At 42.5% G+C, this 121,896-nt stretch overlaps 5 protein-coding genes across 6 annotated transcripts; 2 read left to right on the plus strand and 3 right to left on the minus strand.

The window, feature by feature from the left end:
- Positions 1-35,411: 35,411 nt before the first annotated feature.
- On the minus strand, positions 35,412-78,870 carry zzef1 (zinc finger, ZZ-type with EF hand domain 1). Its single transcript, XM_069669475.1, has 54 exons — positions 78,361-78,870; positions 77,612-77,756; positions 77,306-77,500; positions 76,964-77,147; positions 76,655-76,854; positions 75,078-75,288; positions 74,877-74,993; positions 72,985-73,163; positions 72,630-72,728; positions 72,430-72,521; positions 72,202-72,347; positions 71,886-71,991; positions 71,462-71,680; positions 70,173-70,264; positions 69,775-70,031; positions 67,954-68,087; positions 67,798-67,868; positions 67,598-67,712; positions 67,336-67,501; positions 67,106-67,227; positions 66,891-67,013; positions 65,723-65,892; positions 65,549-65,630; positions 65,251-65,452; positions 64,977-65,110; positions 64,619-64,859; positions 64,453-64,532; positions 64,276-64,366; positions 62,500-62,986; positions 62,247-62,411; positions 61,745-61,864; positions 61,465-61,626; positions 61,167-61,299; positions 59,476-59,614; positions 59,163-59,328; positions 58,813-59,075; positions 57,439-57,611; positions 57,047-57,242; positions 56,775-56,938; positions 56,087-56,367; positions 55,787-55,961; positions 55,573-55,705; positions 55,256-55,482; positions 52,837-53,145; positions 52,649-52,749; positions 52,410-52,545; positions 51,891-52,250; positions 51,666-51,809; positions 50,884-51,052; positions 50,653-50,751; positions 50,364-50,529; positions 47,551-47,701; positions 42,360-42,431; positions 35,412-38,595 (listed from the first exon to the last, which is right to left on the minus strand). Exons 1-54 carry the CDS (start codon positions 78,772-78,774, stop codon positions 38,515-38,517), a joined length of 9,159 nt encoding a protein of 3,052 aa, XP_069525576.1. The 5' UTR covers positions 78,775-78,870; the 3' UTR covers positions 35,412-38,514.
- A 590-nt stretch (positions 78,871-79,460) lies between these two features.
- cyb5d2 (cytochrome b5 domain containing 2) lies at positions 79,461-82,320 on the plus strand. The gene is made up of 4 exons (XM_069674125.1): positions 79,461-79,822; positions 80,062-80,202; positions 81,038-81,224; positions 81,379-82,320. The coding sequence occupies exons 1-4, from the start codon at positions 79,573-79,575 to the stop codon at positions 81,548-81,550; spliced, it is 750 nt and encodes a 249-aa protein (XP_069530226.1). The 5' UTR covers positions 79,461-79,572; the 3' UTR covers positions 81,551-82,320.
- Positions 82,316-94,782, minus strand: ankfy1 (ankyrin repeat and FYVE domain containing 1). The gene is made up of 25 exons (XM_069674112.1): positions 94,752-94,782; positions 92,827-93,034; positions 92,504-92,622; positions 91,927-92,062; positions 91,652-91,775; positions 90,874-91,023; positions 90,614-90,779; positions 89,680-89,884; positions 89,506-89,574; positions 89,025-89,227; positions 88,819-88,916; positions 87,815-88,016; positions 87,578-87,676; positions 87,318-87,471; positions 86,766-86,934; positions 86,209-86,327; positions 85,916-86,072; positions 85,605-85,805; positions 85,347-85,523; positions 85,091-85,238; positions 84,229-84,319; positions 83,927-84,051; positions 83,696-83,842; positions 83,489-83,579; positions 82,316-83,375 (listed from the first exon to the last, which is right to left on the minus strand). The coding sequence occupies exons 1-25, from the start codon at positions 94,759-94,761 to the stop codon at positions 83,243-83,245; spliced, it is 3,501 nt and encodes a 1,166-aa protein (XP_069530213.1). The 5' UTR covers positions 94,762-94,782; the 3' UTR covers positions 82,316-83,242.
- A 1,359-nt stretch (positions 94,783-96,141) lies between these two features.
- ube2g1a (ubiquitin-conjugating enzyme E2G 1a (UBC7 homolog, yeast)) lies at positions 96,142-103,459 on the minus strand. Its single transcript, XM_069669001.1, has 6 exons — positions 103,277-103,459; positions 100,439-100,541; positions 100,240-100,337; positions 99,069-99,247; positions 98,628-98,747; positions 96,142-97,404 (listed from the first exon to the last, which is right to left on the minus strand). The coding sequence occupies exons 1-5, from the start codon at positions 103,320-103,322 to the stop codon at positions 98,661-98,663; spliced, it is 513 nt and encodes a 170-aa protein (XP_069525102.1). The 5' UTR covers positions 103,323-103,459; the 3' UTR covers positions 96,142-97,404; positions 98,628-98,660.
- Positions 103,460-106,120: 2,661 nt separating this feature from the next.
- Positions 106,121-118,350, plus strand: spns3 (SPNS lysolipid transporter 3, sphingosine-1-phosphate (putative)). 2 transcript variants are annotated; one of them, XM_069674150.1, is made up of 13 exons: positions 106,121-106,221; positions 107,033-107,279; positions 107,362-107,427; positions 108,720-108,856; positions 109,245-109,396; positions 111,145-111,211; positions 111,305-111,447; positions 111,732-111,884; positions 111,983-112,172; positions 115,000-115,065; positions 115,163-115,261; positions 115,369-115,540; positions 117,132-118,350. In XM_069674150.1, exons 2-13 carry the CDS (start codon positions 107,054-107,056, stop codon positions 117,197-117,199), a joined length of 1,539 nt encoding a protein of 512 aa, XP_069530251.1. In that variant the 5' UTR covers positions 106,121-106,221; positions 107,033-107,053; the 3' UTR covers positions 117,200-118,350. The 2 variants fall into 2 exon arrangements, with proteins under 2 accessions (XP_069530251.1, XP_069530259.1); XM_069674158.1 differs by having other exon boundaries at positions 117,135-118,350.
- Positions 118,351-121,896: the final 3,546 nt, after the last annotated feature.

Below are 121,896 nucleotides of genomic sequence, written 5' to 3' on the forward strand. Positions count from 1 at the left end.
ATTCACTACCAAACTCTAATATAAGCTTCAGCAACACCCTAGTTTTCAGTAGCTAGTAAGGGGCTGAATGCTAATGTTAGCTTATGTCTTACCATATCCAACAGGTAATCAGATATGTTATATTAAATATTTTAAAACAAGATATTTGCTGTTAGCTACCAGTACAGCTAACTTTAGCATTCAACTTCATCCTAGCTAATATTACATTCTGTAGGAAGTAAATTCCCAGCTAGCATTACATTAAATAGAAAAGTATTTGCGCCTTTCATATTGTACCATGCCACACCACCGAACACAATCTAAACTTTCAGGGGCATCCTAGCTTACGGTAATATTAGCTAGTAGCCTTAGTGGCTGAATCCTAATGTTAGCTTTTGTCTGACCATAGCCGACAGATTATTAGATATGTTGTATCAGATATGTTAAAATATATTTGATAAGCTGTTAGCTACCCATAATCAACAGCGAACAATAGCATCCAAATACATCTGAGCTAACATTACATTTGGCAGGAAGTAAATTCCTCGCTAACATTACATTAGCTAAATAGTTTTTTTGCCTTATCTGATTGTATTGCATCACACTACCAAACGGTAATAAATCTTTCAGTGGTGTTCTTGCTTACTGATATTTTAGCTAGTAAGTGACTGAATGCTAATGTTAGCTTTTTTTCTGACCATAGCCAACAGGTTTAGATATCTTCTTAAACAAGAACTTTGATAAGCTGTTAGCTACCCACAATAAACTGCTAACAACAGCATCTAACCCAAGCTTTCATTACGTTTTATAGGAAGTACACTCCTAGCTAACATTACTTTAGCTAGAAAAAGTGTATTCCTTTCCCACTGTATCTCGTAACACTACCAAAGAGTAATGTGAGCTTTAAGTGACGTCCTAGCTTACTGTTATATTAGCTAAAAAGTGGCTGAATCCTTAGCTTTTGTCTGACAATAGCCAACAACTTTTTAAAGTAAATAAGGCCAATTTCCCTCCCAATTTTTTATATTGTTCATTTATTTTTTTCGGATCAATCTAGAATTAATGAAATGATAATGATTTGTCTGATTCCCTAAATTTATTCTTATTAGAATAGAACCTGGAACACAGCACTACGACGTTATAGCAGCATTGAGACATCATAGAAAAATGGCCGGCGTGTGAATATGGTCAGTTGTTGCTGGTTATGGGAATAGTATCAGGAAGTCAAACATTGAGGGAATTCCCACTTTTGATTTAGGTTATAAAAAGAGTAAGAAGTTGAACTACAGATTAAAGAAGTTTTAGTTTGAAGAATATTGTCTGCTCTGAGGTGGGTCCCCTGCCTCTTCTGATCATTATCCACACTGATCAATCACAGAGGACAGGCCAGGCCTTTGAATAGGATCAGGTCACCACCCCAGAGGCCTTTATGTAAATAAACAATAAACACGCTCACAACAGACTGTCACTTCCTGTCAGACAGCTTCAATTACCAATCAGTGACCTGGGAAATAGACAGTTAGGGGCAGGGTGGAGGGAGGCTTAGAGGAGCTTCCACAAGCTAAAGCTAACACGAGCAGAGCACATAATGAGTCCGACATTTCTCAGGTTTATTTATCTCAAAATGTAGCTTAACCTGCATGTATCAAAATAGTGCACACCCTGCCTTAAACTGCCATTCATAACATTATAATTAATATAATTGACATTCACTCAGGGACTAATTTCAGCTAATTGCTTCACCAGTTAGTTACTAGCTGTGTCTGCAGTTAATGTACAGCGAGTTTTAAGACCTTTATTGCAGCCAAAAATCATGCTAGAAGAGCAAAAACAACAATTCTCTAAAATTCTAAGAATATTATTTCACACAGACTCTAGGCAAAATGATCATACAGAAGTTTTTAAGGTGCAAATAAAGCCTGTATCCAGTGCAGTGCGCATATCTAACACACACCTCCTCCTGTAAGACAGATCCCGGGGCTTTTTGACACACCATCCTGACATGCACTGTTTAAGCTGCCTAACAAGGAGGCAACTCGTATTAGTCCGTCTGCACTCAAAGCTGCCATGGCAGACAGGGAGTCATCCTCGAGCCAACATCCCAGGGGAGATTCTTCTCTCACAGTGTGTGTGTGTGCGTGTGTGTGTGTGTGTGTCTGGATGAGGACTGCTGTGTCCAGCGGTGACTTGGCTCTCCCTTCCCTCACATCCTTTTTAATGAGGGACAGATGGCCCCTGTCTGTCAGCACCTCTTCTTCAGCAGCCCTTCATCAGTCTGCAGTGTAGCATCGCAGAGCGGAGCAATGTTGGCTTAATGGTAGAAATGCACAAGTTCGAAGTGCACCGTTGTTCTTTTAGGGTCTTCCCCTCCCCGATGAAAGTGGGATGTTTTGTTTTTTCCCTCAGAGATGAATCAGGCTTCAGGGTTTTATGCGACATGGCAAACACTGTCAGAGGGAACAGATGGGCGAGGACAGTAACTCTTCAGTTTGAATATCAACACTTCCTCTTTTAGACTAAACATGTGACCTTATTCAAACGAGCTGAGCGACACACACTTCCTCTCTCCGTCAGCAGAGCGGTGCCTCTGTGCGACAGGTTTCATTCCAGCCGAAGAACGACAACACCGATTCATGACTGAGTTCCCCTGGGTCTGATTACACTCGAGCAGCACAGTAAGGACGAGTTTCTCCTCTCACTTTACCCCATTGACCTCCATGAAATATTCAACACAGGACCGTGCACCCACAGAGGAGGGAAAGTGGACATTTATTTATTTGAAACCCTAGAAATTGAAAAAATGACTCATGTCTGAAGGGAACAGTGTTGGTCTCATATGGTAGACAAATAGCATTGTGGTTTTATTAAAAGAAGATTTCAGCAATGTTGTGTATTTTTCTTCTTAAGCTAATTAAATCATTGAATCTACAAATATGTAAATTATTTTCATTTAAAAAGTTCAAAGCTCCACACACAAGATGTCTGAAGCTTCACTGAGTCAGAGAGTTTAGTTATCTCAAACACTCTCATTTATAGATTTAGGAAACGTTTTCTCTTCAGCAGCCAAATGCTAAAAAGACTAGAGCGTCAAACTGCACATAAATTACGCTGCACAGTGAAGCTAATTGCAGCATACATTTTTTTAGCCTCATGTGCAGCAGTGAAAACATTTACAACCTTTTATGTTGATGAGGCAAATATGTCCAACAAACACATGGGAACTTTAGAATCCACTCGAGCTCATGATTCTGGTTTCCTGATTTATGGAGGTCCAATATTTGTCTCTACATTATGGCTTCCCCCACTTTCTGTGGGATCCCGTCTGCAGACTGAGATTTTTCTCTCTTTTTTTGGAGGAAAAACTTCCTCCTGTGATGGATAATGATACTATGAGAGCGGAGAGATTGAACGAAAAGCGGTGAGATTGGCTGTTCCTCAATCTGTGAGCCCATCGCTTATCATTTCATAAAGATACAGCCTCGGGGAACAACAGTGAATTATTTAGCTTCTGGTTTAGCGAGCAGTTATTCAAAGTCTGCGTCCATCCGCAGATCATTGTATCGACCCTATGTTTTTGACTGGAGATGAACCATTCCTTAACAAAGAAAAGAGCTCAGCACAGCAACAATCACATAAACAACTTATTTCTTAAAGGTATTCTTAAAGGTATGATTTTCCTACAAAAATAAAATATAGACTTTTACAAAAATTATATAAATCATCAGTTATGGGCCTCTATACATGTGTGTTGGTGAGTGTGTGTGCAGACCCTTGTGAGACCCTTCCCTCTGCATCTATTCTGTTGTTCTGCTTTGCACGGGACGTTTTCAGGAGGGGCGCTGTCGTGGTTCCCTGAGCCAATCACAGCGTACAGGTGAGTGTGGGAGGGGTTCAAATTAGCAACTGGGCCCCATTCAGACCGTCAAACATGGTGAAAGAGCGATGCAGAGTTGGCCTTCTTAAACCGGGTAGGACAAGCTAACCGCCGGTTGGGATGCTAGCGCAACGGTAATGAGAGTGAGCTTCTGGTGACGAAGAGCTCAGGAGGAGGAGGGCCTGTGTTGTTGACAAAATGAAAGGAAAAATCCTCCATATTAAAACTTTATGGGTAATTTGACATAAGCAGATTGTAAGCTAACCTGTGGCATGTACAGAGGACAAACTGAACAAAATCAAACTTAACCAATCTGAGTTGGGTAGCTTAAAGTAGACAGGGAGAGAGAGACAACCCAACCCCAACCAGTGTAAAAGTCTCCTAGCAGGTGAGTACCCCCCTCAGTGAGGTGTGAGACAGCAGCCAATCACAGACGACCTTAAAAATGGAAGCAGGCTGAAACAGGTACTGTCTTATACCTCTTTCCCACCAAAATTAACGCATTGACGCGGGTTTTTCAGACCCTGAAGACCTGCTAACAGATGCTGATTGTCTCTTTTCCCGTATAATGCTTTTAGCCTGTTTTCTGCTGCGTCACTGTCTGACAAAACGCACTGGAAACAGGGTCACAGTTTCTCTTACTGTGCCAGAAACCTGTCGCCTTATTTATTCCTCCCCTCAGATCAGAAGAAGATCTCTCACCTCGCCGTCTCGCCAGTGTTGCTGCATCTTGCACGAAACAAATCTGCCGTTGTATGTTGTTCTTCTGTATTTACGTGACCGCGGCCAGAACTTCACTGTGCGTCATAGCATCGGGTTAGCGCCATTAGCATGTTGACCCGGGCTTTGTCTTCCCATCATTGCGGTGATAATAACCAGTTCTACCGCAGAGTCGTGTGACCCGGGTCTGAATGCTGATTGTAACCTCTCACACTAAGCAGTGGTAAAGGGGCTATACAGTCCAGGACCTCCACAGAAGTTATTTAAAGGATTTTTGTGATAAAAATATTGATCAAAGGTCTAAATACAGATAAAGACTAAATTGCTGCTTTGCCGTTTGCCACAGAACAAACCAAAATGGAACAAATGCTCAAACCTTAGCTCGGCAGATTGAATATAAGGTGACTGGAAAAGAATACATAGTTGATTTATGCAAAGCAAACAACTGGGAATGAATGTTCAAACTTCTCAAATAGTCCCAAAGCCTAAAAACATCTCCCCCAGGTGACTGCCTGCTGATAAAAGCTGACAGGTCTGCAGGTACTCCATACAGCTGCTACGTACATACAGTGAGGAGCTTTAACCACACATGTGAGGTTTGTGTGCTGCCAGTCATGGCTCGAGAGTTTTACGGTAAAGGAAAGAATAACAGGAAGAGGAGGAGCAAGATGAAGGAGGTGGGTCCAAGATGCTGTCAGAAACTGTTTCACTCCCACAGTGCAGATGAAAATAGCTGCAGGGTGGAGAGTTAGAGCCGTGCACTGTAGCAGGCAGGATTTATGGACTTTAGAGGAGAGTTTTATTATATAAAGAGCAGACAGGAGAATACCAAGTGGTGATAAAGATCCAGAAATTACTTCAAAGGTCAAATTTAGTTTATTAAATCTTCGTTCACCAGTGAAAGTGTACGGGTGATCTGTTTACAGCACATGACAAACATGGTAGAGTCCAGCATGTACCAAACAAATCCATATTTGAATATGTGTTTGTGATGATCATCATCTGGCTCCAAAGCTGCAGTTAATGCAACCAAATCCTAGGTGTAAAATGGGTCAAATGTAAATACAGTTTACCTTTAATGCACTTAAAACAACCACATAAACAAAAACAAGGCTTCAATCGTGGATTCAGGACAAAAATGCAAATCAAGAAGGCGACAGGAAGCTCTCGTGGTGACATCGACAAGCAGGGAACAAGTTCAATGAGGTGTTCAGGCTCGATTTTTTACCAAAGCATTAATAAAGCAAAGGGAAGTGGGTTTTTGCTGCAATGTAGGGGAAATAAAGTTAACATTACAAGTGTTAGAGAACAATGAGGTTGGAATATAATACGGCTGAACCATAAGGCTGCAATCAGGAACAATCCAGGGGCTGCATCCTTCGAAGGACGTGTTTGAAGGCCGACTGCATCACAGCAGAGCGACAAAGGCTGTCCCATTCCAAGGCTCCTTCAGATGTGGCCGACAAAGGCGTCCTACTTTTCCTGGGCCATGAAATCCATCGGGTGAATCCTTCACGGCCCAACGTATCCCGAGATTCATTGCACGCCAATTCAACTATTTGTCTTTAAAATAAGTTACGTTACATTACGTTAGTCATGCTAGCTAGTTATAGCCTGCTAGCTACCTGTTGCTAGGTGACAGGAGCGGTGTTTGGTGACGTAAGGGTAAGGGTGGGAACAGTGGTTACGCTTACAGGAAATCAGTAGACCAGACCGTCTCATTCAGTTCAGCTTTAACACTCTACACTGGCTACGGATGGCACATCATCCGTAGACCACCTCCTTTGCAGGCTGCAGCCCCTGGATTGAGACGCAGGGACTGCAGCCAACAGACTAAAAGGCTGAGCAGTGAAGGCAACACAACACATTTCATAAAAACATACAGTCTCTTCAATAACGAGTTCCTAAAAGTGTCATATTTTATCTTTAGAGCTGAGTTTCCGACAGACTGTGGTTGGAAAACGGTTTATCTGCTTGTCAAAGATACAACCACCAACAAAAATCACCATGAAGACCGCTGAAGCTGTACTTAATGACTGACAGAGAGGAAACATCGCTGCTTCAGGCAAGCGCACGCTAACAGTCACACGTTTCTGCTCAAACCAGTTAAACATGGAAAGAAGATTTAAAGAGGCAGTTTATTTCCTTTCAAAATTAAAGCGATTAAATTATTCTTGTGTTTATGCATTATTCCGACTTCTTTCTGGATGTTATTTTGCACGTCTTTCATTCAGATCATTTGTACTTTTGTCCGTGTCAGTCATATAAATATCGACGTTATTCCTCTGCAGATGTTTTTCTTTCCTCTGAAGCTGCTTCTCTCATCATTTCCTCTCTCAAACTGAAGTTTACTTCATCTCAAGCTTATTTTTTACTCTCCAACTTCTTCTGTGGAAAGAAACTTTTCATCACTCTGTCAGGTCCCCGTGTTACTGTTGTATATAACACTATTTTCCTGCGCTCACAGTGATATAGTGCACATTGGAGCTGCTCCTTTCAGAATGACAAGGACATTAACTTTATAAACAGTGTGCCAGAATAATTCAGCTGTAAATCAAAAAGTCATTATTTCACTGCGTCGCTATCTTCTCCCAAGCAGAGAAAAAAAGGAGCCTTTTACAGTGAAAATATTTTAAGTGCTTTTTCTTTCTTTATGGAGCTGCACAGCGAGGTTAAATCACAGCTAGTTTTGGCCGCAGAGACAGCCGAGCATGCTCGGTCATGAGTGTGAGTGTGTACCCGCTTCACTTCCTGATCGTACCTGTCTGGACATGCTCCACTCTTCCTCTCTTCGCCCCGTCAGAGGCCTCATGACGCACGCTGAACTTTAACAGAGAAAGAGACGATTACGCAGCCTCGTCAGGCTTTAATGAGCTGTCATGCCATCAGACTCAGACGGATAATTAACCTTGATCATGTGTCATGTCATAATGTTATTGGCAGATCGCTGTGTGTGGGGACTGTGGGGAGGTTGGCATGCTCGTGCTACACTCTCTGTCTGATATGTGCGAGTGTTACAGGCCTGAAAAATGGGGAGGAAGGATCAGAATCAGAATCAGGTTTAGGTTTACACATACAAGGAATTTGTTTTGGTGGTTTTGGTGCAGAACAATTAACACAGAACTAGAATAAAAATAAGAAAATACTTAAATAGAATAAGATAAAAACAAATAGGCAATAAGAATAAAAATATAAAAAGCTATACATATAATAGAAAATACAAAATATGCATGACAGGTGTGATTAAAAACTGTACAGGTGTGCAGGATATTACAGTGACAGCGTGATGTTTCCTCAGCGAGACCTGAACAAAAGATGATCATTTTTCATATATTAAACGTCTTTTTGCAACAATATTACGGTGGAGGTCTATTTATTGATTTGATATTTTAATTTAGATCTAGTTACTACAATCTGATTGGATTTGACGACAGTGGGGGGGTTTTTGGGGGCTTACTGTGGCCCTCGGTAGGGGGTCCAGGAAATCCTACCCTTTTTTGAACATCCTGTATTTTCCTGCTGCAATTTGTGTCAGACAGAGCATAGCGACTGAGTGATCGGGTGAGTGAGAAGGCAAGCAGCGAATGTAAGCGAGGCAGAGGGGAGGGTTAGCAGGGAAGTTTACATTTAGCCTGTGTGTGGCTAAACTCAAAATGTGTGAGGTTAAAGCTAGCGCCCCTCAGAACGTGAGGCTCTATATTGCCTTTGCCTTGAGCCCTAAAGTAGAGAGAAGAAAGTACAAATCATTTACCTGAAACATGAATCTCAATTTCTCTCACATTACTGCGAAGCCCAAAGTAGCTTAAACTCAGTAAATACTCACAAAACGTATCAAAATATTCAAAAATGCATGAAACATACTTGACAGATAACAGTGCAAAGTAGGCTGTAGGCTCTCAGGCACAGATCGATGATGAGCAGGGAGAGGAGGGGGCAGCTCTTTTAACAGTTTATTGTAAAGTCCAGACTCGACAAGTGTTTACTAGTTTCACTAAACAAGCTCACAACAGCAGCTCGTCCAGATAATAATCCCTGTGCTGCATAACGGCTCCAAAGTGTGTGTGTGTGCCGTGGTTGAGCCTCGTACAGCCCCGGACTGATTGGTCTCCTGATTATAATAATAATGACAACATATTATTAACAGATTGTTTTTACAGACAAATAAATTTTTTGATCACACAACAGGTGGAACTGTCGTCATGATCAGTGTAAACTCAGAGCAAAACAGCCCTTACGATTCTGCGGCGAAGTTCCCACCAGCTCTCTGCAGGCGGTAATATTTTCTCTCTAACTGCGCGGTGCTGTTAGCGCTGGTGTTGGCGCAGGGGCTCTGATCGCCGACACACATGCTTTTTGACTCTCTGCTAAACATAAAATGAACTTACTCAAAATGTTACCCAAACACTCTCTTGATATTTTAGTTTATCTGTTAAACATCAACAACATACCTAAAAAACTGTGAGAAAGAATCATGAGTAATACTGTGACGTTTACTCAGCGACAGCTTTAGGCGAGTGAGGAACACACAGTCATTTCTCAAGCTAGGTGGCTGGAGACCATACGGAAAGACCAATAAAGTTTGAGGCTGATTAATTCAGCTTTAAAGTTGGGCATTTTAATCTGGGGGCATTATGGGGACTGACTCACTTTTGGAGCCAGCCTCAAGTGGCCGCTCGAGGAACTGCAGTTTTAGGCACTTCTCCATTGGCTCTGATTCAGCCACAGAGACTGCCTCTAGGATTTCCTGCAGAGACAGAAGCAATCGATCTCAGATTTAGACCAATTTTTTTTTTAAATCACAGCAACAACAACTTTATTACAGTTTAAATAAAACAATAAAGAATATATTAATTTAATCATTAAAAAGCATGTAAAGTGTTTTAAATAGTTTTTGTCCTCATAAATGGATGACCTTTTTAACCTCATCACAGATTTTAACATCAGTACCGACCAATATTTACTAGACTAGTTCATTTTTTACACAGACTGTGAGAGTATTGTAATGTATTGTGTGTCATCTGCAGGTACGAGGAGATGGAGGGGAGGAAAAAGAGGAAGGGAGGAGGAGTGATTGTGATGGAGGTCAGAGATTAATCCAGCGGATGTTGATTCCTCGGGGAGCGCTGGTCCTCTGGGAAGTCTCAATCTTTTTATAGTCTCTGTGGTCAGGCTCTCATACGGACCACCTGACACCTTGTTTCTTTTCTCATTTCATTTCCTTCTCTACCCGTCTCTCCTCTGTAAGAAAGCCACCGTAAAGCTCATGTTTGTGTTAAAAGCTCTCACGAGGACTTTCCCTTATACAGGCCGGGAAGGTTGTCAAACACTCCACATGTACTCGCTCTGCTCCCAGGAGGAGGCAGCTTGTCAGTCATGTTTATTTTCTGTTATCAGATTTAAATGGCGTCCATGACGCGACTCTTTAGACTCATGCGGCAAAGAATTTATCAGGAGAAAGTCTGCAAGAAGAGGAATGTGCAGTCAGCGGTTATGTAAAGAAATTCACAAAAGGAATGTGAGAAAAAGCAGCGAGCAAACACAGGAGCACCCGTGTGAACTGTGTGTGTGTGCATACTGTACAAACACACACACACACACACACACAGGCGCAGAGCAGTAAAAGCTACCAGATCGGTGAGAGGCTGCATGTTGTCTGTGGGTGGGACGAGGTGAGCCGACAGTCCAGCCTAACAAGCTGTGAGCTGAGCTCCATCTCTGTCTCTACTTCCTCCACTTATTTGTCCAGTAATGTTTGTTAGTTGAGTTTCACTGCCTTGGGGAGGACATGTACAATATGAACTGTATGTAGTCTGTCTGTTTTTGTTTACATGTCCTCCTTTCTACAAGCTCCTCTAGTCTGTTTCTGTTGCTCCGTATACATAAGTACAGCAGGCCTACTTAAGCATACTCTGAGGTATGCTAAGTTATACTTGTACTGCGCAACCTTTCAGAGGCGGTGTGCTACTTTTATTGTGTCTGAGAGTTACAGTTCTCTTTTCAGATTACGATTCGAGTTTATACAATATGAAGCATTGCTGTGGATCACCCAAAGGTCAGGGTCGGATGAATCTCACAACCCATTTATATAGATTCTATAACTATTGATTCATGATGATAGCCTCTGGTATCAACCTCAAACTTTTTGGGTATTTCTGGTGTAGCCAGTGGTTAGTGATGTGGGACTTCCAGCCAAGACTTCCTTCCCGTGCGCCGCATTGTTTACAGCCACCGTGTGTTCAGATCAAAAGTGAAGCGAATTTCACCCCTCCAACAGTTCTTCTTGTGATTTACTTTAATTAGCAGCTCTTAAAGGTAATAAGGAGGATTTGTCCTTGCCTTTTTTCAACAACACATTCAAACTGGGCCCGTCCTCCTGGGTTCTTCGTCACCAGAAGCTCACTCTCACTCTTTCGTGCGAGAACACGCTCACCTCTCTGAGCTAACACTGACAGCATCACGGTTACCTTTTGCGCTAGCATGCTAACCTGCGGTTACCGTTGCTATAGCATGCTAACCGCTGGTTAGCTTGTCCTACCCAGTTTGAGGCACCTACCTGTCCAACAGAAAGAAGGCCAACTCTGCATCGCTCTTTCACCATGTTTGCTGGTCTGAATGGGGCCCAGCTGCTAATTTGAACCACGCCCACACTCACCTGTACGCTTTGATTGTAGATTAGTAAAAAGTAAAGATGAAGCTTTGTCAGGTCTGTCCTCAAGAGGAGAAGAAAACTTTTAAAATGCTCGTTTGTTGAACAAAGGCACAAAGAGTTTTTTTTAGTTCAGACATTCATGGTGAATTCTACAGAACAAAAGAACAATTTAACTGCGCCATAAAATTCTGTCAGAACTTTCTATCTCAGCATATTTTTAATAATGCAGCAGAGGAGTGACCAATGACTGTGTGACACGGGGGCTCAGGGGACACACAGGAGACTGACCTACCACCTCTCAGCAGCTCAGACAGGAGTGTAATGCTGGTAGTCAGAGTTAGCCAGCCATGAGAAGCTGATGTCACACTCTCTGTGTCCCTGCTGGAGAGATGGAGGGTTGGCTGGAGCTTTGGCTGTCACTTGAAGCACGCTTATGGTTCTTAAAGAGAGTCGCTGTGAGGATACTCGTGTTGCTAGCAGCTCTACAGTAACAGGCTCTCCAGTCCGTCGTGAGTGTCTCTAGGAGAGTGTCGAAAAAAGCCGTAGACCTGCTGTTTGTCGTGGTAAACGTTGCTTTACGTCAGTACTGAACTTATGTGAAGCTCTAAGTGGTGCGCAAGTTACAGGCCTGCCTTTGTGCTGGGTCTGGCTGGCAACAAAGGTCATCATCTCATCATAAAAATGGTGAAGGATGTTGTAGTAACAGAGCTAAGTCGATGTCTGCGTAAATGGGGGAGCTGAAAGGACATCAGGGGTGTGACGTTTTAAGTTAGAAGCTTATTCAAAAAAGAAGATGTTAGTGTTGGGGAACTGGGGAGACATCATGGAGCTCCTAACTCTCCAGACAGATAACTGGAGCAACTGCCAAACACCCAGAACATTCTCATTCCCAATGCGTAACATACCACCACTGATGTGACGGCCCTCTTCCTTTCAGACAGAGGAGCAGTGTAGCCTTCAGTCAATCTCGGAGCCCATCAGCTATCATCTGATAACCATACAGCGTTTGTGAGTGATGGCCAACTTTTCAGGGCTTCCGGTGTAGCCAGAGGTTAGCAATAAAGACTTCCCTTACTGGTGCTGCATTGTGAGAATGATGAGATGAGATACGATTGATACCTGCCTGCAGATGTCTGTTTATAGAGATTAATAAGAAGAAGCTAAATAATCCTCAATTGACAGCCGATGGAATACTGCATACACCAAAGCCTTCTGATACGTGATTGGTCAATATTACTTTGACTCCAAAGGAAACCAGAGCATTTCTGATACCACACTCCGTACAGCGCCTACAGATTCTATATTTTTATGCAAAATCTGCGTCTGTAAACAGAGATTACCCTTCAGTGTCTTGGGTAACTGCAACTGCAAAATAAACCCACCTGTGGCAATATCACATGCTCATAGACACTGCTTGTAGTGGTGTTATGGAAAGATCGAGAGTGTCCTCTTGGGGTGGTGGTCAGGGACCTTCTCCCAGAAGACCACGATTCAAGTCCAGCATGAGGCGCAGTCTTCTTTTAAATGTGGCCCATGATGTTTTTCTGTTCATTAACCACGTTAACCAAACGTCAGACAGGAAGAAGACGCTACCATAAACATTCAGGACGCTTAAAAGGAACATGGGATGAAAACACCTTGATAGACACCAACAGTGTTGTGTTACACGTCATCCATTTGCTTCAGGAACGTTAACATGTTATCTCAAATCACAAATTGGGGCAACACAGCTAAGCGGCTGCTTTTCTGCTCTCTGCGAGTGTTGCGAGTAAACAGTAATCTACTATGGCTGAACAAACAAAGAAAAGATGGATGACTACAGATACAACTTCAACAAGAAGTGAAAATCCAAAGAAAAAGAAACAAACTCGACGCTCAGATGAAGCAAACAGTCTGAAAAGGAAAGCGACTGTCAGCCAGGAAAATCAAGAGTTACAACCGGAGCCAACCGTGGACGTCACACATGCAGCACTGTCTGGATATCTGGGAAGTGTGCTCCTGCAGTTACCGTTTATCACCATAGATGCCGCCAAAGAGAACGAAACTGAAATCTTTGAGATAAATACCGGAAAACTAGTGATGTCACAAAATCTGTCAGACCTACTCTGAGTGTTAGCAGAGAGAGACATAGTAACATGAACGCAGCCTTCTTGTATCTTTGCATAGTCGTCACTCTGCACATGATTGTGAAGTAACTATAAGCAGAAAAAACTGTACATATAGTTTAGGGTGCGTTCAGACCTGACAGCTTTGTTCCAGACTTCACTCCAATAGTCTGGTTTGTTTGGACAGGTAAGAACACACGTTTGAACTCTGGTGCCAAACCACCGGATCATGGTCTGCTGGAAAAGACGGGACTGAGGTGAGAACATAATTGGACTTAAAGTAGGACCTAATGTAAGAAGCAAAACAATAAACTGTGCATTGTGGGTTGTTAACGGAGGTTGACACTTGCAGAGACCGCTACGCAGCCAGGCAGCAAGATGAGTAGAGGACAGACGTGGGGGAGCGACGAGGTGAGGGCTCTACTGACCAAACATTTCACTCACAAAAGCTTGTGGAAACGCACAAGAGTACGGAGGAGTTCAGACTGCTCAGAGAAAAAACTAGAGGAGAATTGATCGAACTGTGGAACAATGTTAAAAGTAAAAATAAGTCTGACAACAAAACATTAAAGTCTGAACTCTCTGCGGTAAAATGGGAGCTCGGCAGAGTCCTGCTCTCTCTCTCTCTGTTTACTTCAGGGAATTTTCTCGCTCATCAAAACTTTTGGTCCGCTGGTTAAAGCTGCCTTCTGAACACAAACCAAACTCGAGGCAAAATGCAACATGGTAAGAATTTGGTCTTGGGATCAAACAAACGGACTCTAGGTGTGGAAGCACCCTCAGAGTTGAGAAGAGACGACTACATATCATGTTGTCTTTGCAGGGAAAAGTAAAGCTCTGAGGGTGTCATGCAGAGATAAAGCCAGTTGAAAGATGGCACAAACACACAGTATGCACATTCAGAGAGCTGACGTCCTGGGAGAACAATATAAGCCCTGCACTGTTATTGATCTCCGCTGTAACAGTCTGAATGGACGGCCGCAGAGAGAGAGGTTTCTTTAACGCGCTGCTTCCTCTCTTCAGTCAGTAATTCACCCGAGCACTCAGGAGGAGTCGTGCATTTGTTTCTGCACTGATGGAGTTTATGTTCCCGGGTCAAGAGAGGTTTACAGCAAAATTACTGTTTTCACTGCAGTGAGGGGAGAAATATGCAAAACACGGGAGCCGGAGGGGAGGTTTGCTGTATCGCAAGTGAAAGGAAAATGGCACCCAGGATGTCAGGGAAAGAAAACAGGCTGTGTTTAATAGTCGTGCTGATGCTTTTCTTATGACTCTGAGTCCTGCAGCACAAGCAGGCATCTAAAATGAGTAGTGTACATTTAATTATATTGCTTGTGTTGTGTCGATGCATTAACAGCACACTAAAGTCAGATAATAAGAGGAGACATAATGTGCCAAAAAAAAAGGATGAATATCACAAATAAAGCGAGCAGCGGAGGAGTTAATTGCAGTAATGGTTATTTTTTATGGGATCATTATTTATGTGTGTTATCATCAACAGGTGCAGAAAAACATTGTTTTAAGCCCTTTCAACCCTTATTAAAATGATTATTGTAGCCATTACTGACTCTATATTCAGTTTGTCAGGCACTCAGATACTGTTAGCTTGCAGGCGGTGAAAAAAACAACGTAACTCAAATTTAACCATCAGTCAGACGCAGGTATTTTTTGGCATTAGTTTAATCACATAATCAAAGAATAATCTTTCAAAGCAGAGAAATCCTCGTCTGATCACCCAGACGTGACGGATTGGTCACGAAGGTGGAAATCATCCACATTCAGTGCAGACGTTTGGTTGAGGACGTCACGAGGCAGCACTCCGCTCATGACAGCGTAACGAGCAGGACAGCAGCAGGTTTACTCGTCCAGATGGGAAGAAGATCTGGAAACAGCGGTGAGTCTGACTCGAGGAGAAACGACTCCTCAGCAGATCTGACAGTGTGGACGGCAGGTTCACTGTCCACCCTGTAAATGTGCTGAAAAGAGAAACGAGTTTACGCTCCGTCCAACACTTTAGGTTCCATTAAGCTTCCCTTGTTTTATGCTTGTTCACAGAGGTGTCGTCAGCCAAACGACCAGACAACTTATGTAACAAGAGGACAAATTAAAATGTTTGTAGAGACATGTTGAGTGAACTTCCTCGACTTCCTTCTTTAACAGGTGAACGTTTTCCAATCCTCCTCTTTACGTGCCTGTGTTTTATACCTGTTTAGTTTCATACCTGTTTAGTTTTATACATGTCGTTAGACTTGTTGTGAACAGCGCTGTGGATGTGTAATGATGGCAACAATCCAGCACCTTCATAAATCTGGTGCGCAGGCCTGGGAGCCATCCCAGCATTCAGTTGGTGGAGCAAAGGTCGGAAAAATTATTTTCCAACGAGGAAAAATTCACATTAAGGGCCGTGTCCAGCGTTTTTTTGCGCTGTTGCTAGCTTACGAAAGTTGTCTGGCCCTTGGTCGGCTTTTCTTCTGCATGAGAAATATGTTATTTATTATTTGTCATTACTTAACTTACCCTCTTATCATGTATATATTATCACTACATCAAAGGTCAATCCACATTCTCTGTAAATACTGTAAACACTGAAACCATGATACACAACCATATTTATCTCTGCATCTTTGCACTCTCTGTTGCACCATTGTGCTATTGTCTGTAAGTGTTGTTGTGTTTTCTTTAAATAATGTATATATATATATATATATATTTATATATACTCAATAAGTATAAAATATATACCAATAAAGCTGATTCTGATTCTGGTAATGTCTCTTTTAAATTGCTTAGTGTGCTTAATATTTGCTTTTTCAAGGAAATTTAACAAAGAAAACATAAAAACATTGTAAATGAATCGTGTCTACACCTGGAAATTGTACCCTCAAAAAAAAAATTTGCTTCTCCTCCGCCATTGTTGATATTAGTTTAGTTAGTTGATTAGAAGTCCCGCCCCTTCTTGATTTTGATTGGTCGGTGAGGGAAAAGTGACATTGATGAGCGCAGCGGTGTTCCAAGAGTTGAACTATTTTAAACTGAGAGCACTGTCAGCGCAAAAACTGCTGATAGTGGACACAGGCCCTTATGCTTTTTCTGAAATTGGAACAACAGAAAGAACAGAAAGTTGGCTTGATTTCCCTCCCAATCATATATTGGTTGTTTAATTTCGGGATGCTTTGTTATTTGTAACATGTTACGACTCTCAGACTGTGGTACCATCCTGTGAGAAGATGCATGCAGCCTGTTTGTGTGACTGTGTTTCATACATGGGGCTCTACAGACCACACGGACTCTTTGAAAACATGTTCTCTAAATCGGCTAAGTTGGTAGAGTCACGTCTTTCAGAGTACTGCATATGTAAAAAAAGTCAAATGAAATCTTTGAAATCTGATGATTGTTATTAAGTGATCTCTGATTCTACATGGAAATGTAGAATCTGTAGGCAGGGAGGTGGATTTCCAGCAAGGCAAGTGTTCTTGTAAATCACAGGAAAACAGTTTCTCTTTCTGTAACGATGCAGCACGCGGGAAAGGAAGTCTAGACAAGAAGTTGATTATCGCTTGCCGTCCGGCACGTTCACCGGTGTCCCCAGAGGCTATATCGTCTCAGACTATAGCCGATGGGATCCCAGATTGGTTCTCAAGTGATGTCACTTGAGTCAGTGTTGATTGGGTTTCAGGACTATGAGTTTAAAATGTTGAAATTTTTTTGCGTGGAGTGAAGAAGTGAGCTTACAAGAACTCCAGCGTCCTGTTTGTCATCTCTGCCTCAGGCTAGCTGCTTGCAGTTACATTAGCTAGCATAACAAACAGTCTCACTAGTTCCAAATCTTTTGCTGCAGTTGTGGCTATTATTAGTCATGGATACGGTGCTATAAAGAAAACTTTGAAACCAAGTCTTCAGGTACTTTAAGACTGATGCACAGAGATACTCTGCTGACTGTTGCTGCAGTATTTTTCTTTGCAGTGGTGTCGCCATATTGAGCTTCAGTTTATGTCTGCATCTACATCCATCTGCTAGCAGCAGAAGGCTTCAGTTATGGGTCTAGTGGAAGCTGTGTGCTAACCCACACACACACTTTCTGAAGATGAAACCACTCTCTGTTACATAACTGTCTTCCTTTGTGAGCTTTAGTCATGGTTTGTCCTTTGTTGGGCTGCAGCTGTTGTGCTAATCTCTCTGTTGTTGTTGTTGTTGTTGTTGTTCTTGCATTAGCACGGCCTCCATTAGCCTACTGAAACATGCATATAGCTCTGTGACTGACATGACTGCTCCATAAAGGGTCACTGTAAGCAAACACACACTGTCCATTAGCACACAGCATACACTTGTCCACCCACATGTTTACAGCACTAATGCAACAGTCATTGACCTTTCGCATACAAACAAATGTAACAAATGGACATGCAAAACAGAAGTTCACCCTGTCTTCTCCTGTCACTTGACATATCTCCGTCTCCTGCCAGTTCTCAGTCCCCTCTCTTAAAGTCGGAGTAGAAACCATGTCGCTCTCTGAATGAAGCCTCTGTCCAGCTCCAAGTTGTACCAGATCTGAAGTTGGGGGAGAAAAGGGCTGAGGTGTTCAAAGTTAGTAGGAGGTCTGATCACCTCTATGAGAGCTGTGCTGTGAAGCACCAGAGCCCCAGAGAATAACTGCTGCCCACGTTACAGTCTTTAAATAAAACACTGGCCTGATTACTCTGCTCGCGCTCACTTTCAGACACATGCAGCAGAAGGCAGTGTGCCTACATGGCCTAGATGCAGAGCCCAGATCAGATCAGTACAGTGTGGTGCGGTACGACACGACACGAGGCAGGATCGCAACGGCAACAAAACTCGATAAGAGTGAGATTTGTCACATTACAGAGCGGTGAGCCGCATGTTGTCAAAGAACCAACCCACACTGCGAACATCTGCTCCTGCAGGGAAGTTATCCCACCTGTTTCCAAATGAAGGCTCTTTTTAAAAGTTCTTAAATGAAGTGATAAAGAACTTTTTTTTGTTTCAGGTTTTATAATGAGGCAAAGTCATCGAACACACCATTTCAAGAAAACAATATTTTTAAAGGGCACTCCACAGATTTTGAAGTTCTGCAAAGTCATCACAAGGAGTCACACACAGGCTGCATTCTGTCCTCGACTGATGAGGGCCAGAAAAGCGCTCCTATAGTGTCGTCAGCTTTGGCTTGAAAGTTTAAAAAAATAAGCCGAGTTTAAAAGACTATGAAGGATTATTTCTCCATCTGTGTGTCTCTCTGTCATTACATGTGGTCACTGACAAGATGATTCAGTTGCATCATTAATCCAGACTCTTGGAGCTTGACCCACTTTCTTTTTTAGTTCTTACAATATGTCAAACGTGTTTGAGGTGGGGTATGCGATTCTAATCCAAGACCACCTTACAGTCTGCAGGCTGTCCATTCAGTGTGTGTGGGCTGAAAAAAACTAACACAGTAAGGGCCTGTGTCCACTGGCGAGATGAAACCAATGCAGCGCAGAGTTTTCAGCGCGCAGCGTCCTCAGCACAAACATACCCTCATCATCAGGTGGTTTTTGTCGCTCTCAGTTAAAAATTGTTAAACTTTTGGAACATCGCCGCACTCATCAATTTCACTTTTCCCCCACTGACCAATCAAAGAAGAAGAAAAAGAAGAACAAGGGGCGGGACTTCCGTTATCAACTTGGTCAACAACAATGGCCGAGAAGAAGCACATCCATTCATTTTTTCAAGAACAATTTCCAGGTCTAAGCTGATGATTCCTTTACATTGTTTTATGTTTTACTTAATGGTCACCACCAAGAAGTGCTGCTAGACAACTTTGGTAACCTAGCAACAGTAAGCGTTGGTGAGAAGCGCTCTGAGATTGAGGTTGTGGGTGCTGCCAGCGCAAAAAAAAAAAAACGTTAGTGGACACAGGCCCTTAGAACCAATCAGAAACAGGCATTTGTGCACTTTGACCTTTGCATCTTCCTCTGCTTCTGCTTCTTTCTCCTCTTCGCACATAAAAAAAACCGAGTCCCATGATTTCAATAAAACTAAAAAAGTATTAAAAAGTTGAAAAATAAAAAAGTTCCTTCTGAGCACCGCCGGCCCTGGGTCCAGAACTGAACTTTTCTCATTTAAAAAAAAAAAACTTGTTAAATAAATAATTGTTCACCCACAACACACCGCGACACGTGTGTTGTCACCCTTCCTAGTAGCTACATTAAACATATGCTACCTTTATTTTTTATTGCTTTCTTACCCAAGTCAGCATAGGCAGTAGATTCCCCACATGGCTCAGTGGTTTCTTTGACAGTGTGCAGCGAAGAAGGGCTAATGAGGGAGGTGTATTTGATGCCTGTTGAGTTCAAATATAAACATTCTTCCCATCCTGCAGGAACGTGCACGCTAGAATCAGTTGCGCCCTAATTGGACGGTTTAGCTTCCTCTGATTGGATGGTCAGTGGGCAACTTGGAGGCGAGCTGATTGGCTGGTTAGCTGAGGCGAAAAGAAACGGTGAAAATGTGTGCTTGTAACTCGCAGCTTGTAACTTCAGGTTCACACATGAGACATTTGTGTGTCTGTAACTCAGGTTTTGTGAAATCTCAAAGTTGAAAATATTGTGGCACAAACACAAATCGTTTCTACAGCGACAAAAACGTTTCACACATTTGCAAATCTTATCTGTGAGCACAAAATATTTCTACACCTGCAAATTCACAAAGTTGAATGTGTGAGGACACAAAGCATGAAATACTGCAGGCTCTGACATTATCGGTGAACACTATTTTGTGAGCTTAATTTAACTCTATATTAACGCGTGTATTTCTGAAGCCATTTTACTAATATGAAGCAGGAACACACTGATGAACAGCTGTGGTCCTGTGACAGGCTGCTGTCTGCGGGACACGAGGGGACGGTTGGTCAGCCTGGAACAGGAGCAACATTTGCCTAACAAATGACGGCAGGCAGGAATGGATGCTGGATGCAAAACGAGGATGAGATAATCGAGACTGAGGCTGGTTTCCGTTTGTCACACACGCTGGTAGTGTGTGTGTGGGATGGCTACGAGCTCAGAAGGTCAAAGGGCAGATATTAAGTTAAATAAAAGATGTGTTTAGGAGATAATCTGAGCAGTAGTTTAGATCCAAAAGCTCAGATAGATATTTATGACAATTATCAGATTTGACCTTTAAACCAAACTCAGATCCACTCCCAGAAATGTGTGTTCAGCTCGTTGTTCCTATTATGCAAACTCATAACAATCCTCCACTGTTGATCCATATGTGTATCTTCAACGCACACTTGAGCAGGAGATAAGAAGAGCCTAACGCAGAGAAGTTTAGAGACTTATCGGGCTTTAATTTAACTTTGGAGTGATCACACTCTCATTTGGATGCTAATGAGAAAGTGCAGGGGTTTCATTACAGGATTAGCCTTCAGATGAGGCTCCGCTTTTGATCTGAAGTTGTCTCAGAAGCTGCTTTCTTGGCACAAAGCCATCTGGAATAAATCCTCCAGCTCAGGCCGGAGCTCATCTGGTGTGATAGTGCAGCGAGACATGATGTCTAGATGGAATAGATACCTTGAAAGACGTGTTAAAGGAAGTTCGCTATCAAGATGCATTCAAAGGAAGATCCCCGTCTGCACTGTGTAGCTCTGGACTCCATTACAGCATGTGTAATGGAAAATGATTAAGTTTATGTGCGGCGTCTCTCTCTCACAGGTGGCTGCGACACCCGACTCTTACACGCAGTGAAAAAGCAGCTGCCTCTGACAGGTAGCCAGAAAGCTGCTTGCTACAGTGTGAGTTCATTCACTCCCTTGTTTCAGCACTTTCAGCGGCACAAGGTGACCACTTGGAGAGGGGAAATCCCCAAAAAATACATCATTAAGCATCATTCTTTTCTCCTGGTTTTTTAATGATTTGTTTTCCAGAGTTATTCCTGCTGACGCTGGAATTTCCAATCGTTTCTTGCTATTAAAAGAGCAACAATTTAAGACCTTTTCCTCCTGTCGTCTCTGAACACAAAGATTTCCCAGCACAAAATAAACCCTGCATGCACACAGGCTCTGCCGCTCCAAGTTCAAGTAATAATGGAGTCGGACATTAACTATTAACCAGCTCTTATTCATTCATGCTCAGGCTTCTTTGTCTGTCAAGGTCATTCGGTGAGAAAGGATACGGAGCCAGGAGGGCTCGATAAAAATGAGGGTATTAAAATATCATCATACGACTCCAGTGGACCGAACACATTGGACCTGAATGAGTTCTAGTACAGTGAACACTTAAGAAGATCACATTGTGCAGCAGGAGAGCGGGCGGGGCTGCGAGTTAATGATAGAGTTACAAGTAGACCACTGCAGCACATTGCTGTGCATCGCAGTGTGACCTGAATCTGAGGGAGAGGAGATGTGGAACAAGTGAGGCACGAGTTTTGTCGGGTTTCATGAGTTTAAACTCATCAAAGTGTAAATCAGACACACGTATGAACCGGATATGTGTAACGTGAGTGGCGGTTCCATGTGCGTGCACCTGCACACGTGTCCAACCTTTAACCCTTCCTGTTTCACCCCAGAGCCCCCTGAGCGAAAATAAGTCCATGCAGGCAGCGGGCGACACACTTGCTCCTGGCGTGGGCTCACACTTGTGCACGTGTGGTGAATTTTCTTCGATAAAACACACACTTCAGAGACCAAGGCAAGGTCACTGATGATATGCAGTGCTAACACATTCTCACCCCTAACTAGTCAAATATGGCAGCTTTTTCTGAGGCTCCAGGCTTTGAAATATGGTTATTAATCTAACACTGCAAGGTCTTTTTGGCACCTGCAGGGCCTCACGGTCAAATTAGCAACAATAAATCAGGTTACATTTTCAGAATAAAGCTTGCCACCAAACGTTTCCCCTTTTTTCGTGGACGTGCAACAATTATTAACGTGTGTTTAACGTTGCTAAATGGCTGCACTTCAGACAAGTTTAGGTACGAAAGGTATCAGGTTAGATTTGAGTTTAAGAAGAAGAAGAAGAAGAAGACACACTTTATTAAACCCTGAGGGGAAGTTCAACTTTTGCACTCTGTTTTTACAAACATGCTACACATACAAAGGCCTGAAATACACACATGCAAAAACAGGACATGCGTCAATGGAGAGATGTCAGAGTGAGGGGGGCTGCACATGGACACGTGCGGCGAGCAGAGGATGCAGTGCCTTGCTCAAGGGCTCCACCCTCCTGTTCCCAAGTCCCGACTGAGCCACCGTCTACCCCGAAATAAATACTATTAGCTTGATAAAGTAGTTGGGGGGGGCTGCACAGTGGTGCAGTGGTTAGTGCTGTTGCCTCACAGCTAGAAGGTTCCTGGTTCAAACCGTGGTTTGGATGTAGCCGGCCTTTCTGTGTGGAGTCTGCATGTTCTCCCCGTGCATGCGTGGCTTCCCTCCGGGTACTCCGGCTTCCTCCCACAGTCCAAAGACATGCTCGCTAGGTTCACTGGTGATTCTAAAATTCCCCATAGGTGTGAGTGTGAAAGGTTGTCTGTCTCTGTGTGTCAGCCCTGTGATTGACAGGCAGTCAGTCCAGGGTGTGACCCCGCCTCTCGCCCAGTGACAGCTGGGATAGGTTCCAGCCACCTGTGACCCTGAACAGGATAAGCGTGATGGATTGATGGATGTTAGGTATATAAGAACTATCATTCGCTACATAGCTACCGTGCAAGTACGTTACTTGAAAGTTTCAACATTTAATATTTGATTCACACAGGAATCGAACCGCAGACCACCTGAATGAAAGCTCTGTGTTTCTTTGACCCATCATTTAACCACTACCACCACCTGAAGCAGGCCTCTGGACATTTATTCTATGTCACATGACTTCAACTTCACAGGTATTTACTGCACTATAACTGCTACTGTATGTGCTAAAACAAGCTAGCCGCCACAAGGCTTAAACCGTATATCTCATTCCTACCTCTCCCACCTCTACGAAAGTCTTCACCTTTATGTTTCCTTCCCAGAGAGAGGAATAAGGTCGCTCAGATTGTTCAGTTTAGCAGCAAACCCAAAAGTGAAACAGCTACAACAAAGCAGAGGCAGAGAGGGATTCCTTACTGCATCGTCCCCTCCCTCTCCCTGTACCTCAGTCTTATCTATCAGCTTAATAAACCGCGGTGTGTGTGTGTGTGTGCGTGTGTTGTGGGGTGAGGAGAATCCTGCAGATCCCCCGGGGCTCTGTTGAACAGGCTTTATCCCCACAGGAGGCAGATCTGCGACAGAACAGCCAATATTTTCCTAAAAGCATCTGTTTGGGATTCATGAAAATGCAGCTGTATACACTGCTGTGCATGCAGTGGTGGAGGAAGTATTCAGATCCTTTACTTAAGTAGTAATGCACTTACAAGTACAGATGATCAGCTGCATATAAACACTCATAATGCAAAATAACCTCCTCCATAGTGTTGTCATCTTTATTATTGATGCAAACATGTTTTTGAAACCTGTTGAGCTTAAACTAATTTTTCTTTATTTAAGGTTTAACCTGCACAAACCTCAGTCACACCGACTTTTCTATCTGTCATCAATTCCTTAAAAGCTATATTGTTCAGTGAAGTGAAAATATCTCAACACAGACAAAGAGAAAAGCTGATTTTAGACGATCCTCGAAATAAGTCAGCAGGTTGAAATGACCCTAAAACACAGGCAGACTGTTTCACTGTGTATCAGAGAATCATTCCAGTCCAACAATCACCTGAAAAGAGGAGTTTTTTCCCAGAACAAACATGACATTAGGTTTCCCTCCTGGCAGGCCGTTTGTTGTGTTGGAGTACAGAAAGCGTTGCTCAGTGCTTTCTAAAAGATTGTCATGGCTGAAGATCCTCTATCCCTCTTCGTCTTCTCTCACTCCTCTCTCCTTCTTCCAGCAACAACTGCGGTCTCGCGCAAGACTTCAGCGCGAGACTTCTCCGTGAGCGAGACTTGGTTACAGACAACAACAGAGATCATGAGGTAAAGCAGCATGGCTGCCACAGTGTTGTCACTTATTATAACGATCTGAGCCTGTCAGGAGCAAAAACAAGTAGCGCTTCTAGTGGCTGTATATTGGCGTGCGCCCGGTGCCCCGTTTAGTTACATTGTATCTCATTTGGCGGCTGCTGGCCGGTGCTCCCTCCCTGAATACTGGATCGATTTCAATAATTGTTGTCTCCATTAATCAAACACTTACACACACACACACCCAGCTCTTTATGAACACCTCTGACCTTAATGATATTGATGAAGAAGAAGAAAAAAAAGAAATTACTTCTTTTAGTGTCCGATCACACTTGAAGCTGTTTGTTGGCTCTCACTGACTCCGCCCCCTCCTGTCTCAATCGTTGCTTGTGTTGTATTAACTCGCTGTACGTCACTTTGGACAAAAGCGCAAAATTGTAACATTGTAACATTAATTGTTATCATCTGAATGTTGGAGAGTATAAAGTAGAATAAAATAGATTACTTTGCATCTCTGTGTAAATCACAGACTGTATAAAAGACTTGGATGAAGCCCCCGTGATGTCAGCTATCTGTTTTGAACACGCGTTTATTGAGCCTCAAGTTTGTCATTTCGGCCAACGCCATCTTGTTTTTTTTAATCAGAGGTGACCATATTTGGACGACAGTGTAGAAACACATTGATAAGTCGCTTTCCTGATTGACAGACTGTCAGAGACGACAAGTGGAAAATAGCAATTTGCTCCAACCTGGAACAACCCTGTTTTATGTGAGCTTAATATTCTTTGTGCACTGTCCCTGCTCAGATAACATAACATAAAATAATATAACATAACATAGCCACCATTTTTGTGCGTGACTGCACTAAAAGAGCATGTTTATTGAACGTGCTCATATTTCTGATGAACTGAACGTGAGCACCGTTCACTCTGGAGACAGCGAACGACCGCTCACGCTCCGAGAGGCACCATGACATGCCGAGCGCTGTGTTTTTTATGGCAGGCAAAGTCAGATTTACGGCTCCCATCATGCATCTGGCATGGGTAATGCTGCTAGCAATTCAGACAATGCAGCTAACAGCACTGCTGAAGCCGGTTCTTACGAACGTTTGAGGAGTTTTATGATACAGTAAAGATTCCAACGGGAAAAATCTCACATTTCTATGCAAAGTGAGCGTCGGTCACATCAGCAACGACTGTCAAATGGCACATAAATGAATGATGACCACATGAACTCAGAAGTAAAAAACAATCACAACTGAAACAATCAGACTTTTGAGAAGATTTCTGATCCGTCCCATTGGAACCAGAGTGTCGAGCTATAAGGTGCACTGTGAACTCGGACATGCAGCACTAACCGGTCCTGTGAGCGAGTGTTATGTTTGGCAACTCTCCATCCAAGAAGGGATGACAAATAAACAGGCAATTTTTTAAGAAGCCCTTTATAAATAAATAAAAGCAAATGCTGGTCTCTTTTAATAGAAACAGAAGGCCAACCCACATTTTGATATAAAAGGCAGTGCTGGGTGCCGTAGTTGTCTCCACTTATAAATCTAAGGGTTGAATGGTAGACAGCCTCTTGAGCCAGATGTTGAGCTAGCTCTTTTAAGTGTGAACTTGCACAACACTGGTATGAAGCGTACTCTGCTTTCTCGTTGATTTAACTCTCAACAGGGACATCACTTACTAAATGAACTTCATGCTGTGTTGAAAAAGACGTGAAACTAGTGATTGAGAGCATAAAGTCACGAGGAAAATGTTTACTGAGAAAATAATCGAAGCAAGAAGACGAATTTTCTTATCTGGATTAAAAAAATGTTCTTGTTCGCCCCCTGCTGGTCAATATCTAGAATGCAAGTTAAAGACACTTCAGCATTAGCTTTACTTTGAAAACCAGGGGCTACGTCTGCTTCCTGTATACAGTCTATGGTGTACATATGTCACCCCATCCTCCTTCTACATGCATTGTTTTCTATCAGTTATGTGTCATGAACCTGATAAGCAGTAAAGTTTTCTTATTCAACAACAAAGATACGGATCAATGAGTCGGATGTTTCCTCATGACTTACTGTAATAAGCTCTGATGTTTGTATCCACACTGTTTGTTGAAAAAGAACAGTGAGACAATATAGACAAATAACGAGAAGAGAAAAAACAAAGAGGGCGGCATTATGAAAGAAAGAGGGAGAGACCCTTCTGTCCTCCAGGCGTTCAGGTGGGCTGCTTCACCTGGCGTGGGCAGCCGGCTCTGCAGCGTGGAGACTCACAACAGGGACTCATGCAGGGTTTATGATTCTGTAACTGCTTCCAGGCGTCTCTCAGCACCTGACAGCCTCCTACAAGATGACATCATTACAGACAGGCCTCCTGCTGCAGACGAGCGGCGAACAGAGAGCAGGCGGCGTCACAGCTGATGGCACTGTGTCCCAGGGATGTTTCTGCCCTGATCTTTGCTACGCTTGCTTTAAGCCTTGAGATGTTTTCCACCAGGAAGGAGGGCGGATAATACTCGACTCAACTGTGACTCACAAGGTAAAGTCAGTGAAGGCCCACTGGAGAGAGTTGTCCTCTGGAGCTGTTGATGCTGTAGCTGGAGGAAGACTCAACACACTGCAGGAGTGAAGCTGGATAGATAACATTTGGCCTGGCTGTTAAAATGTGAAGTTTGAGTTCAACATCTTGTGAAATATGCTAATTTGCTGTCTTGCCAAGAGATAAATCAGAAGATTGATACCACTGTTGTAACCTGACCGTCTGAAGTGTTGTTGTGGATCCTGGAAAAGAGTAGGCACGTTCAGAAAGAAGGATTACTTTAACCAATCAGCTGGGCCAGTCGGTAAATCAGTTTCAGCCTTAACTTCATCTTTATCTGTCTTTAGCCAGGAAACATGACACACGGGGAGACAGAGGCTCGGGGGTTCAAACACACAGACAGATACATATGTCCTGTAACAACAGGGCACCTCCAGTGTGGAAAACAATCATTCAACCACCATCCACCAGTTATTAAAAGGGAGACTAATCATCAGGTAAAATTTAGAAAATAAAACATATAGCATTAGGTGATAGCAAGTTACGTGGTTAATTAGCTGATTATTTCAGCAGGCAAAGTCAGGCTAAAGCTGCTCGGGAGGAGAGTGAAGACATCTTTTTTACAGTGAAAAGCCTCAAGTGTCGTTCTTCTTTTAATTAAAGCCCCCCTCCAGAGAAAATCCAGAGTTTAACCTTGTGAACATCTCCATGTGGTGTTCTTCATGTGCTACAAGACACATCAGGGACAACATCAGCAGTCATCTCCATGGCTGGGCCTGTCTGCTTTTAACCTGCAGTGTACCAAGGACAGGCTGAACAACACGTGTTCAGATTGGCAGCTTTGAGACGTCACAAACCTAAGGAGCCAATCCTGTTAATGGACGGGGTGACGCTATGCATATCATTATGTGTAACCTATGGCAACCACTTTGGCGATTCGCGAGCCAGCTGTAACCGTCATAGTAATGTTTGTACTAATTACTACATTAAAAGCTAGCAAAGTTTCAACAAGTTGACACTAAACGATGGCAGAGACGTGTTTTGTTTTCAGCTGTAATTTTAAGAAGGGAGAACCGTAGCACATAGTGGGCGGGGCCTGTGCAGATTCAGGATTTTAATGAGGGAGAAGGAGGAGGGAGGAGAGATTTAGAAGAAAAAACACATAAGACACAATTTATTATTTCAAGCAGAGCATTGTATATGTTTTAAAACATGACTGGAGCTGCTCGTTAAAGAGTAACTGCACACTTAAACATGTTTTTGAGCTGTAATCTAAATTATATTGCTGTACTGTGAGGAAACACATCAATGGTGTTAATATGAACAATTCTTACCAAATTTATAAAAATCTGCATTTCATGGGTTGGAAATGGCTCAAACACGCCATCTATGGTTTTAAATCAGCCCTGGACCTCGCCAGCCGACGGTGATGTAGAGTCGACCGTTTGGGACAAAATTACATCATAAAATATTAACGCCTTAACAGTGGGCGGTAAACCCCCCCGGCCCCCGTCTTTGTGAGGGAGTCTGTGAAACCGTGCTCATTTTTAAATCCTGATCGAGACGCATCATTCACTAGAGTTTCCGTTATTTTTGCTAGCACACTGTACATAAGCCTTCTAGCTAACGTTACGTTACCACTCAGAGACTGCGCCCTTTCTCTCTTCACAATCTGAAATAACTGTAATGGCTGCACGCGCGGTCGGCGCATGTGCACTTGCATTGCCCCTTCCGAAAGTTCCGGCTTCAGGCGTTAGTGGGGCTGGAGCTCGAACTGATAGAGCTCGGGACCACCACGGTCCTCCACCACACTAAAGGGCTCTTCAGGGGACTCTGGAGGGGAGAAGTCCTCCACCTCAAAACAGCGTGTGACACATGTGCCTCTCCATTTTTCTCTGGCCAGGGGAGGGGACGTCACTGAGCTGCCGGACACACCCACCCCTCAGGCCAAGTAATAGAACTAATCCTCCCTTTAAACATGTCATACTTTTTTTTTGTTTTACAGAGATTAAAGAAAAAACTTTGTATTTAATGATCTTTAGAGATGCTGGTTGATTTCTTCTTTTGCCGGTCAGACCAGCTGCGTCCTTTGTTTTCGGTTTCTGTAAATAATTGTTTTTCAGACTTGAAGTCTCCGTTAGTGAGGGATGAAATTTAAAGTCAGGATTGTTTGAATTGCTTTTAAGAGACGGGATGAAGCCAAGGTTCTTGAAAAACAGACAACAAACACACACACACATCACACACACATTTAAAGAAACGAACTGTCAGTTTGTGAGAGTGGAAACGTTCGAACCTTTTCAAGCAATCCAAGTCGTCCTTCACACACAAGATGATTCGAGGACATTTGTGTAACTGTTTGAAGGCCTTGTGTGTCATGTTTACCTGTTTCCTCCTACACTATAAAACGTATTGAGAGTAGAGGTCCACACACACACACACACACACACACACACACACACACACACACACACACACAGTGTTTCTTTGTTATTCAGTGCACAATAATGCTGCTATTTAAATAGAGCCTGGTGTTCTAGAGGCGTTCAGTAAAGTACAAAGATATCTAACAAAGAATCTTTAACCTTATTTGATACTGAACCACCAAAGTCACTGACTGAATCACGAGCTTTTAGCGATGGACTTCTCCTACCTGGAGACTGAAAGCACGGTTGTTAGCTTAGCCTGGATTCTGTGTTAAAAGACCAGACAGGCCACTTAAACAGTAATGGCAATATCATTTTGAGTATTTGAACGGTGATGCAGCTGATTAACAGAGAACAAAAGGTAGAAAACGACATGTGATTACACATCTTAAATTTGTCCTGAATGAACAAAGTGAACCTCAGCTGATTCATTCAGGCTTCACACCCCCACAGCTTCACAGCTGACATTGTGTGTCCAAGCATATAGCTGTGGAGGAAAATTAGAGACCACTCCAAATGTTCCTTAACAGCGTCTCTCTCTTCATTTCACGGCCAGCCCAGTCCCGATCCGAACCACTGAAAACCTCTTGAATGTGATCAAGAGGAAGATGGACGGTCACAAGACACCGAACAAAGACGAGCTGCTATAAGAGCGGCCTAACGTCACCCAGCAGCTCTGTGACAGACAGGAGGAGAGCATGCAAGTTCTGAAAAACATTCTTTTTTTTTGGATCGTTTGGTTCTTAACTCTTAACAGTCGTCATTTTCTGCAAATAAAAGATGAGAATATTTTATCTCCTATAAATAGAAGAACCAGATATTTTTTTTGTAGTGATCTCTAAAGGAAAAAGTCAGCTCATGGTTTCGCCCATTCTACATTCCTACAACACCCAGAGTGCATTGCGCCCCTCCCTCTGAAAGGAGCGGCCCAGCGAGAGACGCTGGAGTGAAATACTACCGTTTTCACTGCAGGCAATGGCTCAGAGCGGTACAGAATCAGAAATACAAGAAGGATATACCGGTGGATCGTCTAAAAAATCTTCAGGTCTGCAGTCTACATTTCAAACCTGACGATTGTGAACTAGAGATGACATCAAAGGCAGCGTCCGAGATTGAGGAAGTGTAGTTTAACAACATGCGTTTTACATAGTCTGGCGGAGGTTTTCCAGGGCCCATTGAAGAGGCGGATAGCCTCCTCCAAAGGCACAGAGCGAAGTTGCATTTATTTTCTACCATAATGGTATTAGCTCCCCATAACAGCATGAAAGGACTGAGGTTGAAAACCGGCGGACTGGCCCTTTAATTATTTCTTGAGCTGCATTAGCGCCATGATGGAGGCAGGGTTCAAGCAAAGCTAGTGGTCATGCTTTACGGACGCCACAGCGCAGACGCTCTCTGGTAGAACTGTGTCATGTTGTTTTTGGCTACACGTGTAATGACCACCTTACATTGGAATGAAAGGACCCCACGTCCACCACTGCGTCCACGTCTCCTCATGCATACAGAATATAATCCATAAAGACGGGTTTAATCTCAGTGAGCATTGTTTTTTTATGTCCAGTTCCAACATGTTTTTAACTGGTGCCTGTCAGCCGGCTGATGAGACTGACTGGTTAAGATGCAGAAACTGAACTGAATGATATTAGAAGGGCTACGTTACAGTAAAGCTGATTTACCATCACCTGTTTTGGTGACACTGTGAATGTAAAAGCTGCTGTAATAAATAAGTGTGGTCATTTGTGAATAAGTAAAATAAAATAAAATGAATAACAGTCATCCAAACGTTAAGTGTTGTCCGTTCACTCCTTGGCTCAGAGTAGGCCGTTCTGTCCTCGAGCTCGTTCTGCCTGTGGATGACCAGTTTCCCTCCCCGGCCAGGAATAAATATTTGGGCACCGCAGGGTCCATTACAGCCAATACCTCCTCTTAGTCACACACTGCCCTCCTCTTAATGATCCAGATGAGCTAACAGGCCCGGCACCGCTGCCATCATGTTGGACCCCCCTGATATCCATTACAGTCCACCTTCTCCGGCTGCCTCAGGTGGCCGCTCCGATTACAGCCCGCCTCTAACCCAGATAGAGACAGGCGAGAAATTAGATCAAAAACACCGAGCTCCTCTCTCCCGGTGCAATCACACAATAGCGTGTGTGCAGCAGCTAAATACGGGTGCAGGGCCTCCGTGTGTCTTATTCTCACTGGATTGTTTAAAATACCCAATTATCCCCGAGCCTCACGAGAGCTGACCCACACCGGCCTCGTGTCCCCGGAGGGCGACAGGAAGTAGGTCTCATTATGACAAGGTGAGGAGGAGTTTCCTCCAGCGTGGCAGCAGCTTCATCTGCAGGGACGGTGGGTTCAGAGGGGGTCAAAGGTAAACGAGGACAAGAAGAGGTTGAGGAATGACCGGAGAGGACACGTGAAACATTTGTGAACGTGAACGCTCAGCAGGAGAGCGCGAGTCTGTTTAATGTTGTATGATCAGAAATACAAAAAGGGGGAATCACTAATAACAGACTTTGGATTCAGGATTTCTTCTAATAGCTAAAGCTAGCGAGCTTGTTGCACAATAACGGCAAAGAAATGTCATTTGATTAGTTAATAATGACAACAATGCACTCAATCATAGGTTCTTGTGCAAAATCTGTGTTGTCCTTTTAATATATTTTCATATCCATTCCCTGATATGCTGAGTGTTTCTTCGTCTCATTGTTGTATGGTTTGACCTACAGACTGTATAAAAAGATGGACGACATGACGGCTCCCCAAAAGTAAAGCTAAAACCTCTGTATCGCCTCCTGCTGACTGGCTGCAGTATAGCTCATAAAGTATATAGTTAGTTCTTATCATGCTGATTTATGTCCAAGTGTTAATTTCTCTGAGTTTACTTTAATGCGTCTGCTAATCAGGAACTGATCGGCTGCAGGACCCGTATTTGTCAACAGAGCTGTCAATCATCATTTTTACAGCATCAAATAACTTACTAAAAGTAAACTTGTCAGAAAAATGAACACTTCAGCATGATAAGAACTAACTATAATGACAGAAACCATGTTTGAGAAAAATGTGTTTGACGTGTATTTTGATTTTATAGTTTGACTCATGTCCCATCTGTTAACATGGAGGAGGCGGGCTTTATGAGCTATACTGCAGCCAGTCAGCAGGGGGCGCTAGAGAGGGTTTGGCTTCACTTTAGGGAGCTGTCATGTCGTCCACCTATTTATAGAGTGTGTGCCTCAGATCAACACAAAAAGCTGTTCTGCTGCAGACTGAGCAGACATGAGGGATCTTTGCCTTTTCGTCTGTCTTTATGTCGTCTATCTTTGTTCAGTCAGTGGTTGAACAAACAAAAGTTCAGTTTTTGCATGTCACCCCCTCTCTCTCATCACTACTTTTCCTGTCTCTCTTCAGCTTTCCATCCAAAGGAAGTAAAAAGCTGAACAACATTTTTGTTAAACAGATGATTACCTCCCAGAGGAAAGGTCACTGCCACACAAAACTGGAGTTTTGAGGATGGTGTTTTGCACTGGTGACAGGCGGCATCATACCAGAATACATAATTAGTCAGAAAAAGGAGGATTAATTGTTTGCTTTCATGATGAAGTAAATGACACACTAAGCAGCACTGCAGCATGTCTGGTGACTCGACAGGGGTAGGAAGGAGGAGAGACAGAAAGGATGTAGCTACTTCGAATGGGGAGCTTGTCCCTCAGATGACCTTCATAATAACAGTCTTACTGCAGTTGTCTAATTTATGTGAATGATCTTACAGGAAAATTATGTAAGACAAGTGGGAAGGCATAACAATAAATTCAGGACAACGTGCTGGAGCTGTGGAACCGCTGAAGGCAACATCTTGGAAAACATTAAAACATGATTCATGTGAAGCTCACATGGTGGTTTGTGATTCATAAGTGTAAACAGCTGAAAGAGAGCATGGAGTGAATGAAGGAGACATGATGTTGCTGTTGTGTTCACTGCATATATGGACTCTTACAACAAGCTTTATATGAATCTATTCTTTAACTTTCCTTCAGCAATAGGAGTTATGCTAACGCTGACAGACAGACAGACAGGAGTGTTAGCTAGCCTCTGAAAGACTACATCTTTAGTGTTAAGGTGGCTGATGAATCTGAGTAATAAACAAAGCTCACATAACCGCTTAGCTAGTTAGCAAGCTGAGTATGCAATGTTAGCATGTGCAATATCGAAAAGCTAAATAAATAAAATGAGATGTTTGCTCTGTCTGTGTCTGTGTACCGTGTTTGTTTGTTTTTTACAGAAGCAGCTAGAAATATAATTTAAAGTGAGTTTGACGCTGTTGCTCTAGCAAACAGATGCTAGCTGGCTAAATAAGCTAACTGTTAGCACTGTTGAGCGTGCTAGCTAAACAGGGAGGTTTGACAATATGAAAAAGGTATGATGTTAAATAAATATAACACAATTTTATATAAATATCAGGATAACAAAATTATATAAAATGAGTTTTTATACTTTCACAAATTGTTTAATTCATTTTGGCTATTTGCTATTTAGGCTACATGTCTTTTTATTTTTTATTTTCTTTATTACATTAATATATTGTTATGTATTTGGAAAAAGAATATGTTATTCCCGTATTTAGGAAATACAATTTGAACTAATTTGTTAAATGATACAGGGGTCATTGTACCTGTTTATAGGCCAAGTGATACGTCAGCGGAGTGATACCTGTATGACTGATTTTGCACTAGAACAGTAAAAGTGCTGAATAGTATCTTGTAGTTTAACTCATCATTTATTGCTGATAACGTAAGTCACGGATCAAAACTTATATACATATATAATGTTTTTTTCAGTGTCAGATTTGTTCTGAATGTTACATTAAATATCTAATTTAAAAGAACATATAAGCACATATAAGTTTCCTAAAAACCACCACTTAAACATGTACAGGACAAAATCAGCAAAGAGATCAGAGGTACGGCTTTGTCCACAGGGGGCGCCAAAACCAACACAAACCGAAAGTTCCTCACAGGAGCTTTAAGCATATCTGCATTATTCTGGCCCGACCTGATCTTATATTTCAATGTTTTTTGTTTGAATGTCATATTTCAATTAAAGCTCTTACTGTTCTTAATGTTTAACTGTGTAAAGCACTTTGAATAGCTCTGTGTATGAATGGTGCTTTATAAATAAACTTGCCTTTTTGTAAGTGGTGTCTTATAATCCGACGTGGGATGGGCCCGATGTTTGGCATGACACAGAAACAAAAAGTAAATAACTGTTCAGCTTATATTTCACAATCTATCTGTAAGATCTGAAGTAAGGTTGACCCACAAAGTGTGTCTATGTGTTGATCAAAGAAGTTTCATTCTGTGAGGACAATCTAATACTGCACGCTCACAGAATTGAGTGACTTCATTGTAATGGGAAAGATGTTGCTCAAACCACAATCACTGCGCTTCAGAGCATCATTACATTACAGTTAGTCTAAGCCTTCTTGTTATCTGTCTGCCTTCACTGCTGCTTCTTTTCACCTTGATGAAATGAGAGCTCGGGGATCCAGAGTTAAAAAAGAGGCAGGAGCAGAGCAGGTGGGGGGGAGGCAGCAGGAGGAGGAGGAGGGGAGGCAGGAGAGCTGACTCACCCTCAGTGTGGGGGCTTTTGCTGGCGCAGGGGGGCACTGAATCATCTGGAGGCCTTATTGAATATTTCCTGCATTTGATGTCATTATCGCCCCAGTGATCATCGCTCCCATCATCAGCTCTGTCCCCGAGACTCCACACCACAGGCAGGGGGGGAGGAGGACCAGGAGCTGGGAGGGCTTTGAGGTGAAACACAGTGTGTGCACAAACAGACTAAACAAACAGGAAACATCAGGTTCTGCTTGGACAAATAGAGAAATAGCAGAGGATCTATTTTCTTGCGTATGTGGGATGTTTGTATTAAAGTGCAGGAGATGTACAAGTTTCCTTAGAGGAGAAAGAGCTGCAAGCAGAGAGAGGGAACTATTGATGGATCACTGAGTACAGTTTCTGCAGGGAGTGAGTGTGTGGGCTCTAATAAATGCAGACTCACTGATCAATACGTTATTTGTTGCAGCACAGAAATCCACAGCGAGAAAAAACACGACGACAGGAGTTAAGTCATTTCTATTTTTATTAGAAATGGATCACATTTCAACCCAAGCAGTATATATATTTATTTTTTTAACCTTCAATGTGCCATGCATACAAAATCAGAATCAAAGTGTCCGTCTGTTAGTGCCCAATAAAGTTTATATATTCGTAAGGGGTTGATATCAAAGTCTTTCTCCTGTGCAATTAATATTCACAGATATGTACATTCAAATTAGTCAGCCTCGAATATCAAGCATCCTCGCAAAAAAAGAAACCAACATTAAAAGTAAAAAGTTACAAAAACCTTCAAATTAAACAATATATTTCTCTTTTTAAAATAGAATTAATAACTATTCGGCTAACATGAGTTAAATTATGATTGCTTCATTTTTAACCGTAGGCACGTCGTAGATAGGTGAGGCGTCTTAGAAGCCAAACTGAGGCCGTGTGTATCTCTCCCTCCCTCCTCGCTGCAGCTGATGTCTGTGTAAACAAAACCACCGAGCTATTCTGCGGCCTCCGTAAAGACCGCGTTTTTTAAAACGAAAGTAAAAACAGAAAGTAAAAAAAAACAAAAACAGAACGATGTCTGAAGGTTTTCCTCTCGCTCCGGCTTCTCACAGGGTCGCTATCTTGATATGTGATAAACAGAGAAGGAGCTCAACCAGGAGCGGCTTCAGAGATGTTTCATGGCTCACAATGATTGGTTTCTTTGGTATAAACCACCGTGACTTCCTACAAATAAAAGGAAATAATACGTAATGATTGGAAAAGAACCTCCCTCTCTTTTATGTTTAGATTTGTCAAAGTACAAAACTGGATGCCTTATGATGCTTATTTGTGGGTGCGGCGACTAGGGATGCACGATATTGAATTTTTTGCTGATATCCGATATGCCGATATTTTTAAATCCTTTTTGCCGATTTCGATACCGATATATTAGGCACGTTTTTTTCCACTTAATTGCAGAGAACATTAAGTGTCCCCTGTAGTGGAATTGATATCATGCCTACTCTTTTACCCCTTTCCTATGTAAAATCTGCGCGTTGACGCAGGTTTTTCAGACCCGGGAAGACCCACTTATAGATGCTGATTGTCTCTTTTCCTATTGCCAGTGAAGTATCCTCCTGTCGGTCTTTTTTCTGCTGCGTCACCGTCTGACGTCGCAAACATGCTGGGGACATTGAAGATGTTTTGGTGGTTAGGTCTTTATTGATATCACTCATTCAGTCTGTTTATCAAACTCAGCGCCGGCAAATTTGGAATGATGTTCGAGCGCTGCTCAGACGGAGACGGGTGGATTTGTAGCTTAGAAAACAAGGAGTTGCAGAAGTTACTGACGGAGCATAGCATCGCGCCGGAAAGGGGACGGAGATCAGCATGTCGACATGGGTTTCGTGTTCTCATTATTGCCGATCGGAGCTGAGGCGATAATTACCCAGGTCTACTGCAGTCATGTGTCCCGGGCCTGAATGCCGATTGTAACCTTTCCCACTAAGCAAAAAAGCCGAGTGTTAGCAGGTTTTTTGACCAGTGGGAAAGCGGCTTTATTGTTTTGGGCAACAAACTGGCATACCGCAGACATCTTGCACCTTCCTTCAGGCAGCATCACGTCGAGCTATTTTAGGGAATCATCGAGCAGATTTGAAGCGTTGTTTTATCGGTGGAAAATATCGGTAGAAAAATGACATATCTGCCGATGTTCAAGCCATAACGTGCAGACACGGATAACATGCAGATGATATCGTGCGTCCCTAGTGGCTACACATGGATTTAAAAACGTGGGCTGAAGTGTGACGTGATTAAACATTTAGAGATGCATCACACCATCAATTATCTGTGTACTTACAAAAGATGAGGTAATTCAGTAGCAAATAATCAAACTTTTTGTGAATAAGTGGGATGATGTGTCTATTTTACAGTCACATTTATGTTTAGAAGTGGTCGATGGCAGGCGTGTTTAGTGGCATTCAGTGGGAATGGGCTCTGTTACAGATGTACGTTAAAGTTTTCTCACATTCATCACAATAAAAAAAAGCACGGGGAGATGATCATGTGATTTAGCTTTCTGTCTCTGCTGTGAGAGTTCAACTTAATTAATAGAAGATAAAATAATAATAAATAAATGAGATAAAACTGAAGGCCTTTAAGAGAGTCTGGGTTTCTCATCATGGTTTTTTGCTGTTTTTCGTTTGACATCATTCATTCGTTCACTAGTAATGGAGTGAAAATACTTCAACACATTGGTAGAATAAGGTGGAAGGAATGCATCGCGATCGTATCGTCACAGTTTTCCCTCAGCTGTAGTTCTCATCCTATGCAGAGATTATGGCTATTGTGAGTTTCATGTTAATCCTGTGCGGCCCGATCGATCCGTCATCAGGTCTCAAGTTGGGTTTTAGTGCGCTTAACAGGTGTCGTCAGATCAGGTGTGTGTTTAGGATGTTTGTGATTATGCACTGATCCGACCCTTCAACAAGAGCCCTAAAAAAGTCTGCTCCTGTTGTCGGAGAGGGAAGAAGGTAAAAAAGGTAGGAAGAGAAGGTAGATTAAAAGACTAAAGGAAGGAAGGAAAGAGGGCGCGGGAGGAGCTAGTAGGTCAGTACTTTCTCCCCATGGTGACTAATGAGTCTCCTCCGTCCTGGACAGTATTTTTAGGATGCTCTACATGTCCGCTGAGACATTCAAGTAGCCAAGGTGACCTGTTTTCACCGTCATCAACTATGTAACCCAGAGTGGCTGCTGTTTAGGAGGAAGAAAGGCAGGACAGAAAGGAACATACTTCCCCTTGAAGGTCGCTAATTTGGCACACGGCATGTCCTTTAGCACGGCATCTTCAAGTAAAAACGTAATAAAAAACAGAAAAAAAAATAAAAATAAAGAGAGACCCCGCAATTGTTCCAGTTGCAGTGAACGCACATGCTGATAAACTGGATTCACCTAAGGCAAAAAGGATTGTGAGTAAGTGTGGAAAGTGCTCTTTGAGTGTAATCCTGCACAGCTCCAGAGTCCAGAGTGCTGCAGAGGGTTACAGGTGTGGAGGAGGGGGGGTCCTTTTACTCCCCCGTCTCTCTGCACCTCATTCAAAGTGAACCAGCTGAGTCAGGATGTGTCCCCCCCCTTTCTCAGGTTGTTCTCCTCCCATCTCCCTTTGGCTCCCTCAAGGAGACATGTTGAGGAGCTTGGTAGATTTATTGGGGTAATTGATGGCCAGGCTGATGGCAGCGATGTTCTTCAGAGCCTGCACAATAAAAGATGATGTGAATGAATTACAGAAGAAAAAGAGAGACAAAGGAGCAGAGGGAAGAAACCCCTGTGCTCCGTGCTGCATGCCGAGTACTGATAAACACGAGAACTGAGGGTGACATAAGCTTCTGCACAGTTTACATCATATTATCTAATATTCAAAGTGTCAGTCCTTTTGTTCTCTGCTGCCTTTGTGCAGGTGATATCAGAAAGTTGTTGCTGTTTTTCTCCAGAGAATAAAAACAATGACAAGAGTGTAGCCAAATAAACATGGGTATGGTTCTGGTGCCTCGAGTGCCACTATCAGGACAAAACCTCCTTTTGATAAGAAGCCAGAGGAAACGTCTCTCGCTGCTTGTTTGTTGTAATCAATGATTTAAAACAGAAATGGGAAACATTTGAAATACTACAGAAATGACTGATTTCATTTCTGTGAGAGGGTGCATTATGAACATTACGCATAATTCAAAATATCAGAAAAATAGTCCTAGGTGGTGGAGCGTGTGTCATAAGGAGGTCACAATGTGCAACAGGTGGACATCACATCCCAAAGCCTCCTCAAACCAGCACTTTGTGTGGACATACTTTGATCGGGCAATTTGGATACTGCTGCAGCCATTGCTGCCTTTTTTGTTGCTGCTGCAATTCACTATTAATAATAATCTATTTGGAGCAATTCCAAAACCTCCTGTACCTATTCGTCATTAGGACTCTTAAATATGTAAAACTGGGACCAGGTTATAAAATCATAGTAATCCCCCCATCAGACGGCTGCTGTACACATAAATGATTCTGGTTCAGTTATGCTATTCAAACCTACACAGTTTAAAGGGGGGGTATTATGCTAATTTCAAGCTCCATATTTCACTCTGTGATACCTGTGGAGTAGCTTAGCATAATTCACAGTTAAAAAAACTTCTCATGTTTCTCACACTGCTGCTCTGTGCAGGCCCTCATACAGCCTCTGCCTGAAATGACACAGTCAGCTCTGTCCCTTTAAGAAGAGACCCCGCCCCTACAAGCCCACTTTCTTCTGATTGGCCAGCTCTCGGAAGCCTGCTGAGGCTGCACTGTGTGACATCACAGTGCGTGTAGTAAAAACAGTGTGAAACCTGGCGTTCACAGCAGCCTGCAGACTGAGCTGAGCAGCCTGAGGATTACTCCAACATACTTTTACCTACAGATCTAAAACTTCACCCACCTTTAGTCTGAATATCCAACATTGTAACATTATATATATATATATATATATATAAGTCTTAAAATGTGAAACAGCATAATACCCCCTCTTTAAATGGTAACCAAGAGATGTGGTGAAGTTGGGATGTAATGTTGAAAGTGAGCAAGTTGTAAATCACAACTGTGACATGTGACACTATTTAAAGCAAAAATGTCCTTTTATACACAGACATGAAGCGACATTTTCCTGAGAAGTCATGTCGCTTCTGGACACCTGATGAATCTAACTCTTTTTTTGTAAGCTAGTTGTCAATCTCTGAACCCATCGGCTATAGCCACTGACGACGATATAGACTCTGGGATCAATGGTGAACATTTAGCCAGAGGTTCAGTGATAAACGACTTCCAGCAAAGACTTTCTTCTCTGTGCGCTGCTTTGTTTACAGCCCAGTTAGCAACTTTAGAAGTGACCGTGTGTTCAGATCAAAGGTGAAGCGAGTTTCATCCTTCGAGATATGTCGGCAAAATGAACGCGATCATTTCTTGGTTCGTTAAATCCTCCGGAGGTGCGCCCGTTGATCTGTTTGTGCTGAGTCTCAGTTTCACTGTAAACAGTAAGTTACACAGAGGCTGCACTCTGGCTGACTTCAGCGATATGAACCTGAAAAAGGTTTTTCTTGTGATTGACTTTTCTTGTGATTGACTTTGACTTTAATTAACTTAAATTAAACTCAAACTTTAATTTAAATTAAGGTCTGAAGTTTGCTGAATCATTATGCAGATTAGTAACAAGTAAGAATGAAGCTTTGTCAGGTCTGTCCTCAAGAGGAGAGGAAATCTACTTTTAAAATGCTCGTTTGTTAAACGGAGGTCAGATCGATGTGATGCATTCGAGGAAGTCGGGAGATCTAAATGTTAATCACAATTCCCAACACAGCGTACAAGCAAATTTGTCACTCAAGTTGAATTTTAGATCTACAACAGATTGTTAGCTGAACCTGCTGCAGATGTGTGTTTATAGAGATTAATAAGAAGCTAAATCGTCGTCAGGGATTTTGTTCCTCCTGCTTTGGCTCTCAACACAGACTGTTTTTCCTGCACACGCTGCAGCCTGCTGATACGTGATTGGTTCATATTACTCAGACTACAAACAGCAAAGCTTGTTGTTAACTCTGTCTGCTGTTTGTTGTATGTTTATCAGAGCTTGTTTGTTGTGCGGCTGGAAATAAACTTGATGAGAATCGTGGGACTAAACCGAAACAGTGAAGTTGTCGGTTATAAACAAGACAGTAAAAAAAGATAGTCAGATGAGAACCCTCTGTGCTAATGTTAATACAACTGACCCTTTTCACAACACACACAGTCAACTGATCTTCTGTTAATATAAAATATTATAAGTGTAGCTTTAACTTAATAAATATAACATGAAGATATACATGTGACAGCTGATCTCTCACAGTCTAACTTCCCGGGTACTTAAAATAGTTTGTTGTTCCCAGTAAGAGTTTCCACAGAGGGACAAACGTGATTTATTTTTAGGTTTAAAAATAAAAGATTATCCTCCCTCCTGCACTTTAACTCTACGGCTGCTCAGTAATTTGTCATTTCTGAATGCTGGGAGTTCCTACACCGTAAAAAAGTAATTTTCAGCCTGTGATTTCCTCGGAGCTCCATCACAGCTCCAGGTAATGCTCCGACACACAGCGGTAGGTGCTGAATGCGCTAACGTGCTCCGAGGGTTTAGTGGGCGATTTCTTTGCAAATGTCATATCGAAAACACGGATATCTCTCACTGTTATTGGTGTTTAATTGTGCGAACAACAGGATAAATAAAAGCCAGGGAGAAGTGCAGATTATTGTTGCTTCTGACTCAGTGAGACGAGTGTTGTGGTGTAATAAAGTCATCAGAGAATAACAGGCCATTAGAGGAGGTGAAGCCTTGAAGACACATTTATCCTGCCCCTTTAAATTAAGCCTCTTCATATCTACTCTTGGACTTTGCATCATTGTTGTCATAATAGTGTTGACTGCTGCCAAGTCACCTGTGCTTGTGTTTTCAACCTGACAGGTGTTAGATAACGGCTCAGCAGAACCACCCACCATGTTGTTTTTTTTTCACGTCCTCTGCTGCTCTTAACTGCCTTCAGGCTCCTGTGATGTGTTCGGGGTCCACGGTGCAGAGAGCGCTGTGGCTCGCTCCGCCACAAATGCTAATGGACTGTAATTATCAAATACATTAGTCCTGAGTGAGGCCCACACGTACTCAAAACAAAGGGAGGGGGCTGCAGAGGGAGCTGCTGGGTGTCAACAGCTCGGTGATTCACGAGTAAAAAGAGACTCCGGCTGCGAGCTGACTCACAGACCGTTCAATCAACCAGACCGCGTGTTTAAGAATAAGAGTTGTGTAATATGACTTGAGGGTGCACGGACAACTCAGTGAGAATCGTGGTAGGCAGAAAAACATCAAGGATGACCTGAGAGGGCCAGGCAGCAGGTCGGCCTTTGATTTTAGAAAGGCAGAGATGTAAAGAGTCATCACAGGTTTTATGTTAAACCATAAAAGAGGAGTTAAAGTCTTACCATCGCGGTGTGGTTGAGGAGCTGCTCGTCAGTGGTCATGGCTAACAGGTACTCCTGGAGGATGCCCTGCGCCTGGAAAACACATGAAAAGACTGTTAACACGAGTGTCTGCAGACATTGTTCCAGGGGTAGAGGGACAAAAATCAACACTGTATAGTATCGAGACATTTTGCCTGGCAACACTGTATTGTTACATAAAAGCTTAGTATCAGTCTTTTATTATATAAATTACTCAATAACATGGTGAAAGAAATGTAACTTTTTGGTATTAGAATGATCAAATGTGTCTACTACATGAGGTCAAGGGTCAAAGCCATCTATTTATATAGATGGACAACGCGTCTCCAACTCTCATTGTACGAAAGTGAAGCCAAAATAGCCCCCGTGATAGGCGCTGCCATCTTGCGATGGTGACGTTTTTTTAAGGCAGAGCTGCGCAGTAGAGATCGGCAGGTGGAGCCACCGTAGCCACTTCCGCTAACCAAAACACACTTAACTCACTGGTAAAAAGCAGCAAGGATCCCGCACGCCGGCGTGTTTAACAGCAGAACAGCTTCTTGTGTTGGTCTGAAGCAGACGTTCACAGGTATGTAAACTTCAATGACTGTAGTGATTGTTTTAGTTACGTCTCCTCTCTGTTCGTCCTCTACTCTGCCAATCCAGAACAGATCGGCTGCAGGAGCCGTATTGGTCAACAGAGCTGTCAATCATCCTTTTTACAGCATCAAGTAGCTAATTAAAAGTAAACTTGTCGGAAAAATGAACACTTGAACATAAATCAGCATGATAAGAACTAACTATAATGACAGAAACCATGTTTGAGAAAAATTTATTTGACCTGTATTTTGATTTTATAATTTGACTCATGTCCCATCTGTTAACATGGAGGAGGTGGACCTATACCTGCAGCCAGTCAGCAGGGGGCGATAGAGAGGGTTTGGCTTCACTTTTAGGGAGCTGTCATGTCGGCCATCTTTTTATACAGTCTATGGCTGTGTTTGAAATGCTATACTATATACTGTAAACTACATACTGCATACTGCGTTCGGTGGTAGTCTGTAGTACGGAGCTGTTCCAATTTATTTTGCCGTGTGCAATGCCAGGCGCCAGTTTCCGGTTTTGTAAAGTGAAAGTAAACAACAGCCCGCCAAGAGCAAAAAGCTGCTTCTTTAGCTATAGCGCCCTCTTCTGCTCTTCTGCTGGTGTCCGCCATTTCAACTGCCGCTGTGACGTTCCAGCGCTTTGCATTGTGGGATACAGTAGGCGAGGCAGACTGGTCCGATGCATACTGGAGATTTTTTCCGAAACAGTACGACATCCGGGTATTTTTAGCATACTGTAAACTTTGCTTCTGTTTGCATACTACAAACTACATTTAGGTCACATCAGTATGTACTGCTAGTATAGTATGGCATTTTAAACACAGCCTGTGTGTCAAAGTCAACCTGATTGGTCGTTAAAAGTTGGTTAAAACGAGACATCCCCCTACTGCCTAAGGGGGTTACTCAACTGTTCTTTTTACAAGGTACTTGTACAGCAGTCCATCATGTTTGGATCCAGTTGGGTTGACTGCAGTAAGTTATTTTATGGTAGGTTTTTATAACAGTATTGTTACTGGTGAAACAGAGTGTATGCTTGAAGGAGGATAGTTATATGCACATCACTTCGGTGCAGAGCAACCAAAACCAGATCAACGAAAAAGCTATTTTTTGCTGCAATAACAATGACTGAAGTGAGATGAGCAGAATAAAAAACTTCGCCTGCCTCTGTTCGATCCAATAACACCGTTTTCCTTTGGGGATAAATAACATCACATCCTCTCCTGAAGTATTGGAATAGTATGATATCCCTGGGCTTGTGGTGATTCCCTCCGCTGTAACAGACCAGGTTTCTGTCATGAATTGAGACAGTTTCCGACACAGACAACTAAGAGGTTACATAAGGGATGAATTCAGTTATAAATGAGGCCTGCTTTCCTGACCACTCTCCATCTCTTTCTCATCTAACTGAACAGAGGAATGCTGAAAAAGTCATTCAAAATGATAAACAAACTGAAGCCCCGAGGGGACAGACTGCTCTTGGGTTGCATAAGCACGCAGCGTCGGGGAGCACAGATAAGACTACATGGCGGCTAAATGGGCTGAGACCGGGCCAAATGGAGTCTTTACAAAGCTGCAGACACAATCCAGATCCCCCGCTCCGCCATTCATCTCGCAGCACCCCGACTGTTTATGCTGAGGAACATCCTAGGACCATTTGTACAGTCAGCAGTGCATGACACGCTGTTTTGATTCCCAAATATAACTTTCACTTCCTGGGGTAGAGAGTTCACCGAGTCTCAGAGGACCTGGCTGTGAACTTGATGTGAACGGCACCGGTCACTAAAGCTTTACAATGAGCTGGTTTCAGGATCAGACCTAATATGGCCACAGAGGAGTCCGTGCAGTCGGCTGTATGTCATCGCTGCAGTTACACTCGTAAGTCAACGTGACATGAAGGCCACCAGCCCCGGTCCTCACTAATCCTTAGTTTTAGGAGGGTGGTGACAGATGGTGCAGGGTGTTGAAGGTAGAGCTGATCCTCACAGCTGAGGGAGACTTTCTGATGTCCATTTCAGAAACAAATGCAGTTGTGAGAAGTCCTGGAACAATGTGGCAGCCGTTTATCGCGCTTCACTTGAATCTAGAGCCTGACCTATATGGGATTCTTGTGACTGTTTGCGATGTATCACAATTAGTGATATGACAGACAATGTAGTGCCTTTTTAAGCTGGAATGATAACAGACCCTTTCTATGTTGATTGTGCATTCATTTAGCAAATATTTGATTATGCAAAGGTTGTTAAACAGCTTCATTAAAGTCAGCTGTGATGCTCTGCTGCAAGTGCTGCACACAGTGCTGGGTATGTTATAAACTATGGAGCTGGAGCTCGCGCTGCTGGATGTGATGACATTTTTAAGTCACCCCAAAGCTACTTGTCTGCATTATTGATTCTGTTAAAAAATGTAGATTGGAAAACATGTAAACTAATACTTATGTAATTGTGACAGGCCAATATATACAGGCCCATTTTATTAGCTGTCAGATGCATAACTCCGGCTCTACTTGAATCCAGTCTTCACCACAGACTGTTTAAACAGATGGCCGACATGACAACTCCCTCAAAGTGAAGCCAAACCCTCTCTATCGCCCCCTGCTGACTGGCTGCAGTATAGGTCATAAAGCCCGCCTCCTCCATGTTAACAGACGGGACATGAGTCAAACTATAAAATCAAAATACACGTCAAATAAATTTTTCTCAAACATGGTTTCTGTCATTATAGTTAGTTCTTATCATGCTGACTTATGTCCAAGTGTTCATTTTTCTGACAAGTTTACTTTTAATTAGTTATTTGATGCTGTAAAAATGATGATTGACAGCTCTGTTGACCAATCCGACTCCTGCAGCCGATCTGTTCCGGATTAGCAGAGTGGAGGAGGAACAGCGAGAGGAGACGTAACAAAAATCGTGAACGTTAACCTCAGACCAACACAAGAAGCTGTTCTGCTGTTAAACACGCCGATGTGTGGGATCTTTGACATATTTTCTGGGAAGTTAAATGTGTGTTTTGGGACATTGTTACGGCGGCTCCACCAGCCGGTCCCCACTGCGCTCCAAAAAACGTCACCAACGCAAGATGGCAGCGCCCGCTTCTGTGGCTATTTTGGTTTCGAATAAGTGCAATGAGAGGTGGTGGAGACGCGTCGTCCATCTTTGTATATGGTCTGTGGTCTTGATGGGGAGCTGAGCCTGTAACCTGGTCATGAATATTACTGTCTTAATTAGAAGTTCAACTGACAGCCAGTTATTGAACTTTGAAACACATCCTGAATCAAATACAACACTAAACATGTCCCTCCATGACTGCTGACACAAGAGGCAGCAGGTGTTTGGTTTCTCTAAACTAACATATACTATATTGAACAAAGAGTCTCCTTACTCATGTTCTATACTGAGGCCTCCTCATCTTTGGTCTGAGCTACAGATTCACATTAAACTAGATTATTCTATGAACATGAGAGACTATATAAACAGGATTAAGGATTGTTTGAGCAGTGAATGCACATGTCCTGTTGCTGAACACTGCTCATTCATTCTTTCACGTCATTCCTGTTTGCCAAGGCCTTCATCTCATGCTGCTATGAGCTCGGGACGCAGAGCAGGAGGTGACGAAACCACACAGCACACACACACACACACTTCTGTTGTGTTGATAAAAGAGACGTTTAAAGGAGCCACTGGGACGGCTCAGACACCGACATGCGTCCGTCATTGCTAACACTGGAGTGTCCATATGGGGCATCCTCGGACAAACTGCTGCATACTGCTACTGCCCCCTGGTGTTTGTCCACATGTACTGCTCCTCCTGAGCGTCTCTTTCTCCCTCACATAAAACAACACTCAGCTGGAGCAGATGGGAGCCCCAGAATCCACCCTGAACGACGAGTCGACTGATGTAATGTTATTGTCAGATCGGCAGCCTCGGGCTGCAGTGAGCAGACCTGGAGGGGAGGAGGGGACGCGGTGCTTTTCTGGAACTGTCTGCTTCAATCGCATCTACAGATGGGAACCTCCTGGCTGACGGTGGCTGATGGCGCTCATAATCCCCGAGACTTCTCTGAATCAATAATTTACGACAATTGAGAGAGAGACAGAGAGAGGGAGAGAGAGCGGCCATCGCATTACAAAATGGATAGCATCTCTTCCTCTCTCTGAGGCCGTCTGCAGGGAGCCGGTGTGGCTGTGTGGCCGTCTGGCAGATGGCAGGGCCGCGCTTTGGCCCCGAGCCCAGCAGAGAACAGGTGGGTGGAGGAAAAACATGCTCATCTCACAGAGAGACAGATAAAGACGGAGGTAAAGAATAAAATGTTGGGTTTATTTTACTCATCACTTTATTCAAATAGCCTCATGCTGAATAAACGATCAAACAGAGAGGAAGCAGAAGACTGAAATATAGCTTCTTATTGACTCTATCGAGCTATCATCACAGCAACACACCCAAACAAATACCTCAAATGTCACGCGGCCACACCTCCAGCTGTAACAACACCTATACAATACACGGTGTGGCTGCTCCTTTGATGTGGCCTGCATATACGTGTGTGTGTGTGTGTGTGTGTGTGTGTGTGTGTGTGTGTGTGCGTCACTCACGGTTGCCCGGGCCTCTGCGATGAAGAAGAGTTCAGTGAGGGCTCTGTGCAGAGGCAGCAGCACAGTGATACTGGTGGGATCCTGGCTCAGGTTGTTTTCCATGGACATGAAGAGCTGCCACAGAGGTCGCAGCAGCATCAGCTCGCAGGCGCTGGAGAAAAACACGGATCGATAGTTAGATAAGAAAGAACACGAAGACGAGCGGAACAGGACAATGAGGAGTTCTCTTTAAAGAAAAGCAACCAAAGAATCAGACTTCACACATTTCTCATCATTTCAAAGCACAAAAAAACGGTGCTCAGATACTCTTTATACTGCTTTATTGACAAGTACAGACCTGCTCTAATATGCCTGATATAATAATTGTTACTGATACTGGGGCTGCACGATATATGCAACTGTGATGTGCACATGTGCAATAGTCACATCCCAGGATGTGCTATAGTGCAGCAAATTAAGTGAAACACGTCAAGATGCTTCTTTATTGTTGCTTGGTGCAAAACGAAAACTCGCCAGTTTCTTGTTGTCGATGACTAATCTACAGGAGAAGCGCGTCTGATAACTTTAGTCAGAGCTACAGAGTTTTGGAACTCAGTACGAAGTCATATGATTATATTATATAATATTTACTAACTGGTAATCTTGTTTTTTACTTGTTATTGTGTTTTTATTCTCCGTTTCCTGTCCAGGGACTACAGATGCAAATTAGCTTACAGATAATTCTGGTACATCTAAGAAGCTGTGCATTGTCCCTGTCAAATAAACAAATAAATAAACAAATAAATAAATCGTGCAGCTCTTCATCAGAGCACAGAGTGAATGGACCTCTGAGCTGCAGAGTCTGTGTGTCACCTGCCTGTAAACTGTAAACAAGCAGGCGGCGATGCAGCCGTCACAGATCATGTCGGCGGGATATTCGAGTCTAGCGGCTACACCTGCAGCGCACACACGGCGTGAGGCTGCGTGTGCCGACAGGAAGTAGGAGACGGTGAGGTCTTGTTTCTAAAGTTACAGTCACTGAGCTGATCACGCTGATTACACATACATTTGAACATCGTTAGAAAGAGTTACAGTAACACAACTGCAGCCCACTAGTCTGTTTGTATCTATGTTATAAAGAACGTGTCGCTCCACCTGAACCATCTCTACCTTCATGTGGGTGTCTGAGTCAATGAACCATGTGTGGTAAAAGTAGGAGGGGGTTTAGTTTTGTCAGATTAAAATAGACTTAAAAGTCCCCAATAATAAGTATGATTGTTAATTGTTTATATGTACATGAAAACACACCGTGTTTATCTGGTAGAATATCCGGTATTTTTTAAATCGCAATAAATATCGCAGAACAAAACGTTATCGCAATGTCAGTTTTTCTAATATCGAGCAGCTCTATCTGATAAAGTTTTTCTATTTCTTTCCCACATTTAAAAATCATGAATCTGTAATTACACAAATATTTTTAATTTCAATCTATTGCCTACATCACTGAAAAGTCCGTCCTCTGTAAGCCTTACATGGAGCTGCATGAGGGGAGTAGTTATGTGGGACTTCCCTGGCTTTGAAAGTAAAAGTCCCTTTCATTTTTCTTGTAGACGATGTTTCGTGACTCATAGATGAAACTCTTCTTTGGCTTTGATCAACATCAAACACTCTGCTTACTGCATAAGAAGGTGTCAGGCTCTCTGATGGACGTCAGTGGTGCGGGCTTGTGTTAAAAAAAACAAAACTTTGATGTGCATTAAAACGACAACTCGCACAAACTGGAATTATTAAAACTTGTTGTCATATCATAAATGTTTACTTCAAAGAGAGGTCGGGGTTAGGTAAGATTAATGATGTCCGTCCATCCATCCATTATCTTCTGCTTATCTAGGGCCGGGTCGCGGTGGCAGCCGGCTAAGCAAGGTGACCCAGGTGTCCCTGTCCTCAGCAAGGTTTTCCAGCTTCTCCTGGAGGATCCCGAGGCGCTCCCAGGCCTGGTGGGATATATAATCCCTCCAGCAGACTCTGGGTCTGCCCCACTTCTCCACCCAGTTGGACATGCCCGGAAAAACCTCCATAGGGAGGCCCCCAGGAGACTAATAGACCTAATCAGAAGTCCAAACCACCTCAATTGGCTGCTTTCGATGCGAAGGAGTAGTGGATCTTCTCCGAGCTCCCTCCAGATGCCCGAGCTCCTTACCCTCTCTCGAAGGCTGAGCCTTTGGAGGAAACTAATTTCAGCCGCTTGTATCGGCAACCTCATTCTTTTGGTCACTACCCAAAGCTCATGACCACAGGTGAGGGTTGGAAAGTAGGTCAACTTCAGGCTCAGCTCCCTCTTCACCACCACGGTCCGGCACAACGGCCGCATCACCGCTGATGCTGCACCAACTCGTACGACAATTTCACAATCCATTTTACCCTCATCGTGAAAAAGACCCCGAGATAACAATTAACAACAATAATTAACATATTATAATAATTAAAATGGGACTACTAAACAGTCCAAATCTACTGGACCATGATTGGCCTTGAAACCAGAACACATTTATCTGAGGAGGGGGATTGTTGTTCAGTTAAAGGATGCCTTAATGTCATGGTGACCACACATGCATGAGTCAGTCTGCACGTAGGCAAATCCCAACACACATCCTTAACCTCATATCCGTGGTGACTGTCAGGACGCGAGGGGTTATGAAGGCTTTTATGCAAACTCTGTGTGGACGTGCAATCCTGCACCATGAGGCCAAAGTGAAAGAATGGTGAGAATGTGCACGCTGCTTTGGGTGTCTACAGAATTGAAAGATGGTGTAGGAGTGAGGCTGGACACTTACGTCTGTGACGGACACTGCAGGAGGCGGAGCAACAAGTGAATGGCTTTGAGTCTCTGGTTCCCAGTCTGACGACAGGCCACGCCCACCTGCCACTCCCAGATGTCGGCCAGCGGCAGGTGACCGAGCACTTGTTCATCTGCTAACATCTGCTTCAGTATCTCAAAACCTGACGAGAGACAGAAGTGCAGAGGGTGACAACCTGTGGATCCATCGAGTAAATCTGTATTGCTCTCCTGTAACTAAAGCACGGTGTAAAACAGGAGTTTGCATCTCTTCTAATGTGCAGCACCTGTCTGGAAGCGTCCTCTGTGGCCTCCTGTGACGGTGAACTTGTAGCCCCACTCTGTGTTGCTCATGTCTGACATGAATCTGTAGTACAGGGTGTCACCTGAGAGAACACACAGGTCACAATTTGATCAAAATGATTTAAATATATGAGTCAAACTATCTGAAATAAGCACAGATAGAAACATAGTGCAGAAAAGAACTTTAATAAATGACTTAAAAAAATAATTCTCACCAGGAATCTCAAAATCGGACCATTTCTGAGGAGAGCCGCTGAAGTTGTGGACGTCCTGGATGAAATCACTGCTGCTGGACATGATGAGCTCATCACAGCCTTCCTCTGTGTAGCAGCGGGAGTCAAACTTCACAGACAGGTAGATGGCCCCTGGGATGTGCACCTTGTCCTTAAGATGTTAACAATGAAGACAACAGAATCAGTTTGTTGATTTGACTTGAAAAAAAAGTAGACACAATAGGAGTAATGGAAGAGCTCAAATACAAGAACACAATGACACAAGTGTTTAAATAAGGATCTGTGCTGAACAGTCATGGATGCTGTTTAAAGCTTAGGTAGGCAACTTTGGAAAAACATTCATGAGTATGAAAGAGAGATTTTTACAATATCTAACCGCAAAACAGCCACTCCTTCCAAACACATGAACAGATCGCGTTGTTTACATTTCTTTGCTATTTTTTGTGTTACTAGCTCGCTACCTTAAAGGGACGATTTTCAACCTCAGTCCTATCATGCTATTACGGGGAGCAAATGCCATTATGGTAGAAAAAAAAGGTATAAAGGCGAGGTATTACATCAAATCAATTCATTTAGCCCTAATAAAATGATTGGACAGCTTTATTATAAGCCTGCAACATCCTCAGATACCTGTAAGAGCATTTGATGTATTGATTGATATCACAATGTATAGAACATTTCAACAAATATGAAAGTTGGCTCCTAAAAATCACCTACACCAGCTTTAAGGTATTCATGCTGAAATACAAAGGCAGTGGACCCACCTCGAAGTTGGTGTTGTTGTCGTACGGGTGTTTGGACTCCCTGACCTGCACGGCCATCCCCGGCTCCTCCATGAACTGGCAGGCAGTGAGAGACAGGCTGCACAGCATGCTCTGACTGCAGCCCTTCAGCACCCTCTGCAGGATCTGATCATAAGAAAAATCACATTAATCCAACAACTCCGACAAGTTCTCATACAACAATGTGAGCACGACACGACCGCCCACCTTCTCCCACAGCGGCCTCTCCTCCAGCTGCATCAGCATGTCCAGGATGTAGGCCATGTGCGAGGCACCGTTCAGCTCCAGCGCCTCCTCGCTCAGCGCTGCCTCTGCAGGCCAGTCGGCGAGCAGCGAGGCCAGAACGTGGCGGGCGTACAGCGTGGCGATGGCCTGGTTGACCTTCACCAGGTATTGACGAACTGCCCGATTGCTGCGCACGTCCAGCTCCTTGTGCAGCAGAGCTGAACTTTTCGTGCGCCTCTGTTTGGCGTAGCTGAGCTGTAAGTCGCTCTCTGAATTGGTGATGAGCTTCTGGGCCACTACGTTGATCTCCTCTGTGGCCTTTTCACAGTGACTGGGTTTAGACTGTGGGAGGAGGGCGATGATGGGGATGAAGCAGAATATTAGAACATAAAAAACATCACCTCCAACCTTATCATATCTCTTAAACAGCCATTTGTTAACAGGGCTTTTTGACATCTCAAAACCTCAGTGTGTTGTCGATAGTAGTCTTAAACAACTCACCACGCATGACACCACAATCATGTCAGTGTCCACAGCCTTGGTGTTCCTCTCCTCAGAGCGAGGCCGCCTGGTAGGTTGCCACTTCTGAGCCAGCGTACGGATTGTCTCATCTGTTTTTATCTCCTCTCCATCAAACCTGAAAATAACAATCACAGAGAGGCGGTATTACATGACCTTTACCTGGGTGAATCGTGTGAAGGAAGTCTAAATTAAAAGGAAATGCAGAAGTTGACCCTGACCTCTTCTGCACCTCCAGGAAGAAGGAGTCTGTTCTCTTCATCTGCAACTCATACATGGCTCGCAGGATGGGCAGAGGGGCGTTTAAGGCATCGTGTGTGATCTGCATTTAAAAAAAAAAAAGAGCGTCTCTAGATTATGACATCACACATATGTTGCTGCATGTATTATAAATAGTTCGCTTCATCACCTGGAAGCAAATCTTTGTCTCCTCATCGAGACCCTCTAAGGGGTCCGGCCTGTTGGCGTCAGTCTCTTCATTGCAGCAGCTGGAGTGGTCCGAGTCGTGCTCCTTGTCCTGCTCTCTTTGGTCTCGCTCGGGGTCCTGGGCCATGGAGTGGATCTCCCTCTTGGAGGAGTAGAGCATGATGGAGAGGATCTCCAGGTCTCGCAGCAGCCACAGCTTGCTGAAGCCTGTCCCTTTGCTGCACTTCCTCACCAGCAGCTGGGTGAGTCCTGACTGCTGGATGTCCTCCTGAGCCTGCTCCACCCCGTGCTTCTACAGAAGAGGACACAAAGGAATGAGTGATGCAGCTCAGGAGTCATTTAATGCAGTCTAAGACAGCTTTTTTTCCAGCCTAGTTTTGATATCTCTCACAATATTTCAAATTTTGCAGCCACATCAGTGCAGGTATATTCTAGGCCTGGGTGAAACAAGTAGAGATCGGTATTGTGATATTTTGGAAGGAAATATTTTATTGATTTACTGACACATTTGATTTATGAGGGTAGGCTAAAATCAGAGCGACCTACCTCTGATGAATCGATCAAATTTTAATCATTTCATGGTTTTGTAATAGAAAAGTTTTCCTTAAAGTCAGACCCTTTTTGACTTGGTCGAATGAAAGGGTGAAAATACTATGTGATTGCTATTATTTTCTTGCATCTAATTTTGGTGCAAGAGATGAATTAATTAATTAAAATTCGATGGATTCATCAATGGCAGGTCGCTCTGATTTCAGCCTTCCCTGGTCATTTGTGTATATGATAAATAGGAATGTACGTACATATGATAAAAGATCTAATCTTGGTGTCAGTCTAATAATAAATTAGTTTCGTGCAAAATATCAGGACACCATGCTGAACTTGTTTTGTTTCATTTAAATTTCTTCTTTATATTTGTTATTTTTCTTCCCTCCCAAAAAAACTCTCAGCTGAAAGCTGCACAAACTGCATTTTTGTTTAATTTCTTTCCTTTTCTTTGTTATAATCTACAAAGAATTGCAGGTGCATACTGATATCATGTAAAATGATGGATGTAAAATCGATGCGTTTCCTGTATAAAAAGGATAATCCAAAAAAATGATAAGGCAAATATTGCAAACACAACTTAAACGTTTTGGTGCGAACATGAAAAACAGATGGGAGTCGGTTAAAACAAAGAATGAGACATTTCTATTCATGTCATTTAACAGTTGCTGAAATGGCTGAAGTTGCATTGTTCCAAATACCTGTAAGTCTGTCTGCTTGACAATCTCATTTGGCTGCATGAAAAAGATTAAAGTGAGATGAACAGACTTAAAACGTTATCTTAATAGATGTTGAGAAATGTATCCTCTGTGCACATCATTTGCAGTCAAAAAAAGGACATAAAACGTCATAAATGTTATCGCAATACTCGGTATATAACTCTGGGGGGAATTCACTCTTGCAGCCGCTGATAGCTCTATAAATTTGCCCCCGCTATCTGCTCCGTCTCAAGGTCTGATTCATGAAGCAAATTGCACTGATGATAGTCAGGCCCAAACACGCCCAGAAAGTCTCACAGCTCGTGCAGTTTGCTCTTGTTTTGTGTCTGATTGTGGAGAGAAGCTGTCTGCAGCTCCACTCTCTGCTGCGCGGTGCTGCGCTCTCAGGCATCAGCTGAGCGCACACTGACGGATCTCAACTCCCAGCACAGATCAGTGATGAGCAGGAAGGGGAGCTCTTTGAACAGTTTATTGTAAAGTCCAAACTCGACAGGTGTTTACTAGTTTCACTAAACGAGCGTGCGACAGCAGCTCGTCCATATTATAATCCCCGTCATGTGCAACGGCTCCACGCATGAACAAAGTCTGCCCGTGTGCCGGAGCCTCTGATTGCCCCGTACTGATTAACATATTATTAACAGATTGTTTTGACAGACAAATACATTTTTGATCACACAAAAGGTGGAACTGTCATCATGATCAGTGTAAACTCAGAGCGTGACAGCCCTTATGATGCTGCGCTGCAGTTCCCACCAGCTCTCTGCAGGCGGTAATATTTTTACTCCAACTGCGCGGTGCTGTTAGCGCTGGTGTTTGTGAATCAGGTGCTTTTTGCCACGAGGCTCATTTACATAGAAATGAGCCATATTTGCCCCAAATGTCTGCATAATGACTTATTAAGATATGCGCAAACGGCACCGGCGCACAGAGACGCTGTTTGCTCTGCAGCGCACTTTGAGGTACATTCAACCCCCTGCGTGTGCTTGGAGAATGAGTCTTTTTGTGTCATATGCACAGGTTTAGCAGGCATATAAGACACGCAATCCTTTAGTGAATTCCCCCCTAAATGTTTAAAATCACAACATTATTGTTAGCCGACTAAAGTATTGTGATAATATCCTATCATCAGGTCTCTGTTACCTTCAGGGTATTGTAGAGGCCTTTAAGAGCCAGGGAGAGAACCCAGGACGCCTCCACAGCATCAGGAGAGCCGTTGTCCTGGCTGGTCTGCAGCAGGTGGCTGATGATGGAGGTGAAGTTGCTCAGGTAGCGGCTGAGCAGGGTCTTTGGGGAGCCCTGGTCCTCTGACTGCCCCGGGAGGCCGGCTGTAGTGGAGTCCTGAGACTGGATGAGCTGGTAGTCCTTCACTGGAAACAGGAGAAAGCACTCAGAGGGTTAATTCCATGTTTACTTCTTAACACTGGCAGAGCTGTTCGTGGTGCTGCAACCGCACTGACCTGTTTTCCTCTTGCGTGTCTTAACGTCCACCACTGCAGCGTGGTTCTTCTCTGTGAAGTGTTTCAGCAGGATCATGTTGTGCTGCTCATTGGCGTTGTCGATAAACACCGTCTGGGTGCCCACACACAGCACCTGGCAGACACACGGACGCTAAGCTTAGAAAGTCAGGGAGCACAGTGTACAGAACTTTAGCATGTCATGTGCGCTGCCTACCTCAGGGAAGCCCACCAGCACCAGCAGGGTGAAGAGGTTGGTGCGTTTGAGAGTTTGTGGAAGCTGTTGAATACAGTGGTCAGTGAAGGCAGCAATGACTGCGCTCCACTCAGGACAAGCGTTCAGACTGTGGAGGACATCTGCCACAGTGCACGCCCAGTCCAGACCGATACGACTGCAACACACGGGACAAGAAGAGAGAAGACAATTTACATCTGAAAACAACAAGAGCTCAACTGTTACTGTAAACACTCCAAAAACACTCCATACACAGGTACTACCAGATCCTCCTTTTGTTACCTGTCCAAACAGACGGCCCCCAGGCTGAAAAGCAGCTGCGTGGTCTTCCAGCCCTGAGTGTCCAAACTGGCCGCCTCTCCTTGCGTAAGCAGCTCGTATTTGTCAGCCAGAGCCTCTGTGACGGCAGTGTCGGCCTCGGTGGGAGAGATTCGGAGCAGCAGCTGGCCCAGAAGTCCCAGGGTGAGGTGGAAGGTCTCGTTTAGAGAGCCGGCGTTGGAGATGACGGCTCTGAAAAGCTGGGGCAGGATGGAGTTGAGACTGGGCAGAGACAGGGTGTTGCCCTGAGGACGCAACAAAGAGGATGTAGATGTTAACCTCAGACAGACGGAGAACATGTCAGCGCTAATGCAGCTCTATAAATAATGAACATTTCAGTTACAGGGGAGCTTGTTGGGAGCAAAATTAATTCATGTTTTTAACTTGGTGAGGGACTATTTTATGGCCGGCAGCAGTAACTTTCTGAACTCTCCGCTGGTTGCCTGGGAAACTCAAGGTGATGACTCTACAAAGTGAACAGTCCAGCACTAGACTCGTAAACTATCTTTGTAAGAATTAAACAAACTAAACAGCCATCTTGGCTGACAATCTTGGCCAGGTCTCCATTGAAAACAGTTTTAATCTCAGTAGGGCTCTCCTAGAAGAGAAAGTGTAAAACAATGATAATAAAGTGGTCTTTGGTTTCACATACTGGTTTAGCTGGAGGCAGCATGGCTGCTAATAGTCCCAGGATCCTCTCTCTGGAGCACTCTGAAAACACGTGCTCCTGAAGGGGAACCTGAGGCAGCCTCGCGTCTGTCTCCTTGACAACATCAGATGTTGGAGAGTTGACTGTTCCTGGCCCAGACTCTGAAGCTGAGAAATAAAAGAGCACAATGTTTATTCAGACAGCGAGGGGACAGTCAACATAATGAACGACATCGGAGCTGTATTCAGCTGGGTGGAGGTCATCTCAGTTCTTACTTCGGACCACAGGGGAGAGGGGGTCCTCACTGGACACTGAAGGCGTCTGGCTGAGGCTGGGGGAGTCCAGGGTGTCCTGGGTGACCAGCTTCATTTTCTCCCCCTCTCCAGTGCTCGGAGGGGGCGACACCTCTGGAGGAGCAGGGGGAGGAGAGCCCACCTCCTTTGGCTTTTTCTCCTTACCTGATTGTTTGCTCTGACGGTGACAGGAAATGACAATTCAGAACGTTTACAGCCGAAAGCTTGTAAGAGTACTAAACAGTGTATTACCTGCATTATAGAATTAACAAACACATGTATGTACATCAGCTACATCCACATGTTTAAGATGAATCTAATAATGTGATTTTTCATTCTTCATATCATCCTATAACGTGACTTCTGTTGCTCACCTTGTCCTTCGGAGATGTCGGGGAGCAGATGGCTGCTGTGGATCCAGGCAGAGACGAGGTGTCAGTGGCTGTGCTGAGGTCCTGAGAGGACTCTGGAGACACCGGACACAGCTCACTGTCAGAGGAGGAGTCATTGGACGACAGCAGAGCGAGCAGGGCGGAGGAACGCAGACCTGTGTGGAGGACGGCAGAGAAAGGTTAGACATATTCAGAACCATCCTTACTGCAGAATGTAGAGAGGAAACTTTTCTTCCGTTTCTGTTTAAAGTGTATAATGTGGTAAATATGCTTATTGTTTTCATGCTCAGAGATAAGCTGTATGAAATCACAAGAGCACTGTCTATCTGTACGCCAAACATGAAGCTAGAGCTATCTTAGCGTAGGCAGAAGGCAAGGGGAACAGCTAGCCAAGCTTAAGTTGAAAGACGTGACCTACCAGCATCTCAAGAACATTTAATAACAACTAACAGTATTTTTATTTCTTCCAATCAGGGAATTCTTGGAGGCTCATCTTACCCATGATTTGCACGTTCTTCCTGTTTTTTGTACTGACCCAGGCTAACTGTTTCCCCCCGCATCTATTCTTCATCACCTTAAAAGCATCCAATGAGACCAGCTCCTAATGTCCCAGGTCTATTTCTAACCCTTCCATGTAAAGGGAGCGGCAAACTTAAACGCCTTCTGCCACAGTTCAGTTCTGACCTTTGGGACAGACAGTAAGAACAGGTGCTGGGACCACAGACTGTAAGCACCTGCACGCTTCTGGCCGATGGAGGTTAGAAGGTACGAGGGAAGCAGCCCAAAGACAAGGTGTGGATAAGGCTGACCATCCAACACGTGCATACAGCAAACAGTAAGAGCAGAGTAAGTGCTTTAAAATTGGTGATGAATCTCAATGCTTTATGATACACAGTGTCCAGAGCATGTAAGCTTTTAGAAGAGGTGTGCATGTATAAAACATCACCAGTCCAAAAGTGGCAGCAAGCAGTTTTTTTTAGACTTTTAGAACCCAGATTAAGTTTGAATCTTTTCACCAGCTGCTGATTATGTGTTGTAGAAGAGAGAGATTTAGCGTATAAAATAAGAAGATATTTGTACTGAGATACAGACTTGATCTGTGTACCTTGAAAAGTGGAGACTGAAGTAACGTTCGGTGGCTTCCATTTTGCATTTGAAAACAGCGTGACCTTAGTTTTATCTGCGTTTAAAGCAAGTTTTAGATCATAAAAATGTTGAACAGTGTTAAAAGCAAGTTTTATGCTCAGCTAACCAGCAGCTGGCTCTATATATGAGGCTCTTATTGATCTCAGTCTCAACATGAAAGCAAAATGTTAACCGACTCCTTTATAAAACTAAATCCTGGTTTGGACCAACCTTTGCCGGTCTGTCCTTTGAGCAGGCAGTCGGTGATGAGCTGTGAGCAGCACGTCTGCAGGGCTGAGGCCTGGCTCAGGGTGGTGCTGTTCAAAGACTCTCCCTCCGCCTGCTTCTCGCTGCTCAGTTCTGACGTGTAGAGGGCCAGAGCAGCGAACAGGAGCCAGGAGTAGTTGTGGATGTAGGGCTGAATCAGGCGGTGGCGGTCACTGATGCGTATGGTCACCATGGGGTACACTGTGATCCGATGGGTGGGCAGGTGGCTGGAAGAGAATGTTAAAAATATAATTATGACAACAGTCAGTGGACGTGTGTTCTACCAGCAGAAGATTAAAGTTGAAATGCATCACCTGTCAGGGTATTTCTTTGCATGGTAACAACCAAAGCACAGGTCGAAGTCTTCACAGACGTTGCAGTTGATCCTGCTTCCTACGATGAGCCCCTGACAGTGGTCGCAGGCGTACTCCATGTTCACCATCTCATGGTCGTCCTCGTGGCCCTCGGGCTTGGCACCACCTGGTTAAAAACACACATAACACCTTTAAAGCTCTGATGCAACGTCCAATGAGTGCAATTACCTAGTTTCTCTGCACTCTGGGCTATTAGATCCTCCTGTGTGACTGTGGGAAGGTTTGAGAAGTGTGGAGGAGTGCATGAGCTCACTGAGGAAGCAGGTCTTGCAGAGGTCCATGTCCATGCACTGCAGACACCGGTAGCGGTGCCAAGGTGCCATCCTCTCACAGCCGTCACAGGAGATCACAACGTTGAGCAGGTCACAGTAGCGTGCGATGAACATGTGCATCTGTGAATGAGAACAGGTACATTAATAAAGGTGACCAGTATTTATATAATGAGATTCCTTTGTGTGCTTTTCTGCTTTATATCAGCACAGTTTTATTATCACGGGTAACTCAAAGCACTGCTGTGGGTGTGTATGATAGGTGATGATAACCACAGAACCACCAACATAAGGTTGTCAAAATGTTCGCTACTTTTCGAAACCATCTGATTCACAGCGATAAGTCTGTTATTTTTACGTTCGATAGTAACGAACTGTACCAAAGCTTTGAAACACACATCTGCGATCAGTTTCCGACCCAAATCTGCCGCAAGAGAGAGAGAAAGAGAGAGAGACAGAGAGACAGAGAGAGAGAGACAGAGAGAGAGAGAGAAAGAGAGAGACAGAGAGAGAGAGACAGAGAGAGAGAGAGAGTGAGAGAGAGAGAGAGACAGACAGAGCAAAAGAGAGAGAGAAAGAGAGAGGGAGAGAGCAAGAGAGAGAGAGAGAGAGAGACAGAGAGACAGAGAGACAGAGAGACAGAGAGACAGAGACAGAGAGAGAGAGACCGAGCAAGAGAGAGAGAGTGAGAGAGAGAGAGACAGAGAGAGAGAGAGACCGAGCAAGAGAGAGAGAGTGAGAGAGAGAGAGACAGAGAGAGAGAGCTGTGGTCAAGTGACATAGGCAGAGAGTGGAGAGAGTGAGCACTGTTCATGAAAAGAAAGCGGTGAAATATAAGAAAACATTTCTGATTGTTTCAAGACGGTTACGCTCTAAACAACAAACAACACGCCTACACCTCCGTACACCTCCGCAGGAAGGCACAGGGTTTAGCTTGTCTGCAGCTGAAGTCGCGCTTCATCCTGCTAACAGTGCGTCTGTCTGCTCCGCCCTCCGCTACCTGCAGCTCTTATATAGCAACGACACTTGGTCTGCAAATTCCCTTTTGGCATCTTGTTATAGACGAACAAGTTACGTTAGCATCTGTTACTGACAGACAGACAGACAGAGAGCAGAGAGACAGCGCTGTAACCTGGTCTTTCATTTAGTCCCACTGCACAATTACTGATGTCCAGAAACGTCCCAAACAGCAGAATTAGCAGTAACTGAGAAAATACAGATAAGGGGCAGATCCTCTGCAGATACAGACACAACTAAACACTTCTTATGTTTATGATTGATGAATGAGAGGGTAGGCTATATTTCAATATGTGTCTAAACAATATCAAATAACAATAAACATTATTTTTTGGGACAATTCTGCTCATTAAGCCTCATTATTGTAAACGATGTCAAATGAACTGGTTCTGTGTTCAGTGACTTTTTCTGTACCAGCACTGTGTGCAGGAAAACATCAAAACAACCCAAGTTTTGGTACCTTGTACCTTTTTTTTTTTACTCGTATCGAAGTTTAAAATTCTGGTATTGTGTCTTCTCTATAAAGCAGGCTGTACAGTCTTTAAATGTGTTATGTGCTCTTCTGTTGGTATGCACATGAAGGAAGAAGCAGAGCAGGATTTGGGCCAGCCAGGTTCAGAACTGAGTGCAAACTTCTCTTTCATGCGCTGTGACGTACCTTTCTCCTGTCCTCCATGGACTCCTCCTCCTCGATTTTGTCGTACCACTTCTCAAACATCCCGTCCATGCACTCATCCATCCACTCCTGGTTCTTCTTGTAGTCTGCGATTTCATCCTCCTCCGTCCACTGACTGAAGATGATTTAAACCAAAGAAAGAATCGATCATCTCCGCACATTTAAGTAGCTGGGAGACCGTTTACTTTACTGTAAGGACTTTGAAATAGACTCTTACAGCATTTTATTAATTGCCTTATATCCTGAGACTCTGACTATAAAGGCAAAACTCTGATGATACCTGATGGCGATGTCATGAACACTGATGTTCTCCTGGGACATGCTGAGCAGGAGGTCAGGAAGCTTTATATCCAGGAAGAGAGGAAGATCATGAACCTCCCAACTCATGTCAAGAAGGTGCAGCAAGCAGGTCTGCACGCAGGACAGGGCTGGCAGCAGGGCTCTGCAGAGCAGGGATGAGGGTCAGGTTACACCACCGCACACACACACTTAAAACTGCACTAATCACAAGCTGAAGGTGTTATGAGTGAACTTGGTGAGTTACAAGAATCAGAGCTTACTTCTCATTGAGGCTGCTGAAGCCTTGAACTGCCTCCACCAGCATGAGCACCAGCTGATGGTAGGAACGCCTCACCTCCTCTCCGAGCTTCTGCCCGCTGTCTGACAGCTGAGAGAAGTAACTGCAAAAGACAAAGCAAAATCAAATCTGCACAGAAACAGACTTCTCAAAATGTAGCTAATAATTCTCACGCCATGAACCGTCAAACTGATATTTGTGAAAATGAACAACTCCCTCCAGAGACATACATTTGGCATCTCTGATAATGTCGTCCATAACAGAGGTCAGAGTGATCTTTGGAGTAAAACTGCACTTTCTTTCTGTGAAGCATCTCAGGAATAAATCTAAACTGTTCATCCAGAACTCCAAACTTTAGGAAAACATTGTTCAAAGTCCCAACTATTTACTGAACTGCACTGGACTTCAGTATTAGCATACATCATGCAAACATAACAAGTCGACTGTTTATCCACTTGAAACAACAACATTGCCTGCAGGTGTACCTGGTGAAGTCTTTCTGACACGCCAGCAGCTCCTGCAGGAACAGGATGCAGGGGGCTTGGAAGAGGTGTGGCCTTCCCAGGGACTGCAAACACTGCTGAACCATCTCCAGGACCTTGCACACGCTCAGAGCTTGGGCTTTGCTCAGGGAGAGGGTCTGCAGAATGCTACAGGAGGAAGAATCGGATGACTTAGTCATGTAAAGTACAATTACACAATATTAAACTGCAAAATAGAACACTGTAGTTAGGTCACCTTGCTGTTGTGAGAGCCTGGTCCCTGATAAAGTTCAGGATGTGTTTGAGGATTGGGTATCGATCCTTGACAGAGGGAATCATACGGGGCTCTTCTATAGATCGGCAGGACAGGAGGCGGAGGCGTGCCCGGCTGAACGGAGCCTTACGGGGGAATGTGGAGGGCGAGGCTGGTTCTCCTTGCTGGGAGGAGAGACTCTCATTGGAGCCTCGGTGGCCTTGCCTGCTGTGCCCACATGAAGAAGAGTTCTGCGTTTGAGCACCAGAGGGCAGGCTCTGTCCGGGCCTGGCATCAGCGCTCTCCTCAGACGCTGAAGTCTGAGTTCCCAGTGAGGGGCTGGCCTGGAAGTCTCCTTCTGAGATGGAACCGGAGCGGAGGAGTGGAGCATTGCTGCCTTCTGCAGCTTTGGAAGAGTCGCTGTCCTGACACGGCACTCCACACGGGGTGAATCTGAAGAGCAGGAGGCTCTTCTCGATGCACATCTCAGCTAGAGAGAAAATAACAGACGTCAGCATAATAATGAAATAAACACAAGAATTGCTGCCTTGTTCTTGTGTGCCTCCACCAACCAGTCTAGGTGCAGCTTACATCCATCCATGTTTTTCTCAATGAATTAGAATGGGTTAATTTGAAAATACAAAAAGAAAACATGACCCTAAAAACAAACAAAAGAAATAAGTAGGCCTACTTTAGAAAAAGGAGAGGGCACATCATCATTTACAGGAGCGACATAGAACAAGAGAATGTCTCTCTCTGTCTGTGTTTCTCTGGAGAGCATGTGATTGTCAGAAGACGTCAGGGCATCAGACAAACACAAGGGGAGGAGTGAGGGGAGATCTCTGACTGAAAATGACCCAGGTCTAATAGAGTTCTGATAAATCATGTTCAGACAAGAATAATGTCCAGAATTATTTTTTTTTTACAGGACGTTGTGATGTCACAGTGAAGTTGACCTTTGACCTTTTGTATAAAAAATGTCATCACATGTGAAACTGTGTCATAAAAAGTTTAAGTGCTGTCAACACAGATTTGAACTAATTAAATATCTATTTTTAGCGCAATATGTCCACAAGAGGACAAACCATTACAACGAGAGACTTTGTTGTTTTAAACATAAACATGCCTTTGAAAAGATCGACAAAGGCTTCTTACACCTCGCAAAACAACCACATAAAATAATTAGGTTGCGGTATAACGAACATTCAGCGCTCTGAGCGAGCTGTGGTGTGACGGGTTTATTTATTTAAATATAAATGTGTCTTTTAAAAACATCAGCACACCTAACCTGCCTGTTATGGATGAGAATCTCTCTCTCTCCGGCTGGGCTGGGATTTGAATTCTCTGCCATCATTGCTGCACGGTGGTTGTATTAGCTCGTTTCAGCGAAACTCAAGTTAATTATTATGGTAGAGAGAGTGCACGCGCGGACATACGAGAACTGATAATCGTAGATCCTTTTTTTTTATTACAATACGGTTTTATATTCGAATTTAGTATATTCGATGACAGCCCTAACAAGGATGTAAATTGTGTTACGAAATGGTTTATGGGCGATCAGTCACCTTTGACTACAAAATTCAAAGCAGTTCATCCTCGGGTTCAAGAGGACGTTTGTACCAAAGTATAAACAAAAGAGGAAAATCCCTCTTGGCGTTAATGAGACAGAGTGAGATAGACAACCTGAAAACATTTGCCATGTCTGTAGCTGGCTGGAGGTAAACAGATAACAGAACTGATGAAAAGAATGGGCGGGGCTTAGCTTTGCAAAATACTCACCTAGTGTCTCCATGTTAACCTCATTGTGACCCCCCTCCTTCTCATCAGGTACGTTCATTTTACCAACCAGGTATCTCTGCTTCATCTCCAACTGACAGGAGAAAATAAATCAGCATATTAGTGCTATAACATCATCATATCTTTACTGGAGTAATCAATAAAGGTATGCAATCTCACCATCCATGTCCTGATGCTGTCTGCCAGTGAATACACCTGCACAAACTCTTCACTTAGACACGACTTGCAGTCCTGATTAACTGAAGGGAGACACGGACAAGAATAAGCAACCATGGAACATAAAACATCTCTTTCTGTATAACCACCGATCATAGTCGAGCCTTACCGTAGGTCTTCAGGGCCTGGTTGAGTGCTGGTGTGTGGTACACCATGGCAGCCCAGATGGCGTTCACAGCCTGGTCCGTCTTTGACCCGGCGGCGATCTCGTTCCTCATTTGCTGTTTCCTGCAGGACTGCATGAGCGTCTTCATCAGCTCTGTTCGGCTGTCTGTCGGCTCCTGAGACGGGTTCCAACAAGCGAAGTCCTCCAGGAAGCTCATCAGCTCATCCAGAGTCCAGGAATTTGTCTACCAAAAAGAAAAGAGGCACAGTTTTAGAGCTCCTCTGAGCTGCTGAGGGAGTTAGAAACGGAGTAGTATAAACATGAGAGTGGATATAACTGGATTAAGCAGACTGCTCCATACCCGGTCAGTGGTTGTTTTTGTTCGGTTTGTCTCTCTTGTTTCACACAGTCCGTGTCGCAGAATGGGTTTCCAGAGAGGAGAAGACTGAACGTGGGACATTTTCCCTTGTGGAAGCTCCTTAACAGTGCGTATCTCTGCAATAGACGGCAAACCACAAATATTAGCATTTCAAGCTTTTATCGAGGGTCTGCTTGAGCCTTTTCTTAATATGCTGATGGTCTCAATTGCGCTATAAATTTATAACATGTAGTAGATGTTTGGAGATCAGTCTCACCGTGAGGAGATTTCAGGGCGAGAGTTCTGGAAGAGAGACGACCCATGAGGCGAGCGACCAGCAGCTGCAGGTCCGACATCCAAGAAATGGTGATGTCTGGGAGACCCATGGCGGTCACTGTGAACTTGTAACCCCACTCGTTATTACTGCTGTCAGAGTGGAAGAGGAACTGGAGCTGAGGGCCGGCATCAAACGTCACTTTCTGAAGGAGTGAAGAGAAACAACACACATGTGTAAAAAAGAAGTGAGCAACAACTGAGTGTCACATGAAGACAACTGACTGGTTCCTGTATCCTACCTTTGGCCACTTCTCAGTTCCAACCTTCATGTCATAGCGGACTTTCCCTCCTCTGGAATCTGTGAATTCTAGGTAGTCGTATCTGTAAATGTCAAGAGTAGAGAGGGTGAGTTACAACAATTCTTACAAGGAACGATAAAAACATCTAAATACCTCTAATCCTACACGCGTCACCTCTTCTCTGTCTCACAGCGTTCGTCAAACTCCACCTCAAACGAGGTGGCGCCGGGGCAGGCAAAGATGCTCGTCTCGTGTCGGCTGTTCTCGTAGTTGTGAGGAGACTCCAGGTTCCAGGTCCTGAGCACCACCGGCTGCTGGGGCTGGTGCCAGCTCTCCTGATCCACCTGACAGTGAGACAGTTTTAATCAGTTTTTGTTACAGTGACTGAACCCGTAATCTTGAAAAAGTGGGCTGCGTCCTGTAATACCAGTGCAAACAATATACCAGTATAAAATGAAGAGAGAGGTGTTTTATTGTGTTACAGTATTTCACCCAGACGATGGAGCTACAAGCTAGCTAATGCTTCCTCACGGACATGCGGCGTCACGGACATGCGACGTCATGACCGCCAGTGTAGCCGCCATCTTCACAACAATCATCGTTTATGACGAGCCTTTTTGACATTTAATAAGTAGACTGGATTTAATTAAAAGGTATCTGTAATGTAATTCTTCCTTGTCAAAATTAGCATTTCAGATAGCTTCAACGTCATTCTTCTTATCCAGAATGAACATTTTGGATATCTGCAAAAGAATTCTCCCTCAGAGAAGGCAGATTTTCCAAGTTCAGAGTAAACGCGAGGGACTTGAAGCATGAGACAGTCAGAAGAGCGAGTTTTGTAGGTTCCAGTATTCCAGTTCAGCATGGATGATATGTAGGGCGACTTATATCCCAGATTTTACGGTAATTATGTACATTTATTTACTCATGTACTGAACATGAATGCAAATAATGCTTTTATACAATAATACACACAACACACATTTGTAGTAAACATGTCTGTGTAATGTTTCCATCAGCTGCTGTCTGTTTAAATGACTGCATTATGTATATATATGTATGTATATATATATACATACATACATACATACATACATACATATGTATATGCGATCTTTCCTCTACTCTTCCACTTTAACTTGTTTCACCTAACGCTGAACATCAGACCACCCTGTTATAAGAGCGCCATAGCTAAAAGGGCAATGTGTAGTGTGTGTGCGTAGAGAGTGTGAATGAGTGAGTGTTGGCAGGCTCCAGCTGGTCTGCCTTTCACCTCTCTGTTTATCCTCACACAGTGTGATGAGAGGCTGCATATTGTACTGTATAGTCAGAGTGGGCTGACCTTAGAGAAGATGTCTCCAGTATCACTGGACAGGCTTTTGAGCAGCTCGACCAGAGAGGAGAAGCTCTTCAGCAGCACACTGTGAGGGATGTCCAAAGAGCACAGCTCCAGGAGTAAAATCATCTGAGAGGGCGACAACAAATATACCAGACATTAACCCCAATCCACTCTCTAACTGTGCATAAACACAAACTCATGATGTAACAGTGCGCTACCAGTTGTCTGAAGACTGTGGCCAGGATGGAGCTGCCGAGTTTTTCTGTGATTTCAGCACCGGTGTGCCTCACCAGCAGGGAGGCGAGGATGGATTTGAAACTTCCCAGGAACTGATCCACGTCTGGTGAAATAAAACAGACCTCCTCTTTACTCAATGATGAATCCTAGTTTATCTGTTAGACATCACATTTGATGGATCAATGCAACTTTTTTTTTCACTGTATCTCACATTTAAGCAGGATGTCCCGGGCCAGCTCCATAGCGATGGCGGTGGAGGATCCTGTTTTGAGCTGCAGGTAGCACCAGGAGAGCAGACTGCCCTGCAGAGCCCAGAACAAGGACAGCAGCACCGTCCTGCTGGCTCCGCCACTCTCATCCACCATCATGACCTCGCACTGAGAGGGTGGAAAAAAAGGCAGAAACATGTTGATAAATTGTGGTTTACATATTGAGACAGTGGAGACATTGTGTGTGTGTGATGGAGGACTCACCTCTCTTGTTGCCACCAGTAGCAGTGTCTCCATGACCGACAGGATGGGGCTTATGTCGAAGTCTGCGGGAGCTCCTTTAGGAGGGAGCAGGAGAAGGCCACTGGGATCCTGGTCACTGCACAGAGAAAACACAGCTGCTGATAACACTGTGATCTAGATGTGCACGAGAATATGTGTGTGTATATCTACAGTATGTTTACCTGAAGTAATTACAAAGCGATTCAAACGTCACCTTCACCGACTCTGGCTGGTCCTCTTCTGTGATATTTTTCTGTAAAAAAGGCACATTGTTATATAAATGATTCTTTCTGTTATATTGTTATTTATTCATCTCTCTATAACAAGAATAAACTCACCATCATGTGGAAGAGTCTGTCCCTCCTGATGTGTTTATCAGGGAAGAAAACAGCGGCTCCGTTCAGAACGGCCTTCACTGCTTCTTTGTGCAAAGCTTTTTCCACTGATGTCTCCCCCTCTGGACCGTCCACAACTGAAACACAGACATCACACATATTATTGCTACTAGACTTATATTGGATTTTTGGAAAAACACACGCATTAAAGATGTGGCAAATGTTTTTTTTTAAAGATTATTTTTATGGCTTTTTGCCTTTGTTGTATAGGACAGCTGAAGAGAGACAGGAAATGTTGGGAGGAGAGAGTGAGGGATGGCATTGATCAGATGACCGGAAGCCGAGCCTGTGATCAGTGTGTCGAGGACTGTAGCCTCTGTATGTGGGGTGCCTGCTCTACCAGCGGAGCTAAACCAGCGCCCCAGATGTGACAATTTTTGGAGCTGAAATTCATTCAAACCATTATTGAAGCCTCGAAAATCATTGAGGTTTCCCTCATTTGCAATGATGTCGAGATACAGATAACGACACAATTAAAGCAAACACAGTAATTAACAAAAACATTCACAAGCTGAGGCGAAGCGGTTTGATATCAATCCTGAGAGTGTGTTGGAAGTAATTCCACATGTTTGGAGCACAAAAACTAAAGGCGGAATAAAAAAAGACCTCGTCTACATTTATGCCAATATGACTATGTAGAGATGCTGAGAAGGTTCAATTTAATCAATCAATCATTTTTTATTTATATATTGATTGTTGCTGTTGATGATGATGAACAAAAAAAATGCCCTGTGCACTTCCTGTCTGCACCAGTGTCCGATCGCACTTGAAGCTGTTTGTTGGCTCTTACTGACCCCGCCCCCTCCTGTCTCGATCGTTGCTTGTGTTGCATTAACGCTCAGATGTACGTCGCTTTGGACAAAAGCGTCTGCTAAATGAAATTGTAACATATAGCGCCAAATCCACCATGAGCAGCACTTCGCCACAAAGGTTCCTTTCTTAAACAAATAAATGTACTGAATAAAATATAACTTTGTTGTACATTGGCAACCAATTCCAGCGTCTCTTCGGCTCCGGGACATGAACTGCACACGGTAATGGGAGTATTGTAAACTATGGAGCGTGTTCTGCTGGACAAACTAGATGATACATTTTCTAACCCCAAGACACTAAAAATTATTTTCTTCATCAACATTGTTTAATCATTTTTCTGCACTTAATTTGGCAGGTGGTGAGGGCGCTAACCTATAAGTAGGGGGCATATGACGCCTGAAGGAGGAAGACATGATGATTTGTAAATCTGGTCATTTAAGCCAATGCATATTGTTTTTTATTTTTGCAATAAACACTTTAGGCAAGTTTGAACATGAATGAACTCTCACTGGATTTATTTTGGATCAAAAGTCTGCGCGTGTGGTGACTGTACCCGAACTCTCCAAGTGGTGAAACTTGAGGATGTTGGACGACAAAGGTTACAGGACAAACCTGATTGTTTAAGTTTTTGCCACTTCAAACTTATTAGCACATTTTTCCTTTGTGTTGAATTGATTAATCATTTAGAAATTGTCAAAAAGTTGAAAATAAATGCTGATTGTGAGAGCCCAAAATGTCTTCTTCAAATTGCTTCTGTCATCCTGATATCAGCAGACACATCAGTTGGTGTCTAATCGCTCAATTTGTTTTCACATGTTCTTAGAAATCAGTCATGATAAGCTGCCACTGTCTGAGGAACCTCTACAGAGAAATGTAATGAACTCAAATGCAACCATTTCAACAAGCGCTTTTCCCCACTCTCACTTGTATAAAAGCTGAGCCGGTTCTTACCACTGCAGAGGTGAGTGTAGAGCTCCCACACGGCCCTCACAGACTCAGGCTGAGGCTCTGTGCTGCTGGACGTGGAGGGACCTGCTGCTGCTGCTGCTGCTGCTGCTGCTGCTGCTGCTGCTATTGCTGCTGCTCCCTCTTCTGGTGCTTTGCTCTCCTCTGAGCTGCGGGGCTCCAGCGGGTTGGGCAGCATGGGGAAACAGTTCTGCATCAACTGGAGCAGCAGAACTCTGCTCTTCAACACCTCCTCTCCCTCACTGAAACAGAGACAGAACAGCTGACCTTACTGTGTGTGGATGTTGATGATCTTGCCATATTGTAATTACACCTGCGCTAATGGCTGTAGTGTTAAACTGTTCCTGTAGATAAAAAAGAGCTGTGAAAGTGCTACCACTCACATCTCCCTGAGTTTACTGTAGAAGCTCCAGAAGAGGTTCAGACCGAGACTGCTGAAGTCCAGAAGATACTTCTGCTTAAAGTGAGAGGCATCCTGCAGAAAGAAAGAGAGCGAGTAAACAGTCTGAAACAATGAAATACAAAAAACAGGACACATATTAAATATGTGTGCTGATTAACTATTCAGAAGTACATTAAAGTGAGATGATGCAATGTCTCTTTATGTCCACAAGGGGGTGCATTGAACAATCATCAATAGGTGGATACATTAAGTGAAAGTGAAAGACTGCCATTAAAGTAGAAACAGACACATAAATTCATTAGTTTACCAAAATCAAAGTTATTATTTTGTCATTTTTTTAATATAAGATCATGTTTGAGTCTCTAATCCAGGTCACATGTTGGATCAATGGTCATTTTTCTTGATCACAAACAGGATGGTTCTACTTGTTCTCCCTCTCTATTGTCTGTGTTGTTTAGTATGAGATCATTTTAAAGAGTAATGAAGGAAAAAATGCTGGAAATGATTTTGACCATCAGCCATTGCGATGTGCATTTCCTTAAAACACTTCAGCAGGTTTCATACAAATGTAACAAGCTGGCACACAACATATAAAGCAGTGTACTGAGAGGGTTGTAATGTATCCACTAAGAGAATTCTGGTTAATTACACAAATATACACTCATACTATTTAAGCAATAGCACATGAGAGGGAGTGATGTACTGAATATCATCACGGTTGTGATTCGGTCGTAGATAATGACAGTGTGCTGATATTCAGTGGAACATCACGACCTCGAGTGTGATATTGATTTTATACAACAGTTACACAAGCAGCAAAAAGTAGTAAAAACTAACAGTCAACAACAGGCTATTTTTTGCTCCGCCAGTTCAACTGGTTCCACAACTTCACTGAAACTGGACTGTTGTTGCCGAGCAACCCAAACATCCTCCTGCTCTCTGTGTCTCCAGGTGACCAAAGATCAGCTGTTTTTATCATGTACATTTATCTGTTTGTTTTAATTGATCATCAACCAGTGAAATCAGAGTCTGTGTGTGACTCAGAGGTACCAGCTTCATCACTGTAGACACACACGGTCTGCTGTGATGTTAATTTACAGTATTCAGAACACCTGGCTGAGGCAAAGTGATACACAGAGTGAAAAGTCCCAGTGATGTTGTTCTCTATATCAGCACTCATGGAACGCCTCTTGTCCAGTGAGATTACTCATCAGAACTACCTGTTGTATAATGATATTTGAATAATGAGTGATGGCTTACAGCAGTTACCATGTCTCGTGTTAGCTGCTGAATGAAGAATAGTGTCTTGTTAAGTAGACAAAGGCCAGTGACGGCATCACGGTCAAAGCTCTCCCCGTCTGGACTGAGGTCGTCCAGGTCTCCGAGCCTCTCCGCCCCGGGACACAGGTAACCACTGAAGGTGAGAGACTGAACGCCAAGGCGCTCTGCAGAGTCCTGCCTGGTGCAGAGGAACTTCACCATCAGGAACTGTGAGGACGGGGAAACAGAGGTGAAACAGCTGCACTACTTACATCATATCTTGTAAGTCCTAAACACTAAATAACAAAATGTGATGCCGTATTTAAAACTAATTCAGGTAACACAACTCTGTTTATGGGAAAACTGCTTGTTAAATAATGAGGTTCAAAAGTGTAGATAGATAGTGTTAACTAGATGCAGTTCCTGTATGTACCTTTGCAACGCGACACTGCTGCAGCTTGATCTCCACGTCGTTCCAGTCATCCTCGAGCTCGAACCAGCCAATCGGCTCGTCCTCTGACAGGGCAGGAATCCTCACACTGCAGGTCAGGTGACAGCATGGTGTGTCAGCCATTCATATCAACAACTACAGCAGACTGGGGGGTCTAGAATTTAGAGCTGTACTGTACTAGTTTATAAACATTTGCTACTCATAACTGTCTTTGCGTGATCAGCTTCTACATCAATAAACACACTAAATGAAAGTACCAGGATTAATAAAACTCAGACATCTAGAAAGGGGTCCTTACTTGTCTTGCACAAACTCTTTGTAGTCCTTGTAGCTCCACGCGTCGTACTTTTTGAACCTCTTAAAATGTTTCTCTGCATCAAAAGCGTCTTCCTCCTTGTACGCAAACACCAAGCCGCATTTCGCTCCAATGGCTCCTTTTCTCACCTAAATCACACAAACAGGACAGTAAGCTTCATAGAAAGTACACCTCGATCAAAACTGTGAATGAAATCAAACCGAGCCTCACTTTGATCTTCATCTGAGTGACCTGGAAGTTACTCTGGTCCTCGGTGGACAGGATCACGCTGGCTTTCTTCCTGCCACTTTCTGTGAGAAAACCTGCAGAGCAACAAAACATTCACTTACACTCAAGGACATGTTCCAGTTTAATGTAGGGGAATAAGAGCTTGATGTTGTCTCATGAAATAAGGCTGCTCTCAGCTGTACCGTCTCCAGTGGAGGTTTCTGTGAGCATGTTCTCTGGTCCAGACTTCTCCTCTTTACTCTTCACATCACAGGCCTGCAGGTGCAACTGCAGGGGCTTCCCTGTAATGACACATCAGTCATTATGACAGAGCATATTCTGGGAAAGCACAGGACATTTGATAACTTTCCATGCAGGTTAGAGTTTCATTCCTCTTCTCAGAAGCACTGAACTGCAGCTTTGTAACAGAATTAGCAATTTTCCACTGCACACTCCACTAATGCATCTCCTCTGTGTAGGCTAAGCACTTTCTCTTCCCGGTCTATGGTTTCAAATGTCTTCCTGTGAGTGAGAGTAAAGGAAGCCTGGTCACGTTACCGTTGCGATTAAGTAGTCGCAGCCTGACGGAGGCCATGGACATGATGAGGGAGGAGGCCTTGTACTCGGCCTCTAAATGATCACTGATGCAGGACAGGGCCTGGAGCACCTTCGCCACGCTGCCCCGGGCCAGAGCAAAGGCAAGGAGGGTCAGCTCTGCGTCAGGACTCACAGAGCAGCTACACAGGAGCAAAGACATTAACAAGTTGGGGTTGATTTAGTCATAAAACAACTCTGCAAAATCACTCTTTTTTTGGCCAGTACAATATACATAAAAGCTTTACTAAAAAAAAGTGTATTTTTGGCAGAATTTTAGTGCAGAAAATGTTCATAACTTCTTAGTAAGAGCAGAAACGACATCAATTAGGAAAAAGAAAATAGAAGAAAAGAAGAGTTCTCAATCTTTAAAGTTTGAATTCCTTATGAGCTGCAGGACTGTTACGCATCTACTCTATCAATTCTTTATTAGAATTAAAAAGGGAAAAGATCCATCCATCCATCCATCCATCCATCCATTATCTATACTGTTTATCCTGTTCAGGGTAGCTGGGGGCTGGAGCTTATCTCAGCTGTCATTGGGCACGAGGCGGGATTACACCTGGACTGATTGCCAGTCAATCACTGGGACAGACAACCTTTCACGCTCACACTCACACCTACAGGTAATTTTAGAGTCACCAATGGCTATTTGCTGAAATCTCAACATCATGATGCATATTAGTAAAAATTAAAAATGAAGCTTTGTCAGGTCTGTTCTTTAAAATGCTCGTTTGTTGAACAGAGGTCAGATCGATCTGATGCATTCAAGGAAGTCAAGAAATCTGAACTTTGAACGGCTTTCGTGACACAGCGTCAGGGAATTTATCTCAAGTTAAATTTTAGCTCTAGAACAGATTGTTAGCTGTTAGCTGTTATCATGCAGATGTCTCTTTACAGAGATCAATAAGAAGCTAAATCATCGTCAGATCACGCTGATGGGAGCCGGGACGTCATTACAGCGGATTACGTTCCTCTTTCTTTTGCTCTCCTCATAGACAGTTTTTTCTGCATACGCCGCAGCCTGCTGATACGTGATTGGTCAATATTACTCGGACTACAAACGTACTACAAACAGAGACCAGAACACTTGCCAGCCCTAAAATACACGTCCCTGCCTACAGAACCTGTAAATAGAGATTGGGAACCTTCTAGCTGTGAGACAACAGCGCTAACCACTGCACCACCGTGCCACCGTGCAGCCCTGAAAAGATGCATCATCATCTTAAAATGAAGTAGCAGGAACAACACAATTTAACGCTGTCAATTCAAAATCTATTCCTGAAGAGTCTGGTTAAAACATCCAATTTATCTGTTTCCCCTAAAACACACCACATCTATGACATGCTGTGTACGCAAACTGTTCTCACAACAACTTCTTTTTTGCGATCAAAGAATCTCATGTCGCTCTCATACTCAATGTCTCTCGTAACATGTTAGTCTAATGTTTCATATTTAATGTCTAAGGTAGGCTTGTAGTTTTTAGTTTAATATTTAATGTTTAAGCGTACATAGAGCGCAAAGTTCAACCAAATTCCTTGCATGTGTACATACCTGCCAATCAAGGTGATTCTGACATAACCAATCAGCTGACTACTACAGTGTTAACATATGTACAATAAGAGCCATAACATATCTCTGACAATGAAGAGCGTTTGTGTAAATAAAATAAACTATAGTTATATTTCTGATCATTAACTGATGAGATTCACACTAAATTAAACTAAATAGAAACAGTGTGTCATCGCCCGACTTAATCAATACTCTGACTTTGGCCTGTTTTAATAGCGATGATGTCAGCATTATGAGCTCAGCCTGGCAGTGATGAGTAAGTGTGCTGATGTAATCGTCATTACTCTGCTATCCTGAGGAGAAATCCATCCACCTCCTCCAGGATGTTCAGAGAGAAGAACTTGGGGAACTCCGTGGAGGACGGCGTCAGCGACAGCGGAGGCATGTGTCGTAAGGCTTTTCTGTGAGAAAAACGACACAATAAACCCTCAGAAACATCAGAGTTTATAACATTTCTTTACATCGTCATGAGGGGTGCATCTCACTGTGTGCTCTGGAGGACAGTCTGAGCCAGTGCAGGGTTAGTCTCCATGGACGCCGTGACCAGGGAGGTGAGGAGAGACAAGTACCAGATGGCCGAAGCATCCGACACAGACACCTCTTTGCTCTTGGTAATCTGATAACCCAGCGTCTTCAAGCCATGAATCCGCGTGTCACATCCGTCGCTCAGGCACCGCTTGATGTTGATTTGGATGACTGGGGTTTGTGAAAGACATGATGCAATTAGCAGACTGATGGATATCATGACGCAAAAATGCCATCATAGGTTTGCTTCTTCCCCTGAGAATGAAGGAGCCTGATCTGATTACCACTGGAGACCAATTCTGGTTTATGAGGGGAAAACTCAGATTACAGATTTTGCAAGAGAAATAAAAAATCTTTGAGCGGGAATGAAAATAAACCTTTGATTGACTGAACTGCAAATAAACACATTTTGCACAGATATCTCTGTGCAAAGGGCTGCTTCTATAAACAAATAACGGCTGCATCTGCTCCTAACAGTGCTGAAAGTACAGAAGAAATGTCGGAGCCTCCTTTGCTGCACTAACTACGTTATGACACCTTCTCTGGCTGCTGTGGCTCAGTGGTAGAGTCGGTAGAATCGGAAGGCTGGGGGTTCAATCCCTGACTGCTTCAGTCCACATGTCGAAGCGTCCTTGAGGAAGACACTGAACCCCAAATTGCTCCCGGTGGCGGACTGGTACTTAGGCCTTTGCCATCAGTGTGTGAATGTTTTTGCGAAAGGGTGAATGTGACACGTGGTGTAAAAAGCAGCTTTGAGTGGTGGAAAGGCTATAAAAGCTCTATATAAGTACAGTCCATTTACCATTTGTAAACCCTCCCGAGCATTGTTTTCTGCATTAAATTATCTGAAAAAAGTATTTATATCTGTGCGTAACAGAAAGCATGTATACAAAAATGATACATGCTTGACAGGGCTATATCGGCTAAGATTATCAGCCATTGATATAACGGTCAAGGTCTATAAAATACCGTATGTGTTGAATAAGGAAGACACAAATATAATAAACCACCTATGCTCAAAACGACCCATAACGAGGGTTTGATTCCACCTGTTGCTAGAGCTGCAAACCACTTTGAAGTACATTGCTGAATTTGTCACCATTATTCGGACCTCTGCTAATAAATATCTGTTACTGCTCCCTGGTTAAGGTTTTGTTCATTTATATCTTCACAAAAACTGAGTTTGGGAGCTTTAGCGGAGCTTCTGTGTGGTCCGTTAACACCTGAAGTCGAAGATGTAAATCCTGGGTTTAACTTCTTACAGCAGCAAAAGAAAAACAACTAGTGCTCTTGATTCTAGCTCAATTCAATCATGGGCTTATAGAAAATTGCATGTGGATTTAAAAGAGAGACACCTAACCACTTAGCTATCTTTGAACCCAGTGGTTCTCCTCTGTAGCTGACACCATGCTCCGACTTCACAGGAGGGGTGCAAATGAGAAAGGCATTTTACTCTACAAGCATCAGAGATGGACGAAACAAACCCGAGATGAATAAAAACACGACAAAGCAGAGAGACTGACAGCTGGTGACTCACAGGGGTGTGTGATGTTGGCGTTCTCCAGGAGAGCTACGTAGCCTGTGACGTTGCTGGGGATGCGGATATCTCTGATCTCCTGCAGGGAACGCCGGTTCTTCCCGACTGCAACTGAAACCAGCTGAGGCATGTAGCTGTGGTCATTAGAAGCCACGGCTATAGCCAGACGCCTCAACACCACATCTGGTTTCATTTTCAATCTGGGGAAAGAGAAGAGAGACGAGTTCCAGCCTTAAAACTGATCACAAACATACAGGCCGGAATCTCCATATATCAAGGATCAGACACACCACAGTCAGCTGCCCTTACCTTATCCAGTGTGAGCGTGCGCTGCCGTCCGACTGCCAGAAAGATGATGTTTCCCCATTTGTCATCTTGTTAATGTCTGAAGCATTGGATGAAGCTTCAATTGTGCTGTAGCACTGTGTGACCACCTTAACCTTGTCCACATCTGGATCCCGGTCCAGCTCTGCTCTGTACTGGATATCTAAATCTGAAATAAACAAATATGGATTAGGAGGAGTGTCTGACATTGATTACAATTCTATATATGCCTTAATGTTTATCATAATCTTAAAATACACAGGAGAAGATTTAGAAGCGTACAGTTTACACCACTTTTTAGGCTGTATCTGAAGCTCTGGTGTTTACCTTTCTCCTTCTGCAAGAGGAACTCCAGGAAGTCTTGGACCACACTGGACCTCATGGTGCAAATGCTGTTGTAGCCCTCTAAGATAGGGAAAGGGATGGCACTGCTGGGAATACGATTCCTGTGTAGGAATTTAAGGATCTTGGAGGCATGTGCCCCTAACCGGTCTTTAGTCTTGGAGAATATGTCAACAAAACCTGCGACAAATAGAAAGATCATTCAGAGTAAGCTCCTCTGCCACCTGCTGATGATACATATTCAAATAATGTTGACCTTGTTGATCCTCATAAACAAATCACATCTCATACCTGGGGTTAGGGAGCACGCCTGTAGCTGTCTTATCACATGACTCAGCTCTCCCTTTAGATTAGCTCCGTTGGAGTTCTTCAGAGCAATCAGCATGCTCTCTACATCCACCACCCCATCCCCCTCTGCATCAAACTGTCCAAAGGCCTGAGACAGAGACAGTACACAATGAGACAATGCACATTCCTGTACACAATCACAAATCTTCCAATGTGCTCTTTTATCCTATTATTAATTGCTAAGATACACATACTTTATGCCTGTTTATTTAGTCATCTTACATTAAAAAGGCAGGTAGCAGCTCTATGTTTAATAGTTATTGGATATTTAAATGAACCAAACATAGAACTAAAAGTGTAGCATTGGCATTCCATGTCTACCCACACAAAGACAATTGCAGACTAAAGTACAAATACATTAGTTAACCCATTCATCTGCAACCTTTGGCCACACAACAGATGTCAGACAACAAAGCAGCATGTTGGGCCACAAGAGGCCAAAGCTAAAGCCCTGTGACAATACACCTGACAAGCACAGGGCACACCATGACAGCTTATATGCTTGATTCACTGTACACCCTTGAAATTACTAACAGATTACAGGATATCAGGTCCTCTCGTGGCCTCACCAGGCAGTCGAAGGTGCTACTTATCAGTCATCATAAATGGGCATGGCTATAAACACCTCTGCCCTCATACCTGGGACAACAACATGAACACCTTGGCTTAGAGGCTTTGCAATGGCTTTATACCTCTTCACACTCATCTCTGGGGGCATCTCTGCTCTCCAACATCTCACAGAACTGTTCCACATTGACGGACTCCTCTCCTCGGTTCAACCGGTCCTCCAACCACCGCACCAGGACACCCTCGTTCCCTGCCAGGACCGACTCCTGAATGGCGACTCCTGAGTCACTAATACGGGCCGCCGCTTCTCTCAGTTTCACTTGCTCTAGGAGGACTCCAGGGCTAGGTGGTCCACCGGTGGGCACCGGCAGGTTATTTGATCCCCTTCCGCTTCTCCCAGAACCGGAGCCTCCACCGCCTCCGACGCCGACGCCAGTGGCCGCAGAGGCCGGACTGTCTTCCGCGAAACCGGGGCTCTCTGTTTCTATGTCATCCTCGTCGCCGCTGCCGCCCCCGCAGCCGCTCTCCGCGTTCCCCATGTTTGTTTCACCAACCTACGGCTCCCCCGAAAATCTCTGCGGCCCACTGGGTGTCAATTTTGAGAACCGGTCTGTACACAGACCTCTCTCTAACCTACAGCTAGGGCTCTGCCGTTCACTACTACCGCATTGACGTACTGTACGTCAGCCTTCCTGAAACGTCCTTTGCGTAGTTACTTTGCGCATGCGCTGTATGTACGGGTTCATGGACTAGTGAAGGGAGTTTCGGTTCTATTCAGTGAACCAGATCATTTGGCTCAGCTAAGCAATAATTGGCAACTCTTTCGGCTCCAAACGGCTCTTTATTTAGTACCACTTCATATAATCTTATTAAAAAACACAAAACAAATTTTGTGTTATGCTTGGTATAATAAAATATGTGTATTGATTGATTCATTTTCTAGATTGTTGAAAGAAAAAAATGTCATACTGAAAAAGTAGGATATGTCAATGACAATAGTCCTAGCTTTAAAAAAAATCTAACATTAGATATGGTTAATAAAAAAAATACACTATACGAAATACAATCTCTGAACAGACACATTTTATATAATTACAGGTGCATCATATAATATGAAACCATATTTTCACACACATATACACACACACTCCCCGTGTTTACTTAAGGGTGCCTGCTCTTAAATCCGATTCGTTTGCGGTCGACACATCCACATCACCATCACGGAAGCACCCACCTTGTGGTCATTGAGGTATTGTGGTTGTTGTCCGTTTTTCAATAAGAAAATGAATATAATGTAATGTAAATTCATAATGTACCAAACCGTTTGAGTGAACAGGATGATCAGTTATGTGTCTGTCGCGTTTTTATCACTGGCAGTGTGGTTTCTTCCCTGGGAGGGGCTTTTTAAATTTGGATATGAATCAGCCGAGGGGCCACCCGTGCGGCTCCTGAGCAAGCGTGAGTTATCTCTGTACGACGGGGAGGAAGGAAGCAAAGGTCTTTATCTGGCTGTATTGGGGCAGGTTTTTGATGTGCAAGAGGGACTCAGGCACTATGGGCCTGGTGGTGCTTATCGCTGTATGGCAGGTGAGTCATTTTTATACTACATAGCCTATATTGTGTTATCGCTACCACCTGAGCTCTCACTATCAAACAACAGAGATGCTGATTTACACCCAAAAGCTTTAACAAACCTTAACAAGGAAAACGAATTCTAGTCATTCTAGTCTAATAATAGCACATAAACAGCTTAAGTAGATTAGTATCCCTTATACTGTACTGTACTGTACTTTACTGTATGTGTGTGTGTGTGTCTGGTTTTACAGGGAAAGATGCCTCACAGGCCTATGTCACAGGGGACTTCACAGAAAATGGCCTTACAGATGATGTGTCCAGGCTGTCCCCACTGGAGGTGATGACCCTTTATGAGTGGCTGGCCTTCTATCAGAGGGAATACCAGACTGTAGGTATGTGATGTTTTACACCTGCTCTTTCATTTGATTTGTTTTACAGTACATTTATTTCTTCAAAAATTAGCCAGATGCTACCTACTTGTAAAGTAAGGTCTAATTAGTTTTTGTTAAAATAAAGTGTGTATTGCATTTATGTATGGCATTTCTAACTGCATAATATTCCATATCTGAATATTTTATGTAACACACTATATCAGGGTTAGGGTTAGGGTTATATTCACCTTTAACCAGTTGCCTATAAGTATGAATGTTACTAGTATTTTGTCTCTTTATCAGTTTTTTTTTTCAGGCACTTATTATACTATCTAACTTAGGAATAGTAAGTAAGGCCTTAGTATGCTTTTCCTTGTACCTTTTTTCCTTACACTTCATAAGGTCCAAACAGAGAAAAGCATTTTAAGAATTGATGTACAACATGTCCATACTTACTATAAATAAGCAGGTTATAAGGGAGTACTTAGGGGCCTTGTAGCTGTAGAAAATTGTTACCAATATTAAAGCTAATAAGGAACTGTTTAATGGTGGATTAATACAAATTGATATCTATATATTTTGATTTTAACACCTTAAATTAATAACGATGAATAGGTAATTTAATAATATAGAAAAATGGCTATAAAATATGCATGTCTAACCAAAGGTTGTAAAAGATTGTTTCACTTTATCCTTCACAAACTAGATATACTCAGTGCAATACCTGGAGAGCTTAAATTAGCCACAGCTTTTGCAGTAATTGAAATATCAAAATCTTATGATCTATACATGATGTTGCACCTTATTCCACGTCTCTTCACTCCTCCTTATCAACCTCTCCTGTGTTGAATGTCAGGTCTGGTGATTGGCCGGTTTTATAGCCAGACTGGTCAGCCCACAGACGCCCTGTTACATGCTGAAGCATCTCTAGCAGAAGGCCAGAAAATGAAGGCCCAGTCTGATGCTGAGAAGGTTCTCTTTCCACCCTGTAACTCAGAGTGGAGCTCTGCCGGCGGAGGAAGAGTCTGGTGCTCCACTAAGAGGTATGGAAATAGTTCTGGCCTAATCAAATATTAAAAGGCTTACACGGCATATGACGCAGTGTTCTGACGTCCTGCTTTTCTGTAATAGATGAGATACATCTTTCACTGGCAGTTGTAATAGGTATACATAACGTTTTTTCATTTTTCTCTTCAGTGGTGGGGTGGAGAGAAGCTGGACAGGCGTCCCACGTAAGCTCTTCTCCGCAGGCTCCAGTGGAGTCCGTTGTGTCTGTGTTAAAGACCTGTCTGCAGCAGAGGAGGATCCCAACCTGCAGGAATATGACGGCTGTCCTCCACATGCTGACTCATGCACAGTTAAAGACTAGTGGTCTCTGGGCCCAGCTCAGAAAACTGACCTTTTAATGAGCTGCTTTTTAGCCGCACAAATCTCAGGGAACTCAAGGAATTCTTCAAGTAAGTCACAGCGATGAACTGAGTGAAAATAAAGAAGTAGAATGAATTTGTTTTTGATGACCTTTATGTAAATTTGTCCTCCCTTTTTCTAAAAGGATACACCAGGAAGAGACAGGCTAGATATCTGAGCATACAGATACAATATAATGTGCATAAAAGATTAAACAATGTGCATAAAAGATTAACAGAGGCAAGATTTAGGTTTGTCACAATGACAAGCACAAACTGCATTAAAGTACAAAACAGTTGTAGTGGTCAAAAATATCACACATTTATCTGTACAATTTAACAATACTTAAAGAGGCCCCGCCACCTGGCCGTCCCTCCGCTCCACATTCTCCCCAATGATCGGAAATGCCATGTGATCTTTGATAAAGTGCACCTGTTAGCTTAGAAATCAAGAAGCGTTAATGTGATGGGTCAGGACGACGACTTGACGACGACTTGACTTGAGGCAACATTGTGGGGACTCTGATCACGACTTCCGACAAGGACCTCATGGCAGATCAAATATGGAATGTAATCATTGATGGCTGATTTGAAACATGATTTATGATTATGACAATGACATGAAAAGGCTACAAATTAAATCACATGCATAGGCATGAGAGGCATCTCTGTAACTGAGGGAACAACAGTTGAGTATTTTTCTTTTGTAAAAAAAAAAAAAAAAAAAAAAAAAAAAAAAAAAAAAAAAAAAAAGGGGTTTCTCAGGTATTTTTTTTAAACTTGCCATGTTAAAAATAAGCATTTCATTGAATTTGGCTGATGCCTACACATGATAGACGATGGAACAATCACAAAGAAGATCAATCCTGTGTCATGAGGAATTTCTTCTTTGCTCGGTGTGCCATCTTTCACCTCGAACAGTAAAATAATGTCAGTGATATAATTCAGACTCTTTTGAGACCTCTTCTGGAAATCATGTAAAAAGTTGGGTTTCTTTCCCTTTAAATCCTCCTCGCCTCACTCACTTTATCCAGAGTTTAGAGTTGGGATGACAGAAGAGCGACAGATTACAGAGAACATGCTGATAGTTCAGTCTTCTTAGATCTAATGATCTATGGTCATTTTACAGTTTGACTTTGCTCTTCATTGACAGCAGCCCCAGCTCTCATTTAAATGCAAGAATTCATTGAACTTTGTCTTTGGGCAGGTCGTATAGCATGAAGGCTGCAGGTGGTGAAGAATCCCCCCCTCCCTCTAAAAGTTGATTTGATCATTTAAATGTTCATCATTGAATTGAAATGTTCTGAATACAGCAGGTACCTGCTTTTGATAATAAGAGCTAATCATTACAAACATTACTGATTTTGGGAAATTGATTAACAAACTCCGTCCAGCCATCACAGAGCTGGAGATGCGTTTATATCCACGTTAAGATACTTTGATCAAAACAGAAACAAAAAGACAACGTCCCTCTAGAACATTAATAGTTTTCATAGACTGGAATAGTATAAAGATGATGGTCCACAACTGTCCTGGAATCTCTTGTTAGTTTGTCCTGCTACCGATGTCCCTTCTCCTGGTGTGCCTGGGTAACTGTGCCACGTTGAGCCTGGCATGGCCAGTGTCAGAGGGTGGAGGAGCTCCAGGCCGCTGTATTACGATACCCCACCCAGAGTTAGTACGTCAAAGCAGATGTCACACACCCTCACCGGCTTGTTCAGGTCAAACTTGATGATGGGGATCTCCTTTATAGAGCACTTGTGGCACAGCAGGCGCCCACAGTGGCGGCTACAGAGAACAGTCAGGGAGGAGACACGAGATTAATCAAAGGTTCGACACAAAATTAACACAGAAATGAATAAAAATGATTTATTGTACTTGATGAAAACCACACTACTAACCAGTGATGTTTCCGTGTTGTTACACCAAACTTGGCAGCACATTCATAGCAGTTTGACCCATCACACCAAGGGGGCTCTTTGGAAAGCATATCTACACAAGTGATGAAAAATATCCACATTTAACTAGTTGTTTATCCAGATACACCGTGAGGGCGTCATTTTAGGATATGGTAAATGCCTGATAGGTAACAAGCCGAGAGAACTCACCTAGAAGGCGGAAAAGCAACTGTTTTGTTGCAACTTGGTAGTTGAAAATGTTGATGCCCTGATTATTATTGACACCGAGTCGAGCTCCAGCCCTCACGATGGCACGACACAGGTTTGCATTTCCTCTGATGTAGGCCAGGAGCAGAACTGCAATCCAAACAGGTCACAGTATATTTACACCGGAATGACTGTTTGTGCACTGCTACTTAGTAATCAAGCAAGCCACAGTACCTGTGTTCCCCTCATTATCGGGTTTGTCCAGAGGATATTCAGGCATACACTCCAGGAACAGCTCGAAAATGGCAGCGGCGTTCTCTTTCCCATAATGTCCTAGTACATGCATCGGAGACTGACCCCTGAGCAGACGAGGAGATGGACACGTTTACACTGTGGTCTACAGACGGTGTTTACAATGCCATTTAACATACTATGTTTGTGTTGCTGTCCCGTATTACAAGTCTGTCCTGTTTATGTTCTGCTGCAATGACCTCAAAGATTGATCTTACTAATTCAAAGGCAGCATTGAAGTGTACCTGAGATTGAAGGCCTCTGCGTCAATGTTGGACTCTGTGAGAAGGGTTCTGACATTGTTAAGGCGGCCCTGCATCACAGCCAGATGCAGAGCTGAGGAGAGACAACAAGAAGGACAGACAAGAGAATAAAATGTTACTGACAAGGATATTGTTTGGTTTGGGAGGTGGGATAATAATTCATAATCAGCTACACAACAAAGTAGAGGACAGCCTTGTTTATTAAGAATAAACACCAGCCCTCTTTGCCTTCATGACTGTTCAGGATTCAGTGATAGTCCTCTTATTCGCTCGCTCCTTGCGTTTGAATGCACCCAACTTATTGATGCTAAAACCACTGAAGCGATACCACTGAGAGAGAGACAGACGCTGTGTACGTTAACGCACAAGGGTAACTTAATTTCTTTAAATCTCGAGACACACCATCAGGATCGGACAGGATCTTATGTTTATTAAAGTTACCATCAAAGAAAGGTCGGCTGTAAATGTTTATTTACTTATTTTTGCTGCTGGATCACACGGCTGTATTCTTCAGTGCGCGCGTAATGGACAGTGTATTAATATCTGTGGGCACGTTTGTCAGTGCCAAAGGCAGTTGGTTAAGTCTGAGGATTGTAATAAATTGACCTCTCAGTGCCGTGTGTGTGTGTGTGTGTGTGTGTGTCTGTCTGTAGAGAGAGCGTGCATCAGAATGAGCGTGTACGATGGAGAGCTTGGTGTCGGTGAAACAGTGACTCTGTTTACCAGTAAAACATACAGACGAGCCAAAACTGGTCCTACTGGTGTGTTTTTCAGCATGCTTGTTCAATGGAAGCGTACAACATTATAAGGAAACAAAAGCATAATAATAAAGAATGTAAAGTACCGTTATTGCCATTCTCATCCTCAGCAGCAAAGTCTACTCCGTTCTCCAGCAGCACTGAACAAATAGTTGCCAGATCCTGCTGGGCAGCCAAATGCAGTGCTGTCTGTCTGTGTTTGGTCAGCTCATTTACTTTGGCTCCGGCAAGCAGCTAGAAACAGACAAATACAAAAAAAAAACGCATCAACTGCACCATTCTTTCAGTTAGACTTGAATTGACATGGAAATTCAGAAGCACAACATAATCTGAGGCTTGTACCAGGTTGCGGACGATGATCTCAGATCCAGCCTGGACAGCCAGGTGCAGAGGGGTGAGTTTGGCTGCGTCCTGAACCCTGGAGTTCACATTAGCTTGGACACTGATGAGGAACAGGACGCTTTCAATGTCGGAGTTCTGCACAGCCACGTGGAGGAAATTACGCCCTTTGTTGTCCACCTGGAAAACAGAAGTTTAAGGTCAGAATAGATCAACACTGTAACTGTACATAACAGTGAGACAGACGTCTGCCAGCTCTACCTGTTCTGCAGCACCAGGCTCTCTCTTCAGGATAGCCTCAGCTGCCTTATTGTTCTTGTGCGTCATGGCGCAGGCGAAGGGGGTCATTCCTTGGCGGTCGCGAATGTTGAGACGAATGTCTGGATGGGAAATGAGGAGCTGTATAATGACGTTGTGCTGGTTGCTAATGGCAGCGTGGATGGGAGCTCTGCCTTCTGCATCCTGTAGAAATGGAAAATCAGGATTGATAGGCTTAGAAAACGAGCATTTTCACAACTCACTTAGACTTTTTCCTTCCTCTTTAATTACTAAGTAGTAGTGACAGGACTGACCTGTGCATTAACATTAGCTCCAAACTCTAGAAGGCACTGCACCACCTCCTCCAACCCCCAGCTGCTTGCCAGGTGGAGGGGCGTTTGTCCGTCTCGGGCTTCTTCGTCTCCTTCCCCGTTTGGGCCTGGTTGCCTGGGGCTGTTCACGTCACAACCACTACATACACATACACATACATTAAGTTAAGACAGCTGGCTACGTCCATTTCAAGAACACAAACCTTAAGAGTGTTGGATTTTCAAGAGTCACAGTTTATGTTTACAAAACCCTGATCGTAAGGGGAAAAGCTGACCTGCGGATGAGGAAGCAAGCAGAGACCTCATTGTTCTCATCAACAGCTCTGTGCAGGAGGGTCTGCTGGCAGCCAGAGGGCCCTGTGCTCCAACATGTAGCATCACAGCCATGGCGGACCTAAGTGGGACAAACAGTCGATCAAATATAACTGCATCCCAGACAGAAATCCATACAACGTGTACAGGGCTTACAAGACAGAGGGGAGTGCTACAGATATGATTAAAGGTGTCCATGAGGTCTTTTGCAGCCAACTCGCAGGAAAATATTAGTGTTTTATAATAACTTCTTATTTTATGTTATTGGATATAATCCTTACTCACTTCAGATGTTTTCGATAAGGCTGGAGAATTGTACTCTATTTATAAAGTACTTGATCAGTATAAAAGACTTAAGCAATATAGATTATTGCAGGAAGTTCAAAACCAAGAAGTGAACCCGTGAAACAACATGCACCAACCCTTACGTGTCATCTCACTACAGTTTCATAACGGGTAAACACTGGGCTTACACTAAAAAGATACCATCACATCTAAGTTGTGTGTGTATTTGTCTCACCAGCGTTGATGCAATATCTTCCAGGCCGTTCACCAGAGCCAGCCACAACGGAGGGTCGCCTTTGTCATTCACCACAGACATATCAGCTCCTCTTGTGCAAATGGCATCCACCACCAGTGGCAGCTGGTTACTGATAGCTAGCTGTAGTGCTGTTTTTTCCTCCTGGGTCCTGTTAATGGACAAAGAAATATTTAAACGTTCCTCTTTAAACGCTGAGCTGCATATTGTGAGGTCCAAATTAGTCTCTGCTAACAGAACAGGGACCATTTGCTGGAACAATCTTAAATCATTTTTGACACCAAGGTGCCGTGTTTTGGGTTTCAGGTTACACTAGGTTGTTGTAACATTACTACTACTGAATGTGGTTCAAATTACAGCACAATAACAGATTAAAAGGGAAGCCTTGGTGTGAATGATCCCACATCTGGCGAGGGAAATTGATGTCATCCTTCAGTTCCCTCCTCTCATTTCCTGTTATCTGTCTACAGTCAGCAAACGACTAAAGGAATCAAAAGATTAAAAAAAACAATGAAACCATGACCCAAACATTACCTAACATTGATGTCTGCCTGGTGCTCCAGAAGAAAGAGGGCACTCTTGCTGTCCTGTCTTTGGATGGCCATGTGCAGCAGGGTTTGTCCATCTGACATGGTGTCATTGATAGAAGCCCCTGATCCCAGCAGCTGAGCCGCTATGGTGTGCATACCTGACAGGGGATGTCATACATCATATACACAGATGCATGTATATATTTGATAATGCAGATTGTATTGTATTACTACATTTTTGTGGAGGGGTAGTGTGCTGTGTACCTGTCCAGAGGGCCAAGCCCAGCACGGTCTGGTCGATGCAGTCTTTGAGACTGAAGTCTGGAATGATCTGGAGGTTGTTGGTGGCATGAAGTGCATTGGCTGCAACAGAGTCATCAAGGGAGGAATAAGTGGAACCATTTAGGGATATTTGAGGACAATATTTCTTAACACACTGGACATGTTTGCAGTTTAGTGGGCATTAAAATGTAGCTGAAGATCCGTAAACTTGACGCTGACCTTTTTGTTCGAGGATGACTGACACCACATCTGGGTGGTTGTGAACGATGGCCATGTGGAGGGGGGTCTGCATAGCCACGTCGCGGTTATCGTCAGAAAGAGCCTTCTGGGTCTGCAGGTTGGGGTTGGCCCCTTGCTGGAGCAGCTCGGCTGTGAGGTTCGACAAGCCACAGCGACAGGCTGTATGCAGCGGGCTCTCACCCTGAAAGGAATAATAAAAAGGTTTGTAAGTAACACAGAGGATTTTCTTTCCATGATTTAAAAGACTAGTAAGTTATTAAGTACCGTAAAATTTGGTGTATAAGACGCACTTTTAATAATTTTTTTTTCATCTACAAAGTGGGCTGCGTCCTATATTCCAGTGGGACCAATATACCAGTATAAAATGCAGAGAGGTGTGTTATTGTGTTACGGTATTTAAACGTCTCCTATTTACAATATGCAGCAGTGCTGTTTTCCTCGCTGTCATAAGGGAGGAAAAACTACCTACGTCTGTGACGAACTATCGCTTCGTCATGGACATGCACTGTCATGATTGCATTGCAGGTACCGCTAGCTACAGCACCGGTAGTTAGCAGGATTGCAAACTCGACATGGCGCAATCAGACGATAGGCTGTAATTTGTGTGTTTTGAATGTGTTTTAAATGAAAATAAATTGAAATAACTTGTATACATGTTTTGATTAATAGCTATAGAAAAAAAAATGTCACCCCAAAAGTCTTATATTCCTGTGCGACTTATATTCCAGATTTTATGGTGACTTAAGGTTTATAAATGTAACTTATTGATATAAAAATCTATTGAAGGCCTGCAGAAGTTCAAATTCAGAGAGAACCAAGTTGACAACACGAATACAAAAATATTTAAAATGACAAGTTACTTGTATTCAATGTAAGAGCTTTAAACTGTTAAGGGACATAACACCTGCATGCTAGGTCATTATCATGAACATGAACATGAATTAACTGTTTCTTAGTTTTGTGGCTCTAATGTTCCTACACACCCATTTGTTGACATGGTTGACCTTCGCTCCGTGAGTGGCGAGGAAGAGAGCAGCTGCCTCATTGCCGGCCTGAGCTGCTCTCTGCATGAGACAGTTTTCTACGAGGGACAAAATACGAGGAGATGAAGATTAAAATCCTTTTAAAGGCACACACACATCATTCCATTCAAGAACGGACTGTTACTGAGACTGTACAGAAACAGCACCTGTGGTGGTGTCAGGTGCGTCAGGGTTGCTTCCTCTCTGAATGAGCTGGGCTGCAAAGCTATTCTCGTCGAAAGAGGTGCCGTTCACTACCGGAGCATCATCCTCAAATGGGTTTATTGAAGGGTCTGAAGACACGGTGATGTACTGCAGGGCCAGCCACAGAGCTGTGCTGCCCTCGTGGTCCTTTAGTTCCAGGTCAAGCCTAACAAGATGGACAGATTATCTCAGGTTAAACGCAGGATTATCTTCAGAGAGAGCTGATGACCAGGGACGTATGATCTTAAACACTCGTGGCCTCAAACAGGGTTGTGTTGATGAGACAATTCTTAAATTAATAGTCTCCATTAATGCGCTTTAATGTTAGAATAGGAAAATGTGTTTAAAAAGGAAATAACAAGGATTCCTAAGCATGCTGTGTGTGAGACTTTCCATGCAGGAAATCATCTCAATAACTCCATTTGAAGGCAGACTGTGACTCACTGTTTGCACTGTAGAAGCTGGTTGAACACGGGCTCGTTCCCTGACGCCACAGCTTCATGTAACGGAGTTCTAAAAGCAAGAATAGAGAAGGCTGAAGCACAACAATACTTTTCACAGTAGTTTTTGATCATTAATATCCATTAAAGCTCATAAACTAAGAGCCCTGTGACCTACCTGCCCTTGCTGTTCTGCATGTTGGGGTTCGCTCCGGTCTTGAGCAGGGCCTCAGCGATCCGTGCCATGCCGCTCATCACTTCTGCAGAGTGTTTCTTAGGACTGAAAGAACAGACCAGGTGAAGTGGGGTTTCAACCGCCCCCACTGTGGCTGCATTCACCTGAGCGGAGTGGCGGATCAGGAAGATGGAGGCAAATTCATCACCTGGAAGAAGAGGAAGAAAGATACACTTTTATCTGCTTTTGTGTATTGGCTCCCAAGGCCATGGCCACACGTACACAGGTATTATTGAGTTTTTGCCTCCTTCTATTCCAAAAAAAATCCCGTCCAGACAAGCACGGTGATAAAAAATACCCGTCCAAACAAAAACGCAAAAACACAACAGAAACGCTGTCATGAGAAGACCTCACCAACAGGCGGCGATATAACCCAGTCATGTAAAGAAGAAGAAGAATGGTGGCCAGTAAAAAGGCTGACAAAATCTATCCCGACGCCTTTGTTCCTCAATTTAGTAGACGAGTAACTGTACATATATGTGTAAACATGTAAAAAGTCCTGTTAAGCATCACTGTTTTTGTCATGTCCGTCATTTTGCAAGAAATGTCGCCTCATAAGTGACGCGTCACCATGGAGATAACGGCACACAGCCTGACGTCACGACCCAAAAACTCAGTTTACCCCGTCTACACGTCTCCAGGGAAGCCGAGTTTCTAAAAGTCTTTACCCTGGCCGGAGTTTTACAAAAGATCCGTTTTCAGTGACCCAAAACAGCGTTTGTGTGGACAAAAGGACAAAACGCAGAGAAAAAGCTACGTTTTGAAAATACCCATGTACGTGTGGACACGGCCTAAATCTCACAGTAACCGAGTGGGTACAAGAAAGAAATGGGAATAATGGTAGGACAAAAGTGTAGTAATAACGACTCCCCCACACCTCTCTGGATGGCCTTGTGAAGGAGGCTCCAGCCACTCTGGTCCACCATGTCCACATCAGCTTTGTTGTTCACAAGAGTGGTGGCAATACTTTCCAATTTACGAGAGAGCGCCAGGTCGAGAGCCAGGTCGCCGTTGTTGTCCAGTTCATTCAGCTTGCCGGGAAGCTGAAAACAAAACATAACATCAAAAACATACATTTAAACCCGATAATAGTAAAGCCTAATTAGTTAGTGAGTGGTTCATAAAGAGCTTAAATACCTGCGAGTCCATCTCGATGAGATAGAGAAAGACCACGTCTTCTCGTTCCACTTTGATGGCTTTGTGGAGAGGGTACTCCGTTTTCGACTTGATCATCTTGTACAGAAGTTGAGCACTCATGGTGCTGAAATCCTCTTTCCTCAGATCATCCTGATAAAAACAAGCAAAAAACACAAATCATCAGAATAAGCACAAGATGGAAAAAGTCAACAAGTGTTACCCATATTCTCAAGATAAACATAAACAAATAATTATCTTCTCTTATGCTGGAGACGTTCTTGCTTTTGTAGAAAGCTTTAATCAGGTCAGAGTCAATAACCAATGAAAAATATAAGACTGAGGTGTCAGAGGCTGGTGACACTTCACAGCCATTTTCTACACCAGCGTCATAAACACAACCTTGAAAAGTGGATTTATTGTGTCGTAAAGGATGAGATGATACACACGAGAAACACAATAACCCTGATCTGTCAGCAATGAGTAAACTTTAGGACATGAAACCAGAGGGAAACACAGCAGACTGAACCTGGCTGCTGGATTTAGAGGTGGTATAGTTATTAAAAAAGGCACATTTTGGTGCATCAGACTGATGAAGGCAAGATTTGTAGATGAACTCACAATGCTTATGTATATTTTGAAGCATTGTTTTAGTGCCTGGAGCTCATTAGTGGACAGAATAAAATCATACATCCCACGCATGTATGCTAATGCATGCACACATTAACAGTCCATAAGTTACATAGCTGGTCGTGAACAGCCTCTATCTGAAGGTACTCACCCAGTGGCTGGCGATGATCTCCCCACAGTAGTTCATCAGGGTGGTGGCATTGAGCTCCTCAGCTGTTTGGTAGAAGCGAATGCAGTTCCTGACATTCACCGAGGACATCACACCTTTTTCACACCTGTCCCAGCGGAGAAATACAATTTGTTTCAGGCTGTTAATCCACATATGATGCTCCATGAAATGTTTTGCTAAATTAATTCTGCTACGAGCCATTTAAGTTTTATTGTTAGCTGCCAAGCAAAAGTTGGATATATATGACTCGTGCTGACCTCTCTCTGAGCAGCTGAAGCTGGAAGCGGTTTGCCAGCTTCATCAGGTCAATCAGAAAAGCGTCATCCTCAGTGAGCTCCAACTCATCCGTGTATGTCCAGCGCAACATCGCCATGGCAACCTCAGGTTTGCAGTCTGTAAATCCATCATTACATAAAGTAAGAAATGTACACAGAATTACAACAGCTAAGCAATTTTATAGAATGTGTTCACTCCCTCTACAAACTCTGCTTTGCAAATAACTATTTTGTAATTATTAAAAAAATACTACAATACTATACTCAAAATAATAAAACATGGTTCAGAGGTACTTTCACGTTTCATAGGCATTCATTTGGTCACATTTACATTCATTCAAACCTTATTGATTAGCCTTAGAGGAAAATAGGCCTGAGGACCGAAACCTACCTGTCAAATAATGGACTTTGACAGTTTAGACAACCTTCTCCAAAATAAATATTCCCTCATTATCTATTAACCCATAAGTAAGCTGAGTGACAGAGGCGTGAGTAAGAAACAGCTGGATTTTTATTACGATCTAAGCTACTACAGTGATGCCACACCAAGGTTTCTAACCTGATAGGTCCAGCTCTGAGGTGGAGGCCAGGTTGGCCAGACTCCAGACATCACTACGAGCAGCCAACACAAACTTGTGGGCACTGAGCTTCTCCCCTGCAACTTTCACTTTCAGATCACTGCAAATTAAAAACATAATAACATTCATCAGGGAGACACAAATTATATTACAATAATTATTTATCTTCAATAATGACAAAAACAAATAATCTCCAATTAAATACTCAAAATTGGCAGGTTGTATCACACAACACACAGCGAGCAGTCACACAACTATATTATAAAACCTGCGGACAGCCACACGTTTCACCCATGATCCTCACCTGTACTGTTCCTGCTGATAGAGGTCTGCCACGATGTCCAACAGACGGCTGATGAAGGTGTCTGTAGCTGCAGGGCTGGGGGACCCCTGGCCAGAGGTCTGAGCAGCGAGCACGGCACAGCGCCTCTCTGTGTCGGCCAGCTTCTGCTGCATCTTCACATACTCCTGCCTGAGCAGGGCCAGGTGCTTCTGCAGCTTGGCCACCTCCTCTGTCCCACATCAAGGCACAGCAGACAGATGGAGGACGAAACAAGATGCAGAGATAAGAGAGTAGTTAGAAAGACCATTTCTGAACACAGGTTAGCTGCACCTTTCCCCTCAAAGTAAAAGAGGTTGACCAAGGAGCTGGTGTTTGGAATGTTTTTTTGTTTTTACAAATATCTGTACCTGTTTGCAGTGACAATATGGCTGGGAAGAATACCATAGGAGGTTAAGGGGATTTGCAGCTATAGAGCATTATAAAGAAATGTGACTTGAGGTCTAATTGCTTGTCATAAAGCTTGCCACATACGTTACAATGAAAAATATTTCAAGCCTCCCCTTCAAAAGGCATAAAAGGCACAAATTTCTGGATCTCAAAAACCGACTATGGCAGGACCTAATGCGGGTACTTCTGTTTGGTCAGAGCTTCCCCTCTTCCTCTTAGGGACACTTTCAACAGATCTCAGTGAGTTTCACTGAGGCCCATTTCCTTCCTTTAAACCAGTAAAGTTTTAGTGAGGAAAAAATGCTGAGGAGGCACGTTACTTTGTCCTCCCTCGTAAACCGTTACTGGCACAGCTACTGGTCATGAGGATCAGATGGGGGGGGGGGGGTTCTGAAAACCACCTGATCAGCTAAACACAGGAAGGGTGTATGGTGGAGCTGCAGCTTAAGACCGACCAACAAGCCACTGAACAAATATGATAAAATCTACTTTACTTTAGCAGGATTCAGCTGGAATTACTCATGCATTTGCAAAGCTAATATTCATCTGAAGCTTTGGAAAGTTTGCCTAAAACAATACAACAAAGCTGCAGCATTTAAAAACAGTGCATCATAATAATAATTTTTCTGCTGGAATTGTGAACATGATCTTGTCTATTGCAGACTTTGTAAAACAGTCTGTAAATAAAAACTGCATGATAATGCTTCCAGTATCACTCAACAGAGAATACAAGCACAGCTAGGGACATTTTAAAGAAGAACATAGGCCTTTTCTTTTTCATGTAACTTTTGCACTAAAGTAAAGGCTTATATAATCACTTGCTCTGTATCGATGGAGCAACCTAACACCACGGATTGGAGTATTTTGCCTCTTGGTTGAAGTTGGTAAGTAGATGTCCCTTAAGGAGAAACACAGCATGTATTTGGCCCATGTCTAGGCCAAATATAGGTGGTGCCCTAAGCCCTGGCACCTCTGCCAGGTGATGTCTTACAGGGAGGGACACCTGTGAAGCCTACTGTCCTGTAATTATCCCCCATTAAAGACAACAGATATCAAATTGTTCTTTTAAAACAGTATATCGTCATGCCTCAATCATCAACAGTAAGGGAGCGTTAACGGTTATGGAAATTAGACGTTAGCTGGATTACGTAGACAGTTTGACGCAATCCTGACCGCTGACGTTCAACTTTACATTAATACAGACGTTACCTGCAAATTCTATAAGTTAACATTGGGTTTATTTCTTACGTAGCAAACCTGCAATCTGCCGAAACAAAAACTCGTAGCTTAGCAACATCAACGACAGCTAACGTTAACGACACAGCTTCACTGGTGAGCTGAATGTGACAAGACAAGAGTCGTAGTGGTTCGTATTTTAAATCACAGACAACGTACGGTTTACTAAACTGCCAAGACACTAGTTGATTCAGTCCAACCGTTCAACGAGCGTACGAGGATAACAGGGAGTGTACCATATAGTCAAAAAACCAATCTCATACCTTCCGCCATGTTGCTCAACGTTAGCTCCGCTGCCCAACGGTCTCTATCGCGATATGACGGAGAGTCAGACAGTAGGCTGTGGTGCTGCGTTCAAGTGTTCCATAAAACACGTGAATTGATAATTCAGCACTTTTCTTCTCGCACGGAATAACTTATATTTTTAAAGTAATAGTGTAATGGTTGTGTTATTATTCCTAATGAGTTATCTCAGGAGCTGAAGGATTTTCTGACACAAAGCAGTACAGTATGCATGCACATTGAAATTGGTCAATGGTTGTTAAATGTATGTTGCCTTCAGGTGCATCGGTTAAACTCCTTTCTCTAGGACAAATACTTGTATTAAACTGCCAGGTATATTCCTTCCTTCATACCGTTAGCACAGACACAGTACTGAAGTAGATTAAATACAAGCCCCCCTGTCCTTTTATCCTATGATAACAATTAATTAAAAGTTTGGATAATTTATGATTGTATAGTCATTTTTATCTAACACTCCTTTTAAGACACCCTGAACTGGGTTTAATCAGTGTGACACATGCCTCATTTCTGGGAAATGAGTCATACAAAAGGAGTACTGTTCATATATTTTGTGGCAGAGGCCTGACACCGACAAAGATCAGAAGAGATCACAACAATGAAGGAGGTTTTTTTAAGTTGCAAATTTTGAGGATTAGGTAGACAGAACATAATTTGACTCTGTAAACAATTCTAGACTATACATAAATGTATTTGAAAACTATTAATTTCTTTGATAATAAAGCTTGTGATAAAGTGATGTGTAAATGGTTTCTCTGGTTTAGTCGTACCTTTCCACATCTTCAGGTATCTGCAAACCCCAATTAGAAATATATTTTGTGTAAAGCTGAAGGCGCAATATTACGATCAGAGCCACTAGTATTTGCAGTAGAGCAGCTGCACATTAGACCAACACAACTCACCCCTCCCTCCCTTCATGATGTCACTGTACCAGTAAGTCTAATAATTCATGAATTTGCCTTTGTACCTTGTCATCAGCAACATTAGATTCATTTAGGGACTCTTACTTAAAAGGAAGTTTTAGCAGTTGACAAAACAATTTATAAAAATGTCAAATAGGAAGCTTCTTGCTCGAGGCACAAAAGAATAAAGAATATTAAAAATATATGGTTTGAATAGGGATTATGCAGAGAAATCGTGACTTATTGAATCTTATTAAATGTTACTTTTTTGTTTTAATTGCTATCCAAATATGGGCATTTGTCTAACATTTAGTTTAAAGTACTTGTAAACACTAGGTAAAAAAGGTACAACTGTGTGAACATGACAGGTTTCTGTTGTCTTTGTCATGAGCAATATGTAATTTATGTTGTGTCCGAAACATATCTGAATTAAATACACAAGTAAATATTGAAAAAAAGTCATATTTTAGAAGAACTCACTACAGGTGACAGCTTTCATAACATGAAAAATATACATCAGTATTTTGTCTTTGTACATTAGGCAAAACTGCAATAGTTCAGTGAGCAGAATAATCATGAGGTTGTGGATCGGGGAGGGAGAGCGAAAAAAACAAAATGGGCACACATACTGTTTACACAAACACTCAAACATTCGCAAACAAAATCCCAGAAACATTCAGCAAAAAAAAAAAACGACCAAAACAAAAAGGTACAATAAAGCATGCATAACAATTCCTACTGAGGACAACACAGACGAGGAAAAGAGGCTGCGAAATTAAAATCGGAGAAGGACCTCAAAAATTAACATGTGTACACTTTATACTAGAGGAGTTATTGCTACACCAAATTGTTACCAATACCCTAATTATACAGATTCCCTGTGTACTCGCTATTAAATAAATGTGTACATATGTGGTACACAATTTCTCCATCCTTTTTCAACCTTTTTTTAACATTGTTCAATGCAGGGTGAAGTGGCCTAGCATTTTATTAGGAGGCACTTTTGAAAAAAGACAAACAAAATTTATCATGCACAAAAATTAAGGGGTACGATGCCTTTTTATGTCAGCTGAGCAGGATGGTAAGACTCTTAACGAAAATCATTCAGGTACACGTGATGCTGAGTTTTAAGGAACCAACAAGAACAGCTGTGTTTTTCGAATATGGCGGTATTCCTCGAAAAAAAGAAAAGAAACCCTTCATCAGTCAGGTCACGTCTGGCTCGAATCAATCAAGCTCTTCACTGGTGACGTTCCTCCGACAGCATCTCCATTCCCGCTCTATAAAGACTTCCTGTTAAAACAACCTAAAGAGAACTAATGCATGCTGGAGTTGAGAAAGGGAAGATGAACAAAAATAAATCTATCTGGAACCAGCTCTATTCATTTGGTCTAAGTGTCCTGATGGGTGGAAAGGGACTTTATATATTATCCGGTTTAGTCTGTGCTATATACATGTCTTTACAATATCTTCCTGAATGTTGAAGCAGTTCATAGACTTGAAAAATGTTTCGTCATCTTCTGGGTTTTGTCTTTTTTTTTTTTTTTGGAGTTGGCACTTGCTTGGCGGTTTTCTGTCAGCCTTGGTAGTCTCTGTTATGTTCTATTGCAGCCTACAGCAGCCAGTCTGTTCCTGCCAGCATAAAGGAGGGCGAGCCTGGCGACAGGGTGGAAGAGTGCAGGAAACAGTGCCATGTTGATTTTCAATTGGAGACCTGCGGGAGAGCACACAACAAATAACAGAAATGCTGTTAGGAAGCAGCATGACCAGTCACAGAAGTTATAATGTCAGGAGCAGGCTAAAATATGAAATCATAAAAAGAAAAGCAACAAGCAGGGGGGGATGTGAACTTCTGAACTTAGGTTGTAAGGTCTATACTTTTTCATTCTCTGTTACTACACTAGTTAGTTTGACACTTCTTAGATTGACACAGTGATGCATGATTCCACCAGGTGCTTCTATATGGCCGCATATTAGCTATAACTTATAGCTTACAGTTCCTATGTCTGACAGCACCTGCTGTTTAGCATGTTTAACACAGAGCCAGTGCTTGTAACAAGTTGTCCCTCCTAAATCACAATCATTTCCAAATAGCTTAAGTGGCTCAGTGTTTCCCACAGAATGAGAACTTGAACTGGTTATGATAGTTATATTTCATACAAAACATTACTTATTTAAAGACGGGTATACCGTATTTCCCCATTAGAATTGTGCTTCATCCTAAACTATATTGTAGTGTTTGTTCAACTACTTTAACCTGCTCACCTCTCTTCTCTTAAGTTCTTTCTCCCCACACACCTTCACCTGCTGTAACTGCACACACCAGCTTGTCCCACCCCGCCTCTTGTTCTGGTTCCCCCTGCCTGTATGCGTCTGCTCTGATGACATTCATCATGAGCTGCACGATTTACAAAGTCGCCCAAATAACAACTTGAGTTTACAGTTTTTCACCTGCTATCTCATTTCACAGCAGCATGTGAAGTAGGTTTGTCATTAATGAAGTTGCGTGCCGAACAAAACCAACGTGGTGCTGAATGACACCCGCGTTACACAGCTACATCTTCTTAAAACAGCGGCTGTGTGTGTGTGTGTGTGTGTGTGTGTGTGTTTCTCTGACGAGCATGTGTGGAAGACGCTGCTCGCCACAGGAAAAGCAGAGGGGAGAATGTTCAGAACGTTAGTTAATTGAATCAATCGTGGATGGCGTTCATGAACAGATAAATAAGAAACATGACAGAATTAGTTGAATTAGTATACCTTAGCAACCCTCTGATAGATCACATGTTCGCTTGCGTATGCGAGTACATGGTGCGTGTGCATGAATATATTTTTTAAAATTCATTGCGTCTTCATCACGCATGTTCACATCGCATTGGCCCTAAAACTGGGCATAAAATGTTTGAACAACAAGAAATGGTTTGAGTCGAGAGTACTTGCCCTGAAAACATGAAGCTAGATTGTTGCTAAATATCACTCAAACGCAGTCTCTTGGCTTTTTCGTACACATCGGGCGACTTTCCTTTTGAATGCGCCGTGTCTGTCCTCCCTCCACTCTTTCTGTAGAAGGAAAAATACAGGAAAATGAAATCGGTTAAGTTTTTGTCTTTTTAGTGTTTTGCATTTGTTATAATTATGAGCATTACTAATTACTCAGTTTCATTTATACAAACCAAATAACTAAGGACCCAGTTCATTCATTAATGAATGTTATTTTGTAATACAGTGACTACGTAAGCCATCCAAAAAATGAATCAGCAATTTCTTGGATTTTGTGGTTTGAATAGATGAGATGACCGTTAAATGTTTTACTGAATAGGAAAGAACATCCATTTTATTCAAGAGCCATTCCTAGTCATCTTTTTTAACAAGTAACCTTACCGCAGCATCCACATTGGCCGGTGAGTCACCATTTGGGTCTGCGAGCATAGAGATAACACTAATCATGATGGTTTCCACTGTGTGGATAGGCAGCCAGCGCTCCTCTGGTTTCTCATAACCGTACTTGTCCTCCCCAGGCTCGTGTAAAATAGAAATACATACATCTCCATTCTTGTCAACTGGAAAAATAAACACAAGTAGAAATGAGTCAGCTATTCCTGTGGTAGCGTGGATGCTAATGTTTGCTTTTGATACTCATTTACATATGACATTTAGACATTTATTTTTTAACAATATCATGAATTAGCCAACAAACTGATTCATGATATCGTCTATAGCCTGCGCCTATGTGCCTCCACTTTTTGTTAATATTTAGCAAAGGCACCTTCTTTAGCAGTGACAGCCTACTTCAGTCTACAGGATATGGATAGGTATGTTGATCAGTTTGTAAATCTGGATAGTCCAATTGCTCCCAATTCTTTCTTGTAAAATAACTGAAGTTATCAAATACTGCAGTTACAGTGAGTGAACAGCAATATTCAAGTCTAACCAAACAGAGCGCACCTGATCAGTGAATGTCGGTCTCTTCAACACATTAACACTCTCGATCCAAACCCATTCCTGCAAACTTCATCTTTTAATTAAGCTAAAGACACATGTTCTATTAACGGTTGGTACTACTAGTTTAAGATATTACTGTACCATTATGACACACATTTAGACATCTAGATATTAAATGTCAAAGTGGAAAATGCATTTTATTGTTAACATACAACCAGGAGTAAAATACAGTGACTATTTCAAATTCAAGCTACACATTTTTCTCCAAAGCCACAATGGTGCACTTCAGTTTCCTAAAGTTAGAACTGTTAACAGCTGACTTGGGTAGATTATTTCTGACCTTGGTTTGTAACAGAATGTTTGAAAGTTTCTTTAATTTAAAAAAGGAAGGAAAAAGTATGAACTAATGCAATCAATGGGCATTTAATAAAGTTTAAGCGGAAATCCTATTTAATGAATAAAGTATTCTTTATATATTATTATATTAACACATTGTATAAGTTTCAATCGTCAAGATTACAAAAACAAAAACAAAGAGACATGTAACCATTTGCTCAAACAGTACTAGATACAACGAAAAACATTCATCATTTACAAAAACTCTACCTACCATTAGGATGCCAAATATCTGTGATGAATTTCATTTTAGGAGGCCTGAGAGGGTAATCTTTGGGAAATGTCAGATGAGCTTTAAACACACCACCTTCACTGTGAACAAAAAGAATCGGGAGAAACATCAATATTACATTTCATTGAGTAACATGACAACGTTTCAAAACAGTATATGTATAAGTCAGTGATCGGCTTACTACAGTGTGTCTGGAGGCCCAATGATTAGGACTTCCCATCTGTAGAGATCATTGTCCTCAATCAGGCCTGCTGAGAATCCCTCCACTGGGTTTTTGTTCAGCTCTGGAAACAAAAACAAATGCCAAGGTCAATTGACCTTCGGCTCATATCATAGTATGTAAATGACCCATGCCTTATGAGGCCATGCATTCAGTTCAGTAAGCAGCATGGTGCTGACTACACATAACATCCTTATAACCCAGAGCCAATCTTACTCACTGGATCACACCGCAATTCAGATCCCAGATTTAATTATACACTTAGTTAGATAATAACAGAATGAATTACATAATCAAATACCTTAACCACTATCTGGATGGTTTTAGAATAATTATTCTGGCCAGATATTGTGAATCTCATCAGATATCTGGGAGACAATGTGACAGTCCAATTTTCTGTTTCCATGATATCTCAAATACTATAACTAAATTGAGCTGAAAGTTACACAGGGGGTCAGGGATGAATAGATTCATTTTGTCGCTGACAATTTATAGAATGAGGTTACACCCATAATTTGTATAATAGTATACTGTCACGTATGAAAGACTTTTTTTCTCAGATCCAGGGAGAATTACCATGCACCATATTTCCCTACACAGATGTCTTGCTATCAAAAGAAACCTTAGTCAGCAATCCTCCCACATGTTTGTCTTATATAATTTTTTTCTATAACATTTTTGTACACATTTTGTAGAACCCCTAAATAAGTTATTCATTTTGTGACATTCCCTGCTATTTGCTTTTTGCCATGAGATGCCGTAATTCTTGAGCTGAATAGTGAGCAACTGAAACCAAATATAGATCACATGTGCATACTGAGTCTAAAACAATCAAAGCATTTTACAGCTGGCAGTACAGCAGTCATTTTTACTCAGTGGCCATAACTCAGTCCTCATGATAATCATTCAGGTTGACATTTTGCATAACAAAACATTACAATCCTAATTCAAAAGAGTTTTGGCAATGCGTAAAACATTAGGCTACATAAATTAGCATGCATCACATTCAGAAGGAGTAAATAATAACAACAAAAAACTGTCTGTCAGTTTAAACATGAAATGTCTTTGGACTGTTTTTTTCCCAATGGACATACGTATGTCAAAAGGATAAGCAAAATATCACATTCTTTCTGATTTAATGTTTAGTCACTTCTTTTTTTAATGAAATAACTTGCCCATCTCTATTTTTATTTTGATGCAAACCCAGATAAAGAAGATGATTTTAAACTTTTAGGTATGTTTTATGATATATGAGGTGATCACTTGATGAAAATCAAGTCCATGTTAAACCATCAGGCCTCAGGTAAACAACTAGGTAGGTTTCAGTGCCAACCCATAGTTTAGATTCCAACAAGGTGCATGTCTACAACAAACAAGAAGAATTTGTCCCTGTAAATGTGGTCATCTCTCTTTTTTTTTTAAAGCTCCTGTGAGGAACTTTTGCTTGTGTTGATTTTGGCACCCCCTGTGGACAAAGGTAACTCTTATCTCTTTGATGATTTTGTCTTGTACATGCTTAAGTGGTGGTTTTTAACATAAAATCTCCTCCTGCTTTCTTTAACAGTCACATGTATCACTCACTTTAAATTTTTGCCCTGGAAAATGTAAACAAAGGCAGCATGCAGTTAATTGCTTCATCTGACACCTACCTCCCATCAGCGGTTTCAGGCATTACAAATAACTATATAGAAATAATCAGTCTTGTCGCTGATGGTTTGGTTTGCTTTTGTAGCTCATATAGAGTAATCAGAATTAATTTCAGTCTGTTTCATAAGCAGATAAAAACTCCTCACAGGAGCTTTAAACTAATGTTTCAATAACAGATCAAAATATGTATAATACGGAAATAAAATACTAATTATACAGGTAATTAAAAAAAAGATCTGACATTAGGTTAGCCACATCAATAAATTATAAATATTCAGGTTTAGATCAATTATATATTTCTATGGAGATAGTATATGAAAAACTACAAGGAAGTACATCATGTTCCTGACAGGATACATGTGGAATTTGGATACACACTTTACCTAAACCTTGTATATGACATCACTGCTAAATACCAAAAATGCTTTATGTGTTTGGTACAGAAGATTTTTTAAAGTGTCTTATACCAGGGCACACATTTAAGTCACAGCTATGGTAAAATAGCTTGTAAAAGTAATGCGATATTTACATTTGTGAGCTTGGCGTGTTGAAGCTACCAACAGTGACAGCAGCTAACTTTAGCCTACAGATGTAGCCAGTTGGCTAAATATGTTTACAATTCAATATGCTTATGAAGGGAAAATGGCTCAACTAGTGCAACGTTACATAAATGTATGCTTAAATATTTAACCCTTATCACATTAATCACAAATCCAGCAAAAAAAAAACCTAGCTAAAATGCAAAACACCGCTTGTTATGTCGGTTAGAATGCATGTAAACACATCGATTCAGTCGAGCCAGCTAGAGGCTAACGTTATGCTAACTGCTTTAAGCTAGCCCGATACTACAAAGTCGTTGGGACTTCTGACAGCGGCTTTCAACTGAAATCAGGATGCAACGTCTAAACACGCATCTAAATCAGCTAGTCCCCCTGCACACTACAGGGGCGTATTTGTCAAGAGAGTAATGTGTCTGTCAACTTCCAGTGCCATAATCTCAGCGCAGTATATTAGTCAGGGGACGTTAACGTTAGTGTGGAAGGTTCAAGAAAACAGTTTGCGCGAGTACCATCGTTTGAATCACAGCTAACGGCAGGGCTCGCGCAACTGCCATCGGTAGCCAGGCATCAGTTAACACCAATGTTTAATTACCTGCAAGCTGTCTCCTGAGTAACAGCGCTGACTGAGGCTCTGTCATAGTTTAGCGAATATAATGCAGCTATGTTCAATGGTTATATTTTGAGGTAACAGCGTTAATTTAACGTTCAACAAACACTACTCCGTCCCCTCTATTTTCCGTTTAGCATTCTCGTCATTCTTCTTCTTCGTCTCCTTCTCCTGCTGCCACTACTGCTGCTTCTTCTTCTTCGCTGAGATTTTACAGCAGTCGGTATCCTTATTGATGCAATACTGCCATCTTCCGGATTCATTTGCTATTGCAACCTGTTCTTGGATTGGCTGCAACAGTCTTTTCCTTTACAAATAATACCATAAACCAACAGAATGAAATTAAATAACGAGACATGTAATGGAAATTTCATTATTTGAATAAAATACAATTAACTACAACATAAAAAAAAATATGCTTCCCGTATTCTTTTGTGTTTACCAAAGAGAGTCAGATATTTGTTGTGTGGCCTACTGATTAAATTACAATTTCCTGCCACTAATCTGGTCATTATTACACCAGATTTTCTATCTCTCCCTCTATATCTTATATTTACTATATTTTTCAATCACTGATGATTGACTTCCGTCTTTGTTTATTTTTCCTAGCCAGTTAAAGCTATCACCACATAAGGCAACCATAATAGCTGATTAAACAGATAGCCAAGGCTACATCATTATTACATTATAAGCCGACAAATAGATGAGATGTCAAATATTAAATGTAGGAATGTTGCATTTGGCTCTATGTAAGAATACTCAGACATTTTGTCTCACTTTACGCTGAAGATTTCAATGTCTGTCTGAAGTTCCTTCAAATGCTGATACAATGAAAAAAAATGACATCCTGGCGTCTTGCCATGTTAGTCCCCTTTAGGCTCTGGTCTATAATGTTCTTCTAACCAGTGTTCTGCAGAACTTGCTGGGCTGCAACTATAATTTCCCCACACAACACTGAAGCCCTCCATGAAAATGTTCTGCTTCATCGAACAGTTTCATAGTACAGTATATAGGACCTGAATGTTGACTGTAATGCTTACATTTGACACTAGATGGCGGCAACTTGAATGCCTAAAAGCACTTTATAACAACAAAATAACTTTGGTTGAAATGGTTATCCCTTTCAATATTGTAATAGCAAGTTATTAACCATCAGAGACGCTCTGACACACTGTGACAACCAACCCCATATAGTTATTAATGGAATTTAGTTAAAAAATGTAATTAATAACATTTATTTTGTGGGGGTGGGTGTGTGTAAGAGAGAGAGCAAGTGTGTGTTTGTGTGTTATCAAAAACATATCAGAACATATAGACTGTAACATGGGTTTTTGCTATGCCGACTGTCTTTCTGAACTGATTTGTCAAAAAATAAGAAAGAGAAAAAAAAGACCAGAAGTAACTCAGACAGCCTTAAAAGTAACCTATATAATATATCCAACATCCTTCACATGCGTGACAACCAGCCCCAGAGCAGTGAGATGCCCACCTGAAGTTTTTATGCTAGCAACCACATGGCTATAGCTAGCTAGCTGAAACCAGGCTGAAATCAAAGCTATTACCTTTCACTTGTTAATAAATGTTTGATTATAAAACGACTACACACCTTTAAACTTTTAACACAAAAAAATATGAAAAATTGCCTTCGACTTTTTAATAAATGTTTGACTGAAGCTGTGTGGTCATTGTACCATGGTCGTTGAGTTCACACAATCCAAAGTGTTTTGCATGGCCCAGCATAGGAGAGCCAGCTCCTAAGGTCAGGACTCAGCTGTCCACCTACATCTAAAGGACAAAGGACACTCTTTTGAAGAAAGTAAGGTTCACATCCTGGCCAGAGAAGACTGCTAGTTTGAAACAGGTCATAAGGAAGCCATCTTTGCTAAGCTTGTGTAATGTATTGTGTAAACAAGTTAGCTATTTCATATCTGTGCTTTTTGTAGATCTATTTATTCTTGTTTATTCTATATTTTATTGTACATATTTGATCTTTTTCAGCACTACGTAGCTCAGGGAGATGCTTCACTGTTTTGTTGTTTTGCACAATGACAATAAAGACTTGAATCTCTAACAAACCATCCCTTAAGAGAGGTGGTGGCCAAAGGAGACAACACCTATCACCCACACACAATTCACTTTTGAATCCTCTGGCCAAACAACCGAAACCACACTCACACAACAACCGAGGGTTCCTTTGTCCACCAGTCAGTTTAGAATTGAAGAAGCCTGTCAGATGTCCACTTGCCTTTTGGATTAAGCCTTCGTATGCACCTTTTTGCAGTCCCAACCTCACTTGACTTCTGTGGAGCAAAGGCTGTTGAGCATTTAAATCCACTTTAGTTAAACAGCAAACATTTTTTTGTTAGACTTGTAAAGTAGAAGTCACAAGTTATTTTTGGTGATGGGCAGCAACACCTTTTAAGTTTCTGTTCCTCAGTTGCACAAATGCACAAACATTTCCTAAACATGCGATGCCTGCTGCACCGACAGAACTACAACCTCAAGAAAAGGCATAACAAATTTATCTCTAACTTATCACCTGCACCCACATGTGCCATCTCAACCCGTCTGACCTTCCGCTGTGCATATGAAGCTGTTAAAGTTGATGATGCATCAGGCAAGTGTCACTTAAAGTTTAGAGGTGTTATTGTTTTATCTCCTTATTGTAGGAACCAATGCAAAAACTAAAGGAAGACCAGATGTGATACATTTACGTCTGACCTGTTTTCAGCATTATGTCACAGTGGAGATCTGTGTGAGAGCATATGACCAACCCAGAGTGGGCAGGTCCCTTCACTAACTTAATATCTCTAGAGGCATGAGTGTGAGAGCAGAGGCCTGCGTCAGTGCCCTCAGGACTCAGAGACACAGCAGCACCGTAAACATGGAGTAAACTGAGGAGATTACACCAAGAAGACATCAACAAAGAGGTGAGTCTAAATCTGATCCAAATTCAGCAGATTTAACAGCTTTAAGTTTAAAGCAGTGTGATACTACTGCACAAACAACAGTATCAGTGTGATTTAGAGATAAAGAGTCAGGTCTTTTTAGGTTCGTATCTTATCACAATAGTTTCACTGTTGTCACTGGACTGACTGTCTAACTGGCAGAATGCATGCAGCTGTTCCTGGAGGCACAGTGTTGCAGCCGTATAATTATAGTTTCATACAGCAAGTTTTAACTAATTTTTGTCAGGATACACCAAGTCATATTTCCCTTAGACTTTTTCATTATCATACAAACACATCTTTTTCTTCTGTGTGCTGTGTTGGTTAGTGGTGAACAAAATCTTAACTGATAATCCTCCTTCTCCTTTCTCTGTCATTTTGACACAGTATGTTTGCAACAATATGTTCACACACAGTTGTGTAATTGCCTTTTGTGTCATAGGGATGTTTCTTAAGTGTTTCCACAACCTACGTTTACCGATTTCCACCAAACTATATGAAGTGTGAGGCTCAGGGTATTAAGAAGACTTCCCACTGTGTGCCATTAGATTGAAAGTGGGACAGAGACAGTCTCTCATTGTTCAGTGATTTAATCAGTGATATGTTAAAGGATAAGAAAGCAAGAGCAGCTGTACTTCGTATCTAGTTTCAAAGTATATAATTCTGTCTTGTCTCTAACCTTTATTGAGTTGTCTTACCAATTAAACGTGTTGCCAAACTGTGCACACACTGCAGCATATTGGGAAGAGTGCACACGGTGAATGATTCCAGGCCTGTCATTCTCCACGTACAGGTGAAGAAAGAGCCTCTCACCATGGAGCCAGATGCAGCAGTGTCATCACCAGAGGACAGGCCGAAGCCTCAGTGGAGTGAGGGCTCCAGCTCGGGTCTGCATTACGGCTCTTTTGTAAACAGCCTCTCATCACTCACACCGCGGGAACCGGAGAAAGAGGGCATATCACCGAGAAGCGCCAAAATAGCTGTGGCCGTGCTCTGCTACATCAACCTGCTCAACTATATGGAGCGGTACACAATCGCAGGTTAGATGAGGGCTTGTGTGCACACGACAAACAACATTAACTGGTCCTAATAATCACATGATTTGTCTCTGTTGTAATTCAGGTGTCCTGCTCAACATTCAGAAGTTCTTTGATATACAAGACAGTACAGCTGCACTCCTGCAAACAGGTATGACACACTCACACACGATTTCAGTATTGGGGAAGCTACATTTGTAAGCTATCAGTCACTTCACACAAAGTTTACGTACACCAAAGCTACACTAGGGAGAAGTTTGGTAACAGTTGCTTAGACAAAGTAGTTGAAACCACTTTAATAAAAGTAATAGAATGTCAACTGTGTCGACAGAGCGACCTAAGATAACACAACAGTTAGTTCCAACCTAGTAATGTGATTGGACAAGAGGTATTCCATGAGTGCTGATACAGAGAATAACATCATACAGAGAATAACATCATGCTCTGGAGCAGGTTATGTCAAAGCTAAGATTGGATTGAGATCTAGGGAATATGGAGGCCAAGTCAGTCCAGTTCCGCCTACCCTCTCTGGAAGACCAACCGCTGCTGGCTGATGGACAACACGTCACTAACTGGGCGCCGCTTGTGATTTTTCCTGCAAACGTCGCCACAGACACCCAGTCTGTAATACTGCAAATGCAAAGGCTTTCATAAGTGGGCCATAGGCTCAGTCACCATTGTGTTACCTCATTCAGAGATAGATAGAGACTTAACAGACGTTTATTTACATGAAAATCTTCCAGATTATCACTTTAAATAAACCAAAAATGATATTCTGCTGTTGATTATTACATTTTATAACTGCATGCCATTTGTATAAATGTTGTATAAAACAATATCACACTCGTGGTCGTGCTGTTATACTGAATATCAGCACTGATTACCTTCGACACCATTGTTCCCACACCAGCAGCACACCCTCTTATGTGATATTGCTTAATTAGCTTATTTATATAGCAAATTAAAATCTGATAAACAAAGAGGCACAAATTGAACACCATAGGTTAAAGAGGTTCAATTACAGTAAAGTATCAGTAAATAAAATAATATTCCTTTCATGGCCCAAATTGTTTGTAATTTCAGTAGTTAACACAAACAATGTTGTAACCACTCGAACACCATGCCTTTAAATCTTAATGTTTAAACTACTCACACATTTCTGTTTAAAGTTCCCATTTTATTCTGCATTATTTAAGACGATTTTATGCAACATGTGATGCAACTGAATTGCAAAATGTGCTGTTGGTTGTTTCATGAGAGAAGTACAAAATTAGAATACCACACATTCACGTGTGTTTGGCACTTTTCAGTTCTGAATCTTTCAGAGACTTCTGCTCTTATAGTCAATGTTCTTTCAGGGGTGGTATTTATACTCTTTATATGTCGACTGAGTCAACTTGCCACACCATAAAAAGGAACTGATCCTTTTTTATGTCCTCACAGTCTTCATCTGCAGTTTCTTACTCCTGGCCCCCCTCTTCGGCTATCTGGGTGACCGCTACAACCGGAAATACATCATGATTGGAGGCCTGAGTGTGTGGCTGGTGACAGCAGCCGCCAGCTCTTTTGTCACTGAGTCGGTGAGTGAGAAATCGATGTGTTCACATACATTTAACAAGAAACAAGAAATATAATGCAGAAAGAACACAAGATGCCACATCCTGCTGCTTGTAGTAAGACCTTCCTTCCTCTTCTGTTTGACCTCATCATGCACCCACACCTTACGTGGAAATGTCTCCGTGCTCCGAGTATTGAGTGAGTGCTCAAGTGATGATGAAGCTAATATAATATGAGTCAACTTTTCTTTAAGTTTTGTTGCGCAGCATAGACCTCAACCTGAATGAAACTGAATGCTGCCATTTCTTTTTGAAATACACACGTATTGTTCTGTTCTTGGCTTTAAGAATGTTGTCTGTTTCACTAAATTAAAAATAATGTTGCTGAACTTCTTTGCCTTGATCTCTTCAGTTGTTCTGGCTCCTGATGCTGCTGCGTGGCATGGTTGGGATCGGAGAGGCCAGCTACTCCACCATCGCTCCCACCATCATCGGTGACCTCTTCACTGGGGCTCAACGGAGCCTCGTCATCTGTGTCTTCTACATCTTCATCCCTATTGGAAGGTCAGAAACCAACTCAGTCTTACATCTTCAATGTTTTAATCATCCAATTGAATGTAATAGAATGCCTCTGGAGGGCGTTACATGTCTATCAATTCACACACTTTCAGATTTATGAACTGTTTTTACTCAGGTGTCATCAAAGGTCTGAACTCTGTGCAGCAGTATCGTGGGTAATCTCTGCAGTATTTTTGTGCAATAATATCCTGGCAATAAAATAATGAACTATTGTACTCTGATAATGGGAATAGTGCAATATAGACCTATTTAAAAAAAAATCTTAGATATATTCTTAAATGCATACCTATTTTTTTAAAGATAATTTGGCCTTTACCTTTGACCAATGACTGCATATAAAGATAGACAATGCGTCTCCACCTCCTCTGTAAAGCCAAATACCCTCGGAGCTGGCGCTGCCATCTTGCTCATTTGGTGCCAGAGTCTGCGCAGTAGAGATCGGCTGGTGAAGCCGCAGTATTGACGTCCCGCTCCTACTGCTAACACATATTTAACTCACTGACAAAACAGCAAACTGCCCTCATGTCCACACATTCAACAGCAGAACAGCTTCTTGTGTTGGTCTGAAGCAGATACTCATGGGTCGGGAGAGTTTGGTGACTGTCGTGATTGTTTTAGTTACGCGTCCTCTCGTTGTTCCTCCTCTACTCTGCTAATCAGGAACAGATCTGCTGCAGGAGCTGGATTTGTCAACAGAGCTGTCAATCATCGTTTGTATAGCATCAAATAACTAATTAAAAATAAACTTGAACAGAAAAATGAACACTTGGACATAAATCAGCATGATAAGAACTAACTATAATGACAGAAACCATGTTTGACAAAAATGTATTTGACGTGTATTTTGATTTTATAGTTTGACTCATGTCCCATCTGTTAACATGGAGGAGGCGGGCTTTATGAGCTATACTGCAGCCAGTCAGCAGGGGGCGATAGAGAGGGGTTGGCTTCACTTTTCGGGAGCTGTCGCGTTGGCCATCTTTTTATACAGTCTATGTTGCAGTCTCAGCAGGCTTCGGAGAGCTGGTCAATCAGAAGAACGTGGGCTTGTAGGGGCGGGGTTTCTTAAAGGGAAAGAGCTGACTGAGTGGTTTCAGGCAGAGTCTGTATGAGGGCCTGCACAGACACCTGAAGAGAGACAGGATATACTGTATCTATAGGGAAGAGAGAGCGGGGATGAAATGTCGGCAGGTCAGAGTCAAACCCGAGGCTGATGTGTCGAGGACTTTGCCTCTGTTTAAGGGCCACCTGCCTTACTAACTGAGCTAAACCAGCACCACATGCATACTTTTTTAACTTAATTTATATGTGTAAGTTGATATGTTCATATGTTATTTGTTTCTTGTACATAGCCTGCTACTGAGAGGGGATGCACCAAATTTCGTTGAACAGCTGTGCAGTGACGAATAAAGGCCCTCTATTCTATTCTGGTGGGAAACTCCTGACTTTGAGAATTTGGGATCACCTGAGCAGCATTTCATTTACAAAAAAATGCTGCTGAAAAGTCAAATCAATTGCAAAAGAACAATACACAATCATGTATGTTGTGAAAAGGATGATGTCCTTCGTTCTTGGTGCATTTGTCTCAGATTTTGGAGCGTGCAGGTTCAATACAGTAGTTTAGCTTGTAAGACAATACGACCTTTCAACTGCTTTACCATAAACGGGGCAATGTAGTGTTAAGCTTGTTGTACTGACCACTTAAATAGTTTCACCATTCTGTGTGTTTCCAGCGGTCTTGGATACATCACGGGGGCCGGGATTGCTACACTCACAGGGGACTGGCGCTGGGCCCTCAGGGTGAGAACATTTTTATATCAGTATATGTTCACATTAGCTGAGCACGGACACATTTAGAATGATGCCTTTTTTAACAGCTTTCTGTTTTGTCAGATCACTCCCATCATGGGTGTAGTGGGACTTGTCTTGCTGGTCCTCTTGTGCCCGAACCCACCCAGGGGGGCTGCTGAAACCCACGGAGAGGGAGTCACAGGGCGGACCTCCTACCTGGAGGACGTCAAATATCTGCTGAGAAAGTAGGACATGCAAATTCAAACTAGACTAATACTAAAGCCATGAGTAGGATCTTTGAGACATTTAAAGATTGGGGGAAAGAAAAAAAAAGATGGAACACTATGTTAGCTGTTGCTCATTTCTTTAATGTGAACACACAACACATACAAACATTTTTTTGAAAGAATCCCCTAAATAATTAAAAAAACATCATATTTTTTCTCACTTGCCTCCCGGGGCTTCCATAGCAACAAGTTAACACCAGATTATACAATAATCTAATCTTTTTTTCTTACTCTGACACCAGTAAAAGTTACGTGTGGTCCACGCTGGGAGTGACAGCAACGGCCTTCCTCACCGGAGCTCTGGCTTTCTGGACGCCTACTTTTCTGTCCAGAGCTCAGGTCGCTCAGAATCTCAGACCTGTGTGTGAAAAAGAGCCGTGCAACCCTATTGACAGGTGCAACGTGACCTTTGACCAGTAACACCTTTGATTTACCAAATGTTCAAATTACGACACATTTTTAACAAAGCTGTCTGCATCTGCCCCCTGAACAGTTATATCTTTGGAGCCGTGACGGTGGTGACGGGCATTCTGGGAGGATGTCTCGGCACTGGTTTCTCTCGACGGTTTAGGGACAAGGTGCCCAATGTGGACCCAGTGATCTGTGCAGTGGGCCTGCTGGGATCAGCACCCTGCCTCTTTGTCGTCATCTTTGTGGCATCAGTCAGCATCCCCACCACTTATGTAAGAGATACACGTCTGTCTTAGCTGTTGTTCCCTGTAGATAAATCAGAAAGTGTATGCATGTAGCTTCTTGGTTTAAAAGGTGAAGGCGATGCATGAGGGCCTTACACCTGCATTCTTCCTATTCGCCACTGGGGGGCAACTTCACATGTAGCTTAAAGAGGGATATACTGCCTACTACATACTCAAACAGTATGTACTGCATACTACCTACAAACCTGACTATTACGATGCCGGTGGCATCATACTCAGAGCCGTCTTCTCCGTATCACGTGACTTAATCGTTTACATATGCCCGGTCCATCTCCGCCATAGTAGGAGCTGAATAGCCGCAATGCATTTTGGGGCGGTTGAGTACAACCAGTGAGCTCCCGTCTCATACTCAAACGTCAGAGCCGATCTAGTATACATTCAGGGAATTTCTCGCATACACAAAATTGCATACTATGACATGGGAACGCATGACATACTTGATTCCACGTCATGGTTAGTATGATTAGTATGATAGTATGCGGTTTTGGACATACCGTATGTTGCAGCTGGTCAATCTGAAGAACGTGGGCTTGTAGGGGCGGGGTTTCTTAAAGGGACAGAGCTGACTGAGTGGTTTCAGGCAGAGGCTGTATGAGGGCCTGCACAGAGGAGCAGAGTGAGAAACATGATGAGGTTTTTATAACTGTAAATTATGCTAAGCTACTCCACTCTATCAGAGTGAAATATGAAGCTTGAAATTATTCCCCCTTTAAAGAAGTCAGGCTTAATGTAAATCCACCAGAAAATAAGCTTACTTCTCACTTCTCATATGATTTATTACCTCTGTCAACATTTTCTACACGAGGTTATGGCCTCAACCACTAGTTTCAAGCCTTCTTTAATACAGCATGATGTTTAATTTGTAAGTTATGGTCCTTTATACAGAAGAGTAGATAATAAAGCAGGGTATGCTTAAGGATGTTGCTATCTTGTGATCAACAAGTTGCTATTATTACCACCTTTTGACCAGGACAGAGACATAGCATTGCATTTCCACCCTCTGTCCAAGTTTGGTCACTGTTTTAAAAAAAGAAACAAGATGGCAAATCTGAGGCTCTAAAACAGTAGTACATAAACCAATGGGTAACAGCAAGATGGCAACTTCCTCTTCTTCTATATAGCCTATGAACTGAAATATAATTTTCATGTGTGACTCTAGAGATGGCAGTGTGGATTGTCAGTCCACCATCAGTGGAGACGAGCATAGTGGTTTAATCTAAGCCATCATTTCTAATTATTCCAGTTAGCCTTGTTACAATCTAGGATCCCATCGGCTATATTCTGAGACGATACAGCCTCTGGGGACGCCGGTGAACGTGCCGGGCGGTAAGCGAAAATCGACTTCCCGTCAAGACTTCCTTTTCCGCGTGCTGCATTGTTACAGAAAGAGAAACCGTTTTTCTTGTGATTGACTTGTTATTAACGGCTCTTACCTTTGCCGAAGTGTCAGCATCATGATGCAGATTTGTAAGAAGTAAAAATTCAAGCTTTGTCAGGTCTGTCCTCAAGAGGAGAAGAAAACTTTTAAAATGCTCGTTTGTTGAACGGACGTCGGATCGATCTGATGCATTCATGGAAGTCGGGAAATCTGAACGCTGAACGGCTTTCGTGACACAGCGTCAAGGGAATTCCTCTCAAGTTAATTTTTGTTAGCTGTTAGCATGCAGACGTCTGTTTATAGAGATTAATAAGAAGCTAAATCTTCGTCAGATGACGCTGACGTGAGCCGGGATGGCATTACATCGCATTCCGTCTGCTTTTTCTCTCCTCACAGACTGTTTTTCTGCTGATACGTGATTGGGCAATATTACTCAGACTACAAGCGTAGTTCAAACAGAAACCACGTCCCTGCCTACAGATTGTACATTTCTTTGTAGAATCTGTAAATAGAGATTAGCCTTGTTATAATAAAAGCTCAAAGCATGAATGTTCAAAGTAGGACATGAAAAAGTCAAACCTGTCCCCATCAGTGTTACGGAAACAACAGAATTTTTTAATTTCTTCCTGCCCAGTTGTTGCACCAACAATGAATGGTGTATACATGAACCACACCACTTAAACATTGACTTCAAAATTCATATTTTCCATTATCTTTAAGAAGGATTTAAACAAATTCACTGAACTTGAAATATTGTTCAACATTTGACAGTATCACCCATTGTGACCAGACGTAAGTTGAATAACATGATGTACAAGAAATCTGAAAGCCTTAGCATCTGGATATATGACCCAGTATCAATTTCATGAACTCATGAACATGAAGTTTATTAGAAGGACAAACCTCTTGAGATGAACCATCTCTTTTTCAAGGGGTCCTAAACACAAAAAACAGATGATACAGTACATGAGGCAAGAGAGTACAAGTACACGCACACATATACACACACACACACACAAACTTACACATACAAAAGCTCTCCTAGGCCACGCCCACACCCTCTTATCCCCCAGAGCTATTGAACTTCTCCAGTATGATTAAAAGCAAGAGCAGGTTGTTTGAAGACGATTGAATAGAGATGCCTTAAAGAGATGAAAAGAGGTTATAGATCTCAATGAACTGGGCAGATTGTTCCAATCAGATGGAGCTTTAAATTTTAAAGCATGACGCCCAATTTCTTTGCGATTTCTAGGAACGAAGAAAAAAGGATACTCAGTGTGCCTCAGACTGTATGAGGCTCTATATGGGATTAAGTATTTTTTAAGTAGAGAGGATGGTTAGATGAAACGCATTTATAAATAAACTGATTTTTGTAACATAAAATACTTGATCTGTTGCCTTAATGTCTCATTTCAGGTATTCATTTTCTTAAGTGAAGTGTTGATATCACTGAACTGGGCTGTCATGGCTGACATACTGCTGGTGAGTTTGGACAGTCCTTATGAGAATTAACATATGAAACAGTCTGCTAAAAATTGTAGCCAACAAACACGCTGTTTTGTGTTACTTTGTACTTCAGTATGTTGTTATACCAACCAGACGGTCCACAGCTGAGGCTCTCCAGATCACAGTCGGTCATCTGCTGGGTGACGCGGGGAGTCCTTACCTTGTAGGAGCGGTGAGAAATAGTTCCACTTTCATGTATAGTACCTCTGCATGCTTGAATAAACCACTTCTTCTGTGCATCATTGAGGATTTATCCAGTTTTCACACCTGTGCTTGTAGATGTCTGATGCTATAACCAGATCTCAACTTGAAACACCCTTCTGGAGTTTCCAAAGCCTGAAGTTCAGCCTGCTGATCTGTCCGTTTATTGGAGTCATTGGTGGACTGTTTTTCTTCATGGCTGCCCTCTACATCACTGAAGACAAAGAGGCAGCTCTGAGATTGGTTGGAGGTACATTTAGGACTACTATTAATTAATACTTTCTGTCCATGTATCCTCTTAGGAGCAACAAATTATTATATAAAGATGGACGACGCATCTCCAACTGCTTATGTTGTATATAAGTGAAGCCAAAATACCCCTGCAGTGGGCGCTGCCATCTTGCACATTTGGAGCCAGAGTATGCCGCAGACATCGGCTGGTGGAGCTGCAGTATTGACGTCCGCCCCCTTCAGCTACCCAAAACACACATTTAACTTACTGAAAAAACTCATAGATCACTCATGTTGGTACTTTTTACAGCAGAACAACTTCTTGTGTTGATCTGAAGCAGATATTCATGTTAGACTTTTTATAGCATCAAATAACTAATTAAAACTGAACTAAGCATGATAAAAGCTGACCATGTCCCATTGGTTAACACGGAGGCGGCGGCCTTTTTGACCTATACTGCAGCCAGTCAGCAGGGGGCGATATAGAGGGTTTGAGTTCACTTTTGGGGAGCTGTCATGTCTGTTGTGTAACTTTTTAAGTTACATGCTAAAAGCAAGACATTCTGAGTTTTAGATCTTGTATTTTTGAGCAGGATTTTTGTATGCATGACAAACTGGCCCACAGTTAAATCCTTATCATTGTGTTGGCTAATGTAAGAGTGTCCAGTCCTTCGTGAACAATAGCTCTATTTACCTCTCTTTCTACAACATAGCACTCCTCCTCATGCAGTCAAGAACAATTTCTCCTTATCTCTGCACAGGCTCCCAAAACACACTGGCATCTAGTTTTTCTGGTAACTCCGAGGCAGATATGGGCCAAACCTGATAGAGACTGCATAATAATCTGATTTGACCTCATTTTCTACATTCTGTTGGATTAATTGGTGCGTGAGGCAGCTGCACTGACGATGCTCAGGTTGGAAAGCTTAGGTGCTATTCGATTGTTGTACTGCCATGTTCCTTGTTTTAAGTTTCAAATGTATAACAAATAGTTTAATGATTGAATAGACAATTGGCAATAAAAATCTTGGGGAACAATTGGAAATATTTTAAGATAAAACAACTTATTTGTTAACCTCTTAGCCACTCTAAGAAAACAGCTAATGTTAGCATTCATTCACTTCCTTGTTGCGTTAGCCAGGAATTAACATTAATTCTGTACTTAAGATTGTTAATAGGAGCTTATTCCTCTCCTGTTGTATCATGTAACATTACCAAATAATAATATTAGCTTTTTAGCTACTTCCTCGCTAACTGTAATATCCTTTAGTAGTAGTGTTTGAATGCTAACTTTAGCTGTTGTCTGTTCGTAGCTAAATTATTATATATGTTGTTTTAACATAAAATTTGTTACCTCAAGATCTTTATTATCTATGTCTTTTTATTTGCTTACCAACTGTGAAGGGTTGAAATGATAGTTATGGAACTGACACTCAGCAGCACAAAAGCATTTGAGCTTTCCAAACCCTGAGCATGACGTCAGAGGAAAGTGGCCACTGTGTGACTATTCACACAGAGTGGGCATTTACACTGTGTAAACTTGTTATTTATAAAACCTCCCTGCATTAATTTCAAATGATTCTAACATATTTCTTTGTTTGTGTTCCCAGAAGACCCAGGACCACAGCAGGATCCTTCACCTGAGCCCCATTTGGAACTGAGCTCGCAGGTGATATGAGGAAATCATTGAAAATAATTTATCTATGAATATTTAAAATTAAGTTAAAAACTGGGCAATAGGATGTTTGTGGTCATGTGAAATTGCTTGGTTACAATGTAACCTTGGTTCTCTGAGGAAATAGACTATCTCTCCACTCTGTTACATATTCCACATGTACAGGGGAATGATCCCCCTGCTGTCAGGGTATGTGGATACTTCTCTAAGACACACCAGCTTGCCCGGCCATGCCTCAAAGTTAATCTATAAAGCGACAAGCGATAATCTTCGACAGTTTTTCCTGCATAAATCCACTTCCCAACTTCCCATGTCTTTAAATAGTAGCCCCGAGATACTTTTTTTTGTTTTCAATAGACAGGCGGGGGCGGGGCCCAAATAGACTGTGGGTCCCTCCCACCTCGCAGGGACTGCGGGGTTTACTTTACGGTGGTGACTCTAATTGAGCTCAGTGTGCTAACACAGTTAGTGGACCAGCTCTTTGATTTTATTTATTTTCCGTGATATGTCAACTGGCGCTCCGCGAGCTGCATGATGTTTAATTACTTTTGTCCTCTCTCCCTCTTTGGAGAAGAGACGGAAGAGACGGTTAGCCTACTACTGAATGTGGCTAGCATATCACCGAGCCTCATTCAGGACAGAGAGGTGTCAATCCAACGAGGAGTTGAGGTGTTCAAACCGCCATTAGCCTTTCAGGGCCTGTGCTCAACAGGGGACCCCCCCAGGCGTGTTAGCTTGCAAGCAACATGTCGGAATAGGGATACACCGCTGCTGACCACCAAATGTCTTTTTAAGACGTTTGATCACTCAGGCTTAAAATGTATTTTTTACTGTTGCAATCTGGCCAATTATATTAGTATAGCTTTAAATCACAAAGTACAACCTGTAGCCTACAAAGCACAACAATGTTCTGATTCAGATATGGAAAAAGCTCCCCAAACAGAGGAACTAAGGAAAATGAAAAGTGGAAACACTGACAATTTATATTACAATGAAAGAAAGAAAAATAATCCGAACATGTTTTCTTACCTTTCAAAGTATTATGATGTAATTATCTACTACTCAGGGCACTGAGCAGAGGATGACAGTTAATTATTTTATACTATATTCTGAATGGAAATGTTGGATGGAATGGAAATTAACTTTGTAATAAATTCGCTTAAAAAATGAAAATTTCTGTCAATTAATCTATGAATGTATTTATTGATCTGTCTGTCTGTTTGTCTGCATCTGTCTATTTGTTGATCTGTCTGTCTGTCTGCATCTATCTATCTATCTATCTATATAAATACATTTAGCGAGACTTTTGGTCAATTTAAACACTATATTTTTGTATGGAAATAGGCCTACTTATAAAATCAGCTAGCTAATTAAATAGCTTTTTCGTTATAGCTAGCTAGACATTTAGACAATTAGATATTTTAGTATGGAAGTACTTTTAAAATCGTTAGCTAACTAGTTAAATAGCTATTTCCATGATATCTAGCTGGATATTTAAACGTTTGAAGTTAATATTTTTGTCTGGAAATGTTTCTTACTTTTCAAGCTACTATCTATCTCTTAACCTAGCTTGTTAGCTAGCTCCAGCTAACAACACAATAGTATCTATATATATATATTTTTTTATGTCACTACCAGATACAATCAATCCCTCAACCATCAAAATTAACTTGTAAAAGGTTTATTAATGAAAAGAGGTTTTCATTGTGCATCAAACCATATGTAAGGGATACCGTATATGAGCAGGTTATTATCGCAGAATGGGACCCCGGCAGGGTGAGCAGGACCTGTCTTGTCTCACCCTGAAGGGGTGGTTATCTACTTACGAAATCAATCATTTGAGAAATTATTGTATTCATTTAAAAATGATTATATTTATGTTTTCCATTTAAAAATAGTCTGTTAAACTTACAGTGAGAGCTGAATCCAAAACAATGATTAACTCTGTAGCCGGCAATGTCTACACATACACAGGTATTATTGAAAACTGAGTTTTTGCCTCCTCCTTTTCCCCCAAAAAAATCAAGTCCACACAAGCACGGTTATAAAAAATCCCCAAACGAAAACGCAAAAACACAACAGAAACGCTGTCATGAGAAGGCCACACCAACAGGCAGCGATATAACCCGGTCACGCAAAGAAGAAGAAGAAGAATGGCGGCCAGTCAAAAGTCTGAAAAAATCTATCCCGACGCCTTTGTTGCTCAATATAGTAGACGAGTAACTGTACATATATGTGTTGTAAAAGTCCTATTTTCATGTCACGTTTGTGACGCGTCACCATGGAGATAACGGTGCACAGCCTGACGTCACGAGAAAAAACTCCATTTACCTCGTCTATACGTCTCCGTGGAAACAGAGTTTTAAAAGTCTTCACCCTGGCTGTTTTCATTGACCTAACACGGTATTTGTGTGGATGAAAGGTCAAAAAGCAGAGAAAAGGCTACGTTTTGAAAAACACCCGTGTACGTGTGGACATGGCCTTAAAATGAGCCAAGCTAGCTGTTTTTACTCACATTAAGTGGAAACATTTCCACTGATGGTGAAGACAAAGTAAACGGGACCGCAGGAATCAGAGCAGCACCAGATTGTGTCATGAGTCTGTTGACATTTCAAACACAGCCGTATCCCGTACTGTGTTCTGGTTAGTGTTTGCTCCATGTGCCGTCTTCAGTTTTGTAGATATCTGTCGTAGCCTTCAGTTTTTGCCTCTTTTAACCTCTATCTCTTTCTCTCCCTGTTTTGTCTCTTTTCTTTTTTTCCCTCTGTAAACAGACCAATGTTAAAATTTGCCGGACTTCTTTCATTGGATCAATATGATTACAGTTAGTCCTCCAGATTGTGTGATTAGAGCTGAATCCCTAGCAACGGCCTGTTCTTCATAGCAACTCTCTGTTATAGAGTAATAGCAAACCTCGGAATGCTTTGATTAACCAATCATAAGTATTTAACACAGTTGTGTAACCTAAAGTTTTTTGTATTTTATAGCCCAACAAAGTGTTTTTGATGACTACAGCATTTCAAACAGCCAGGTACAGTCTAACTACCATCCTCTTGTTTTTCTTTTCGTAATGATTCTCCTGAATTTTGCTGACGGCCTTCTACTTGGCCTCATGTGGCCAGTTTGGGCTGCAGCTCAGTCAAGTTAATAAACCCTGGGCCGAATGAGCCGAATTTGCCCAAGTATCCATATTCAGGATCATCATATTAACACCTCTATGAATGTATCAGCCAGCATGCAGCTGCTGCCTCCTAATGAGGACCAGAGAGGCCCCGGGCTGGACCACAACATATGCACAATCCTCCATCTTTAATTCTTGTACAGGTTAAAGAAGAAGGATTTCCATTCTCTGTTACAGAAAGAGATGCAGGACATTCATCTCATATTAACACTTTCACAACCAATTTCAGTGAATTTACCCTGAGAGTGCCTCAAAACTGACTCTGTTGTTAATGCACTGCAAGAAAATATAGGGAGTGTTTCTTTTTACAGTAACAAAAACAAACAATCTAAGAAAATCTATTTTCAGTTCTTCTGAGGATCTCCACTAGATGGCGGTGCTGCCTTACAGTAAAAATGCTACCCTGAGGACTCCCTGTTGTCCTCCATTAGTGAGCTACGATAGATTTGCCAGATGTTCTCTGGGACCTCCAGTATACTGCACTGAAAGTGTTTATGTCTGCAGACACCAAAGCAGAATATGCACAGTATGCAGATATACTGTAATGGGTTTTAATACCCCGCTGTGTCTGGGGCAGTACCATTACATGTAATGATCCTACTGTAATGATACAACTTAAATAATTAGCTTTAATGTCAGAAAACAAATTGCAGGCCAATGTAATAACCAGCCTGGTGAATTGTTATTATTCTTTTTATGATTATTAATAAAGATAAAGGGACAAATGGTGAGAAAAGATTGCATTCAAAGTAAGAAAGGAGAAGAGGTAAGGAAAATATTTATACTTTTACACATGTAATACACATATACTGTATGCACAAATATACATTAAGTACTCACACATATATAAATATATGCCAACATGTTTATGAGTATATCTTTTAAAATATCTCTCACGTTTGTGTTTGTAAAGTTCATATATAATAGTTTCTTTCTTTCTTTACTTAGATAATTACTGACTTAATTTACATTTTGTTATTTTATTATAGAATATATTACCACTATGTGTGGTGTTAATGTGTGGACACCAATCTCAGGCCTCCGATATGAGATACCTAAACACCTAAACAGTGTTAGCACTGCAATATACAGCTCCTATTGCCCACTGATGAAAGCCTTTGCAGTATTAAGGACGAAAAAATCTCAAGCAGCGCCCAGTGAGTGACACGTTTTCCATCAGCCAGCAGTGGTCGGTCTGACAGAGAGGGTAGGCGGAGCTAAGCGGCTGCTTCTCCGGTCTCTGCGAGTGTTGTGAGTAAACAGTAATCTACTATGGCTGAACAAACAAAGAAAAGATGGATGACTACAGATACAACTTCAACAAGAAGTGAAAATCCAAAGAAAAAGAAACAAACTCGACGCTCAGATGAAGGGCAAACAGTCTGAAAAGTAAAGCGACCGTCAGCGAGGGAAATCAAGAGTTACAACCGGAGCCAACCGAGGACGTCACACATGCTGCACTGTCTGGATATCTGGGAAGTGTGCTCCCGCAATTACCGTTTATCATGATAGGTGCCGC

This window comes from Semicossyphus pulcher, unplaced genomic scaffold (genome assembly GCF_022749685.1).
Source record: "Semicossyphus pulcher isolate SPU_LCO1_2020_fin unplaced genomic scaffold, fSemPul1.0.p SCAF_10, whole genome shotgun sequence".
NCBI classification, from domain to species: domain Eukaryota; kingdom Metazoa; phylum Chordata; class Actinopteri; order Labriformes; family Labridae; genus Semicossyphus; species Semicossyphus pulcher.

Bases quoted from the DNA above. Each gene is read 5' to 3' on its own strand.
- zzef1 (XM_069669475.1), bottom strand. From the start codon at position 78,774: ATGGGGAACGCGGAGAGCGGCTGCGGGGGCGGCAGCGGCGACGAGGAT. The intron at 73,164-74,876 runs GTAATGACGATT...GCTCCTGTGTAG, and splicing joins TTTCTCCTCAGGATAGCAGA to CTGCTCTGTGAGTCCTGACG. The intron at 51,053-51,665 runs GTGGGTCCACTG...TAACATCTTAAG, and splicing joins ACAACAACACCAACTTCGAG to GACAAGGTGCACATCCCAGG.
- spns3 (XM_069674150.1), top strand. From the start codon at position 107,054: ATGGAGCCAGATGCAGCAGTGTCATCACCAGAGGACAGGCCGAAGCCT. The intron at 115,066-115,162 runs GTGAGTTTGGAC...TTTGTACTTCAG, and splicing joins TCATGGCTGACATACTGCTG to TATGTTGTTATACCAACCAG. The intron at 115,541-117,131 runs GTACATTTAGGA...TTGTGTTCCCAG, and splicing joins AGCTCTGAGATTGGTTGGAG to AAGACCCAGGACCACAGCAG.
- ube2g1a (XM_069669001.1), bottom strand. From the start codon at position 103,322: ATGACAGAGCCTCAGTCAGCGCTGTTACTCAGGAGACAGCTTGCAG. The intron at 100,542-103,276 runs GTAATTAAACAT...TTTTGTTTCCAG, and splicing joins ACTCAGGAGACAGCTTGCAG to AGCTGAACAAAAACCCAGTG. The intron at 100,338-100,438 runs GTAAGCCGATCA...TTTTGTTCACAG, and splicing joins GGGCCTCCAGACACACTGTA to TGAAGGTGGTGTGTTTAAAG.
- cyb5d2 (XM_069674125.1), top strand. From the start codon at position 79,573: ATGATCAGTTATGTGTCTGTCGCGTTTTTATCACTGGCAGTGTGGTTT. The intron at 80,203-81,037 runs GTATGTGATGTT...GTTGAATGTCAG, and splicing joins GAGGGAATACCAGACTGTAG to GTCTGGTGATTGGCCGGTTT. The intron at 81,225-81,378 runs GTATGGAAATAG...TTTTCTCTTCAG, and splicing joins GTCTGGTGCTCCACTAAGAG to TGGTGGGGTGGAGAGAAGCT.
- ankfy1 (XM_069674112.1), bottom strand. The intron at 89,885-90,613 runs GTGTGGGGGAGT...CTCTTCTTCCAG, and splicing joins TCACAAGGCCATCCAGAGAG to GTGATGAATTTGCCTCCATC. The intron at 84,052-84,228 runs GTACACTTCAAT...TCGTCTGCTCAG, and splicing joins GCAGAGGCCTTCAATCTCAG to GGGTCAGTCTCCGATGCATG.